Consider the following 111,354-nt stretch of genomic DNA (forward strand, 5'->3'; position numbering starts at 1 on the left):
CCTTCATCAGTTTGATTAGAGTGTTCTTACTAAGAGATTAACCTAAATTGATTGAAACTTGTATAATATATATATATATAACTAAAGAAAAACAGCAAACCTCCAAAATTTAGCAGCCACATGAGAGCCCCAAGTACCCCATCAAATTAATAAAATCCAGTTTTTGGTAGTCTCCCACTTCAAGTTCTTCTCGAGCTCCAACTTCTACCGTTTCTCTTTGAGTCTTATTCCGTCATCCAAAAGCTGAATTGTTGTAGGCATTTGGGTCTGTTTCTTAGGCATTCTAAGCTACAATTTTAATTTGACGATGCGCTTTTAATTTCTGAATCTTCACCTACTATCTGACAGTTAATTAATTAACTACTATTCATCTCTTCTTTTGCAGTTACCAAAGAGCGTTGTGCTTTACTCTAAAACAATTTTAAGCCTAAAGGAGTTTGAGTGTTTCAAGCTCTCTCTTTTGTGGTTCGGTTCGGTTCGTTTCTTTTTTTTTTTTTTTTACTCATGTCAATTTTTCATTTCTGTTTCTTCCTTTTTGCACATTCTAATTTGTTTTCTTTTTCTATTTTTGCATTTTTTAATTTGTTTTATTCTTTTATGGAATTAGCCATAGCGATTATAATCCAGTTTTTTTTTTTTTTTTTTTTTTTTTTTTTGTGGCTTTAGGGGCATTTGTGTTCTTTTTTTTTTTTCGTTAAACACCTTTGAACCCAAACAGGGGCTAACTTTTATAGTAGTGGAGATTTAGGATTAAGGTCCTTACCACAAGGCTGATTAACCAAGTAAAATAAGGGTGAGTTTGGAGGAGAAGGCTTTCTTTCCAGCTGAGGGTGAGCTGGGAGGGAGAGAAGGCTTACTTTTCCTTGTTGCCTCAATGTATATCTTTTTTTTCTTTTCTCATTTTTTACATTTCTTTTTGTTTTCTGGTTATGTCATATTGTACACTAAAGTTTTCTGTGATTTATAAAAAATGCATGTGCTTATAAGTTTTTGTGATTTATGCTATCTCTGTCTATAAAATTTTTTGTAACTTAAGGTACATCTTTCTTTATTTCCTTAATATTATATATATATATATATATATATATATATATATATATATATATTTGGTTTTTTTGTTAATGTTAGAGATTGTACACCAACGTTTGATTTAATTTCTCACTCAAGTTTTCTGTAATTTATGATATGCCTATAAGTTTTTTGTTTTATAATTATACACCATATGTTTGACTTAATTCCTCACACAAGTTTTTTGTGATTTGGTGTTTATAGATTGTACGTTTACTGTTTGATTCAAGTCCTCACTGAAGTTTTATGTGCTTTATGATATTTTCCCTTAGTCAAATTGTATACTTTTTCTATTATTTCAATTATGTCTCAACCTCTGCGGGAAATTGTTGTCGCTTTTGGGAGCATTGCTACGCATGCTATTGTTGTTGGCACATATTTTTGTTTTGTTATAATTACCGGTGCCTTCAATATGTATGTTATTGGTAAGGGAGTGAATGGAACATCTTCCTTAACAAGTCTACTAAGGGAGTGAAGGATTATATCTTTGGCAGCAACAAATATGCTACTTATTTGTATTTTAGTAGGTTATCTTATTAACTATTGGTTAGGAGACATCGTTCCTCATGATGGAGGCAAGAGTTCATGTTGCTGGTGTCTTAATGTTACTCAATTACTGTATTGTGAATTTTGTGGTTGCTACAGAAGTTGGCAGGTTGTATTCTTTGTTATTGATGCATTTCAATGAGAGAAGAAGATCCATAAGATCTTTCTCGGCTTATCTTTGTGGTCCTATACTCATAGTTTCTAGAGCTGTTATTTTAAAGTATTGAAGGAGATTTCATGGGCCGATTCTTCCTATATATCAATATTGTCTGTCACAACGATGTCGTATGGTGATAAGCATTTCAACACACTGTCGGGTAAGTATTTTGCTACTATATGGCTATTACAGTGTGTTGAAATGCTTATCACCATACTACATCGTTGTGACAGACAATATTGACATATAGAAAGAATCAGCCCAAGAAATTCCCTCCACATACTTTATAATTACACCTCCAGAAACTATGAGAATATGACCAAGCCGAGAAAGATCTTATGGATCTTGTTCTTCTCTCATTGAGATGCATCAATTACAAAGAACACAACCTGCCAACTTCTGCAGCAATTACAAAATTCACAATGTAGTAACTGAGTAACATTAAGACACCTGTCAGCAACATGGCAAATACGTCTCTGTCATGAGGAACAATGTTTCTGTAACCAATAGTCAATAAGGAGAAACTACTAAAATACAAATAATTAGCAGATTGTTGCAGCTAAATATATAATCCTCCACTCCCTTAGTACACTTGTTGAAGGCAGAGATTTCCTTCACACCCTTAGCAATAGCATACATGTTGAGGGCATCGATAATCATATTGAAATAGAAATATGTGCTGACAATAATAGCGTGCATAGCAATGCTCCCAAAAGCTACAATAGGTTCTCGCAGTGGTAGAGACATGACTGAAATAATAGAAAAAGTAAACAACTTAATTGAGGAAAAATATCATAAAGCAAAAAAAACTCGAGTGAGAACTTGAATCAAACAGTAAGCGTACAATATATAAAACATAATAAATCACAGAGAACTTGAATTAAGTCAAACAGATGTACAATCTAGAAAATACAAACGTATAGGCATAACATAAATTATAGATAACTTGAACGAGGAATTATGTCAAACAATTGGTGTACAATTCCTAACATAACGAGAAAACAAAAAAAAATATAGAAAATGGAGGAAAGATGTACATCAAGTCACAGAAAACTTATAGGCATATGGATAACATAAATCACAAAAACTCATAGGCATAGTTCATAGAAAATTTGAATGTACAATATATAACATAACTAGAAAACAAAAAGTAATGTAAAATTTGAACGTACAATATATAACTTAACTAGAAAACAAAAAGTAATGTAAAATATGGCGGGAAAGAAAGATGTACCTCAAATTTAAGGCAACAAGGATAAAACAAGGCATTCTCTTCTTCCAGACACCCTCACCCTCAGATCACCCTTAGGCTGAGAAGAAAATATTCTCTGCCCCCAACTCACCATTTTCTTCCTTTGTTAATGAGTGTTGTTGTAAGAAACCCTGATCCAATCTCTACTATTATAAAAATCACCCCTGTTTGGGATCAAAAGCATTCAGCAAATAAAATAACACAAATGTTCCTGGAGCAAAATAAATAAATAAAACTGACAAGAAAATTGGACTACATTTGCTATTGGTAATTTCATAAAACCAATAAAACAAATAAAAAGAAGGAAAAATTAGAAAAAGAAAACAAATTAGAATGGGCAAAGAGAAGAACACAAATGAAAGAGGATATGAGTGGAAAAAAAAAAAAAAGAAAAAAAAAAAGAGACAAACTCCAATCTCAAGAGAGTGCTTGTAACACTCAAACTCGATTAGGTCATTAAATTTTTTTAGAGTAAGCACAATACTCTTTTGTAACTGCAAAAGAATAGATGAATGCTAGGTAATTAATTTACTGTCAGATAGTAGGTGACGATGCACAAATGAAAAGCGAATCGTTAAACTAAAGTTACCTTCGCATGCCTAATGTGCATCTTCTTACAAAGTGGGTGGTTTCCTTTGCTCTCATTGTTAAATGATGGTTAGTTGGGCTTAATTTATTCGTTAGTGTTGCAAAACAAAAAAAATAACATGAAGAGCAATGTAACTTAATGGTGCAATAGAAGCTATTGAAATTTTTCAGAGCAAGACCAAAATTTGAAGGAAATACCTACAGATAAAGGAAAAGAAATCAAACAGCAATATCTCCGACAAAAATAGAAGAAAGAAACACAAATACCTACGACAATTCAGTTTTTGCATGACGGAATAAGACTCGTAGAAGTTGGAGCTTAAGGGAAAGGGAAGAACTTAAGTGGATGCTTACAAAATTGGATTTTGTTGATTTCATGGTTGGTCTTTGGGGCTCTCATGTGGCTACTTACCAAAAATTTTGAAATCAAACTGGTGAAGGAATGTTCATGAACTTACTGATATAGGTTTAAGGGTTAGCTCTTGGAGACTAGAATCTAGGCTATGTTGCTAAGGTTAGTTTTTAGACTGAATTGCCAATACGTCCATGGTTTTCTTTCTATTGCGTTCATATCTGGTATTAGCAACTTCTGATTATCTATCCTGAATTTGTAATGAATATCCTAAGCTCATAATCTTTGATTTTGTTTGCTGTTCTGTCAATGTTTGGTCTGGATTCAATTATTGGTAGTTTTTTCCACTATTGGTAATTATATTCCCGTTAGATCCAAGTAATTGAAGAAAAGATTTAGATTACTTGGATCTAACGGAAGACATAGCACAAAATCAAGTGCAATGGCGTTCTAAGATTCATATAGCCGACTCCACTTAGTGGGATAGGGCTTTGTTGTTGTTTTATTTGTTTTTTCTCCGAAGAATATATGTTTGCAGCAATTAAAAATAGAATTTTCCTTTCCCTTTTCTTTTCCCTTTAGTTGATACACATGTTTTGATTAGCTTCCGGTACTAATCAATGGCAGTATACAGTATATAAAGAACAGACATGTACCAACCTATAACCCCAAATAAAAAGGGTACACAATAATAGAGATTTGTTTGATTAATCACATATTATTCTTGTTTTAATTTTAAATTTATAAACAAGCAAACACGCGCGCACACAAACCAGCAAATTGGTCACATTATGGGTTCTAAATATGGATTCTGGAGTCTAAAACCTACACTACTAATTATGCTAATTACAAAATACAAGAAAAAAAAATAGATAATAAAACACTAAAACTTAAAGAAAAGGTAAAGCAATAACATTAAAATGACGTGCCGTAGATATATTTCTATCCAAGAGCAAATTAGATATAGAAATTTGCATACCTTATCTGACTAACAAATTTTTCCCCGACTGAAGAGCCAAAGCACCACTTCATCGCCGCTACAGATCCAAAACCCACTTCATCTGTTCCGTTGTTGTTAACAACGATACAGAAGAAATGATTTGTTACTTAATTTTCTCTCTCTTAGTGCAAGTGGCCATTTGCATTTACTATAGTGATGGAAAAGTGTTGACCCTTTGCACGACATCATGAGTTTAAACTTCGTCATGGATAAATCTAACATATAATCTAAAAAGATCTATCGTTTGATTTTCTCAAACCTTTGCTCTGTCAATCCCTCCCTGGTTAATTTATAGGTCTTTTTATCCATCCATTATTTTATTTTATTTTTCTTAGCAACTTTAAGGGTTGAATGTTACAAACCACTTTAATTTTTCTCTGTGAAATGACCAAAATGTCTCCAAAAGGATAAATCTCGTGTTTTGTTAGACCTTTGAGTTCTAGACATGTGGTAGTCAATATTTTGTTTTGTTTGGATAGTACTCATTGTTGCGAACACTTGAGCGCAAATGGAAGTTTTAATGAAGAAGATGTGCATGCTTTAGGTTAAAAGGTAAAAGGGTAATTTTACAACAAAGAAAATTAAAAGGGACATCTTCCCGTGCCCCAGCAGAACACGCACAGCAGCTTACTGCTGCTCCTCTCTTCTTTCTCTTGGTTTTACTCATTCCTTTTCACATATATATTTAGCTTAATGAAACTATCACTTTCTCATATGGTAAGGCTTTGCGCCTGAAAATTGGCCCCCGAACTATCAGAGCTAAGGAAGCAACTCAAGGAGCTGATCGATGCTGCATCTTCTGGTCTTGGTTCCTTTCGGATGTGCGGGTTGCAATGTTAGAGGCTAAAACCATCCTCAAAGGAGATGTTAAATCCTAAGTGCAATACCACATAATAAAGATTGAAGGAAGATAGAAGTTGGAACCGATATGCCAAGGATTGACTGTTGTCAAATTTGACATATGAGAGAAAATTTAATGTCAATTGTTTTTTAAATGTTTTGTTGAGTGGATCCTAATAACGCACCAATCATAAAACATAAAAATTTGTTTTTATTTGTTTGTTTTGATGAGTGGATCTCACAAATATTAATTGAATAAGAAATAACATATGGGTTGGGAGCAAAACAAAATTTGATGTTGCCACAAGCTTTCGAATTTAGATGGGATATTTTTTTTCTTTTCTTTTTACATTTCAATTGGAGATGTTCTAAGAATTCATCAAAGCCCTATTCGATTTGACATCATAAGCACATGTTGAAACAAAGCGTACGCAGAGATCGGAGCCTTGAAGTTCAATGGTTTTCGGCAATTTTTTGCCTATTCTGGCCAATCTCAGCGGATTTGGATCTCGACTTAAGAGGTAAAATTGCTCCTTTTTTATGGGCTTCTAGAATATGTAAGTGGATGTTCCAAATTCTAAGTTTCGTGTGGTTTTTTTTTTTTTTTTTTTTTTTTTTTTTTTGTGAAAAGTTTGAGATTCAAGCCTTTTAATTTGAATGTTGGGTTGTATGTGAGAGACGTGTGTTCGTAGTGGAAACGCAAGGAAGTCACAGGTTGGAGCAGCTAAGTTGTAGTGTGAACTGAAGACTCAGGTAAAAATTGGAGAAAAACCCTAATCCCGTTATTTTTAAGAATTTATTTACCTTGGCTATGTTTTTTGTGAGGTAAAGTGATGTTGCAAGTTGTTGTCTAATTTTAAATGGTTGGCAGATTTATTGTTGTTGGGGATATTGAAAATATGAACTTCTATGAGGGAATTGAGTGTATGCATACGCTTTACGATAACGGAAAGGAAGTGCAAAGAAAAAGGGCAGATTCTTCCCATTGTCATTTCATTTCGTTTCGGGAATAACACAAGTAGCTTACGTTGAAATTCTCTTACAGAAAGTGAATTACAATTGGCCTGATCAGTTCATAGAGTACGTAAGCAATCTAATTCAAAAGTTAGATGCAATAATAAGATTAAATAAAATTAAATGATGTAATATGTCTTCGAATTTGGAACGTGATATTATTATTATTAGTCTTGGTACAAAATTAACCAAGATTGATAAAAGACAAGGCTCCTCAAGCGAGAGCTAGCTGGAGATGAGTGGACTTCTGATTTCAAAAATGGTCTTCATTAATATAAATAAATGATTTTGAAAATGACTATGACCGAGTATAGCATGGTTTACTGTTGGAAACATGATTTACGTGATGGATTTTCATAATTGCGATTCTTTGAGATACTTGTAACGACCCGTTCCCAATTATTATGATTTTTTATAATTTTAAAAAGGTAAATTTATGAAAATGCACTTTGAGACAAAGTGTTGACTTTTGTTGACTGCCGTGTCGTGTCACGTAAGGTTCATTTTCTTGGTGTATTCCGGTAGTACTCGTCGCTATGGACGTGTGGGCGCAACGGATCGTGATTTGGAGTTATAACGAAGGAGATATTAACGTTTACAGTCGGCGGCATTTTAGTAAATTAGTTATTTTCTGGAATGCTCCAAATTTTTGGAGCAAAATCTGGTGGAGCCATGGGTACCGTGAGGACCCTCGGTTGAGATCCACCAAACCTGAATTGTTTCCATTCAATTAACACCACTAATAGACTCTCCATGAACCCAGAAACAAAGCCCAATCAACTTTGGAGGCATCAGAGCTTGTTTGGAGTTGAATCAAGAATACCCTTTATAGGGTTTCCGGCGGGTTTTCGTGAAATTGGGACATTTCCCGCCCAAATTGGCCTAAGTCACAAGTATGAAAGTTACTCTACTCATTGAGATATTCATTTCTGTGAAGTTTGAGAATTTTTAGAAATAGTTGAATTTTTCGGCAAGTCGGGGCGGCTGTCCACCACCTGCGGCGGTGCGTGGGCCGAGATGTCCCCTGACCTTCCTAGGCTAAATTTGAATACCCTGATTCCATTGGTGAAGTCCAATTGACGAATTTCCGTCATTTGAACTTAGTTCCATTAAGGTCTATCACTTGATTATTATAGCAATTGATGATCCGACCGTTGGATCGTCACTAAACTTTGATATGTTATAATATCTAATATTTGAGGATATTAGAAACTTACGGATCGGGAATTCGACATATGGATCTTCCCGAATAGGATATGTAAGTTATATGTTCTATTGATAAGCATTCTAAGTCATGATTTGATAATTGTTCTAGGCGCCGATCGTTCGTGACGCCTTGATGTTTGTGCTAGGGAGTTGTAGCGCGGGCTCTAAGTGAGTGGGCTTTTGGTTATATATATATATATATATATATATATATATATATATACATGTATATATGCTTTACATTTTCCCAACAACTGTTTTGAAACGAGCGTATTCTTTTAAATGCCATGTCATGCTTGCATTTCATTTTATTATATGCATTGGTATGTATATGCATACTATTGTATGACATTGCGGAGGCCAGGTAAGTTTCAGGTGAGTACTGTATGATGTTAGTGGTTGCATTGGTTGCATTGGTTATGGTTATACGTAGAGGCTTGTAGAGCTCATTATCCTGCACCCCGGTGTTAGTGCTCCCGCTCGTGGCCAGGGCACAGTCCTTCACGTGATGTTCACTTCGGTCGCGTTTGGTACGCGGGATGGGACGGAACAGAGTGGGACGAGGCGTTCCGTCCCACGTTTGGTGCGCCTAAAATGAGTGGAACGCGTTGTTCCACGGAACAAGTTTTAGATGATTTTTTGTCCCTCCTCCCCCCCTGGAACGGGTTGTTCCATGTCTGTGGGACAGAAATTTCCAAAATTTTAAGACAAAAATGCCCCTTGTATTTTTCAAAATTTACATCAAAAAATCACACAACAAACCCTAAAAACTATCTTCTATTTTTCTCAGCCGTCGTGTTCCTCCTTCTGCATCTTCCCTTTCCTCCTCATCTTCTTCCGTGTAGCCTCTTCACCTCTGCATCTTCCCTTCGCAACCTTCCTCCTCGTCCTCTTCTGTGTAGCAGCTCTACATCTCCTCTTCGCAACTCTTCCGTGTAGCAGCTCTGCGAACCTTCCTCCTCATCCTCTTCTGCAGCATCTTCAGCTCTGCATCTTCGTTCCAGGTTCGATCTGTTTTTGTGTAGCTCTCGGTCTCTATTTCTTCGATTGCTCAAATGTTTTTTATTTGTTCTCTGTTTGTGTGGTTGACATTTCCACTACCCAGTAATTTTCTTCTTATTATGAAAGTTAGAAAACTAGATATGTACGCTAGCAGCAAGACTCTTGCCTGCAACATACGAATACGAATGTTAACTACCTATTAAGGGGACAATTTCCTTGTATACATAGCTCACTTACTTGAATAGATCTATAACATATCCAAGCTCATGATAGATAGTACCGAGGCCTAGGGTCATGGAGATGCAGATAGCTAGGCGCAACCAGTAATAGCCTCGATCTCTATGCATGTTCATGAAGGATCTTCTTGTGTAAGTACGAGAGATTGTGTAAGAAAGCCAGCTCGGCTTTTCTTCTCCAATTTTTCACCAGAGTCCTAAATTTCATGTGAATTAATGTTAGTCGATGTTGCCCCCCACTAATCCTGGGGTCACTACTGCAATTTGAAATTTTATTCAAAAAGGTTCATACGTAATTACTTCTATGAATCTGATTACTAGTTTACCTGTTTACACAGTTCAGCTACTTGTCTTTGAACTTGTTGAAAGGTTTCAGATTCTTTATTAGGACCTTATTAGAGTATCAATTGCTACTTCTGTTGGTGTGGTTACGCCTTGCTCAATGTCCTGCGGCATGTTACAAAGTTCTATTAGATTTCTAAAGGTTTATTAGCATGTTGTGTGACTTCTTGTTTTCAAAGAGATTTTCTTACCTGCTCAAAATCTTTGTTTATGGTCTTAAGGAAGTGATCCGATGGATTTTGGAGAGTTGGCGCTTTTCCAAATCAAGCTTCCCTCATTGCTTTACCGCACTTTAAAAAAAAAATTCTTAGAGATCCACTCTATTTACCTAAACAAACCACTAACCCTAGCTATATGCTTTGCCTTCAAGGCATTAATTTAATTTATAGCTTTGCATGTAAGATGGAAGACTACATAGTGTGATCTTTTGTTGATTTTTGACTGCATTTCATTGGTGACCACCTTAGTTTAAGGCTTATCCAAATTGATTGAAGATGAGAGTCCTTGCTTGATTATACTCTATAATTCAAACTTTATATCCATGAAATCACAAGGAAACTTTCTGAAGTATGATAAGGGCATATGCCACTATCATTTCCATATTGGCTCCAATGCCAAGGGCATAAAGAAACATTTGGTCCATCTATAATAATTGTCTTCAATAGACTTGTCTTTAATATATTAGTCGCTTACACATCTGTAAATAATTGTCGCTTATTTGTAGTGCATTGACAACTTACAGTCTTGCAATCATTACAACTACATGAATGACTGACGCTAGTATTGCTTAAAGTAATATCAAACTTCTAATGATATGCACTAGCTAGTGTTGTGATTAAAGAGGATGATGTAAAAGGCTAGGTTGTGTGGACTTAGCAACACCATTTTTTTTAAAATAATAATAATTATTCATAGTTCTAGTTCCTCAATACTTGAAAGCATGTCAAATTCCTATGGACGAGGACCTATCAAATAAGAAGAGGCAAGTCTCTAGAAGGATATCATCAAATATAGCCTCATAGTGAAAATGGTTGAATAAAAAAATTAGACCTTCCATTACACATATAAGGACCAATAATTCACTGTAACAATTCTATTGGGTAACCTATTTAAATATGTGGCCCCAAATAATCTTGCATCTAATTTCATCTTTGATTTTATAATTGGTCATGTTCAATTAAAAAATAAACTGTATTGTTATTGGTCTTGGGAAGATTAGTCTAACCTTACTACTGAAGTGCTCAATTGCATCAACTGTACTATTGATGAAATATCATATTTACATGTCATTTTATACTTATGAATATTAAACGGTCTAATCACGTACCACATTTTGTACGTGTGCATTCGAATTGACTAATCGTTTCATGTTTGCGTCGACATGATTTAACATGTTACTGCGTTTTGATTTACTATTTTAACAAACTTTATAAATCAAGGTCATATCCTAAAACATGATTTCTCATAAACAATAACTTTAAGTAATGTAAAAACATAACTTAGCTAGATATGTGAATATAAATCTCATGTCAACTTTTTTGTTATGCAATCAATATCTTATTTGTTCTAAAAAACTTAAGGTTTGTTATCTATAACAAGCTTATCAAGAGTTAACCAAAGAAAAGCAACGTGCTCAAATTGCTCAAGGTTTCACTCCATCTCCCTTCTTTTTTCTTCCTTTCCATATGATCATCGGTTTTATGTGTTCATAATTCTTTAGATGGATGGAAAAGTGAATATAAATTGAAGTTAGAGAAAAATTGATATGTTGTTGAGCAGACCCTTACCCTTGCAAAAAGTGTGGGACATTGTTGTCATATTTTTCGTGTTGAAGCTCTTGTATGTGTTTGCTTAATTTTACCAAGTCCAAGTATCTAAAATGAATTTAGCGTATGTTGATGCTCCACTCATTCATGTGTTATTTTTTTGCATGTGAAGGTATGGATGAATATGAGACTCAATTCTTTGTTCTTTTGAACGTTTGGATTATAATGGCACAAGTTTTTACTATGAATGCACAATTGTTGAGGTATAGACAACAACAAAGGAGACAACGCGAAATAGCTAGTTTAGAGCAGAGGACATTTGTTAGACTTCATGTTAGGAGAGAGGAAATAAATCGTATCACGCGATTGAGTGATACTAACTGTTTGTGGGAGCTACGAATGGATAGGAATGCATTTGCAGTTTTATGTGATTTACTACAAACTCGTGGTGGATTGGTAGATGATGGTCATGTTACAATAGAGGAGCAAGTAGCTACTTTTGTTAACATATTAGCCCACCACAATAAAAATAGGTCAATGCAAGTTAGATTCATTAGGTCTAGTGAAACTATCAGTCGGTATGTCCGTAGAGTATTGCGTGCGTTGCTCAGTTTGCAAGAAGTGTTGTTTGCAAAACCAACCCCTATCCCAGAGGATTGCACGAAATCGAGATGGAAATGCTTCAAGGTACTAATCATAGTAAAATCATTAATAACATAATTATTTGTAGTTGCTAATTAATATAAGTTTTTCTTTTGTCTAGGGTTGCTTAGGAGCGCTAGATGGAACATACATAGGGGTCACTGTGCCTGATGTTGATAGACCAAGATATAGAACAAGGAAGGGTCATATATCAACTAATGTGTTAGGCGTATGCACACACGACCTCAAATTCGTATATGTGTTATCCGGTTGGGAGGGATCAGCTACTGATTCGAGAGTTCTTGGTGACGCTGTTACTAGAGCTAATGGCCTCAACGTCCCAACTGGTAAGATAGACAAGCATCTAGCATTTTTCCTTACCTTTGTTGGCCAACAACTAAAATTTATTATCAACTAATATAGGTACATACTATTTGGTTGATTCCGGATATACGAATGGTGAGGGTTTTCTGGCACTGTATAGAGGCACTAGATACCATTTGCAAGAGTGGGAAGACAATTCACGTGCACCTAGGAATCATGAAGAATATTTTAATATGAAACACTCACGTGCTAGGAATGTCATTGAGAGATGTTTTGGCCTCCTCAAACGACGTTGGGCTATCTTACGAAGTCCTTCCCACTATCCAATCAAGATTCAGGGACGAATGATCACCGCATGTAGTTTACTTTATAATTTTATCAGAATATATATGGCAGTTGATCCTGAGGAAAATGCAAGGCTTGCATTTGATGAATTACCTATAGGGGAAGATTTACCAGAAGTATTAGCCTACATTGAAACCGTTGAGTCAAGCCAGATATGGACTCAATGGAGGGATGATCTTGCAAGAGAAATTTATGATGAGTGGAGAGGAATGAGGGCTTGAAAATTGGTTGACATGGTAGTTGTTGTAATTGTCTTTTATTGAGATGTGGACTCAATGTAGTTGTTGTAATTGGCTTGAAAATTCGTAACATCAAGACTATTGAGATGTTTGTTATTGTAATGTGGTAATTGGGAGTTATATGGATGTTATGGCTTCTTTGATATGTTTATTTGTGTTACTAAATTTTAATAAATTTTAAAATTAGGGCGTAGTTAGTACAACTAATATAAATTTAGTCATTGTCATTTGATTGTGTTTCTAATTTAAAGATTTCAATGGAAACAACAACACATGAATGTGGTTTTCTATTCATTATATCTATGTTTATTTGTGTTACTTATGTAATATATGGCTTCTTTGATAGATTATATGGCCACCTCACGTAATTGGATTGATCATGAGGAGGATGTACTACTTACCATCCTCGAGGAGATGGTTGCTGATGGTGTTAGGTGTGAGACCGGCAGTTTTAAGGCTGATACTTTTGTAACGGTTGCCTCCAAGATGAGGGAACAGATTCCTGGCATTAATATAGAGCCGAAACATATACAAAACAAATTGAAGCGTCTGAAAGAAAAGTATTCGTCTGCATATGACATGATGAATACATCTGGATTTGGTTGGGATGATGAGAAAAAATGTGTTATTGTGGATAGTGACGAAATACTACAGGAGTGGGTGAAGGTAAATTTTTTTTTCCTTATTCTTTATCAATTAGTTGCTTTGAAAGTTTTAACCTTGATTTCTTTGGGTTATTGTAGAAACATCCTAATGCATCTTGCAAACCAAATAAGCCATTCCCGTTGTATCCACGGTTATGTACGGTGTTTGGGAGAGACCAAGCCACGGGTAGTATGGCTGAATCAGCAGCAGATGCAATCGAAAATATGGGTTTGGAAAGTGAGGATTGTGAGACTTCCGAGATGCCTCCACTTTCACCCACCCCATGTCCTTTTGTTGCTACATCTAGTGCTTCTCAACCTGTTAGGAAGAGGAAGATGAGTAGGAATGATGGTGATGCAAATATTGTATCTGTTATCAGTGAAGGTTGGAATAAAGCTGTTACTGAAATGAAGAAATTAGGTGAAAGTTTTACTTTTAGAGAAGCAAAAGCTAGACTACCTTCTGAGCTTTAGGCCATGGGTCTTCCATACGATCAGGTGCTAAGAATTTCAATGAAGTTAGTGAAAGATACCGATCTAATGGGTATTTGGACCACCTTGGATGACTCACAGAAGCCAGATTTCATTAAAGTGTTTATGGAGAGCCTTTGAGCATTTGGAGTTTTAGTATTTGTGGTTTTAGTATGAGGAACTTTATCAACTTCTAGTGTTTTCATTATTGCTTTAGCAAGACATTATTTGTTTTTTAAGTCAAGACAAATGTTTGATTTCGGATATTTCATGTTTAAGTTATGCATATTTCATTTTCTTTGGTTAAGTTCTAAATGTTTAAACCCTAAAACGTTTACGATATGCATGATCATTAAACTTATATATTTTTCAACATTTCTCATGTGCTCTTGTGTGGTTTGCCTTGTTCCTGCAATGGGGAATATTTAGAGGGGTGTCCTTCTAAACAAGGCCAATTCTAATGTTTGTAGAACCTGAACTTCCTAAACAACAACAACCCACAATTGAAAGGACCAAAATTAGGGACTAAAAATTGAATTGGGGTGTGGGTTTTGCAATTTGCATAATAAAATTTGATGGGTTTGTGCTGAAAATTTGAATGGAGGTGTAGAAAACGGGAAAAATTACAAATTTTAAAGGGATTTGCATGTGGAACACAACATATATCTATTAACATTTGGACCAAGAAAAACAAATAATGGATAATAGTGTTCAAATTTGAACAACTTATAAAAAATATAAAAAAATTAAAAAAAATGAGTCTTGTCCCGTTCCGCGCATAAAATTGTACCAAACAACAGACGAAAAATGAGTATTTTAGTCATTTTAATCTTTTGATTCCGTTCCGTCCATGTGTTACCAAACGCGGGACGGAACAACCGTCCTATTCCGTCCTGCGCGTACCAAACATCACACAGAACATCCATTCCGTCCCGTCCAGTCCCGTCCCGTCCCGTCCCGTCTGCGTACCAAACGCTACCTTCCCGCACCACACGTTCACCTTGGATCCAAGTTTAGTGCACAGCCCTATCGTACAGACCACATTAGGTGGTTCTGACTTGTAGGTGACCTGCGATTATTCGCACAACCTTCACGTGATCGTAGCACTTGAGCGTACTTATTTACACCCAGCCCTGTTGTACATACCACATTAGGTGGTTCCAACTAGTGTGCAAGAATTGGTTAATGAGCTATAAGTTCAGTCGTATAGGTCACGTTAGGTGACTCCGGCTGACATATCATTTTATATTGATTCACAGCACTTGGCTTACATATTTATTATTGAGATACTTGACATGGCACATACTTTGGTTTTCATTGCTCTCAAGCCTGATTTCTATATACATATGTATTATTATTTTCTGGGAAATTATATGGGTTTTACAGTGAGGGGTTATAACGTTTTCAAAGGGTTTTTATTAAAACTTTATTTTCAGGCCCACTCACCCTTATTTTTTGTACCTCCAGGTTTTAGCTGCTGAAAGTTCGTATCAATGAGGATTCTGGGCAAATCTCAGTATAGGTGGCTATGACGTCGTGTGTGAAATGGGTACATCCCCACTCACAGCGCACTTTTTCTTTAGGCACTTTCAGGTTTAAATTTATTCACATTTTCCACATCACTATACTTTATGGCTTTGTCACCCTCCGGGTGTCGGTCAGCACAGCTCGATTCGGAGTCCTAGTAGATATTTCGAGTCGGGATGTGTCATGCTGCTTTCATTACATATAAATAAATAAATGAATTTGGGACGTGATATTATTTCTAATTAACTGTGTCTGTAAGGTTTGATTAATTTTTATATATTTAATTAATAAAAACTAAATTGAATTCAATTGAAGTAATTATCCACATACCTGCCACATGATCATTTTTAATTGATGCGACAGATTCGTCAAGATAAAACTTTTGCCGAAGACAATTGTGGATAAAAAAGCCTCGCTAGTAGAAATATCATAACACGAAGCCATAGACTTGCCCAAGATTTAAAAGGTTGTCCTTAACCAGAAAATGTTGACCATATAAAACGGAAAAGGATCATCGCTGGATCATTTTTCTGAGAATTCTAGTGATTCTGTGATCGGGACCGTCCATCGGAACATCGTGTGTTGGAAGAATGATGTCTTGTTCTGACGCCACTTGTGGTCTCACAGCAACCATCTACGATGCCCTAGGTAACAAACTTTCCCGGCATGCCAAGACGACATTGTGTCCTCCTTGCAAATTAGGCATGCCAAATAACACTTAGTACTCCACCCGAACATCATAGCATACGCGGAAAAATTGTTAATAGTCCACATCACTGCTGCTCACAAGGTGAACATCTGCCCAATTGATTTATCGTATGTTGGATCTCCGTTTTCCCACAAATCTTTCAGCTCATTGACCAACGGTTGCAAATAAACATCGATAGACTTGCTCGGATCCTCGGTTATCAACATAGTTATCATCATCTATTCTTTCTTCATGCATTTAAAAGGCGGCAAATTGTATGGAATTGTGAAGATTGGCCAAGTGTTATGGTTTTCGTATACTACGCTGAACGGATTAAATCTGTCTGTGGCCAGCCCCAATTTTACGTTTTGTGCCTCTCGCGCAAATTTGAGGTACAAATGATCAAACTTTTTCCATGCCTGACCATCAACATGATGCTTCATCAAATCGTCATCCACTTGTCTGTCCTTATGCCATCTCATGTTGCTAGCAGTATGCGTCGATATATACAAATGTTGAAGCCTAGGCTTTATTGGAAGATAACGCACAACTTTTTTGTGGAATTTTCATCATTATGTTTTGAGCTGTCATTTTAAACCCTTGACTTTTAGCGTATAGGGCGATTATCTAGCGCCTAATCCCGTATCATTCAACACCTTCTTCGCACTTTTGTGATCTTGAGGCAAACAATTGTCCTTGAGAAGCATCCTCTTGAAAATGCCCAAAAAATAATCAAAGCACTAGTTGGACATACAAAATTTTATTTTTCCATGCATCAACTACACAATAGCTGTCGGTATTGAAATCCTCAAGGACAATTTTATTCTTCTTTGGCATTTTTTAATAGTTTTTCATAATTTTTAAATGCTTCACTATCCATGCTTAAAGGGATGTCATCTTCCCCTTCCTAATTAAAATTGGTCGAGGCATTTGGAAAAGCATCATCTAGGATATCCCTAATTTGTTCGTTTGGATCAACATAAGATTCAACTGCCTTAACTAATGGGGTCACATGTGAAGATTGTTCCCCATGATGATTCGAAGTGGTATACGTCTCCATCGTACCATGTCTTTCTAAATGGTATCAAATATTTTCATAATTCTCAACCATTGAATTATTACAGTTCCTACACGGACATCGAATTAGAGGTGAACCCTGGTTATGTGCCATTGCGAAACCAATAAACTGATTTATTCCATCCAGATATTCGTTTGCACATCTGTTAGGATTTTGTATCTACTGTCTATCCATATCACCTGCTAACAAAAAAAAAATAAAAAAATCACAATGGTTACAAACATTTCAATTATAACATGTCACCTTATGCCTCCGGTAAAAGTCTTATCTTATTCAAGAATGCACAGCTACGTGTCATATTTTACGGCTTTATCAGATTAGATTTTGATGTCAAAATAATTTGGCAGCATATCCCTGTAGTTCTTCAAGTGTAGCACATATATACTAAATACATATGCAGCACTTGAAGAATGCACAAACATGCTACCAAATTTCTCCTTATCGAAATCTAATCAGTGAACCACAAACTACGACGCATAACTATGCAATCCCAAACTGTCCAAAAAATAGGACAATTCAAGAATTAATTGGACCACAGTCATGCTTTTGCATTCATGCGCAAAATCCAACTAATTCTCAAATGGGAAACTAAGTTTTCATGAAAATAACGTACGAAGTTAACTTAAGTTTGTACAACAGAAACAATTTTTGTACAAGCTGTACAAAAATGTTTGCATACAAATAAATTATATCTCAGTAATGCTAAAAAAATAAAAAATAAACTACAATTAAGATTAACAAAATAGTTGAAGAAAATATACCTCCTAATTCATTCCTCGCCTATAGTCGTTTAAAAAAAAAAAAACACCTACACACAACAAATATAATTTTGTTAGTTTCATTGTGTAATTTCCAAAAACATATTCAAAACAAATTCGCTTACCAAATGATATAGGTGATGAAGAGCAAGAGAATGAGAGCTAGTAATCGAGCTAAGGGAGAGGAGAGACAGTGAGCTAAGGGAAGAGAGGTAAAGCTGCAATGAATTTGTAGTTTCTGCCTCTCTGCATCTAGGAAACTGACTTAAAATGTCATACTCTTCCGCGATGAACCATTTGTCGCGCAACACCTATGCATTTGAAATTTTAGCGCCAAATTTGTTCTCCTTTACCTCCTTTTTTTGACCCACCATGCGCTATGAAAATATCGTCGCGTAAAACATATACATTCCAGTTTCTAGCACCAACTCATGACCATTCCCGCGTTTTCTGATAACCTTTGTGAGACGAGACGGTGTTTGTTGCGCAATTACGTTTTGTGCAACATACACTGGTTTTGTCGCGCATTAGTTAAACTTTGTTTTTTTAAATACTTTTTTCATTTATTACTTTATTTAGTTCGTCACGCAACACCTATGCATTCGAAATTTTAGAGCCAAATTTGTTCTCTTTTACCTTGCTTTTTGACCCACCATGTGCGATGAAAATATCGTCGCATAAAACATATACATTCCACTTTTTGGTGCCAACTCATGACCATTCCCGTGTTTTCTAATAACCTTTACGCCCTGAGATGGTGTTCGTCGCACTGCGACAGACACTGGTTTCGTCACGCATTAGTTAAACTTTTTTTTTAATACTTTTTTCATTTATTACTTTATTTATTTTAAATCACATACATATTTAATAAACAAAGAATTAAATTACACCCGAACAAATCTAAAAATGTTTAAATTAATTAAAGCATTCATGCATATTTAATTTATATAGTCATTTATTACAATAATATTTTATTGAACAAAAAAATTTAAAATCGCATCTTAAAAAGTAATAACATTTATAAATAAAAACTTAAAACCCAAATGTTATTATTTAATTAACCATAAAAGAAAAAGAAAAAGAAAAATAGAATTCTATTCCGCCACTGGTGGTTCAGGTATTCGGTTCAGTTCTTCCTCACATTCAACATCAAACTTCCACTCCCGGAAAGAGGATTTGAATATGTTGTCGACGCACTTCATCAAATTCGGGTCACTCTTGTCAATGTCTCATTCAAGCTCTTATTTATCGATCAAGTGCGTCTTTATCTCCTCAGGGACGGCTCTCTAAGATTCTCAATCCACATCGCATTTCTCATGCACTAATTTATGCACGGCACGCGTAAACTTGTTGCGCATAACCGACTTCTAAACTCCCATTAATTTTTCAAAATTGATCCGGTAGCGAGTCTCACCAAAAATGTATCAAACCACGGGCGCAGTTTTCTTGTCTACTAGAAAAATATATTAAAAATACTAATGCAAAATATAAACTATATACAAAACACATAATTTACTAGGTATTACCTTTTTCGGAACTTATATACAAAACACATAATTTACTAGGTATTACCTTTTTCGGAACTTTCGCCCTCCATTCTCTTTGACGAACGATCATCTGAGTCGGCCATCGTGCTTAAATTTAAATAACAACTGCAGTTGTAACCTAAGAAAAGGTTTGAGAAATATCGATAGCAAAATTGGTTATTTATAGGAAACTTGGCCACCTTACCCCACGAACAATTTGTCACGCAAAATCCCTCAATAAATGCCTCATTTGATTTCTCTGATACAATGGCATTGAATCTTCTGACTCAAATAACTGACAGTCTAGAGTAAAAAACTTGCGCGATGAACACTTTGTCGTGCAACACCTCAGCGAGAAATGATTCGTCGCACATTATTTTTGCCTAAAAACAAAAAGACTTTACCTACGTTTTTTCCTGTAGTTTGCACGACTACGTTGTTTTTCGTCGTGCAAAGATCTTTTTTGCGACGAAAATTGTCGTTGCGCAATGTTCTACAATATTGCGTGACGGTGTCTCATTTTCGTCGCACTTGACTACCTATAGCAACAAATTTTGCTTCGTTGTCTAAAATTCTGTCGTGCAAATAGTTTTTTCTACTAGTGCCATGACAATTGATGAAAACCAAAAGCCAAACGTTCCCTTTTCTCTAACAATTTAGAGAGGAGTGTTGGTCATGCAAAAGAAATAGTAAGGGTAAGCCATAGTAAGATGTTCATGTGCTGATCATCCTTCCTGCATAACAAAGAAAATGAAAAAATAAAGATGTATCACATTGAAACCTGATGGCGCCCACAAAAAAGATATAAACATGCCACGACCTTAATTAAAGGCAAACTTATCACTAGAAAATGTTGCTTTTAGGGATAAAATAAATAGTAAAATATGCACTCATCATTAGGATTGACGGTACTAAAGGATAGAGAAAAAAAATACAAAGTAAAGTAGAAAGATAGAAACCAAAGATTTACGTGGTGCCTAAGTCCACGGGGCAGCAATCAATCTTCCACTATATCAAAATAATGGGTACTACAAGAATAATCTTTCGAAGCCAAAGACAATGGTTGATGAATAAAAGAAAGGATAACACACCCTCTCTCTAATACTAAATCTTACTCACACAATTTGTGATGGAACACTATCATTCTTAATCTTGGAGTGGAAAACCTCTTAGAACTCTCACTTTTTGTTTTGAAGCCGTATTCTTACTTTTTTGGATGATCTTCAATGGTGAAATGCCACCTCTATTTATATGCATGGATGGAACATCCTAGTGAGTTCAAGAATTAACACCACCACTATCATAGGAAGTCTTAACATTCATGCACCATCCAATGCATTAGCCTTGGAACTCCATATATTCATACACCACATAAATTTCCCATGTTTGATTAATGTCATTTGCAGTTCCAATGTCTAAGGTGAATGAGCTAACCAGTACATTCCTTTAATGTAGTATTTTTCATTGTATCATTAGTCTCTCTAAAGACTTCTTGAGATTTGAAACCATCTTTCATCATGGACTGCACTTGGTATACCAACACACCACCACCAATTCCGAACAAATTTCGACACCAAATCACCACCATTGGATCCAGAATGACTTGTGGAGTGTTTTGGTAGTCTTGCATGCGAGGTTTGGGGTCGTGGAGGTGTCGAACTCGAGCATCTATTCTCTTTGAGTTTCTCGGTGAGTATCAAGGTGAAACACGCCTACTTAGCTATCAATCAAACTCAGTTTCATTTTTATTTGATTCTAGGTTACAAATCCATTTCATGCATGTTGTTTTGAGCTGAAATTATAGGGTTTTAACCTTTGTGCACCTCTGCATTCATTCTCTAGTTTCCGGGGATGGAAACCAGTCAAATTCCATTGAGTCCAAGATGATTTCTAGTCCAAAACGTCTTGGATTGAGTTTGGGCAAGAATTTCCGATTTATTTGTGAAGTTTGGTTTAATTTGATAGGAAAATTATCTTTCCATTTCTTAATTGATGAAATTACACTTGATGCTTATATTTACAAGCAAATAAACCATTTGAGAATGACAGCTCATCAACAAATTTACAACTAAAAGAAAACTAACTATAACAGAAATATCAACTAAGTTTTATCCCTTACAATACTACACTTAATATCCCCCCTCAAACTAAAATGAGGTGTTCGAAGTGAGAGTTTGTCTACGAGAAGATGGAATTGAGCCTAAAGAGACTTTGCGCATATGTCAGCAATTTGATCTTTGGGTGCAAATGAAATGAATTGAAATAGCTTTGGGTAAAACCTTTTCTCGAATGTAGTGGTAGTCAATCTCCACATGTTTCGTCCTTGCATGGAAGATAGGATTCTTAGCTAGGGAGATAGCTGAGATGTTGTCACACCAAAGCTTGGGAGGTTGGGAGGACATGGAAGTTGCAGACCAATATCAACTAATAACTTACAGATCCATGTTGTAGTATTTGCCAAAGATTTGTATTCAACTTCAGTGGAAGATCATGCCACTATTGGTTGTTTCTTAGCACTTCAACTAATTAAAGAATTGCCCAAAAAGATGCAAAAGCCATATGTGGATCTCCTAACTATGTGACAGTCTGCCCAATTTGCATCAAAGAGGCATTGATTCTAAGTGATTTTGAACTAGTTGGAAACCAAAGACCAAGCTCTAGAGTTCCTTTGAGATATCTAAGAATGTGCTTAAGAGCTTGTAGGTGGGATTCTCTTGGTTGATGTATGAACTGGCAAACTAAATTCACTGCAAAAGAGAGGTCTGTCTTGGACCAAGTGAGATATTGTAATCCACCAACTAAGGATCTATAATCTGTAGGGTTTGACAATATTACAGATTCATGATCCAAGGAGAAAGTGCTAAGTGGAGTTGTACAAGGTTTTGCACCATCCATGTTTGATTTCTTAAGTAAATCAAGAATGTACTTAGTTTGACAAAGAAAGATCCCGGATGATGATCTTTTTACCTTAATTCCAAGAAAGTAATGGAGAGATCCCAAGTCTTTGATATGAAATAGGTTGCCAGTATATCATCAACATATACTAGGATGAATACTAAGGATGAATCCTTTTTAACAATGAGAGAATGGTCATTTTGTGAACCAGTGAATCCCAGAGAAGATTGGGCAGTATATAGCTTCTCATAACAAGCTTTAGGGGCTTGTTTAAGTCTATACAATGACTTATGTAGTTGACAGACATAGTTGGATTTACTTTTGCCATTGCAATATATCTAAACAATGACTTATACCAAGCTCTTAAGGGCAGTGAGAAGCCTGTTGATTAGATATATTGCAGTAGCAAAAGCATCAACCTAAAATTCATATGGAACCTTTGAACCTGCAAGAAAAGTTCTTGCTGTTTCAACTAGGTGTCTGTGCTTCCTTTTAGCACATCCATTTTGGTTTGGAGTACGAAGACAATTGAGTTGGTGAATAATACCATTTTCCCTTAACAAATTGGAGAATTGATAGCTAAGAAACTCTCCACCAGAGTCAAATCTCAGAGTGACAATCTTAGTGCACAACAAATTCTCAACCATAGACTTGAAATGAATGAAAGTAGAGAATACTTCATATTTATATGTAAGTGAAAAGAACCAACAGTATTTTGTGTAATCATCAACAAAGATGATGTAATATCTAAAGCCTTGTACAAATACAATTGGCGCTGGTTCCCATATTTCTATATGTAAAAGCTCTAATGGCCTACTTGCAGAACAAGAAACAAAAGAGAATGGCAATTTTGAACATTTTCCCATAACACAACTAGAGCACAGAGACTTATGTATACTACCAAAGAATGAAATACTAGAATGAGAAACAACTTTATTTAGTATTCTATAAGAGGGATGGCCTAATCCTTGATGCCATACGTCCTGAGAAGCTTTAAAAGCTGTTGCAAAAGCATGTTGATTGCCAATAATGAAGGTTGTAGTGTCAAAGGGATAGAAACCTTCTCTCACATGTCCTTTAAAAAGTACCTTATCCGAAGAAAGATCGTTCGCAATAAAGTGAAAAGGATATAGATGTACTGATTATGGATTATCAAGAATAAATTTGTTGGTAGAAATCAAATCTTGCTTTAATTCATAGACATGTAAAACATGTTAAAGATCAAAACAATGAGTAGAAGTAGGCATGTTAGAAGAGCCAAGATAAAGTATAAGCAAACCTTTGCCATCTCTAATGTATACTTGCTCAGGACTAGTGTAGGATTTAGGATTTTGCAGCTTTGCATATGAGTTAGTCATGTGAGATGATGCACCAGAGTTAAGCAACTATTTGTGCTAAGATGCAGAGGTGTTGGCACATAATGCAGATTGAGAGGATTGCCTCTGATTATTGGACTGATTGAAGTTGTTGCGTTGATTGTTGTTCTTAAAATTTTCTCGATTCTAAGAATTTCTAAGGTTTGAGAAATTGCGATCTGAGCCATAACCTTGATGAAAATTAGAGAAATTCTAAGCATTGTAAGCCTAAGAGATTTGTTGATCATGAGGAGTAGGCATAAGTCTAGTGGATATGTTGAGTGCCTGAATTGGTGCAAAGGATTGCGATTGTCTGAATTTCCTTGCTTAGGTATAGGCCATGAAGTTCATCAAGTGTTGTAGATCCAATTCGAAATTAAATTGCATCAACGAATGAGTCAAACTCAAGAGGTAAATCGTGAAGAATGACAGAGATCAACTTAGAATCATCAATCAAAACACTGGCGCTGGCTAAGGCATCACCAATTTCTTCAATTCGTTGAAGATATAAGGCGGAATCACTTTTGGTTATAGTATGAAGCCGAGATTGGAGTTCATAGAGATGAAACTGCGAAGCCATAGTGAGTCTTGATTTGAGCTTGGACCAGAGTTTTTGAGAGGAATTTACACTAACAATATAAGGAATCTAGGAATCGGAGAAAGTTGAGTTGATCCAAATCAATATATTCTGATCATTTTCATACCAGGCAACAAAGGCAGGATTCAAGGTGGATGTGCGATTTCCAGATGAATCACAGAGATACTTAGGTGGAGCCATTTGAGATCCGTCACCGGTGAGGTTATACCACCAGAAGATCGGAACATTGAACCATTGAACCAATATTCTAAATTGCGATGGAGGAAGGTGTTGAATTGGAGAGGTTAGAGCACATAGTAGTGGCTGGAGATATATTTTCAGAGGAAGGAGATGTAGTTTCATGCATTTGGCCCAGGCTTGTGAATAATTCCTTCGATCTTCATTGAAAGTAGAGGCTTTTATTAACTTTGCTCATAGGCAGTAATGTCATAACAACTGATAATTCTCAGTATGCGAGGTCTTGTTCATCGAGCTGCTTAAGTATTCGAACTTTTTTATCTTGAACAGGGTCCAAGGAATGGTAAGAGGTCACACGTAGTACTTTTTCAGGTTGTAGACATTCCATTGCTTGTCTATTTCTTTGTTGCTCATAGTGGTAAGGGTGTAACTGCCCATTCTTCTTACTTGGCTAATTTTGTACGGACCTTCCCAGATGGAAGCCATCTTTTTGGAGACTTCCCGTCGGGCGGTGATGAAGGTTTTTCTGAGGACTAAGTATTTTGGTTGGAACTATCGGATTTTTTCCCTCTTGTTGTATTTGGAGAGGAGCTACTGCTGATAAGCCGCAATGCGGGTGATAACCTTCTCGTACTCTTCCTCTACCGAGTCTAAGTTGGTGGCCATCTCATTCTCATTCTGCTCTAAATTTGGCAATACAATGCTGATACTTGGCACCATGACGTTGGGATGAATGATCACCTCAGAGCCATACGCTAAGGAGAATGGAGTTTCACCGGTTGCTCGTCTTTTGGTGGTACGATATACCCATAAAACATCGGGAAGCTCATTTGGCCACTTACCATTTTTGTCTGAGAGGGTCTTCTTAAGGCAGTCGATGATGGTTTTGTTGGACACATCGACTTGCCTATTACTTTGCAGATATCGAGGCATGGACATATGAAGTTTTATGCCATATTTTTTGAAGAATCTCGCCAAGTCTTTGCCCACGAACTGTGGACCTTTGTTGGTGACGATGGAGTGTGGGATACTGAAGCGGCATATGATGTTCTTCCATATAAAGCGCTCTATGTTCGTCTGGGTAGTGGTAGTCATGGGTTCAGCTTCGACCCATTTTGTGAAGTAATCAGTCGCCACGATCATCATGCCTCTGCCCCTTGTAGTAGGCGACATTGGTCCTACCAGGTCAATCACCAACTGCATGAATAGCCAAGGGCTTATCTGCGGGTAGAGTTCGCTGGCAGGTAGTGTAGGCATGGGCTTGAAACGCTGGCAGCTGTTGCACCTTTGTACATACTCCTTGGCATCTTCATGCATAGTTAGCCAGTAATAGTCAGCGTTAAAAGCTTTTTGCGCTAGGGAGCAGCCTCTTGAGTGGTTTCCACAGACGTCTTCCTGGATTGAGCTAAGAATCTTCAAGTCGTTGAGGTGATAGGTAGCGAAGACGTGGTCCTGAGAAGGATCTACGAACGAGGATGCCGTTCCATATGTAGTAGCGTGCTACCTTCACCTGGAGCTACTTGGACTCCAGTCTGTCTACAGGAAGTGTTCTATTGATTATGTAGTTGATGATGGGATCTTGTTAACTCAGGGATGTGCTAATCTGCACCACCTCGACTACTAGTTCCTCATCTATGTTTAGCTTTTCCAAGTACTCGACTGGGATGAAGCACTTGAGCTGATGGTCTAGTGTGGAGCCTAGGCTTGCTAGTGCATCTGCATGGGCATTTTTTGCTCGTGGAACCTGAATGAGTGTGTACGCTTGGAACATCCTTAGCTGCTCTCATACCTTCTCAAGGTATCGGGCCATCCTTGGATACTTTGCTGCGTACTCCTTTAAAATTTGGTTGATGATTAGCTGGGAATCGGAATAGATTGTGAGCTTTTTCACCGTTAGGTCTTTTGCCAATCGAAGACTTGCTAGTAGGACTTTACACTTTGCTTCGTTGTTTGATGTCTTGAATCTTAGAGTGATCGCCTACTTGAGCATCGAACCGCCCAGGGTAGTAAGAACTAGACCTGCCCTCGATCCTTGGTGGTTAGATGATCCATCGACTTTCAAAAGCCAAAAATCTCCAACAGGTAGGGATGGTATGGTTATGGCTTGGTTGGCTGCCTCTAGGGTGTTTTCGGGCTGAGTTGTTGCGTCCTTTAGGCTTGGGGTGAATTCTACTATGAAGTCCGCCAATGTCTGGGCTTTTATCACTATGCGGGGTTGGTATGCTAAGCCGTATTGGCTAGGTTCCAACACCCACTTCATCACTCGTTGAGAAGCATCTGGAGTATGCAAAACTGATCACAATGAGTACTAGGTTATGACGATGACCAGATGCCCTTCAAAGTAGGGTCTGCAGAAAATGGCTCATCCTTTCCATTTAAAAAGAAGGGACCAAATGCTTGACTCTATATTAACTTTGATGGGCCGAGATGAGAGTGAAAGCTTCTCCGATTCTACTCTTGAATTTCTGCACACACACGTTAGTAATATACAGTATTGGTTGTACCCGTGGAATGCAATGACCTTGTGTTTGTTTTTCCAAAGGAGAGAAAACTTGGAGAAAAAAAAAGTAATTTCTGGGAGTACACAATTTTCTTGGCATTTGACCCACATAATTTTTCTGACAACTAGGAAAATCCTGGCAATTGATTCCGGAAAAATATGTTCCCTATAAGGCTACAACCATAAATATAAAATTTTAAGAGCTATGAAGCCAAGTTTTCAGAAAATGAAAATTTCAATTAAATCGTTATACAATTATTTCAATTATTTCCCCTTAGAAACTGTCAAGAAATCTAATCAATGTGATATCAAAATTAAATATGAAGGGAAAACTTTCTGTGATATGTATTGTTTCCCAACTATAGTTCGTGGAACATAATTTTTGAAACAAACACAGCCTAAGGGTAATGATTTAACTTACGTTGTAACTTTCTCAATTTTTCTCTTCTTGAAGTTCTACAGGCTCGTGCTTTAAGTGCCTGAACTACGTTGGTCTCCGTAGAGCCAAAACTAACAACTGAAACCAGAAACCATGTATTAAAGGTTTGCTGTTTTTATTATTCCGACGCACTAGTTATTTTGGTAAACCCAATTCTTGGTTGGTGGCTAATACATCTTGTTGATTGTGATAATTTTGACAGGCCACCTTAGGGTTCTTTGCTTTACCAAATGATCCAGTGGATGTTATCAATCCTCTTATCGACAACCTTATCACTCTCCTGTGTGCAATTCTTCTTACAAGGTACACTACATAACATGATATATGCAATTCTTGTAGCATTTATCTTAAATAACATGATATATGCTTCTTGGGAGTGCACATCAATCTGTCATCCTTTCCGAACTCTTACTTGACTGCTGTGCTTTTTGTTTTTTCGTTGTTTCTTTTTCTTTGAAAGTAACCAAATGCTTTCTCTGGATTTCTGATAATTTTGGATATGGGTGAGATTCCACTTTGATAGAGGTTGAGAATTTGAAATTATTTCGTCACAAAATTCTAAGCCTAGCATTTCCATACATAGATTTATAACCTCTTCATTCATTTATCCAAATATGAAAACCTCTTCATTCGTTGTTGGTTGGGTTGGACACTCTAAAGTGGGATATTCATGTATGTCTCAGGTTCAATGTGGCCATATGTGCTCCATTCCATCTAAAGTAATTCTTATAGATGCTTCTCTAGTTCGGCTGTACTCGTGGGGTTTTGTTGAGCATATCAAATTCACACATCTGATAATTTAAATTGTCCATCTCTAAAGTAAAACATATGCGTAATGTATCTTATGTATCATTGAACAAAGAATATATTATGTATGCAAACGTCACTATAATATACATATTCTCTAGCTCCTATGAGTTATATGTGTTCCATTATTAATTGAAGGTATGATGATGATGAAGTTATATGTGCTAGTTTTCATGTTTAGGAATATAAGGGTGAGCTTACAATTGAAAAATTGCATGGGTTCATATATTCCATATATATATTTGCTTTTATTTACATACCATACCGCTTCTGATTATTATCATATGACAATTTAGCGGAGAAGATGGGAGAAGTCGAGCAGAGCAGTTATCCCATATCTTGAGACAAATTGACCAGTATGTTTCTTCACCTGTGGATTGTCAAAGGCGAAGAGGTTGTCTTGCAGTACATGAGATACTTCTCAAGTTTCGGATAGTTTGCACCACTGCAAATTGTGCCCTGTGCTGCCAAGGAAGTTGCACGCACAGCAAGCAAATTGACCGTAATTTGCATAGGACCTTTTCCAACTTACCATGTAAAAATGCCCCTGACACAGCTTTCCTTTTAGTTTTTATTTGACCTATCCTTATTCTTATTATTACGTTTAACGTCCAGCTGCGTTTGTATTGCCAAGTCGTGAGGCATTGTCCTTGGGAGACAGGGTCATTATGTATCTTCCACTTTGTGCAGACACTAACTCAGAAGTTAGAAAAGCCTCCGCTCAGGTAAGTTGGACAAGTCTCTGAAATAGTTATCTGGAAGACTGGAAATGCATTTGGATCTCTTCATATATACTTTCTATGACTGAACTCTCTCTCTCTCTATCTCTCTCTCTCTCTCTTTGTAGATTCTTGATCAACTTTTTAGCATTGCAGTTTCACTTCCACAGCCTTAACTACTAGCTACGGCGTGGACATAGAAATATCCTACAGGGCTTTATCATCGCTTGAGGATGTCATAGCTATTTCGAAGAGTGTAGGTTCATTGCCAATTCTTTTCATACATATTTTTGTTTTTTTAATATTCTCTTCTTTGCTTTTATCATATCTTTTGATTGGAGCCATGGGTGGAAATGTAACACTAGGATGATCTTTGGTTTTCTTTTTGTACCCAGGATACTTCTATAGATCCATCTGAGGTTTTTCAACAGAATTATTTCCTCTGTCTGTATATTACTAACAAAGAGGGAGGTAAGTTCATTGTTTTTTTTATTGTGTTTACGAAGTTGAAACCGATACTACAACACAACAGTTTCATCTTGCAGCTAGTAGCCACCCTGCATGGTTGCACAGCAGCTGTATGTGACAAGATCAAGCAATCAGCGGAGGGGGCCATTCAAGCTGTAATTGAGTTTGTCACAAGAAGGGGAACTGAACTGAGTGAAACTGATGTTTCAAGGTTTTGCTAATAATGAAATTTTAAATTAGTAACAGATTCTGAAAAAGGGAAAAATGCAATGAGCTTTTCTTGCTTTCTTTTGGTAAAGAAATAGGTTTTTTGTTTGGTAACCCCGATAGAGAATATATGTGCGTGTGTGTTTGTCTGTTATAGGACAACTCAAGCTCTGCTGATGGCTACAGCCCATGTGACTAAGAAGCATTTACGCCAGGAAACTCTTGCCGCTGTATCCTTTTACCCATATTATATGCACTCTTCTTATAAAGATACCTGTTTTTATGCTGCACGACCGGGTTGCATGGACGGAGCCAATGAAGGTTCACTGGGGGCAGATGCCCCCACTCAACCCCACTCAAGTAATTTGTTTGTTAAATTGCAGACTACAATTATAAAATATACATGCGTTATCTTTGAAGTAAATATAGTATCTAATATCCAACATATCTTCATACTACTTCACTCCATATCAAATATTATATGAGCAAAAGTGCTCTTGCTTTGTCATTCAAACCGACAAACCCCTTTCCCCCGCCTATCTGTAGTAATATTTTTCTCATCACTTTGCCACTTTCCACTACTAGTCTGAAATTTTTGTAACATAGATTGTGATACATCATCATTTGAAATCACCTCTATTATTATATTTGATTTATTCAGTTTGATCATAATTTATTCAGTCATCTTCTACATTTTTTTAATGTAAATTATTTTTTTTAATGTTTGTTATTTTGCTTTTTATCTGTAGGCATTTTCCCAGCATAGAGTTCTTTCGTCTTTGTTCCTGGAGCATGTCATATCCGTCCTTGACCAGTATCCCATCCTTAAAGGTGATTCAGAAAAAGGAGAGAATCCTAGCCATTTAGTTGACGGTCAAATGGAGGATGACATTCTGCAAGCTGCTATTATTGCTGTAACTGCATTTTCAGGTTTCAGAAATCAGCTTTGATTATCAAATTTCAGTAGTATTTGTTAATGTTAGACAACTTTGACATGTTCCATACTTGTTGCAGAGGTGGTGGTAAAATAGGAAAAAAAGCTGTGCAACAAAACTATGCTTCTGTTCTTGCTGAACTTACTCTCCAATTGGGAAGTTGTCATGGTCTAGCTAGCCGTGGTCAACATGATCCGTTACGGTAAGGATCTAGTACAGTTTTTGTTTATTGATATTGCCAGATGCATGCAAGAATTTTCCTTGTTTATTTTTGAGAAAGAACCGAGATTTCATTGCATGACAACTACACAAGTGAACAAGATGTCCACAAAGTGAAAACAATGAAAAAAAAACAGCTATGAAGTCTCCATAAACAATTTTAACTAATAGCACCTTTCCAATCAAGACAAATAACTGAAAAAGATGAATTTTTAAAATTTGCTGAAACCAAAGCCCATGTGAAAACCATACATGAACTTTCTCCCATCACTCCTCAGTCAATGGTCCAAATTTATAGTCTGTTAGACTAAAATTTCTGCTATATATAGTAATATACTAAGAGACGATGATATGTTAGGCTGCAAGATGGTTATTAAGTTGATACCTGCGATTACAATTTTACCTCTAACTGGCAGTTTGCCGCTAACGTAACATCAGACTGTCTGAAAGAATATTGCCGTCTATATAAATACTCACACACGTGTAAGTTTCAAGCACATGTAAGGTTTAAATTTTAAGATTGTAAAAACTTGTCCCCTTTTTCATGCTCTTGCAGGGCTCTTTTAACTGCATTCCAAGCGTTCTGTGAATGTGTTGAACACATGCTCTTGACACACATTTTGACAAACGTTTTTGTTGGGTCCACACCATAATGTATTTCAACGATTCAACTGTCTATCGTTTATGTTTTACCTCAAAGCTAATGTCTACCAAAAATCACCCAAATGCACCATATAACCGTTGATTAAATTTAGAGTTTCTTTGTAGAACTGTATTTGTCCATTTCCTTTACAACAAATGAATGTCTTTATGGTTTCAAATTTGTCTAATTTTTTGCAAGGATGATCTAATAATGATGTACTAAAACCATTGTTTAAAAAAAAAACTAATTTTAAGAGTCACCTAGGCAGTTTTTGGGGTGGGGCTATGAAAAAAACACCTTTGCCCAGCGGTTGGGCTATAGACTAGCCTAAATGCCTAGGTTGTTGCCTCAGGCGCCTAGGCAACCTGGGCGTTTGATTTTGTTTTAAAAGAAACCTCCCAAACCCAAAATGACGTCGTTTTGAGCAAGGATTTTATAAAATTCATGCTAATTTTATGTTTCGAACTTGGTTTCTATTAGATTATTATGACTTAATGATGTGAATTAGAGAGATAATAGTTTAATCAAATAATTGATTGCTTGGCATGCTTACTTGATTGTTTTACAAAGTATTAGGTACCATGAGGCTATAGCCTAGGCAAGGTTATTCACGAAACGCTTAGGCTTCGCTCTTTAAAACATTGACTAAAATATAGATGGTGCAGATCGTTGAAATACATTACAAAGTGGACTTTACAAAATGGGTGTTAAAAGCGTGTGTCATCGGATCCTAACCCATATATATGTATATGTACGTCGTACGATGAGTGCTCAAGCGTTAACTGGTTAGTAAATTAATATGGTGCTAACCGCTTGTTTGGGCTCACTCCACTAAAAAAATTCATCCGAAGTGTTCATTTAAAGATCATCATTTGAGAAACCGAGATCACCCTTGCTAAATAAAATTTCAATTTGTTTAAGCTTATCACATTTTGCGAATTTGTTGAAAAAGGTAGCTTGCATTTAAGTACGAGGTATTTATTGAGCTTTATATGGTAAGTGATATTCTGTTGTAAATATCATAATCTGTTTTTTATGGTCCATGGAAATTAAGGCTTGTGGTGGTTTCATTTTCATTTTTGATGGACACCACCTTTTTTATTTAAAGGTTCGAAGCATATGTGTAATTTTAAGTAAATCATTAAATCGACACCAAAGATACCAAAGGGCAGCTGCAGCTGCTGCACTGTCAGAGTTTGTCCGCTACTGGTATGCGTTGGATGTCAACCAAGACACACTACATTTTGTTGGTTACATTAAAATTTTGTTATTTCCATGACATGTCTGTATCATGGGATCTTCTTGTTTCGAACTCTGTTTCCATCATGTCATTATTCTCAGCAATTTGTTACTTTTCTGTTCATCTTGGTAATTATCTCGGTCCGTATCATTGTTCCTGTCCATGTTTACGCATGTGATAGAAAAGGATACAATTAATAAAGTATACCCAAATAATATGTGCATAGTAACCACTGTTTACTCTATTTCCTTCAGTTTCTAGTGTACTTGGGATCTTAGTTCTTTGCAAGCATTTTAACCTGTTTTGTGCTCATTGTTAATTCATGCATTTTTGTATTATTAGTTGAATAATTTTGTTAGCCTTTGATTCCAAATTCTTATTAGTTAATATTCTTGATAATGCAGGGTGATGAAGTTTGATTTAGTGTGTGTTAATTTGAAGAAAGAAGAAAGAATTAATCACAGAAAAAATGGAGAAGGATTTGGATGCTTTACTCTTTGCAGAAATTGCAGAGAGAATGTTTTTCTTTCTATATTCCTTAACTTAGTTATGCATAAGGATTCCCACCATCTCAAACAGAAATAATCTCAGCCACACATCTAGCTAAGTTCAAGGATCCTTCCACATGTCACTTAGACAGAATTACAATATGAGCCTTACACTTGGTAAAATTAACCAAAGTGGATACACAACTAAATACAAAGCTTATTTATCCTAAACTCAGATTAGCTCAATGCTTATACACTAACACTGGGATGGGTTTGGATCCCTGTTGGAGCAGATTGTGGAGGTATTGTGTCGACATGTTTCAGATGAATCTCCAACAGTCAGGCGCTTGTGTTTGAGAGGACTAGTACAGGTTAAGTGAATCTTTTGCGAAAGTGCTTGGTTTTTCTGTGCATGTTCCTATTTAGTTTTCTTTTATATCTTTTTTAGCTTTTTTCTGGGAAGCTGACCTCCATAATTTTCCAGTGGGAAATGATTTCCACGCATACATTGTATCCTTTTACACACCATGTTATATATGTCCCTTAATTCTCCTTTGATTTATTCAATCCAAAAATTAAGTGGTTACCGTATCCAAAAATGAATAATTTCTTACTTTTCACTAATTAGTATGTGCTTGCATTCACATCTTTTGGTTCTATCAGTCTCATGCTAGAGGAGCATTACTTTTTTCTAAAAAAATTTATTTGGAATATTTTGATAGAAAATGTGTTGCATTTCCTTAGGCCTTAAGAGAAGAGAGTATTATTTGGTTGAGTTGAGTAATGTTATCAAGACACCTCTGTTAGAGATTGTCAACTAGTGTGTCAGTTTCGTGCGTCTCAATAGCGTTATTGGTCTTTGGACGATATCCTGTAATTACATGTCCATTCTCAAGCCTGGCTTTGTTTGTCTGCCGGCCTGAAATTGGTGTCATTATTTCTCTGTCCTTCACAATGAATTGTATGCCCTACTGCGTGTTTTAAATCTTATTTCAATTTTTTTTCTCTTCACCGTTCATTCTATGATTCTGGAGGAATTGACATTTTGAACTTTTGAGTTGCAGATACCATCTATGCAGATGTTGCAGTACACACCTCAAGTTCTGGGTGTAATATTAGCTTTGCTAGATGATTCCAATGAATCTGTGCAATTAACTGCAGTTTCTTGCTTGCTCACGGTGAATTCCTCCCTCCTTTTCTTTTGATGGGTGTAATATTAGCATGTGTGTCATATAAATATTAAGAATTTTCTTTAGATCACTCTTTTTTTCCTTGGTAATCATTAATCTTTAGTATTAATTCAATATTGAGCACTCATTTTTAATATAATAGATGCTTGAGTCGTCACCCAAGGACGCTGTGGATCCCATTTTGCTTAGTCTTTCTATGTGGCTTCGAAATCTTCAGGTGCAGTACTTCACTCTCAGTATACTGGTGCACAAATTATTTTCTTGGTTCTTGCTGCCTCTTTCATTTTTTTCTTTGGTCATTCAAGGATTACATCTGATTAAACGCGGTTTCGACTTTCGTTGCCATATCTTGATTACAATTTACATTTGTTTAAATGTTTCCAAATTAATTGAGTTGTGATTGCAGTTAATAGGAGCATCTCTTCTCAAAGTTACTTTAACTAATTTTGGTATTAGACTATCAGTTAAATATTGCAAGTATAGATTTAAAAAGAATTAAGAGCATGGAAAATTTGAAGTTCGTCAAAGAACAGAAAAATAGGTGGGCTGAACAATGTACGCCTTCCCTTTCTTCCTAGAAGTCATTTTAGAACAAACTGTCAGCCAAAGGATATCCATGTAATGTCACTTATTATTTGGAAATCAGATGGCATCTTACATGTTGCTTGTAGCGTACTTCATTTTATTGTGCTGATACATTGACTAATTACATGGAACAGATATGTACAAATGCGAAGATGCGAGCTAATGCTTTTGCAGCTTTTGGAGCACTAAGTAACTATGGAATTGGTCTGCAACTTGAGGCATTTCTCGAGCAGGTCTATTACTTGTTCTGATCTTAGAAAGAACTTTCTTTCCTTTTGAAGAACTGTCATATGAGCGTAGAAATTATTGAGATTATCATTTCATGCTTCTCATTCGTTCTTTTGGCTGTCTATTTCAGAATGTAACTTGTTGCACAGTTTTGTTCAGAACTTTTTACCACTTAATTATTTATATATGAATAACATGGAAACTTGACCGAGGTTTTCATTTAAAAGCTCGTATAGTTATAAAATGTAATACTATGTCCAGGTATATACCGTAATCCCACGCTTGGTTCTGCATTTGCATGATGATGACGTTAGCGTGAGACAGACTTGCCGGGTAATTGCTTACCGTTATTACTTCTTCTGTACACTTGTTTTATGGAGACATTGTACACTTGTTTTTCTGAACTGGTGAACAGACTACTCTGAAACAAATTGCCCCATTACTGGAAATGGATGGACTCCTCCCCTTGTTCAACATGCATTCTTTCAATCATGATCATCGGTATGTCTTGACATATTATCAGAGGACTGAATTTATGAGATGATTATGCCAGTAACCTTATCTGGCGATAAATGAAGTCACACCAACTTTTCTCTTTTCAGAACTGACTACGAGGGTTTTGTCAGAGACCTCACAAAGCAATTTGTTCAGCATCATCCCTTAAGACTTGATACTTACATGGCATCTACAATACAGGTTTCGACTGGAAAACCTTCATTTTCAATACAATTTTTTTTTTCTTTTTTTGGTTGCTATGCTAAATGGCTAGTAAATTTAGCATCATAACTATGGTATGAAAGCCCTATGATTTTATGGGTATAATCTTTGCAATTCAGATGGTTATACCACCCTTTTATTCTTTTCACAATATGGGTACTCAAATGACTTGACTTACATTTTTGATACGGTAGGCATTCGATGCACCATGGCTGATAATTCAGGCTAATGCTATATACTTCTCCAGCTGTACGCTATCTCTGTCCGATGATCAGCACATCTTGAATCAATATTATGCGCTGGTAAGTTTCAGACACGAGTGCTATCTTTTTATATCATGGCCCATCATAACCAAGAGTAACATGGTATACTCACAAAAATTCATGTCTAAATCTAGGTATTCAAAACGCTAGTAGGAAAAATGAGTAAGTCAGCAGATGCAGTCATGAGAGCTACGTGCTCTGCTGCTCTGGGTTTATTATTAAAATTCTCGAAGTCATCCTCATGGAAATCAGCTCGAGTTGATTGTACGGACTCAAGTCACTCAATACCAAAGGGCCATGACTTTTCAGTCTAGAATGAAGTAGCAAGCCATAAAGGAGAAATTAAATTGATCATTTTCACCTGTGTGCAAGGAAACACATCACGATCTTTGATGGCTGTGAAATGGAAGTCCCATTGCAAGATGCAGAACGAAGCAGCGTAGGAGAATCGTGGAATTCAGCATTGACCTTCAATATGTAGGGTTACCGAGGCCATAAATTTCTCGAATTGTTGTAAATCATGTCAATTGTGTTGTATCTTTGTAAATCAAACATTTACCTCGGGTCGCTTGTGTATTTTGTGTGTTATAGATGTAACATAATTCTGTTCCACTCAAAACGTCATCTCGGAGATTGTAAATTCGTGTGGTTTTCACGTACTATCGGTTTTACAGGTTTTAGGCAAACGATTTGTAACTTGAACACAAAGGAGATGTGGTTTGAGATGTTTCATGGTTTCTTGTTTTGAGGCAATTCTGAATATTAGTGTGTTGATTGGTTCGGAGTCGTGCTTGGCCATAATATGTAATATTTCCTGCCTCTCCATCTTTTGATATTGAATTGTCAGTTTTATTCACCCGCGGGACTCCATTTGGTCCTATAAGCTTTGCGTGTAAATGTCGTGCGACTGCTCATTCTCGTAAATCTATTGGGTGTTGATTCCTTACCGTAAATGTCGCGCGACTGCATCATTCTCGTAAATCTATTGGGTGCTGAATTCCTTACGCGTAAATGTCGCGCAACTGCATCATTCTCGTCGTTATGCGTAGTTTTTGTGTCTTCACTAGGACTGCACGAAATAGGAAGCAAGTTATGTGAAGTGGTTTAACAGAGTCCACATAACTGAGTAGAGAGAAATGTTAGGATCAGCAGCAGCAAATTGCATCATTGTCCAGTAGCAAGAGAGAGATACTATATCCCTCGAGTAACAAGAGAACCTCTTGCTTCATATATGATAATCTGTCTATCCAATTTTCTTCCCAATACCATAGCGTCCGGAGAGCCCCAGCTTCACTTTGTCGTGTTTCCTTTCATGGCCCAAGGCCACATGATACCGATGATCGACATCGCCAGACTATTGGCGCAAAGAGGCATCATCATCACCATCGTCACTACGCCGCACAATGCCGCGCGATTTCAAAACATTGTGACTCGTGCTGTGCAGTCGGGGCTCCAAATGAGGGTAGCCCTACTAGAATTTCCATACGAAAAAGCGGGGTTGCGTGCTGGGTGTGAGAACCTTGACCTGCTTCCTTCGCAAGGAAGAAACCCTAGTTTTAAGCGTGCAAACAAGAAAGAAGGTAGAACTCCATTGATTCGAAGTATTGTAATTCCATCTCCCTCTTTGCCGATGAAGTCTGCGGCTTTCATAGGATTGATATGAAATTTTGATGCCTTCTACAATGAATCTTCATTACATAAGCAAAACGTACAAAACCCTAAATTGTATATTATTGTTCATATTGTCAATTTTGGTCATTGATGATTTTTCTACTTCTTTTAGCTTTTCAAATCAAACAAACAACTTGATTTCATTCATCTGCGCTTTCAATTTTTTTATTATAGCAGTTTCGTTTCCGTTGAGTATTAATCCTATCCCTGGTATCACCTTTTCTTTTTTAATCATTCCTTTTTAGTTATTTATTAGGGTTCATTTTTTAACAAAATGAAAGAGGAGATTTCGTCCAAGGCATTGCAGGGAGGGAGATGGAGGTTACAATATTTTCATGTTTTTGTTTTTCTTATTTTTTTTATTTTTTACGCTAGGTTCAAAGTTTGATTATTGGTTTTTTTTCAATTTTATCCTATTAGATATTAATTTTTAATTTAGATTAGTGTTTTCTTTATTAGTTATAATCCACATCATCATCTAAGTCATTTAATGTTTAAAACTCTCCACATCACCTTTAATCTAGACTGTTGAATGTTATAAAATCTAAAGACTAAAAGGAAGTGTAAAATGTTTGTTAAAATATTTGTCCCTTGATCCTATATATATGTGTGTGTGTGTGTGTGTGTGTGTGTATATATATAACAATTCAATAATAAACGGTTTGAACTTTAATTCTTGTTCTAATTGCTACCAATATGTTTTCTTTGTTTGTAATGTAGGCTTGACACAAGCTCAACCTCAACCTTGTATAAGTTCAACCTCAATGTCTCCTCCAAATGCTTCTTCTACATCTCAAGCTTAAAGAATTGATCAATAAATTTGTCAAACTAAAATTTTGGTACGATAATTGGTATGAGGGTTTTGGTACAGTAACCATACCAAACCTACCCATGTACATATCTCCCTAGAATTTTTTAAATGCAAAACCAAGTTTCTCACCCTCCTTTGAATTCGAACCACCCATCATTACTATCATTTATTTTTGTAACAGAAGAATAAAAATTGAAAATTTTCTTTAGGAGAGAAATAGTTTGTTGTTATGGTGGAGGGGAATCAATCCAGATTGAATCCACAGAATATGCATAGGTATGATTGTTTTCAGTCACTACGATAAAATGCCACTTGATTTTGTTTAAAAATCTATTTATCTTTTTTTTATTATTAAGGAAAAGGGGACGAGTTCGAAACTATTACAGTAATTTAGGATTGAGAAGCTTCGAATTCAAGATACATGGGTAGAAACCCAACATTTTATCCACTCGAATATTAGACTACATACATCTATTTATCTTATAACTGTATTTGATAAATAGATTGAGCATTTGTTCTTTTCAGTTGTATATTTATTGATACTTTTTTAGACTTGCAATTATTTTTTAAATTCATATACAAACTACAATCTGTTTCAACTTATAGATTTTTTTTTTCAATCTAGTGGTAGTTACATTCTTATTTCAATAAATTTGTTTCAAGAGCCCCTCACTAACTTTAGATCTCAAACAGTTATTATTCTGTAGTACATGATTAGAAAATTATCACGAGATTTTTTGGTCATGTTGATTGTTGTTGGGAGTTGGCCCTTTACATAAAGTTTCAAGTTCCATTAGCTAATAAATAAATAAATGGTTAACAAAAGACATGGATAGGGTGGTGTCACCCATTTTTTTAATTCATTAGATTCAAGTTTAAATTATTTCACACATTAATATAACAAATTGATGCGATATGACTCATTAAGATAACAAGTTAAAACAGTAAATAGAAAAGTTTTGCGAAGTCTAGAGTATTGTGATTAATATTCACGAATCTTTTTCTTTTGGAAAACTAATGAAAACAACCAAAAATTGTGCCATTTTAATATTAAGGACAAAATTTTTTTGATAATTCCCAATTTGTCTTTTTTTTTTTTTTTCGATGAACTACCCAATTTGTCATTGCACATAAAAGCTAAAACCTTCCTCACACTAAAGTAAGTGGTCCAACACAACTAAAAAGGGAAATTGCCAAAAATGACCCATTTTTTTATCTTATAATTGAAATAAGAGCCATGTACAAAAGCGAAATGACAAAAATACCCACATATAAAATGTAAAATCTCACAAGTGATTACTTCATTCTTTTATTTCGAAGATAGAGTTATGAGCTCTGAGTTTTTGGGTTGGCTCAGATATGTAAGCATATCATGTGCATGTCGTGTAACACAATGAGTTTGATGAAAAAACTGGGATCTTCTCCTTCCTCACCAAACTCTTATTGTACCAGACTTTCGTCTTCACTTCCCCTCATTCTCCTCTTCTTCTCCTCCTCCTCGTACCCCTCCCCCACAACCCTCTAAATCAACATCGCATATGGATTAATCTTTATAGGAACAAATTACGCCTTCAAAGAAGAACCCATATGGATTCACACTTTTACGAAGAAAAGGGAAAACTGAGAGAGAGAGAGGAGAAAAACTCATTATTGCCTTGCTCAATGTTTGGAATTCACCCAATCAAAATTTTGTACTACTAAAAACCTAAAAATTAGGGAACGTCAATTTCAAGCGCTCCTACAGCCACCAGAGATCGACGACGATGGCGTTCACTGCCTTTTCCTCTGCAGCTAGACCCCTCATTTCCTTGAATGTCTCAGCCGATTCTCCACCTCCAAAAGTCGCCCCCACTCCAGTCAGTACAAGTACTGCCCTTAGGCTCTCAAGATCTTCAAAGGAAAGCTCCAGATGCGTGACCATATCAACCAGGAATTTGCTCAGCTACAGGTCTTTGCTCTCTTGGTTTTTGTCAATTTCCCACTTTAGAGAGAGTATGGATAGGGAGAGAAATGAAAAAATAGGAGGAATTAACCCATTTATATGCCCACGTGGACATGGGCTTATTTGTTTCCACTTTACTGGGTATTACCTTTTCCAAAACTTTCACCCTTCATTATTATCAACGGACGATCACATGAGTCTGCCATTACGCTTAAATTTAAATAACAACTACAATTGTAATTCAGGAAAAGGTTTGAGAAATATCGACAGCGAAACTAGTTATTTATAGGAAGCTTCGCCACCTTGCCCGGCGAACAATTCGCTGCGCAAAATCCCTCAATAAATGCCGCACTGATTTCTCTGATTCAATGGCATTGAATCCTTTGACTCAGATAACTGAACATGAGTAAAAAACTTGTGCGACAAACATTTTTTTGTGCCACACTTCAGTGGGAAATGTTTCGTCGCATCATTGTTTTTTTCCGCAAAAAAAAAAAAAGAAAAGAAAAAAAGACTTACCCGCATTTTTTCCCGCAGTTTGCGCGACGATGTTGTTTTTTCGTCGTGCAAAGATCTTTTTTGAGATGAAAATTGTCGTCGCGCAATGTTTGACAATATTGCGCAACGGTGTCTCGCATTCTTCGCGCTTGACTATCTATAGTGACAAATTTTGCTTCGTCGCGTAAAATTTTGTCGAGCAAATAATATTTTCTACTAGTGCCACGACAATTGATGAAAACCAAAAGCCAAATTTTCCCTTTTCTGTGACAATTTAAAGAGGTGTGTTGGTCATGCAAAGAAATAGTAAGGGGAAGCCATATTAAGATGTTCATGTGCTGATCATCCTTCCAGCATAACAAGGAAAATGGAAAAATAAAGATGTATCTCATTGAAACCTAATGGCACATTCCCAAGCGACAGCGACGACAACGGCGATGCGTTCACTGGCGACAAGGTGGCGTGCGACTGTGCATGACATCCGTACGTCGGTGTGTGGGGACTCAAGACCTATCCTAATGTTCTTCCATGTCCCGAATCATGTGAGGTACTACATTTTCACAAATCGGAGGAAATAAACGAGTTTACACTTAGAAAAACCTTATTTGTTTAGTAAAGGGACTAAAGGTATTATTAAAGGTGCAAGCTCAACTAATCATAACGAAAGGAAGGCACATGTTGTGGAAGAACGATCCAAGTTTTTGTGACTGGATCCCTTTCCAAATGTTTTGATGAACACATTTTGTTAAACTTACATGTTTTTGGTAAGGTCTTGAACGACACTAGATTTGAAATCGTGATGAGTACATGACACTTAATGATTTATATTTATATTGTGATTTATTTTCACCAAATGGTTGCCATTTATTGAGTATAGATCTATCTACGAAGTAGGATAATTAAATGTTTTAATATTTCTAGTAAATGCTAGATACACAAGTAGACACCCTGTAGAGACATGTGCATGTATTTGCACTAGTAGATGCTAGTAATGTCTTGCAGTTCCTCAAACAAGGGTGGATGGAAATAGGGACCAAATGTTTGGTACATATCTCTTTTGTTCTTACTAAATGTTTAATGTAATGCATGTTAGGCATATCTTGACAGGTTGCTTCAGCAGCACTCGATAAATTCTCTTTATATCACTCATTAGATTGCTTTGGCATATGCCAATATATGTTGACATGTGTGCAACATAGTTTAGCTGGTGACAACAAGCCAATCAAGTGTTCGACGAAATGCCTCAGAGAATAAACTGATTTTTTTTTTTTTTTTTTTTTTTTGCGTACTCGCACTCTGTTTTTATAGAGAACATTTGTATTTAACACTGAGGCCCCTAAGGTTCAATCCTGGATTTGCCACTATTATCAAGTATGATTTTTTATTTATGACCGACTGTATTTTCTATATTATGGTAGAAACAATTATGTAGTTTTAAACTATGAGTTTTCAAAAATGGGGGTTAGTCAATTGAAATTTTTTTACTAGAAAAATGTTTATGATCCACTCACACTTCACCAGATAAATGTTTATCTAATTGTACTAATAAATAACCGAACTTACGGTTATAGTTAAACATCACTATTGGAAATACTGTTAGATTTACTACTGCTATATGCAGTGGCGGATCTTGGATTTTAACATCGGGTGGTCCTAATATAAAGATAAAAAAATTAGATGAAAATAACATTGAAACATTAAACGATCAACGACAACTTTTTATTCTTAATCTTAATATAGACAACAATTTGATGCAACCCTTTTTTCACCCTTTTTTTAGTAAGATCACTAATCCCTTACAATTGAGAAAAGTCACTTCTTAAATGCATTGAATGAATATAAATATCAAGTTAATCTTAAAATGTATGTGAAGGCTGAAGAAGAGAACGAAGAAGAGATGGTGGCCTTTGGTTGGGTGGGGTGGGAATATTAGGGAACGGGGATTTGGGACTAGGGAGTTAATTTGGGTAGAGTGGAATTGTTTGAAAATCGAACCCTTTATGTTTTGTGTTTTTTTTTTTTTTTTTTTTTTTTTTTTTTTTTTTTTATAATGAAAAATGGTGACGCTCTCAGCCTTCCACATGACCTAGGATGGTGTTCTCAAACAATACATCAATACTCACCGATTTACTTAATGCTCTACGTTACGTTGTGACCTAGGATGCCGTTTAAAAAGTAAATAGTCTTCTTCTTCTCTTCTTCTGGTTTGGCAGAAAGCTAGAAGCAGCCGCTGCTTTTCCCCTCCACCACTGCCCAAACTTGGCTGGCCCTTGGAAGTCCTCACAGCCAATTATCTGAGCTTCCAGGTGGTCCCGAGACCACCCAGGTCCCTCAATAGATCCGCCCCTGACTATATGCACTTAACTCATGTGACATGTAATAAAACAGAAAAAACTTACAGAGTCTCCAAGGGGAGGTTATTTGTAGTTTGACCTTCCTTGCAAGATAATTTTAGTTATTTTAATAAATTGAGCTCCTTGGTTCTAATTGTCACACAGTTTTTAATCTTTACCTATGGCTTCGTCAATAATTTTGTGATGGCTGGCACATCTTGTTTGACGGCTAATCGGGTTAGGGTGTGTCAAACACGTTTGAATATTTGTTGGCCGCATCTAAGAATTGGATGAGTAGATTGCCCACGTACACATCTTCATGAGAATCAAACCGCTGTAATCCATCTTAAAATTAAGGTATGGATCGATGATGAGTAAGAGTGATAAGCTAGAGCACTCTTGCTCAAGAGGAGGCCGGTGGCAAGTTTTGGTGGTGGTGTTTAGTCTTCTCTCATTGAAAACTAAAACTCAATCTTTTCACTCTAAGGATGAGTAATCTTCACTATAAAAAAGAGTGCTCTCATTCTCTCATTTTTCTTTCTATTGGTTTAAGAAAATGCATGTGAGGATTGGATGTATATAACCAACCTTGAACTTTTCGAGGAAGTTTTCTATTCTCCAAAGGATGAGTTACCAGATGTAAAGGGATGAAATTTTTTTTCAAAAGGGAAAATGAGATTAAATCGAGTTTCAGGGAGCATAGCAAAAAATACGCGTTGCATAAACTCTTGGTGGGCGAAACGAAAACGATGCAAAACAAAAACGATCGGTCACTGCGAACAAAAACAATCGGTGTCGAATTTTTTAGGTCGACGTACTGAGGGCCCAATCCAACAACAGTGATACTATCCCCACTTTATCACCTAGGCAATCAGCCAGATGTGGGGTTTTATCACAAAGGGCCTTGGTGTTAATTAGAGTGGAGTAATTCCTTTTAAATTGCTTTTTCTCCTTCCCTCTTACCGATGTGGGACAAAGAAATTCCAACAATTGGTAATGGCAAAAGGATCGGTAGCGGACGGCGAAATGATTGGTAACGAACAGCAAAACTATCGGTAAAGGACAGTGAAATGATCGGTAACGGCTTTATATAGAGGTACTTTAAGGACAAAAAAATGTGACATAGGTAAACACGAACAATTTCACCATAATCTTCATTACGAATCAAGCAAGGATTAACTGCATACTTTTTAAGAATAAATAAACAAGGGAAAGAAAGAAAGAAAAAAACCCTAATTAACAAAATGTACGGCAACCAACATAAGTTATAACCACATCTCTACTTGAAATGGACTGTTATCGGATCATCCACGCATGCCCTCGACTCATCCATCGTTGTCAATGTCCCGGTCCAATTACCCGGTGAAAACCCGAACTCGACCCAGCAACAGAACACCCCAAACTCTAACCTACGCCTAGTCAAATACCACCGCGAAGTATTGACGTACCTATAATAACCTAGCATGCCAAACACGAATTTCACCGATCCACGGGCTCTCCCTTCGGAGATTTGATTGGCCACGTAATCGCCTACATAAGCGGACACCGTTTCGATCTTGAAGCTGTGAGCGGTCGAGGTTTTTGTATTTAAAGGCGAAGGAGGAGGAGGCACCGGCTTCGTTGTGAGCAAGACGTCTCTGCCGTTGTCGCCGGTGTCCGTTTTGTACGAGATGGTGACTTGCAGGCTGTCGAAGGAGATGGCAAGCACGCGATTAGGGTTCACCGAGACGACCGTCATGTCCCACGTGGCGGTTAACTCGGAGCCACTCGAGTTGAGTTTGCTCACGGTGGAAGAGTCGAGCCGTAAACAGGGCTCTGCGGGAGTCAACTTATATTGGTCGTGGAAAAACAGGATTCCCAGCACGTAGATAGGGATACAGACGATGATAGCTATGATGTGAACTTTTGGGCACTGTTTGAGGCGAGAACAAAGAGTGTAATTTTTCACTCGTGTAGCCATTTTATATCTTTGATTAATGATCAATTGACTAGGGTGCATCTATTTATGCGTTTTGATTTTTGAATTTTGAGAAGGAGAAGAGGAAGTGTTGGATTAGGCTATAGAATTAACCTATAAGGGAACCAAATTTGTAGGAGTTGTTCTTATCGGAAACGGTTTGTAACTCCTAATCTTTTTTTAATCCTTGGTTTTTTTTTTTTTTTTTTTTTTCCTGGTTATCCTTTTAATTTCCCGGAAGACATCACTTCTTCTTGGTGTGTTTTAGATAGAGGGATTGGGGTTTAGGCTATACAATCAAATAACATAACATCAGAGGCTCTCCGATTCATATCGAGGCCCTCTTAGATTTGATATCATACCTACACGTTGAAACAAAGTGTACACAGAGATTCTAATTCGATGGTTCCCCGCCATTTTATGCCTATTCCGGCCAATCTCGCCGAATTTGGGTCTCGACTCAAGAGGGAAAATTATTCCTCTCTTGATGGGCTTCCAGAGTATCTAAGTGGATATTCCATATTCCCAAGTTTCTCTTTTTTTGAAAAGTTTGAGAGTCAAGCCTTTTAATTCGAATTTTGAGTTGTATGTGAGAGATCTTTGTTCGTAGTGAAAACACAGAGGAAGTCGCAGGGTAGAGCAGCTAAGGTGTAGTGTGGATTGAAGACATTGAAATAAAAATCGGAGAAAAACCCTAAACCCGTTAATTTTAAGAATTATTTACCTTGGCTGTGATTTTTGTCAAGTGACGTTGGAAGTTGTTGGTTAATTTTAAATAGTTGGCAGATTTATTGTTGTTGTGGATTTTGAAAATATGAACTTCTATGTGGGAATTAAGTGTATGCAGATGCTTTACGATAACGGAAAGGAAGTGCAAAGAAAAAGGGCAGATTCTTCCCATTGTCATTTCATTTCATTTTGGGAATAACGCAAGTAGCTTACGTTGAAATTCTCTTATAGAAGGTGAGCTACAATTGGCTTGATCTGTTCACAAAGTACGTAAGCAGTTTAACTCGAAAATTAGATGCAACCATAAGACTAAATAAAATTAAATGATGTATCGGGTGTCCGAGTTCAAGACGTGCTATTATTATGATTCAGTCTAGATACAAAGTTAACCAAGATTGGTAAAGACTAGGCTATCAAGCGAGAGCTAGCTGGAGGTGAGTGGAAATTTGATTTCAAAAATGGTTTTCATTATATTCATATCTATATAAATGATTTTAAATATGATTATGATCATTCCTTTACTTGGTTTACTGTTGGAAACATGATGTAGCTGATGAATTTTTATAAAAACGATTCTTTGAGATACTGCTTTCACTACTAGGCATGATCATGTATTTGGTAATCGTTTTGGATTATGATCTTATACACTACTTCGTAGGCATGTACTCACATCATAGCGCCTTACTCGTACGGCCGTATACATTATTGTCATGACGTTCGTTAAATTTCAAACTCAACTATTATTTAGGGTTAGAGTCCCAACTTATTCATGTTTTGGGTTAGAATCCCAACTTATTCATGTTTTGGGTTAGAGTCCCAACTTATTCATGTTTTGGTTTATAGTCCGAACTATAAACCAAAACAGCAAGGTACATATCATTAGGTTCGCGTCATTAGGTTCGCAAGGTACATATCATTAGGTTCGCGTCCTAAACCGTATCGAGTAGGACTACTCCCTAAAGTGCTTTTTGTTTGTATGAATGTCCATTCATGATAGGATGAGAGTTTCAGATTTCTTAGCACCTTCACGTCTTCCGTTTTTGTTGTAAAACATATGCCATGCTCTGAACAACTTATCATGCAAGTAGCGGACGGTTGATAACCCATTCGATGTGGCCCTTAGGGGATGTTGTGTTAAAGTAATTATAATATTTTAAGCAGGTTTTAAATTTAGGCCAGAACCAAATTTCAAAGCAAACTCTACCGAATTTTTGGTAAATTATTCAAAGTTATTTTATTATTGTATCGGCAGCATGTTGTGGCTACGTCACATTCTGGGTGACGGCCATTACACTTTGATTTTGGTGTTCACCTAGACATCGGGGTCAGGGTGTGTCATTGATAATTGATTTTTATGCATCCTTAAAATAAACATGGGAATCCACCATTTCACATGACTAAGAGCCAGTTTGGAATTGCTATGACTTAAAACAAAAAAAAAAAAAAAAAGAAGTTTCTATTGTGTTTTAAGAATAATCAACTGCAAAATAAAACAGTTGATCGTTTGATAACTGTATTTCTAAAAGTGTTGTGACTTGTGAGTATGAAAAGCAATGTAAAAAGATTTGGCAAATTTTAATATAAAAGTGATACAATTGTATATAATGACAAAAATGGACCTGATAGTGTGGGCCCTGACTACGCCAACGATGGCAAGAACAATGGTTGTGATGATGGTGCAATAAAGGGGTGTGGTGGTTGGGTTGTAAAGGTAACAATAGTGGTAGAGGCAACGACAACGACGATGGTGGCAGTTGTGGTTGTGATGGCAGTTATGTTTATGGTTGTGATGATGGCGGTGGCGACAAGGATGCAGTGGGAGTTGTGGTTATGGTGGTACTGGTGACAGGTATAGTAGTGGTGGTGATGGTGATGGGATTGTGGTGTGGTGGTGGTGGCAACAATGGTAGTGGTAATGGCAATGTGGTGTAAGAGGTTAGGGTTTTAAGTGGTATGTGGGGGTGATCATTTTGTTCTCCAAGAATAAAGTGTGTCTAGAAGAATAAATAATTTTTTTTTAAAATTAATGAGCATATTAAAAGAAAGTTTGATGGTAAGAATAGCATCAAAGGTGTAGAGAAAAATAAAGTTTGATTATTAACTTTTAAAAAATTAATTGATATACATTACAAGAAAGTTTGATGGTAATAATGTTATTTTTTAAAATAATGTGGTGTAAGAGATTAGGTTTTAAGTGTAATGATAATGTGGTGTAAGATGTTAAGGTTTTAACGTGCCCCTATCACATCACATGTTATATTGTGATAATTTGATGGTAAGAATAACATTATTATTTCCACATTTCTTTTGCTTGTCACACGACCAATTTTAATTCGAAATTTTGTCTTATCCTCTTTATGAAACCTTGGATTTCACTGCACACATCCGTCATGACGAAAACTTTTGCCGAAAACTATTGTGGATATAAAAACCTGGCTGTCCGAAATATTATTATAAAACGAAACCACAAATTTGCCAAGATTGAAAAGGTTATCCCTAAACAGGAAATGTTGACCATATAAAACAATAGGTAAATTACACTTTATATATATACATACATACAAACATATATACATATATACATATATACATATATATATATATTTATTTATTTATTTATTTACACGATGAGAGGTAAATCTCCGACAAAGCAAATATTTACAATTTTACATAATAAAAAATAAGGAAAATAATTTTCACACATCGTCTTTAGCTTCTTACACACTTATGTTTAATTTTGGATGTTGATTTTGTTTGATTTATTCAATTTAATGACTATAAATAAAGAAAAATGTGTGGAAAGCTAAAGAAGATGTGTGAAAATCACTTCCCATAAATCAAACAACATTAACATTATTTACAAGTTTATTTCTACCTGAAATTCTTGCCTTTGAAGGTTTGGCCAAACTGCCAATTGCTTGGAGCAACATGCCATGAGGTTGAGTATCTACCATCACTCGCTCTGACTCGGAAGGTCAATGACTCGCCAACCATCTTGGAGTCAGTTTCCCACTTCTGACCCCATAGCCGCTTCATCGTTGTCCATTTGAGCTTCTTGCTGCCCTTCACTTGCATTCCGGTCACATCCACGGCTCCTCCCACATTCCACACCAACACTTGGTTGAAATATGGATTCCCAGTTATTGTGAATTTAATTCCTCCTTTCTTCAGGCATGGAACCCTACGGTACATGACCGGAACAATGCCAGCCTTGTACTCGGCAATTTTGATGAACGAAGGTTTGGCTATATCAAAATGCTCACGTGGAGGGTTGCACCACCCTCCATTGTCACTTGGCTCGTTCCAATTGGGGGGGCAGTTGTTGGTCGCTGTGACTTGGATGTCCTGGCTTGCACCACTGAGGGTTGTCGACGCATTTGATTTCATAGCATGCTCCACAAGACAGCCCTTTGTTGAATAAAACCTCGCTCAACGCTGCTGTGTCCAGGCCATATCCTTCTTTTATCACATCCTCATCACCGCAAGCTCCTCCTGCACGTAGTCATCATCAAAATACTACTATCTTGTTCTAATTAATTTCCAAACAACCAAGTGAGATGAAAAAAAAAATGACTAGTTCGTGGTAATGAAGTGATTGGATCGTAAATAGTTGTCCTAGGAGCGTCCCACGGCTTGTATGAAACTGACATCGTGAATTTTTCGTCTTAATGGGTTGTACATTGTTATCGTAAATTTTTGGAAGGCAAGAATTTGAACTCTGCAAGTTCCATTCTTTATCTCTATTGCCTGCATAAAATACATGATCCTTTTGACGGCGATTGGATCAAAAGAAAAATTACAGAATCTACCTAGCTTCGAATATGGAAAATGTTTACATCTGTTTTTCTTAAAGCTCACTACAAGCAACTGATCACATCTTTAATACATAATCAAAGTGGGATCGAGTTGGAAATATAAATGATTGTCTAACTTTGCGTTTTGGCTAAAATATGGCCGCGATTTGAAATGTGGTCTCATGTCTATTACTTGAGAACCGAGATGTTCTGATTGTAATTTCTTTCTAGATTTTAATTTATCATCAATAGGAAGTGGGATTCAAACTAAAAACGTTTTCTACCATTGGGAACAATGTTTTAAAAGACGAAGGCAAAACCAAGACCTTCATAGATTACCTCGCCTAGGTAGGAGCATAAATTATTAATTTTTCATAAACCTCGATGCAGTGGCGAAGTTACGTGAGGGCGAGGAGTGGCGGCCGCCCCTCCCCTCACTGGAAATCAAGCACAGGAGCGGTGGTTCCGCCCCTCTGGTCTCATCAAAAGTGATGAAATTCCATCTGGTTTTCTGGCCTTTTGGGTTTCCCTGCTCTATTGTATCACAGGCTGATCGCGGGCTCTCTTTTTTCCCAAAAAAAAAAAACCTAGGCCAAAGAAAGGAGGAACGAAGATATGCATTTTGTAGCTTCTGGAAATGGGGTTTTGGACCTTCTAGTTCTAACGAAGAAGAAGAGAAAGGAAGAAGAGTGAGACTTTCTCTCTCTCCCATCCCACCCCACGTGCCATTTCAGAATTACAATTTGTTTTTTTTAACTATTGGCCAATCAATTTGCGCCACATAACTTGCTATTGCTCATTTATATTACAATTTGTTTTGTTTTTTAATTATTGTCCAATTAATTTGACCACTCTTCCAATATTTTTTAAGCCACTTGTTTGACACTGTTATTTATCTTAAAATTCACTATAAATTTATACGAGTTTTAAAAAATAATTTATAAAATATTACGAACTCGTAATTATTTGTTTTTTTTTTCTTCTCTTACCATCAAATTCAACAAAGTAATAAAGAAAAATTGTCAATATTTTTATATATCATATGTTTTATAATCAATGTTTTTCGGATATTATATACTATATAATAAATAGACAATTATTTATACGGTATATAATAAATTTATTCAAATTTGCCTAAGTCCTTGCCTAAGTGTAAAGTCATGTCCACCGCCCAACTAGAGCTTAGCATCTTTTAAAACTTTGCTAATTATACAGTTAAGTAATATGACGATGCAAACGGTGCTAAATCATCCTTCAAATAATATTGTTGTTCAAACCCTCATTTGACTATTTAAGTAGTCAAAATCCTCTTTTGAATATTTCGGTTAGTGCAAATTCTTCTATGAATATTACGGGTAGTTCAAATAATCTTCTTGCAAATTCTGGACTTAGACCTCAAATGAATGTTCACATTTTTTTGAGACCCTAAACTTTTTAAATTTTGCCCCTCTTACCGAGAATTTCTGGTTTCGCCATTGCCTTGATGTAGGTGAGAAACTCTAACCTTAAATTTAAAATTACAAATTTGTTGTGAACTTGTGGAAGGTTGACGGGTGAGATTGGAGGTTGGCAGCGTTGTCTTGAGACTTGAAATTTTGATGTAAAGAAAGGTGGGAGAAGATAGAAGAGTTTTAGTTTATAAAAACTCTGCCCAAAACGATATCGATTTGGGTTTTGTTTGTTTTTTAAAATAAAAAAAAAATCAAACACCTCGGTGGCGCTTTAACAACACCTCAAGTGCTTAGGCGCGCCTCCTAATTCCTAAGTTAGTTTATAGCCCATTCCTGTTGGACATATATAGGGCCTCATTTGGCAGCTCGAACTGTATTTACTATTTCTGTCGGATAGGATAAATAGCCACCGGATAGTACTGACTAACTTAATCGGACGTTTGGTGCAATATCGGACTAATGACTGTATTATTTATACTGTGTTTGGTATTATACTGGATAGGAGAAATCAAACTTAAAATTAAATTAAAAAAAAAAAAAAAGCGAAATCATTTTTTGGTTCCCAGATCTCTCCGCACCCCCCAAACACCATCCCTCTCTTGCCCTTCTTCTTCTTCCCCGACTACAGAAGAATCCCAGATAATTGTTCCCCAGCTCTCTCCGCCGCACCCCCCCCCAAACTCCCTCCCTTTCTCTCCCATATTCTTCTTCCCCGACTGCAGAAGAATCCCAAATAAATTCAAATAGCCAGTTGCAGAAAAATCCCAAATTGAAATCATCTCTCCGCCGCACCATGTTTCTTTGCAAGACCTAGTTGCAGGGGAGGATAGCGAGTAGGTGATAAGGAAGGCCACAAGGAGAGGACGACGAGGAAGGCGACAAGGACTAGGAGAGCAAATATGGCGAGAGAAAGCGGCGTGACAAAAGGCAACAGCGAAGACAGCGATGGCGAGAGAAGGTGACGGGGAGGACGATGATGCCGATAGAAGGCGACGGGGAGGATGATGATGGTGAGAGAAGGTGATGGGGAGGACGACGATGCCGAGAGAAGGCGAGAGAGAGAGGGCCGAGTTCGCGAGAGAGGAGAGTGAAACCGCCTAAATAATCCGAGCGTTTTGGTTGGTTTTATTAAGCAGGCGTATACCGTGTTAAATAAGCAGATCGGTTAAATTAATCTGGCCCTTATTTAGTACGAGTGAACGCCAAACACCCGGGTCCATAGAACTAATCCTATCTGATCCTTTATCTGATCTGCCAAATAGGGTCAAGGTGTTTCTTTATATAGTCGCCCAAAAAGCCGTCTAGGCTATCAATGCTAGTTTTTCACAACACTGACTGGTAAGAAAAAAAAACTAATTGCTCTTCGATGTGAAAGGGTAAACTAATTCCCTGACACCTATATGGGTAAGCTCTTCAGTGTGAGAGGATAAATTAATTGTTCTCCAGTGCGAGATGTAAAACTAATTCCCCGACACCCATATGGGTAAGCTCTTGAGTGTGAGAGGGTAAACTAATTGCTCTTCAGTGCAAGAAGGTAAACTAATTCCTTGACACCTATATGGGTAAGCTCTCCGGTGTGAGAGGATAAACTAATTGCTCTCCAATGTGAGAGGGTAAACTAATTCCCTGACATCCATATGGGTAAGCTCTCCAGTGCGAGAAGATAAATTAATTGCTCTCCAATGCGAGAGGGTAAACCAATCCCCCGACACCCATATAGGTAAGCTCTCCAATGCGAGAGGGTAAACTAATTGCTTTCCAGTGCGATAAGGCCACATAGCTCAAAAGATCGAATGCTTGAAGATCTTTACTAGCTCTGATCTTAGCAGCTCTATCTATAGCTGAGAAATCAAACTAAAGCAATTTCCTCATTTTTGGCAAGCAGTCCAGACGACGCAACTCAAACCGTGGCCTATGCCACACCATTTCCTCAGCCCATGCCGAGCTAGTCTTTGTCTTTAGTAAAGCCGAGTAGCACAAGCAATGACCCCTGCCACACCATCTCCTTAGCCCATGCCAAGCCGACTCTTGGCTCTTGTCAGCTGACGTGTCGCACCACCATGACGGCTGCCTTATGATAGCACCACCCAAGAAGAAGACAAGGAGAATTAGGTTTTTCTTACATCGATACGGTGCCAAGAAGACAAAGAAATCAAGTTCTTTTCACAAGCAAGCAAAGAAGAGTTCTAGGGGAGGGGGAACAAATATTCTCTAGTTTTCTCTCTTTCTTGTAGGGATAAATAATTACCCTCCGAAGTTGATTTAATCCCTTATTTAAGGTAGGCTTAAATAGGCTTTGGAGGCTATTTCCCTTCCCTAGAATAATCTAATTCCAAGTCCAAGCGAGAATCTGCATCAAAGTTGGAGATCTCTACACTTGCTGCCCTTTCTTGCGTGCAGCCTAGCAGGTGTGGGGGAATTTGTAGAGCCAAAAATAATCAAGAAGAATATAGAGGTGACACGTGGATTTTAGGGTAAAAAGGACAAAATTACCCTCGAGGAACACCGAAACTCGTACGCGCGAGCAGTGGACACCCATCCTTCAATTAAGTCAAAAGTGCCCAAAATAGGTATTATTCAAAACCTACTTCATCCATCCTCATCAAATATTCTCTACAAGGTAACCCCCAAATCATTCCTTTTTAATTATAGGGTAAAGTACAAAAAACTACCTTAACTATTGGTGTCACGACACTTTCATACCTCATCTTTTAAAATTGACAATGTCATACCTCATCTTACGAATTTGTGTCAATGTGATACCTTCCGTTAGCTTGGCCGTTTATTTCTCAGTTAAATGCTGATGTGGCTTGATCCAGGACCCATTTTTTATTAAAAAAATTATTAAAAACTAAAAAAAAAATCATTTAATATTTTTAAATATTAAAATAATAAAGAAAAGTTATTAAAAAAAAACCAACATCAATTCGTCCCCTTCCCCCTCTCTCTCTTCTCCCCATCTTCATCTTCTTCCCTTTTTTCTGCAACTGCAACCCAGAAAAAAAAGAAGAGAAAAAAAAAAAAAAAACCGATTTGTTTTCCTAGCTCCCCACCCCCTCTTCTCCCCACACCCACTCTCCGCACCTAACCTCCCAACCTTCGCACCCACCCTCTGCACCCAACCTCTCACCCATTACCTGCAACCCAAAAAAAAAAAGAAAAAAAAACCTAGAAAAAAACCCAAATCCCGTTAAGGTGGAATCAAGAAACCTTCGCCAGCAGATTTCGAAGGTTGAGAACCTGGGCGCAGCGAAAATGGGGGGGGAATGGGTATGGAGGGAAGAGGGTGGGTGCGGGGGGATGGACAAACTGGGTTTTTTTTTTATTTCCTTCTCTCTTCTTCTTCTTGTTCTTCTTTTGCAGGTTGGGTGGGTTTTAGGGGGGGGGGGGGGGAGGAGGGAGGACGAACTGGGTTTCCCATTTTTTTTTTTTCCTTCTTCTTCCTCTTCTTCTTTCTTCTTCTTCTTCTTCTTCTTCCACCTTCGGGTTAGGTTGGGTTTATTTTTTGCTTTTTTTTTTCTTTCTTCTTCCTCCTCCTTCTTTCTAGGTTGCAGGGGGTTGGGTCTGTGGTAGGGGGAAGGGGGACAAACTGGGTTTGGTTTGGGTTTTTTTTTTTTTTTTTCTCTTCTTCTTCTTCTTCTTCTTCCTCTTCTTCTTCTTTCTAGGTTGCAGGAAGATAGGGAAGAGGGAGAGGGGGGAGGGACCAAAGGAGAGGTTTATTTTTTATTTTTTTATGTACTTTTTTTTATTATTTTAATATTTAAATAATATTAAATGATTTTTTTTGTTTTAAATAATATTTTATTATTTTTTAATAAAAAAATAGGTCCCGGATCAAGCCATGTCAGCATTTAACTGAGAAATAAACGGTCAAGCTAACGGAAGGTATAACATTGACACAAATTCTAAAGATGAGGTATGACATTGTCAATTTTAAAAAATAAGGTATGAAAGTGTCGTGACACCAATAGTTGAGGTAGTTTTTTGTACTTTACCCTTAATTATATTAATTAGCTAATTAATTGATTTATTATTCAATTAATTTACTAATTAGCTACAAATCATGAATCTCACCAAAAAAACCATCCAAGTGGCCGATCCATCTCCTCCCAGAGGGGCCGGCCACACCCCTATATAAACACCCTTATTCTCTCCAAAACCTAAGTTCTACATTCTTGCTAAATTCTCTAAATTCTCCAAACACTCCCTCTCTCAAATTCTAACTTTGGCATTGGAGGTTCTTCGGCCAAAGCCCTCCCATTCATCGTGGGCGCGTGAGGCTCTTGGCCTTGACCAAAGGTGTAATTTGTTTTGTAGGTGCAATTTTGTCAAAGAATAAGGGGGAAGAAATTTGCATCCACAGCTTCCGTGTCAATTCAAAAAGGTGGATTCCTCGTTCTTCATGGGGTTTTCCAACAGTCAAAGGGGTAGCCGCCCCTACCTGTACTATTGTGTCTTCGACACTGCTTCAAACAATAATAAACAATGTTAAGAGAATTGGGTTAGAAACACCTGAATTGGTTGAGGTAGATGTTCAATATTTTGTTCTTAAAACAAGTTTACGCCACACTACGATGCTTATGGCTCGTCTCATAGGATACAATAACCACATCCTTATAATAGTAGCATTCCAAATTACAAGGCTCCAATGAACCATGATTGTGTTGAACACTTTCTCATATGGATTCAATGCGACACTCTAATATGTAGTGCGCTACATTTATGATTATGCAAATGACGAAAAAGTGAATCTACAACTATAGGAGGGATTTCCTATTTATAAAAGTTGAGACGTCTCTTTGAAACGTATGTGACTAAACTTTAGTCAAAAGTTGCAACTTTTTATTTGAATATCATCTTAGGATAGACATATCTTTCACCAAAAGGCACCACTTCTAATTCCCATTCAATTAATAAATTTAATGCTAAAATAACATTATTAAATGAGGAAAACTAATGAAAAGGGCATGAAGACTTTGAGTTTTAACGATAAGGACAAAATAAAGAGTAAAGTGAATAGTACCATAATTGACTTTTTAGTGCAGGTCATTTCTGAATTCTGTTTTTGAGCTTTTATTGAAAGTTTGGGCTGCTTCACGAGATATATAGGTTTGAAAAATATTGTTCTTTCTATTTCTTATCGTAATTTCTACTTTCCATGGTGATTTTGTTTTCCCACAACCTTTAATTGCAACTACATCTTGGTAGTAGTTATTACTATAAAGTTAAACTCGGTCAAATACTTCATTTTGGGAAACAGTTTTTAGTCTTCTTTCTTATTTTACTCTAATGGTGCCTCATTGTTTTAATTTCCTTCTATTTTCTTTAAGATGAATCATGTTTCTATGCTTAGTTAGGCATAAATTTGTGAAGAGTTTTACTAAAGGTATATTTTTCTCTTCCCAACCGTATGCTTAGGTGAAGTGTAATACTCCTATACGTGATGAGTGTCGTGTATTCCTTGTTTCTGACTCTCTCTCTCTCTCTCTCTCTCTCTCTCTTGCTGGATGTATGATCCTTTACACTTTTTCGTTTTTATAGACATGAGAACTAATGGCAATGGAATCTGGTTTCTATAAATTTAATAAGCTCTTTCTTGGGTTCGCATGTCATCTGTAGATGCATTAGGACATATGGTTGGCCTTAAAGGCGGCTTTACCCAGACTTGTCCTCATAATATTGGAATTGTAAGATTGATTTATCATGAAACAGTACTTCATGCTCCTGCACTATAAATAAATGTTTTGTAGACAAGTCTTTTATGATATAGCTCTTAAACCGGTATTGCACTTGTATATTTTCAAAGGCATACATGGATATACACACCTTCACTAAATTTTTTACACGTCAGTAACGTTTGCAGCTTTTTCTTTATCTCGTCGACCAGGTCTAAAAGAGATCAAGATATTACCTTTTTGGCAACATGCATGCAGTCTTCACAATCTCTTAAATGCTTCTATACTATCAGAAAGTGGTCCTCCTTTACTTGATTTTGAGGTAGTGAAAAACATATTATGTTCTTTTTTTTCTTATTTAGTTTGTTGGTGCTGAAGTTTTAGATATTGTTCTTGCACAGAAAAGTTGAGCTTGTTGATGGTTTTAATCTTTAAGAACTGCTGCTTTTTTTCATGTTCAACCTTGTGACCAATTTTAAAGGAATAAGGCCATCAGTGTGGCCATATTATTCACCATAGGCCGAATTACCTTTAGTTACTTTTGGAATACTACTTATATTTTTTCCGATGCTAGTATTGTTTATGTTGTGCTATTCTGTACTCATGGTGGTTTTCAGGAACTGACAATTATTTTATCAACGCTCCTGCCGGTGGTTTGCATCAATAATGACAACAAAGAACACTCAGATTTCTCAGTTGGACTGAAGGTTAAAATGTATTCCTTATTTTTTGTTCAAATAGCACAAGTTCCTGCCTTTTGCTTCTAGACTTTGTCCATAGAGATTCTGTAGTTGTATGCAGATGTTGATGGCTAACCGTTTCAGCACTTAATTGTTAACTTGGTATTTTACTTTTTCTCAATGTTTGAGTTGTTTCCATTCTGGGCACACTTACAACGAGGTTCAGCGTTGCTTCCTGACAGTTGGCTTGGTATACCCTGAGGATTTATTTGTCTTCCTTATAAATGTACGTTTCTTTTCCATAATGTTTCTTCTTACTACTAAGTGTTTAGCTAGAGTAAACGTGAAGCTGGTGTTGATTTTATGTATTAGTTTTCAAAATATAATAGTCTCTTTTATTTTTTATTTTTTGCTACTAGAAATGCAGATTGAAGGAAGAACCTTTCACGTTTGGTGCACTATGTGGTCTAAAACATCTCTTACCAAGGTTTTTTGACCTTTTTTTGTTTTGTTGGTAATTAATATTTTGATTCTCTTACATGATCTAACACTCTTATGATTTTATTTGGAGGTTTTCTGAAGCATGGCACAGTAAACGGCCTTTTCTTGTTGAAGCTGTACAGTTCTTGATAGATGAGCAAAATTTAGGTGTCCGAAAGGCGCTTTCAGAGGTATGCCGTATGAACTTATAATTGTTAACCCCTAGGCACCTTTCTCTGTTTTCTATTTTCTTCTAAACATTCAGTAGAACACTCTTGCTTTTCCTATGTCCTAATGTTGGATTGCATTTTCTTTGGTGTAGTTGATAGTCGTTATGGCTTCTCATTGTTACTTAATTGGTCCATTGGGGAAGATGTTTGTAGAATATCTTATGCGTCACTGTGCCTTAACAGATAAGGATAGAAGTGATTTTAAGAGGTCGAAGGATGCATCAGGCAACCCCTATATACCTTTCCAATACAAGAGATCAGAGGTTCGCATCTGATTTTATTTATTTGGGAGTTCTAATGCTGCTACAGAAGATTTAAAACAAGATCCTTCTTATCAAGAAACTTGGGACGACATGATAATCAATGTAAGTTCAGTTCAACCGTGGAACTCAGTGATATCTGTTCCTTTCTTCAGCAACATTCCTATTGTTTTTTAGGTAGAACTCATGTTTGCTTTGGGAATGATGGAAATATCAACTCATGATTCAACTGCTAATGAATTAGCTCAATGGAAGCATACTCTAATTGCTTCTTCAAACATGAATTTCTAATTCTTGGCCATTGAATTTCAGAGCTATGTTCCAAATGAACAAGAAAAATTGTGAATGGTTTCAAAAATTTGTTTTCTAAACTGTGTCTGTCTAAACACGTTCATTAGTGTTGTGAAAAATAATATAAAATGCACCTGAAACAAATGTCCTTCTCACTGACAATAAGATTGATGCATCTCTTTGATTTGTCTGGCAGTTTTTTGCAGAATCTTTGGATGTGATTCAAGATGTTGACTGGATGAGATCACTTGGGAATGCTATTACCCAACAATATGAACTTTATACATCTGATCATGAACACTCAACACTTCTTCATCGGTATTATTCCTTTTAAACCAATATTGATATTCCAAAGCATGTTTAGATTCATATTGTATTATTATTCTCCAAAAGGAGATCTTCTTTCCAATGTTAGCAACTTAGCAATGACAGGTCTTTTACTGGCTTAATACTCGTTGGGTGTGTGAATTGTTTTTGGTAGATTGAGTTTCCTCAATTGTGTCGTTTGTAGTGGACATCTTGTACACTAAGCTTTGTAATATTATGGTTTTAATGAAAATTTGTTTCTTATTTGCAAAAGTAATCCATAGGGTTGTTTGCAAATAATTGGCAAACGGAAAATACAGTAATTTGGATTTTGGGTGTCGTGCTGTCATCTTCTGATGCTGAATGGGTTGGAATCTTGATTTGTTGAAGTTGATATTTAGGTTGGGCAATTGCGATGGGTACAAGTGTCCCTAGCATTTGACACTACCCACGTTAACTTCCTAGCAAAATGATCCTCAAAAATGCTGAAGCAGAAATCTAACTGAGGGTGCATTGTGATGCTTTAGTTCATGTATTAGTATAAAACAGCTTTTAACTTGTAATGTAAGCTTAAATTTGGCCAGCAGTTATCATTTTGGTTCTATATTTATTGGAATTTCCATGTACGCCAATCTTAGGGCTTTTTGTGGCCATCCTTCAACTCAAGAAGCCATCTCAAAACCTTTGAACCTTTGATTTGAGAGGTGCTTAATATGTAATTGTAATTTTTTTTTTTTTTTTATTGCAGCTGGTTTAGCGTGTTTCTTTAAAAAGTTAATGACAAGGCTTATAACTACAAACAGGAGCACCCACAAATTTGTGTGCAAATTTGTTCACATGATCACCCACAAATTTGCATGCATATAACTACAAACAGGAGCATGTGCGTGAAATGCATGCCAGCATTTGGTTAACATCAACATTTGAGTCTGGCTAGTGGTATCTGAAGCCTAAAAAGAACCTGAGCTGTTTTTTCTTCCTTGGAAGGTGTGAATACAGTATAGTAAGAGTCAATACCATGAGAGGAAGATCATACAAATCTGAGTTATTTAGGTTTGACAAATGATTTTGGTGGTTTAATGTTAAAGCGAGTATCCCTTAAAAGTCTGGATGTTTGCATTGGTTTGAATTTTGACCTCACGATGAATTGAATATGGCCAAGTGTGTTAGTAAGTTTTGTAGAATTTCTGCAATAAAAGATTGATTACTTATTTCTCTTGCAGGGGACTAATATGCTCTCACGGCTTCTTCATGTGCGACATCCCACTGCAAAGCAGGCAGTTATTACTGCTATTAATTTACTAGGTTTGTATGAAATCTGGTGTCATTTTTATAATTACTTTGAAAATTGTTCTGCAAACTTGCATGAATTTCATTTATGAATTTGGTTTATTTCCATGTTTTTCTTTTTAAGTTTGAACTCCCAGAGTTATCCCCAGCACTTGTTTCTTTGTTTCTTCTTTTTACCATTACCAGTGATACAAGACACCAAGTAAAACTTTGCTCAAAGGAAAAAAATTCACCTAAGCTTGTTTCTCTTGAATTGGGTTACATCTTGCTAAGAGTAGGTTTTCTCTTGTATTAATTTTTTCTTTTTCATCGGCACATGAAATTTTGTTCTTTCATGTGTGTTTCCATAGGGTTTGAGGCCATTTGGTGTGGTTGGTTCTTGTTCATGTGGTTCTTATAGGTTGATTCCGGGATGTTTTACCCATCTAGCCAGATCGCTTTCAATGAGTTGCCTGTTTGTTCGTATGTACCTAAGATATTTGTCGAATCTTTGGAAAGTTGGGATATAGAATGATTTGAGGTTTAGTGTAATTGTACGTACTAGAGGACACATATATGCTGGAGAGTCTAACTTAAACTCTCTAAAAGACATAGGCGGGTGATATGGTAGATATTGCTGATAGTGATATAATTTATCAATACATTGGGTGATGGTGTAGTGTACACATGTTTATGTTAGGAAAAGGCTTTGATATTGGCCAAAATAATGCGAGATATTGCTATTTATTATAGTTTATCATAAGCTGAAAAATCTGTCGCTGGACACATATGTTCTATGCCTAATGATTTAGATGGTATGCAACTGTTAGTACAATGCATCTTTAACAGAAACTTATTGTTGATATTTCAGGTCGCGCTGTCATTAATGCTGCAGAAAATGGCTCATCCTTTCCATTAAAAAGAAGGGACCAAATGCTTGACTATATATTAACTTTGATGGGCCGAGATGATAGTGAAAGCTTCTCCGATTCTGCTCTTGAATTTCTGCACACACAAGTTAGTAATATACAGTATTGGTTGTACCCGTGGTATGCAATGAGCTTGTGTTTGTTTTTCCAAAGGAGAGAAAACTTTGGAAAAAAAAAAAAAAAAAGTAATTTCTGGGAATACACAATTTTCTTGGCATTTGACCCACATAATTTTTCTGACCACTAGGAAAATCCTGGCAATTGATTCCGGAAAAATATGTTCCCTATAAGGCTACAACCATAAATATAAAATTTTAAGAGCTATCAAGCCAAGTTTTCAGAAAATGAAAATTTCAATTAAATCGTTATACAATTATTTCAATTATTTCCCCTTAGAAACTGTCAAGAAATCTAATCAATGTGATATCAAAATTAAATATGAAGGGAAAACTTTCTGTGATATGTATTGTTTCCCAACTATAGTTCGTGGAACATAATTTTTGAAACAAACACAGCCTAAGGGTAATGATTTAACTTACGTTGTAACTTTCTCAATTTTTCTCTTCTTGAAGTTCTACAGGCTCGTGCTTTAAGTGCCTGAACTACGTTGGTCTCCGTAGAGCCAAAACTAACAACTGAAACCAGAAACCATGTATTAAAGGTTTGCTGTTTTTATTATTCCGACGCACTAGTTATTTTGGTAAACCCAATTCTTGGTTGGTGGCTAATACATCTTGTTGATTGTGATAATTTTGACAGGCCACCTTAGGGTTCTTTGCTTTACCAAATGATCCAGTGGATGTTATCAATCCTCTTATCGACAACCTTATCACTCTCCTGTGTGCAATTCTTCTTACAAGGTACACTACATAACATGATATATGCAATTCTTGTAGCATTTATCTTAAATAACATGATATATGCTTCTTGGGAGTGCACTTCAATCTGTCATCCTTTCCGAACTCTTGCTTGACTGCTGTGCTTTTAGTTTTTCCGTTGTTTCTTTTTCTTTGAAAGTAACCAAATGCTTTCTCTGGATTTCTGATAATTTTGGATATGGGTGAGATTCCACTTTGATAGAGGTTGAGAATTTGAAATTATTTCGTCACAAAATTCTAAGCCTTGCATTTCCATACATAGATTTATAACCTCTTCATTCATTTATCCAAATATGAAAACCTCTTCATTCGTTGTTGGTTGGGTTGGGCACTCTAAAGTGGGATATTCATGTATGTCTCAGGTTCAATGTGGCCATATGTGCTCCATTCCATCTAAAGTAATTCTTATAGATGCTTCTCTAGTTCGGCTGTACTCGTGGGGTTTTGTTGAGCATATCAAATTCACACATCTGATAATTTAAATTGTCCATCTCTAAAGTAAAACATATGCGTAATGTATCTTATGTATCATTGAACAAAGAATATATTATGTATGCAAACGTCACTATAATATACATATTCTCTAGCTCCTATGAGTTATATGTGTTCCATTATTAATTGAAGGTATAATGATGATGAAGTTATATGTGCTAGTTTTCATGTTTAGGAATATAAGGGTGAGCTTACAATTGAAAAATTGCATGGGTTCATATATTCCATATATATATTTGCTTTTATTTACATACCATACCGCTTCTGATTATTATCATATGACAATTTAGCGGAGAAGATGGGAGAAGTCGAGCAGAGCAGTTATCCCATATCTTGAGACAAATTGACCAGTATGTTTCTTCACCTGTGGATTGTCAAAGGCGAAGAGGTTGTCTTGCAGTACATGAGATACTTCTCAAGTTTCGGATAGTTTGCACCACTGCAAATTGTGCCCTGTGCTGCCAAGGAAGTTGCACGCACAGCAAGCAAATTGACCGTAATTTGCATAGGAACTTTTCCAACTTACCATGTAAAAATGCCCCTGACACAGCTTTCCTTTTAGTTTTTATCTGACCTATCCTTATTCTTATTATTACGTTTAACGTCCAGCTGCATTTGTATTGCCAAGTCGTGAGGCATTGTCCTTGGGAGACAGGGTCATTATGTATCTTCCACTTTGTGCAGACACTAACTCAGAAGTTAGAAAAGCCTCCGCTCAGGTAAGTTGGACAAGTCTCTGAAATAGTTATCTGGAAGACTGGAAATGCATTTGGATCTCTTCATATATACTTTCTATGACTGAACTCTCTCTCTCTCTATCTCTCTCTCTCTCTCTTTGTAGATTCTTGATCAACTTTTTAGCATTGCAGTTTCACTTCCACAGCCTTCAACTACTAGCTACGGCGTGGACATAGAAATATCCTACAGGGCTTTATCATCGCTTGAGGATGTCATAGCTATTTCGAAGAGTGTAGGTTCATTGCCAATTCTTTTCATACATATTTTTGTTTTTTTAATATTCTCTTCTTTGCTTTTATCATATCTTTTGATTGGAGCCATGGGTGGAAATGTAACACTAGGATGATCTTTGGTTTTCTTTTTGTACCTAGGATGCTTCTATAGATCCATCTGAGGTTTTTCAACAGAATTATTTCCTCTGTCTGTATATTACTAACAAAGAGGGAGGTAAGTTCATTGTTTTTTTTATTGTGTTTACGAAGTTGAAACTGTTGATTATTGGCTCAAACAATAAACAATTGATAAATATCTGGTTTCTGCTACTTTTGCAGTGGCATGGGTTGGCATGGGTTGGCATACAGCATGTGGGAGAGTAACAAAAGCAGATGTTCTTTTGTAGTGGCATGCGTTGCCATCTGCTGCATGTGGTAGACAAACAAAAGCAGATGCTCAATGCGTTGGCATCTGAAGACCTTTGGCCTTTGGTTCTCTTGAGAAGTCATCTTATTCGGTTCTATAAGAAGAAGCTGGAGCAGCCCAGATAGATACACAGAAGAGAAACAGCAATAAACCATTCGGTAGAGAGAAAGAAAAAATCCTCTCAAATTGTTTTGCTTTGTATTCGATATTTTCTCTTCCTATTGTAAATGTGTGAGCTTGGGTTATTCGGGTCTTTGGGAAATTGAGTGAAACACCATTGTATGTTCTCATTGATTATAGTAGAATACTCCGTCGTCGCCAAACTGGATGTAGGCATTGCCGAACCAGTATAAATCTTGGTGTTCTTGTTGGTATTGTTTCATTTATCTGTTATCAGTTTCTAGGGTTTATTATTTTTCACTCACACTTGTTGAAGCTTCCGCACAACAAGTGGTATCAGAGCCCAGTTTTTCGACTAGGGCTTTGTTTTTTTCGTGGGAGTGAAGAAAAAAAAAAGGGAAAATTTCTTGGCGTTGCATTCCCGTGAATAGTGCCGAAGAAGATGGCTGGAGATGAAGGTGAACCTGTGAAGAAGAAGGAGTCGGCACCTACATCCAACAGACACCAAATTGCTACTACAAGGTTAGAGGTTGATAAATTCAATGGCTCTAATAATTTTGGTATGTGGCAATGTGAAGTTATGGATGTCTTGTATCAACAAGAGTTGGATATGGTTCTGGAAGAGAAACCAGAAGATATTGAGGACAAGCAGTGGACGCGAATTAATCTTCATGCTTGTGCTGCTATTCGATCATTTCTTGACAAGGAGTTGAAATACCCGTATATAAAGGAAACTTCTGCCAAGGAGTTATGGACAAAATTGGAGGAAAAGTATATGACCAAGAGCGCAGAAAATCGGCTCTTCCTAAAAAAACGACTCTTCCGTTTTCAGTATAGTCCAGGTATTTCTATGCATGAACACCTCAATGATTATAATAAAATACTTGCTGATTTAGCAAACCTTGATGTGAAAATTCCTGACGAGGACAAGGCATTATGTTTGTTAAATTCATTGCCTGATGATTATGATCATTTGACAACTACTTTGTTGTATGGAAAAACCGAGGTGAAACTTGATGAGGTGTCTGCGGCATTGGTGAATCATGAGTGTCGAAAGAAGGAACTAAAGACTCACAATTCACAAACCGAGGCACTTGTTGCAAGGGGTCGAACAGTGGAAAGAAAATATGTGAAACGGGGAAAATCTCGTTCAAAGTCACGAGGGAAGTTTCCTGCTAAAGATGAATGTGCCTTTTGCCGCCAAAAGGGTCATTGGAAGAGAGACTGCCCCAAATTGAAGAACAAAGAGAAGGAGAAAGCGGGTCCTGAAGCAAATATTGTAAACCAAGGAGATAATGATCTCGAGTTTGCTTTAGCTAGTTCATCTACTAATGGTCACTCCAAGGAGTGGATTTTGGATTCAGGTTGCACCTATCATATATGTCCCATTCGAGAATGGTTTTCTAGCTTCGAGGAGCTGGATGGTGGAGTTGTTTTGATGGGTAATGATAATGCCTGCAAAACACAAGGGATAGGCAAAATCTGTTTGAAGATGCATGATGGAACAGTCAGAGAATTAAGTGATGTTCGGTATATACCGGATATGAAGAAAAACCTTATCTCTCTGGGAGCTTTGGAATCCAAGGGTCTTAAGATCACCATGAAGAGTGGAGTTCTTAAAGCTGTGTACGGGGCACTGGTGGTGATGAAAGGTATAAGACGAAATAACTTGTATTTCTTGCAGGGAAGTACAATTATTGGTGGAGCAGCCATAACCGAAGCTATTGACGATAGCACAGACACCACAAGGTTATGGCATATGCGTCTAGGGCATGCTGGTGAAAAAGCGTTACAAGGATTGGTGAAGCAAGGCTTGTTGAAAGGTGCAAAGGCATGCAAATTGGAATTCTGTGAGCATTGTGTGTTTGGTAAGCAAACTAGGGTAAAATTTGGCACTGCTATTCACCACACTAAAAACATTCTTGATTATGTTCACACTGATGTTTGGGGACCTTCCAAGAATGCATCTTGGGGAGGTAGCCATTATTTTGTCTCCTTTGTTGATGACTTCTCTAGAAGAATATGGGTGTACACCATGAAGCGTAAAGATGAAGTCTTGAAAATATTCCTGAAGTGGAAAAAGATGATTGAAACTCAAAGCAATCGAAAGATCAAGACTCTCAGATCAGACAATGGGGGTGAATATAAGTCTGATCCTTTCTTGAAAGTCTGTCAAGATGAGGGTATCGTGAGGCACTTTACGGTTAAGGAGACACCACAACAAAATGGAGTGGCGGAGCGCATGAACCGTACGTTGCTTGAGAAAGTCCGGTGCATGTTATCTAATGCTGGTTTAAGCAAGGCATTTTGGGCTGAGGCAATCACTTATGCAAGCCATATCATTAATCGATTGCCAACTACTGCAAACGAGGGCAAAACGCCCATGGAGGTATGGTCTAATAAACCTTGTACTGATTACAAGTTCTTACACATATTTGGTTGTCCTGCTTACTATCATGTCAGAGAAAGCAAGTTGGATCCAAGAGCAAAGAAAGCTCTATTTATGGGCTTTAGCACTGGCGTGAAAGGATATCGACTCTGGTGTCCAGATATGAAGAAATTTGTTGTAAGCAGAGATGTGACTTTTGATGAGGCTGGTATGGTTAATCGGAACAAGCATGAAGGTGAAACTAAAGCAACCAAGATCATGAGCAACACAAAGCAGGTGGAGTTACTGAAGACTCCAGTTGTCCCAGTAAGGTCCGATGTTACAAACCCTAGCCCTACAGTTAATTCTGATGATGAAGACGTGGATGATGAAGTAGAGGCACCTACACAAGAGCCTCCACAGCAACAAGACTATATTGCAACCAGAAGATCGAGAAGGGAAATTCGAAAGCCTGCTCGATTTACTGATATTGTGGCATATGCACTTCCCGTTATTGAAGATGACATTCCATCCGCATACAAAGAAGCTGTCATAAGTCCAGAGTGCGAGGAGTGGAAGAAATCTATGGATGAGGAGATGAAATCTCTTCATAAAAATGAGACTTGGAAACTGGTGCAGTTACCGAAGGGGAAGAAAGAAATTGGTTGTAAATGGGTGTATGCCAAGAAGATGGAATCTTTGGGAAAAGATAATGTAAGATTCAAAGCCAGATTGGTGGCTAAAGGTTACTCTCAGAAAGAAGGCATTGACGACAATTGTTGGAAATTCAAATCAAAACAGGTTGTAAAATGTTGCTGCTAGCTGTTTGTTTCTTTCCAGCTACAAAGAACAAAGTCTCCTCTATGTGCTAGCCGAAAGGTGTTGAAAGACAGCAAGGAATGATGCAGAGCATGTGTGTAAAAGTGTCTAGCAGCTGGTGCATATGTGAAAGGGTGTAAAGATGGTAATCACCATCTGTCATTGCATGTGTTGTCTTATTGTTTATTAATTTCTGTTTTGTATAAATAGGCCTTTCATGCTAGGCTTTAGGCATCATCCGAATCCCATTTTCTGATTGTATTCTCTCAGGTTCATAAGCTTGTAAGCTTCTGTTTTCTGTTTTTTTTTCATCAGTTTGTAAACTGCCTTTTATTTCATATATCAAGAGAGTGTGGTTCGTGGAAGCTTGTTATTTCCTATCCCTTCTCCATTTGTTAGTCCAATTTTATTGAGAGTGAAAGTGAGAGGTGTGATAGAGTTTGTAAACTTATCACCCACATATTTTGGTATTGAGTTAGTAAACTCTTGTGAATACCAACAACAATGAGGTATTTTCTCCTGTAGTGAAACATTCTTCTATTCGTATTCTGTTGGCTTTGGTTGTGCAGTTTGACCTTGAGTTAGCCCAACTTGATGTCAAGACTGCGTTCTTACATGGTGATTTGGAGGAAGAGATTTACATGTCCCAGCCAGAAGGTTTTAAAGTTGCTGGAAAGGAAAATTGGGTTTGCAAATTAAGAAAAACATTGTACGGCTTGAAGCAGTCTCCAAGGCAATGGTACAAGCGATTTGATCGATTTATGATTGGGCAAAAGTACACAAGAAGTCACTATGACCATTGTGTATACTTTCGCAAACTACAAGATGAAACCTTCATTTATCTACTTTTATATGTTGATGATATGCTTATAGCATGTAAGAGCAAAGTGGAGATTGAAAGGTTGAAGACTCAACTGAGCAATGAATTTGAGATGAAGGACTTGGGAGAAGCTCGAAAGATACTAGGTATGGAAATTGAAAGAGATAGAGCAAAGGGCAAGATTAGTTTGTGTCAAAAGCAATACTTGAAGAAGGTACTACATCGTTTCAGGATGAATGAAAATTCAAAACCGGTTAGTATACCTCTTGCCATTCATTTCAAACTTAGTGCTTCTATGTCTCCTAAAACTGTTGAGGAGAGACAGTACATGGCTCAAATTCCTTATGCAAATGCTGTTGGTAGTTTGATGTATGCTATGGTGTGTACTAGGCTTGATATTTCACAAGCTGTTAGTATTGTCAATAGATATATGCATAATCCAGGAAAAGGGCATTGGCAAGCTGTGAAATGGATTCTACGGTATATTCTAGGTACTGTGGATGTTGGTTTATTATTCCAGCAGGATAAAATTACTGGTAAATGTGTTGTTGGATATGTGGATTCTGATTACGCAGGTGATTTAGACAAGCGTAGGTCTACTACTGGTTTTGTATTCACTATTGCTGGAGGTCCGGTAAGTTGGAGGTCAAGTCTGCAATCTACAGTTGCATTGTCGACTACTGAGGCGGAGTACATGGCTGTAACAGAAGCTATAAAGGAAGCCATCTGGCTTCAAGGGTTGCTTGATGACTTAGGGGTTCAACAAGACCATGTGGATGTCCATTGCGACAGTCAGAGTGCTATTCATTTAGCAAAGAATCAAGTTCATCATGCACGTGCAAAACACATTGACGTGAGGTTCCATTTTGTTCGTGAGATCATAGACGAGGGAGATATTCTTCTTCAGAAGATTGGGACCGCTAACAATCCTGCGGATATGTTAACAAAGCCAATTTCGTTGCTCAAGTTTAAGCACTGCTTAGACTTGGTTGGCATTTGTAAAATTTGTTGATTGCCCCATGGGGGAGTGGGAGACGACTAATTTGGAGTTCTACTTAGAGGGTTTGAGCCAAGGTGGAGATTGTTGATTATTGGCTCAAACAATAAACAATTGATAAATATCTGGTTTCTGCTACTTTTGTAGTGGCATGGGTTGGCATACAGCATGTGGGAGAGTAACAAAAGCAGATGTTCTTTTGTGGTGGCATGCGTTGCCATCTGCTGCATGTGGTAGACAAACAAAAGCAGATGCTCAATGTGTTGGCATCTGAAGACCTTTGGCCTTTGGTTCTCTTGAGAAGTCATCTTATTCGGTTCTATAAGAAGAAGCTGGAGCAGCCCAGATAGATACACAGAAGAGAAACAACAAGAAACCATTCGGTAGAGAGAAAGAAAAAATCCTCTCAAATTGTTTTGCTTTGTATTCGATATTTTCTCTTCCTATTGTAAGTGTGTGAGCTTGGGTTATTCGGGTCTTTGGGAAATTGAGTGAAACACCATTGTATGTTCTCATTGATTATAGTAGAATACTCCGTCGTCTCCAAACTGGATGTAGGCATTGCCGAACCAGTATAAATCTCGGTGTTCTTGTTGGTATTGTTTCATTTATCTGTTATCAGTTTCTAGGGTTTATTATTTTTCACTCACACTTGTTGAAGCTTCCGCACAACAGAAACCGATACTACAACACAACAGTTTCATCTTGCAGCTAGTAGCCACCCTGCATGGTTGCACAGCAGCTGTATGTGACAAGATCAAGCAATCAGCGGAGGGGGCCATTCAAGCTGTAATTGAGTTTGTCACAAGAAGGGGAACTGAGCTGAGTGAAACTGATGTTTCAAGGTTTTGCTAATAATGAAATTTTAAATTAGTAACAGATTCTGAAAAAGGGAAAAATGCAATGAGCTTTTCTTGCTTTCTTTTGGTAAAGAAATAGGTTTTTTGTTTGGTAACCCCGATTGAGAATATATGTGCGTGTGTGTTTGTCTGTTATAGGACAACTCAAGCTCTGCTGATGGCTACAGCCCATGTGACTAAGAAGCATTTACGCCAGGAAACTCTTGCGCTGTATCCTTTTACCCATATTATATGCACTCTTCTTATAAAGATACCTGTTTTTATGCTGCACGACCGGGTTGCATGGACGGAGCCAATGAAGGTTCATTGGGGGCAGATGTCCCCACTCAACCCCACTTAAGTAATTTGTTTGTTAAATTGCAAACTACAATTATAAAATATACACGCGTTATCTTTGAAGTAAATATAGTATCTAATATCCAACATATCTTCATACTACTTCACTTCATATCAAATATTATATGAGCAAAAGTGCTCTTGCTCTGTCATTCAAACCGACAAACCCCTTTCCCCCGCCTATCTGTAGTAATATTTTTCTCATCACTTTGCCACTTTCCACTACTAGTCTGAAATTTTTGTAACATAGATTGTGATACATCATCCTTTGAAATCACCTCTATTATTATATTTGATTTATTCAGTTTGATCATAATTTATTCAGTCATCTTCTACATTTTTTTAATGTAAATTATTTTTTTTAATGTTTGTTATTTTGCTTTTTATCTGTAGGCATTTTCCCAGCATAGAGTTCTTTCGTCTTTGTTCCTGGAGCATGTCATATCCGTCCTTGACCAGTATCCCATCCTTAAAGGTGATTCAGAAAAAGGAGAGAATCCTAGCCATTTAGTTGACGGTCAAATGGAGGATGACATTCTGCAAGCTGCTATTATTGCTGTAACTGCATTTTTCAGGTTTCAGAAATCAGCTTTGATTATCAAATTTCAGTAGTATTTGTTAATGTTAGACAACTTTGACATGTTCCATACTTGTTGCAGAGGTGGTGGTAAAATAGGAAAAAAAGCTGTGCAACAAAACTATGCTTCTGTTCTTGCTGAACTTACTCTCCAATTGGGAAGTTGTCATGGTCTAGCTAGCCGTGGTCAACATGATCCGTTACGGTAAGGATCTAGTACAGTTTTTGTTTATTGATATTGCCAGATGCATGCAAGAATTTTCCTAGTTTATTTTTGAGAAAGAACCGAGATTTCATTGCATGACAACTACACAAGTGAACAAGATGTCCACAAAGTGAAAACAAAGAAAAAAAAACAGCTATGAAGTCTCCATAAACAATTTTAACTAATAGCACCTTTCCAATCAAGACAAATAACTGAAAAAGATGAATTTTTAAAATTTGCTGAAACCAAAGCCCATGTGAAAACCATACATGAACTTTCTCCCATCACTCCTCAGTCAATGGTCCAAATTTATAGTCTGTTAGACTAAAATTTCTGCTATATATAGTTATATACTAAGAGACGATGATATGTTAGGCTGCAAGATGGTTATTAAGTTGATACCTGCGATTACAATTTTACCTCTAACTGGCAGTTTGACGCTAACGTAACATCAGACTGTCTGAAAGAATATTGCCGTCTATATAAATACTCACACACGTGTAAGTTTCAAGCACATGTAAGGTTTAAATGTTAAGATTGTAAAAACTTGTCCCCTTTTTCATGCTCTTGCAGGGCTCTTTTAACTGCATTCCAAGCGTTCTGTGAATGTGTTGAACACATGCTCTTGACACACATTTTGACAAACGTTTTTGTTGGGCTCACACCATAATGTATTTCAACGATCCAACTGTCTATCGTTTATGTCTTACCTCAAAGATAATGTCTACCAAAAATCACCCAAATGCACCATATAACCGTTGATTAAATTTAGAGTTTCTTTGTAGAACTGTATTTGTCCATTTCCTTTACAACAAATGAATGACTTTATGGTTTCAAATTTGTCTAATTTTTTGCAAGGATGATCTAATAATGATGACCTAAAACCAGTGTTTTAAAAAAAAAAAACTAATTTTAAGAGTCACCTAGGCAGTTTTTGGGGTGGGGCTATGAAAAAAACACCTTTGCCCAGCGGTTGGGCTATAGACTAGCCTAAATGCCTAGGTTGTTGCCTCAGGCGCCTAGGCAACCTGGGCGTTTGATTTTGTTTTAAAAGAAACCTCCCAAACCCAAAATGTCGTCGTTTTGGGCAAGGGTTTTATAAAATTCATGCTAATTTTATGTTTCGAACTTGGTTTCTATTAGATTATTATGACTTAATGATGTGAATTAGAGAGATAATAGTTTAATCAAATAATTGATTGCTTGGCATGCTTACTTGATTGTTTTACAAAGTATTAGGTACCATGAGGCTATAGCCTAGGCAAGGTTATTCACGAAACACTTAGGCTTCGCTCTTTAAAACATTGACTAAAATATAGACGGTACAGATCGTTGAAATACATTACAGAGTGGACTTTACAAAATGGGTGTTAAAAGCGTGTGTCATCGGATCCTAACCCATATATATGTATATGTACGTCGTACGATGAGTGCTCAAGCGTTAACTGGTTAGTAAGTTAAAATGGTGCTAACCGCTTGTTTGGGCTCACTCCACTAAAAAATATCATCCGAAGTGTTCATTTAAAGATCATCATTCGAGAAACCGAGATCACCCTTGCTAAACAAAATTTCAATTTGTTTAAGCTTATCACATTTTGCGAATTTGTTGAAAAAGGTAGCTTGCATTTAAGTACGAGGTATTTATTGAGCTTTATATGGTAAGTGATTTTCTGTTGTAAATATCATAATCTGTTTTTTATGGTCCATGGAAATTAAGGCTTGTGGTGGTTTCATTTTCATTTTTGATGGACACCACCTTTTTTATTTAAAGGTTCGAAGCATATGTGTAATTTTAAGTAAATAATTAAATCGACACCAAAGATACCAAAGGGAAGCTGCAGCAGCTGCACTGTCAGAGTTTGTCCGCTACTGGTATGCGTTGGATGTCAACCAAGACACACTACAGTTTGTTGGTTACATTAAAATTTTGTTATTTCCATGACATGTCTGTATCGTGGGATCTTCTTGTTTCGAACTCTGTTTCCATCATGTCATTATTCTCAGCAATTTGTTACTTTTCTGTTCATCTTGGTAATTATCTCGGTCCGTATCATTGTTCCTGTCCATGTTTACGCATGTGATAGAAAAGGATACAATTAATAAAGTATACCCAAATAATATGTGCATAGTAACCACTGTTTACTCTATTTCGTTCAGTTTCTAGTGTACTTGGGATCTTAGTTCTTTGCAAGCATTTTAACCTGTTTTGTGCTCATTGTTAATTCATGCATTTTTGTGTTATTAGTTGAATAATTTTGTTAGCCTTTGATTCCAAATTCTTATTAGTTAATATTCTTGATAATGCAGGGTGATGAAGTTTGATTTAGTGTGTGTTAATTTGAGGAAAGAAGAAAGAATTAATCACAGAAAAAATGGAGATGGATTTGGATGCTTTACTCTTTGCAGAAATTGCAGAGAGAATGTTTTTCTTTCTATATTCTTTAACTTAGTTATGCATAAGGATTCCCACCATCTCAAACAGAAATAATCTCAGCCACACATCTAGCTAAGTTCAAGGATCCTTCCACATGTCACTTAGACAGAATTACAATATGAGCCCTACACTTGGTGAAATTAACCAAAGTGGATACACAACTAAATACAAAGCTTATTTATCCTAAACTCAGATTAGCTCAATGCTTATACACTAACACTGGGATGGGTTTGGATCCCTGTTGGAGCAGATTGTGGAGGTATTGTGTCGACATGTTTCAGATGAATCTCCAACAGTCAGGCGCTTGTGTTTGAGAGGACTAGTACAAGTTAAGTGAATCTTTTGCGAAAGTGCTTGGTTTTTCTGTGCATGTTCCTATTTAGTTTTCTTTTATATCTTTTTTAGCTTTTTTCTGGGAAGCTGACCTCCATAATTTTCCAGTGGGAAATGATTTCCACGCATACATTGTATCCTTTTACACACCATGTTATATATGTTCCTTAATTCTCCTTTGATTTATTCAATCCAAAAATTAAGTGGTTACCTTATCCAAAAATGAATAATTTCTTACTTTTCACTAATTAGTATGTGCTTGCATTCACATCTTTTGGTTCTATCAGTCTCAAGCTAGAGGAGCATTACTTTTTTCTAAAAAAATTTATTTGGAATATTTTGATAGAAAATGTGTTGCATTTCCTTAGGCCTTAAGAGAAGAGAGTATTATTTGGTTGAGTTGAGTAATGTTATCAAGACACCTCTGTTAGAGATTGTCAACTAGTGTGTCAGTTTCGTGTGTCTAAATAGCGTTATTGGTCTTTGGACGATATCCTGTAATTACATGTCCATTCTGAAGCCTGGCTTTGTTTGTCTGCCGGCCTGAAATTGGTGTCATTATTTCTCTGTCCTTCACAATGAATTGTATGCCCTACTGCGTGTTTTAAATCTTATTTCATTTTTTTTCTCTTCACCGTTCATTCTATGATTCTGGAGGAATTGACATTTTGAACTTTTGAGTCGCAGATACCATCTATGCAGATGTTGCAGTACACACCTCAAGTTCTGGGTGTAATATTAGCTTTGCTAGATGATTCCAATTAATCTGTGCAATTAACTGCAGTTTCTTGCTTGCTCACGGTGAATTCCTCCCTCCTTTTCTTTTGATGGGTGTAATATTAGCATGTGTGTCATATAAATATTAAGAATTTTCTTTAGATCACTCTTTTTTTCCTTGGTAATTATTAATCTTTAGTATTAATTCAATATTGAGCACTCATTTTTAATATAATAGATGCTTGAGTCGTCACCCAAGGACGCTGTGGATCCCATTTTGCTTAGTCTTTCTATGTGGCTTCGAAATCTTCAGGTGCAGTACTTCACTCTCAGTATACTGGTGCACAAATTATTTTCTTGGTTCTTGCTGCCTCTTTCATTTTTTTCTTTGGTCATTCAAGGATTACATCTGATTAAATGCGGTTTCCACTTTCGTTGCCATATCTTGATTACAATTTACATTTGTTTAAATGTTTCCAAATTAATTGAGTTGTGATTGCAGTTAATAGGAGCATCTCTTCTCAAAGTTACTTTAACTAATTTTGGTATTAGACTATCAGTTAAATATTGCAAGTATAGATTTAAAAAGAATTAAGAGCATGGAAAATTTGAAGTTCGTCGAAGAACAGAAAAATAGGTGGGCTGAACAATGTACGCCTTCCCTTTCTTCCTAGAAGTCATTTTAGAACAAACTGTCAGCCAAAGGATATCCATGTAATGTCACTTATTATTTGGAAATCAGATGGCATCTTACATGTTGCTTGTAGCGTACTTCATTTTATTGTGCTGATACATTGACTAATTACAACATGTTTGGAACAGATATTGTAGCGTACATCATTTTATTGTGCTGATACATTGACTAATTACATGGAACAGATATGTACAAATGCGAAGATGCGAGCTAATGCTTTTGCAGCTTTTGGAGCACTAAGTAACTATCGAATTGGTCTGCAACATGAGGCATTTCTCGAGCAGGTCTATTACTTGTTCTGATCTTAGGAAGAACTTTCTTTCCTTTTGAAGAACTGTCATATGAGCGTAGAAATTATTGAGATTATCATTTCATGCTTCTCATTCGTTCTTTTGGCTGCCTATTTCAGAAAGTAACTTGTTGCACAGTTTTGTTCAGAACTTTTTACCACTTAATTATTTATATATGAATAACATGGAAACTTGACCGAGGTTTTCATTTAAAAGCTCGTATAGTTATAAAATGTAATACTATGTCCAGGTATATACCGTAATCCCACGCTTGGTTCTGCATTTGCATGATGATGACGTTAGCGTGAGACAGACTTGCCGGGTAATTGCTTACCGTTATTACTTCTTCTGTGCATGAAGATGCATGGAGACATTGTACACTTGTTTTTCTGAACTGGTGAACAGACTACTCTGAAACAAATTGCCCCATTACTGGAAATGGATGGACTCCTCCCCTTGTTCAACATGCATTCTTTCAATTATGATCATCGGTATGTCTTGACATATTATCAGAGGACTGAATTTATGAGATGATTATGACAGTAACCTTATCTGGCGATAAATGAAGTCACACCAACTTTTCTCTTTTCAGAACTGACTACGAGGGTTTTGTCAGAGACCTCACAAAGCAATTTGTTCAGCATCTACAATACAGGTTTCGACTGGAAAACCTTCATTTTCAATACAATTTTTTTTTTCTTTTTTTGGTTGCTATGCTAAATGGCTAGTAAATTTAGCATCATAACTATGGTATGAAAGCCCTATGATTTTATGGGTATAATCTTTGCAATTCAGATGGTTATACCACCCTTTTATTCTTTTCACAATATGGGTACTCAAATGACTTGACTTACATTCTTGATACGGCAGGCATTCGATGCACCATGGCTGATAATTCAGGCTAATGCTATATACTTCTCCAGCTGTACGCTATCTCTGTCCGATGATCAGCACATCTTGAATCAATATTATGCGCTGGTAAGTTTCAGACACGAGTGCTATCTTTTTATATCATGGCCCATCATAACCAAGAGTAACATGGTATACTCACAAAAATTCATGTCTAAATCTAGGTATTCAAAACGCTAGTAGGAAAAATGAGTTAGTCAGCAGATGCAGTCATGAGAGCTACGTGCTCTTCTGCTCTGGGTTTATTATTAAAATTCTCGAAGTCATCCTCATGGAAATCAGCTCGAGTTGATCGTACGGACTCAAGTCACTCAATACCAAAGGGCCATGACTTTTCAGTCTAGAATGAAGTAGCAAGCCATAAAGGAGAAATTAAATTGATCATCTTCACCTGTGTGCAAGGAAACACATCACGATCTTTGATGACTGTGAAATGGAAGTCCCATTGCAAGATGCAGAACGAAGCAGCGTAGGAGAATCGTGAAATTCAGCATTGACCTTCAATATATAGGGTTACCGGGGCCATAAATTAATCGAATTGTTGTAAATCATGTCAATTGTGTTGTATCATTGTAAATCAAACATTTACCTCGGGTCGCTTGTGTATTTTGTGTGTTATAGATGTAACATTATTCTGTTCCACTCAAAACGTCATCTCGGAGATTGTACATTCGTGTGGTTTTCACGTACTATCGGTTTTACAGGTTTTAGGAAAACGATTTGTAACTTGAACACAAAGGAGATGTGGTTTGAGATGTTTCATGGTTTATTGTTTTGAGGCAATTCTGAATATTAGTGTGTTGATTGATTCGGAGTCGTGTTTGGCCATAATATGTAATATTTCCTGCCTCTCCATCTATTGATATTGAATTGTCAGTTTTATTCACCCGCGAGACTCCATTTGGTCCCATAAGCTTTGCGTGTAAATGTTGTGCGACTGCCTCATTCTTGTAAATCTATTGGGTGTTGATTCCTTACCCGTAAATGTCGCGCGACTGCATCATTCTCGTAAATCTATTGGGTGTTGAATTCCTTACGCGTAAATGTCGCGCAATTGCATCATTCTCGTCGTTATACGTAGTTTTTTGTGTTCACTAGGACTGCACGAAATTGGAAGCAAGTTATGTGAAGTGGTTTAACAGAGTCCACATAACTGAGTAGAGAGAAATGTTAGGATCAGCAGCAGCAAATTGCATCATTGTCCAGTAGCAAGAGAGAGATACTATATCCCTCGAGTAACATGAGAACCTCCTGCTTCATATATGATAATCTGTCTATCCAATTTTCTTCCCAATACCATAGCGTCCGGAGAGCCCCAGCTTCACTTTGTCGTGTTTCCTTTCATGGCCCAAGGCCACATGATACCGATGATCGACATCGCCAGACTCTTGGCGCAAAGAGGCATCATCATCACCATCATCACTACGCCGCACAATGCCGCGCGATTTCAAAACGTTGTGACTCGTGCTGTGCAGTCGGGGCTCCAAATGAGGGTAGCCCTACTAGAATTTCCATACGAAAAAGTGGGGTTGCGTGCTGGGTGTGAGAACCTTGACCTGCTTCCTTCGCAAGGAAGAAACCCTAGTTTTAAGCGTGCAAACAAGAAGAAGGTAGAACTCCATTGATTCGAAGTATTGTAATCTCTATCTCCCTCTTTGCCGATAAGGTCTGCGACTTTCATAGGATTGATATGAAATTTTGATGCCTTCTACAACGAATCAATCTATTTGTCTCTTGATCTTCATTACATAAGCAAAACGTACAAAACCCTAAATTGTATATTATTGTTCATATATGTAGGGTGATTAAATTAGGTTTTACAAAATCTTTTTAGTTTTGTCAATTTTGGTCATTGATGATTTTTCTACTTCTTTTAGCTTTTTGAATCAAACAAACAACTTGATTTCATTCGTCTACGCTTTCAATTTTTTTTATTATAGCAGTTTCATTTCCGTTGAGTATTAATCCTATCCCTGGTATCACCTTTTTTTTTTTTAATCATTCCTTTTTAGTTATTTATTAGGATTCATTTTTTTACAAAATGAAAGAGGAGATTTCATCCAACGCATTGTAGGGAGGGAGATGGAGGTTACAGTATTTTCATGTTTTTGTTTTTCTTATTTTTTTTTATTTTTTACGCTAGGTTCAAAGTTTGATTATTGGTTTTTTCAATTTTATCCTATTAGATATTAATTTTTAATTTAGATTAGTGTTTTCTTTGTTAGTTATAATCCACATCATCATCCAAGTCATTTAGTGTTTAAAACTCTCTACATCACTTTTAATCTAGACCGTTGAATGTTATAAAATCTAAAGACTACAAGGAAGTGTAAAAATGTTTGTTAAAATATTTGTCCCTTGATCCTATATATATATAACAATTCAATAATAAACGGTTTCAACTTTAATTCTTGTTCTAATTGCTACCAATATGTTTTCTTTGTTTGTAATGTAGGCTTGACACAAGCTCAACCTCAACCTTGTATAAGTTCAAACTCAATGTCTCCTCCAAATGCTTCTTCTACATCTCAAGCTTGAAGAATTGATCAATGAATTTGTCAAACTAAAATTTTGGTACGATAATTGGTATGAGCGTTTTGGTACGGTAACCATACCAAACCTACCCATGTACATATCTCCCTAGATTTTTTTAAATGCAAAACCAACTTTCTCACCCTCCTTTGAATTCGAACCACCCATCATTACTATCATTTATTTTTGTAACAGAAGAATAAAAATTGAAAATTTTCTTTAGGAGAGAAATAGTTTGTTGTTATGGTGGAGGGGAATCAATCCAGATTGAATCCACAGAATATGCATAGGTATGATTGTTTTCAGTCACTACGATAAAATGCCACTTGATTTTGTTTAAAAATCTATTTATCTTTTTCTTATTATTAAGGAAAAGGGGACGAGTTCGAAACTATTACAGTAATTTAGGATTGAGAAGCTTCGAATTCAAGATACATGGGTAGAAACCCAACATTTTATCCACTCGAATATTAGACTACATACATCTATTTATCTTATAACTGTATTTGATAAATAGATTGAGCATTTGTTCTTTTCAGTTGTATATTTATTGATACTTTTTTAGACTTGCAATTATTTTTTAAATTCATATACAAACTACAATCTGTTTCAACTTATAGATTTTTTTTTTCAATCTAGTGGTAGTTACATTCTTATTTCAATAAATTTGTTTCAAGAGCCCCTCACTAACTTTAGATCTCAAACAGTTATTATTCTGTAGTACATGATTAGAAAATTATCACGAGATTTTTTGGTCATGTTGATTGTTGTTGGGAGTTGGCCCTTTACATAAAGTTTCAAGTTCCATTAGCTAATAAATAAATAAATGGTTAACAAAAGACATGGATAGGGTGGTGTCACCCATTTTTTTAATTCATTAGATTCAAGTTTAAATTATTTCACACATTAATATAACAAATTGATGCGATATGACTCATTAAGATAACAAGTTAAAACAGTAAATAGAAAAGTTTTGCGAAGTCTAGAGTATTGTGATTAATATTCATGAATCTTTTTCTTTTGGAAAACTAATGAAAACAACCAAAAATTGTGCCATTTTAATATTAAGGACAAAAATTTTTTGATAATTCCCAATTTGTCTTTTTTTTTTTTTTCGATGAACTACCCAATTTGTCATTGCACATAAAAGCTAAAACCTTCCTCACACTAAAGTAAGTGGTCCAACACAACTAAAAAGGGAAATTGCCAAAAATGACCCATTTTTTTATCTTATAATTGAAATAAGAGCCATGTACAAAAGCGAAATGACAAAAATACCCACATATAAAATGTAAAATCTCACAAGTGATTACTTCATTCTTTTATTTCGAAGATAGAGTTATGAGCTCTGAGTTTTTGGGTTGGCTCAGATATGTAAGCATATCATGTGCATGTCGTGTAACACAATGAGTTTGATGAAAAAACTGGGATCTTCTCCTTCCTCACCAAACTCTTATTGTACCAGACTTTCGTCTTCACTTCCCCTCATTCTCCTCTTCTTCTCCTCCTCCTCGTACCCCTCCCCCACAACCCTCTAAATCAACATCGCATATGGATTAATCTTTATAGGAACAAATTACGCCTTCAAAGAAGAACCCATATGGATTCACACTTTTACGAAGAAAAGGGAAAACTGAGAGAGAGAGAGAGAGAGAGAGAGAGAGAGAGAGAGAGAGAGAGAGAGAGAGAGAGAGATGAGAGAGAGGAGAAAAACTCATTATTGCCTTGCTCAATGTTTGGAATTCACCCAATCAAAATTTTGTACTACTAAAAACCTAAAAATTAGGGAACGTCAATTTCAAGCGCTCCTACAGCCACCAGAGATCGACGACGATGGCGTTCACTGCCTTTTCCTCTGCAGCTAGACCCCTCATTTCCTTGAATGTCTCAGCCGATTCTCCACCTCCAAAAGTCGCCCCCACTCCAGTCAGTACAAGTACTGCCCTTAGGCTCTCAAGATCTTCAAAGGAAAGCTCCAGATGCGTGACCATATCAACCAGGAATTTGCTCAGCTACAGGTCTTTGCTCTCTTGGTTTTTGTCAATTTCCCACTTTAGAGAGAGTATGGATAGGGAGAGAAATGAAAAAATAGGAGGAATTAACCCATTTATATGCCCACGTGGACATGGGCTTATTTGTTTCCACTTTACTGGGTATTACCTTTTCCAAAACTTTCACCCTTCATTATTATCAACGGACGATCACATGAGTCTGCCATTACGCTTAAATTTAAATAACAACTACAATTGTAATTCAGGAAAAGGTTTGAGAAATATCGACAGCGAAACTAGTTATTTATAGGAAGCTTCGCCACCTTGCCCGGCAAACAATTCGCTGCGCAAAATCCCTCAATAAATGCCGCACTGATTTCTCTGATTCAATGGCATTGAATCCTTTGACTCAGATAACTGAACATGAGTAAAAAACTTGTGCGACAAACATTTTTTTGTGCCACACTTCAGTGGGAAATGTTTCGTCGCATCATTGTTTTTTTCCGCAAAAAAAAAAAGAAAAGAAAAAAAGACTTACCCGCATTTTTTCCCGCAGTTTGCGCGACGATGTTGTTTTTTCGTCGTGCAAAGATCTTTTTTGAGATGAAAATTGTCGTCGCGCAATGTTTGACAATATTGCGCAACGGTGTCTCGCATTCTTCGCGCTTGACTATCTATAGTGACAAATTTTGCTTCGTCGCGTAAAATTTTGTCGAGCAAATAATATTTTCTACTAGTGCCACGACAATTGATGAAAACCAAAAGCCAAATTTTCCCTTTTCTGTGACAATTTAAAGAGGTGTGTTGGTCATGCAAAGAAATAGTAAGGGGAAGCCATATTAAGATGTTCATGTGCTGATCATCCTTCCAGCATAACAAGGAAAATGGAAAAATAAAGATGTATCTCATTGAAACCTAATGGCACATTCCCAAGCGACAGCGACGACAACGGCGATGCGTTCACTGGCGACAAGGTGGCGTGCGACTGTGCATGACATCCGTACGTCGGTGTGTGGGGACTCAAGACCTATCCTAATGTTCTTCCATGTCCCGAATCATGTGAGGTACTACATTTTCACAAATCGGAGGAAATAAACGAGTTTACACTTAGAAAAACCTTATTTGTTTAGTAAAGGGACTAAAGGTATTATTAAAGGTGCAAGCTCAACTAATCATAACGAAAGGAAGGCACATGTTGTGGAAGAACGATCCAAGTTTTTGTGACTGGATCCCTTTCCAAATGTTTTGATGAACACATTTTGTTAAACTTACATGTTTTTGGTAAGGTCTTGAACGACACTAGATTTGAAATCGTGATGAGTACATGACACTTAATGATTTATATTTATATTGTGATTTATTTTCACCAAATGGTTGCCATTTATTGAGTATAGATCTATCTACGAAGTAGGATAATTAAATGTTTTAATATTTCTAGTAAATGCTAGATACACAAGTAGACACCCTGTAGAGACATGTGCATGTATTTGCACTAGTAGATGCTAGTAATGTCTTGCAGTTCCTCAAACAAGGGTGGATGGAAATAGGGACCAAATGTTTGGTACATATCTCTTTTGTTCTTACTAAATGTTTAATGTAATGCATGTTAGGCATATCTTGACAGGTTGCTTCAGCAGCACTCGATAAATTCTCTTTATATCACTCATTAGATTGCTTTGGCATATGCCAATATATGTTGACATGTGTGCAACATAGTTTAGCTGGTGACAACAAGCCAATCAAGTGTTCGACGAAATGCCTCAGAGAATAAACTGATTTTTTTTTTTTTTTTTTTTTTTGCGTACTCGCACTCTGTTTTTATAGAGAACATTTGTATTTAACACTGAGGCCCCTAAGGTTCAATCCTGGATTTGCCACTATTATCAAGTATGATTTTTTATTTATGACCAACTGTATTTTCTCTATTATGGTAGAAACAATTATGTAGTTTTAAACTATGAGTTTTCAAAAATGGGGGTTAGTCAATTGAAATTTTTTTACTAGAAAAATGTTTATGATCCACTCACACTTCACCAGATAAATGTTTATCTAATTGTACTAATAAATAACCGAACTTACGGTTATAGTTAAACATCACTATTGCAAATACTGTTAGATTTACTACTGCTATATGCAGTGGCGGATCTAGGATTTTAACATCGGGTGGTCCTAATATAAAGATAAAAAAATTAGATGAAAATAACATTAAAACATTAAACGATCAACGACAACTTTTTATTCTTAATCTTAATATAGACAACAATTTGATGCAACCCTTTTTTCACCCTTTTTTTAGTAAGATCACTAATCCCTTACAATTGAGAAAAGTCACTTCTTAAATGCATTGAATGAATATAAATATCAAGTTAATCTTAAAATGTATGTGAAGGCTGAAGAAGAGAACGAAGAAGAGATGGTGGCCTTTGGTTGGGTGGGGTGGGAATATTAGGGAACGGGGATTTGGGACTAGGGAGTTAATTTGGGTAGAGTGGAATTGTTTGAAAATCGAACCCTTTATGTTTTGTGTTTTTTTTTTTTTTTTTTTTTTTTTTTTTTATAATGAAAAATGGTGACGCTCTCAGCCTTCCACATGACCTAGGATGGTGTTCTCAAACAATACATCAATACTCACCGATTTACTTAATGCTCTACGTTACGTTGTGACCTAGGATGCCGTTTAAAAAGTAAATAGTCTTCTTCTTCTCTTCTTCTGGTTTGGCAGAAAGCTAGAAGCAGCCGCTGCTTTTCCCCTCCACCACTGCCCAAACTTGGCTGGCCCTTGGAAGTCCTCACAGCCAATTATCTGAGCTTCCAGGTGGTCCCGAGACCACCCAGGTCCCTCAATAGATCCGCCCCTGACTATATGCACTTAACTCATGTGACATGTAATAAAAGAGAAAAAACTTACAAAGTCTCCAAGGGGAGGTTATTTGTAGTTTGACCTTCCTTGCAAGATAATTTTAGTTATTTTAATAAATTGAGCTCCTTGGTTCTAATTGTCACACAGTTTTTAATCTTTACCTATGGCTTCGTCAATAATTTTGTGATGGCTGGCACATCTTGTTTGACGGCTAATCGGGTTAGGGTGTGTCAAACACGTTTGAATATTTGTTGGCCGCATCTAAGAATTGGATGAGTAGATTGCCCACGTACACATCTTCATGAGAATCAAACCGCTGTAATCCATCTTAAAATTAAGGTATGGATCGATGATGAGTAAGAGTGATAAGCTAGAGCACTCTTGCTCAAGAGGAGGCCGGTGGCAAGTTTTGGTGGTGGTGTTTAGTCTTCTCTCATTGAAAACTAAAACTCAATCTTTTCACTCTAAGGATGAGTAATCTTCACTATAAAAAAGAGTGCTCTCATTCTCTCACTTTTCTTTCTATTGGTTTAAGAAAATGCATGTGAGGATTGGATGTATATAACCAACCTTGAACTTTTCGAGGAAGTTTTCTATTCTCCAAAGGATGAGTTACCAGATGTAAAGGGATGAAATTTTTTTTCAAAAGGGAAAATGAGATTAAATCGAGTTTCAGGGAGCATAGCAAAAAATACGCGTTGCATAAACTCTTGGTGGGCGAAACGAAAACGATGCAAAACAAAAACGATCGGTCACTGCGAACAAAAACAATCGGTGTCGAATTTTTTAGGTCGACGTACTGAGGGCCCAATCCAACAACAGTGATACTATCCCCACTTTATCACCTAGGCAATCAGCCAGATGTGGGGTTTTATCACAAAGGGCCTTGGTGTTAATTAGAGTGGAGTAATTCCTTTTAAATTGCTTTTTCTCCTTCCCTCTTACCGATGTGGGACAAAGGAATTCCAACAATTGGTAATGGCAAAACGATCGGTAGCGGACGGCGAAATGATTGGTAACGAACAGCAAAACTATCGGTAAAGGACAGTGAAATGATCGGTAACGGCTTTATATAGAGGTACTTTAAGGACAAAAAAATGTGACATAGGTAAACACGAACAATTTCACCATAATCTTCATTACGAATCAAGCAAGGATTAACTGCATACTTTTTAAGAATAAATAAACAAGGGAAAGAAAGAAAGAAAAAAACCCTAATTAACAAAATGTACGGCAACCAACATAAGTTATAACCACATCTCTACTTGAAATGGACTGTTATCGGATCATCCACGCATGCCCTCGACTCATCCATCGTTGTCAATGTCCCGGTCCAATTACCCGGTGAAAACCCGAACTCGACCCAGCAACAGAACACCCCAAACTCTAACCTACGCCTAGTCAAATACCACCGCGAAGTATTGACGTACCTATAATAACCTAGCATGCCAAACACGAATTTCACCGATCCACGGGCTCTCCCTTCGGAGATTTGATTGGCCACGTAATCGCCTACATAAGCGGACACCGTTTCGATCTTGAAGCTGTGAGCGGTCGAGGTTTTTGTATTTAAAGGCGAAGGAGGAGGAGGCACCGGCTTCGTTGTGAGCAAGACGTCTCTGCCGTTGTCGCCGGTGTCCGTTTTGTACGAGATGGTGACTTGCAGGCTGTCGAAGGAGATGGCAAGCACGCGATTAGGGTTCACCGAGACGACCGTCATGTCCCACGTGGCGGTTAACTCGGAGCCACTCGAGTTGAGTTTGCTCACGGTGGAAGAGTCGAGCCGTAAACAGGGCTCTGCGGGAGTCAACTTATATTGGTCGTGGAAAAACAGGATTCCCAGCACGTAGATAGGGATACAGACGATGATAGCTATGAAGTGAACTTTTGGGCACTGTTTGAGGCGAGAACAAAGAGTGTAATTTTTCACTCGTGTAGCCATTTTATATCTTTGATTAATGATCAATTGACTAGGGTGCATCTATTTATGCGTTTTGATTTTTGAATTTTGAGGAGAAGAGGAAGTGTTGCATTAGGCTATAGAATTAACCTATAAGGGAACCAAATTTGTAGGAGTTGTTCTTATCGGAAACGGTTTGTAACTCCTAATCTTTTTTTAATCCTTGGTTTTTTTTTTTTTTTTTTTCTGGTTATCCTTTTAATTTCCCGGAAGACATCACTTCTTCTTGGTGTGTTTTAGATAGAGGGATTGGGGTTTAGGCTATACAATCAAATAACATAACATCAGAGGCTCTCCGATTCATATCGAGGCCCTCTTAGATTTGATATCATACCTACACGTTGAAACAAAGTGTACACAGAGATTCTAATTCGATGGTTCCCCGCCATTTTATGCCTATTCCGGCCAATCTCGCCGAATTTGGGTCTCGACTCAAGAGGGAAAATTATTCCTCTCTTGATGGGCTTCCAGAGTATCTAAGTGGATATTCCATATTCCCAAGTTTCTCTTTTTTTGAAAAGTTTGAGAGTCAAGCCTTTTAATTCGAATTTTGAGTTGTATGTGAGAGATCTTTGTTCGTAGTGAAAACACAGAGGAAGTCGCAGGGTAGAGCAGCTAAGGTGTAGTGTGGATTGAAGACATTGAAATAAAAATCGGAGAAAAACCCTAAACCCGTTAATTTTAAGAATTATTTACCTTGGCTGTGATTTTTGTCAAGTGACGTTGGAAGTTGTTGGTTAATTTTAAATAGTTGGCAGATTTATTGTTGTTGTGGATTTTGAAAATATGAACTTCTATGTGGGAATTAAGTGTATGCAGATGCTTTACGATAACGGAAAGGAAGTGCAAAGAAAAAGGGCAGATTCTTCCCATTGTCATTTCATTTCATTTTGGGAATAACGCAAGTAGCTTACGTTGAAATTCTCTTATAGAAGGTGAGCTACAATTGGCTTGATCTGTTCACAAAGTACGTAAGCAGTTTAACTCGAAAATTAGATGCAACCATAAGACTAAATAAAATTAAATGATGTATCGGGTGTCCGAGTTCAAGACGTGCTATTATTATGATTCAGTCTAGATACAAAGTTAACCAAGATTGGTAAAGACTAGGCTATCAAGCGAGAGCTAGCTGGAGGTGAGTGGAAATTTGATTTCAAAAATGGTTTTCATTATATTCATATCTATATAAATGATTTTAAATATGATTATGATCATTCGTTTACTTGGTTTACTGTTGGAAACATGATGTAGCTGATGAATTTTTATAAAAACGATTCTTTGAGATACTGCTTTCACTACTAGGCATGATCATGTATTTGGTAATCGTTTTGGATTATGATCTTATACACTACTTCGTAGGCATGTACTCACATCATAGCGCCTTACTCGTACGGCCGTATACATTATTGTCATGACGTTCGTTAAATTTCAAACTCAACTATTATTTAGGGTTAGAGTCCCAACTTATTCATGTTTTGGGTTAGAATCCCAACTTATTCATGTTTTGGGTTAGAGTCCCAACTTATTCATGTTTTGGTTTATAGTCCGAACTATAAACCAAAACAGCAAGGTACATATCATTAGGTTCGCGTCATTAGGTTCGCAAGGTACATATCATTAGGTTCGCGTCCTAAACCGTATCGAGTAGGACTACTCCCTAAAGTGCTTTTTGTTTGTATGAATGTCCATTCATGATAGGATGAGAGTTTCAGATTTCTTAGCACCTTCACGTCTTCCGTTTTTGTTGTAAAACATATGCCATGCTCTGAACAACTTATCATGCAAGTAGCGGACGGTTGATAACCCATTCGATGTGGCCCTTAGGGGATGTTGTGTTAAAGTAATTATAATATTTTAAGCAGGTTTTAAATTTAGGCCAGAACCAAATTTCAAAGCAAACTCTACCGAATTTTTGGTAAATTATTCAAAGTTATTTTATTATTGTATCGGCAGCATGTTGTGGCTACGTCACATTCTGGGTGACGGCCATTACACTTTGATTTTGGTGTTCACCTAGACATCGGGGTCAGGGTGTGTCATTGATAATTGATTTTTATGCATCCTTAAAATAAACATGGGAATCCACCATTTCACATGACTAAGAGCCAGTTTGGAATTGCTATGACTTAAAACAAAAAAAAAAAAAAAAAGAAGTTTCTATTGTGTTTTAAGAATAATCAACTGCAAAATAAAACAGTTGATCGTTTGATAACTGTATTTCTAAAAGTGTTGTGACTTGTGAGTATGAAAAGCAATGTAAAAAGATTTGGCAAATTTTAATATAAAAGTGATACAATTGTATATAATGACAAAAATGGACCTGATAGTGTGGGCCCTGACTACGCCAACGATGGCAAGAACAATGGTTGTGATGATGGTGCAATAAAGGGGTGTGGTGGTTGGGTTGTAAAGGTAACAATAGTGGTAGAGGCAACGACAACGACGATGGTGGCAGTTGTGGTTGTGATGGCAGTTATGTTTATGGTTGTGATGATGGCGGTGGCGACAAGGATGCAGTGGGAGTTGTGGTTATGGTGGTACTGGTGACAGGTATAGTAGTGGTGGTGATGGTGATGGGATTGTGGTGTGGTGGTGGTGGCAACAATGGTAGTGGTAATGGCAATGTGGTGTAAGAGGTTAGGGTTTTAAGTGGTATGTGGGGGTGATCATTTTGTTCTCCAAGAATAAAGTGTGTCTAGAAGAATAAATAATTTTTTTTAAAATTAATGAGCATATTAAAAGAAAGTTTGATGGTAAGAATAGCATCAAAGGTGTAGAGAAAAATAAAGTTTGATTATTAACTTTTAAAAAATTAATTGATATACATTACAAGAAAGTTTGATGGTAATAATGTTATTTTTTAAAATAATGTGGTGTAAGAGATTAGGTTTTAAGTGTAATGATAATGTGGTGTAAGATGTTAAGGTTTTAACGTGCCCCTATCACATCACATGTTATATTGTGATAATTTGATGGTAAAAATAACATTATTATTTCCACATTTCTTTTGCTTGTCACACGACCAATTTTAATTCGAAATTTTGTCTTATCCTCTTTATGAAACCTTGGATTTCACTGCACACATCCGTCATGACGAAAACTTTTGCCGAAAACTATTGTGGATATAAAAACCTGGCTGTCCGAAATATTATTATAAAACGAAACCACAAATTTGCCAAGATTGAAAAGGTTATCCCTAAACAGGAAATGTTGACCATATAAAACAATAGGTAAATTACACTTTATATATATACATACATACAAACATATATACATATATACATATATACATATATACATATATATATATATATTTATTTATTTATTTATTTACACGATGAGAGGTAAATCTCCGACAAAGCAAATATTTACAATTTTACATAATAAAAAATAAGGAAAATAATTTTCACACATCGTCTTTAGCTTCTTACACACTTATGTTTAATTTTGGATGTTGATTTTGTTTGATTTATTCAATTTAATGACTATAAATAAAGAAAAATGTGTGGAAAGCTAAAGAAGATGTGTGAAAATCACTTCCCATAAATCAAACAACATTAACATTATTTACAAGTTTATTTCTACCTGAAATTCTTGCCTTTGAAGGTTTGGCCAAACTGCCAATTGCTTGGAGCAACATGCCATGAGGTTGAGTATCTACCATCACTCGCTCTGACTCGGAAGGTCAATGACTCGCCAACCATCTTGGAGTCAGTTTCCCACTTCTGACCCCATAGCCGCTTCATCGTTGTCCATTTGAGCTTCTTGCTGCCCTTCACTTGCATTCCGGTCACATCCACGGCTCCTCCCACATTCCACACCAACACTTGGTTGAAATATGGATTCCCAGTTATTGTGAATTTAATTCCTCCTTTCTTCAGGCATGGAACCCTACGGTACATGACCGGAACAATGCCAGCCTTGTACTCGGCAATTTTGATGAACGAAGGTTTGGCTATATCAAAATGCTCACGTGGAGGGTTGCACCACCCTCCATTGTCACTTGGCTCGTTCCAATTGGGGGGGCAGTTGTTGGTCGCTGTGACTTGGATGTCCTGGCTTGCACCACTGAGGGTTGTCGACGCATTTGATTTCATAGCATGCTCCACAAGACAGCCCTTTGTTGAATAAAACCTCGCTCAACGCTGCTGTGTCCAGGCCATATCCTTCTTTTATCACATCCTCATCACCGCAAGCTCCTCCTGCACGTAGTCATCATCAAAATACTACTATCTTGTTCTAATTAATTTCCAAACAACCAAGTGAGATGAAAAAAAAAATGACTAGTTCGTGGTAATGAAGTGATTGGATCGTAAATAGTTGTCCTAGGAGCGTCCCACGGCTTGTATGAAACTGACATCGTGAATTTTTCGTCTTAATGGGTTGTACATTGTTATCGTAAATTTTTGGAAGGCAAGAATTTGAACTCTGCAAGTTCCATTCTTTATCTCTATTGCCTGCATAAAATACATGATCCTTTTGACGGCGATTGGATCAAAAGAAAAATTACAGAATCTACCTAGCTTCGAATATGGAAAATGTTTACATCTGTTTTTCTTAAAGCTCACTACAAGCAACTGATCACATCTTTAATACATAATCAAAGTGGGATCGAGTTGGAAATATAAATGATTGTCTAACTTTGCGTTTTGGCTAAAATATGGCCGCGATTTGAAATGTGGTCTCATGTCTATTACTTGAGAACCGAGATGTTCTGATTGTAATTTCTTTCTAGATTTTAATTTATCATCAATAGGAAGTGGGATTCAAACTAAAAACGTTTTCTACCATTGGGAACAATGTTTTAAAAGACGAAGGCAAAACCAAGACCTTCATAGATTACCTCGCCTAGGTAGGAGCATAAATTATTAATTTTTCATAAACCTCGATGCAGTGGCGAAGTTACGTGAGGGCGAGGAGTGGCGGCCGCCCCTCCCCTCACTGGAAATCAAGCACAGGAGCGGTGGTTCCGCCCCTCTGGTCTCGTCAAAAGTGATGAAATTCCATCTGGTTTTCTGGCCTTTTGGGTTTCCCTGCTCTATTGTATCACAGGCTGATCGCGGGCTCTCTTTTTTCCCAAAAAAAAAAAACCTAGGCCAAAGAAAGGAGGAACGAAGATATGCATTTTGTAGCTTCTGGAAATGGGGTTTTGGACCTTCTAGTTCTAACGAAGAAGAAGAGAAAGGAAGAAGAGTGAGACTTTCTCTCTCTCCCATCCCACCCCACGTGCCATTTCAGAATTACAATTTGTTTTTTTTAACTATTGGCCAATCAATTTGCGCCACATAACTTGCTATTGCTCATTTATATTACAATTTGTTTTGTTTTTTAATTATTGTCCAATTAATTTGACCACTCTTCCAATATTTTTTAAGCCACTTGTTTGACACTGTTATTTATCTTAAAATTCACTATAAATTTATACGAGTTTTAAAAAATAATTTATAAAATATTACGAACTCGTAATTATTTGTTTTTTTTTTCTTCTCTTACCATCAAATTCAACAAAGTAATAAAGAAAAATTGTCAATATTTTTATATATCATATGTTTTATAATCAATGTTTTTCGGATATTATATACTATATAATAAATAGACAATTATTTATACGGTATATAATAAATTTATTCAAATTTGCCTAAGTCCTTGCCTAAGTGTAAAGTCATGTCCACCGCCCAACTAGAGCTTAGCATCTTTTAAAACTTTGCTAATTATACAGTTAAGTAATATGACGATGCAAACGGTGCTAAATCATCCTTCAAATAATATTGTTGTTCAAACCCTCATTTGACTATTTAAGTAGTCAAAATCCTCTTTTGAATATTTCGGTTAGTGCAAATTCTTCTATGAATATTACGGGTAGTTCAAATAATCTTCTTGCAAATTCTGGACTTAGACCTCAAATGAATGTTCACATTTTTTTGAGACCCTAAACTTTTTAAATTTTGCCCCTCTTACCGAGAATTTCTGGTTTCGCCATTGCCTTGATGTAGGTGAGAAACTCTAACCTTAAATTTAAAATTACAAATTTGTTGTGAACTTGTGGAAGGTTGACGGGTGAGATTGGAGGTTGGCAGCGTTGTCTTGAGACTTGAAATTTTGATGTAAAGAAAGGTGGGAGAAGATAGAAGAGTTTTAGTTTATAAAAACTCTGCCCAAAACGATATCGATTTGGGTTTTGTTTGTTTTTTAAAATAAAAAAAAAATCAAACACCTCGGTGGCGCTTTAACAACACCTCAAGTGCTTAGGCGCGCCTCCTAATTCCTAAGTTAGTTTATAGCCCATTCCTGTTGGACATATATAGGGCCTCATTTGGCAGCTCGAACTGTATTTACTATTTCTGTCGGATAGGATAAATAGTCACCGGATAGTACTGACTAACTTAATCGGACGTTTGGTGCAATATCGGACTAATGACTGTATTATTTATACTGTGTTTGGTATTATACTGGATAGGAGAAATCAAACTTAAAATTAAATTTAAAAAAAAAAAAAAGCGAAATCATTTTTTGGTTCCCAGATCTCTCCGCACCCCCCAAACACCATCCCTCTCTTGCCCTTCTTCTTCTTCCCCGACTACAGAAGAATCCCAGATAATTGTTCCCCAGCTCTCTCCGCCGCACCCCCCCAAACTCCCTCCCTTTCTCTCCCATATTCTTCTTCCCCGACTGCAGAAGAATCCCAAATAAATTCAAATAGCCAGTTGCAGAAAAATCCCAAATTGAAATCATCTCTCCGCCGCACCATGTTTCTTTGCAAGACCTAGTTGCAGGGGAGGATAGCGAGTAGGTGATAAGGAAGGCCACAAGGAGAGGACGACGAGGAAGGCGACAAGGACTAGGAGAGCAAAGATGGCGAGAGAAAGCGGCGTGACAAAAGGCAACAGCGAAGACAGCGATGGCGAGAGAAGGTGACGGGGAGGACGATGATGCCGATAGAAGGCGACGGGGAGGATGACGATGGTGAGAGAAGGTGATGGGGAGGACGACGATGCCGAGAGAAGGCGAGAGAGAGAGGGCCGAGTTCGCGAGAGAGGAGAGTGAAACCGCCTAAATAATCCGAGCGTTTTGGTTGGTTTTATTAAGCAGGCGTATACCGTGTTAAATAAGCAGATCGGTTAAATTAATCTGGCCCTTATTTAGTACGAGTGAACGCCAAACACCCGGGTCCATAGAACTAATCCTATCTGATCCTTTATCTGATCTGCCAAATAGGGTCAAGGTGTTTCTTTATATAGTCGCCCAAAAAGCCGTCTAGGCTATCAATGCTAGTTTTTCACAACACTGACTGGTAAGAAAAAAAAACTAATTGCTCTTCGATGTGAAAGGGTAAACTAATTCCCTGACACCTATATGGGTAAGCTCTTCAGTGTGAGAGGATAAATTAATTGTTCTCCAGTGCGAGATGTAAAACTAATTCCCCGACACCCATATGGGTAAGCTCTTGAGTGTGAGAGGGTAAACTAATTGCTCTTCAGTGCAAGAAGGTAAACTAATTCCTTGACACCTATATGGGTAAGCTCTCCGGTGTGAGAGGATAAACTAATTGCTCTCCAATGTGAGAGGGTAAACTAATTCCCTGACATCCATATGGGTAAGCTCTCCAGTGCGAGAAGATAAATTAATTGCTCTCCAATGCGAGAGGGTAAACCAATCCCCCGACACCCATATAGGTAAGCTCTCCAATGCGAGAGGGTAAACTAATTGCTTTCCAGTGCGATAAGGCCACATAGCTCAAAAGATCGAATGCTTGAAGATCTTTAGTAGCTCTGATCTTAGCAGCTCTATCTATAGCTGAGAAATCAAACTAAAGCAATTTCCTCATTTTTGGCAAGCAGTCCAGACGACGCAACTCAAACCGTGGCCTATGCCACACCATTTCCTCAGCCCATGCCGAGCTAGTCTTTGTCTTTAGTAAAGCCGAGTAGCACAAGCAATGACCCCTGCCACACCATCTCCTTAGCCCATGCCAAGCCGACTCTTGGCTCTTGTCAGCTGACGTGTCGCACCACCATGACGGCTGCCCTATGATAGCACCACCCAAGAAGAAGACAAGGAGAATTAGGTTTTTCTTACATCGATACGGTGCCAAGAAGACAAAGAAATCAAGTTCTTTTCACAAGCAAGCAAAGAAGAGTTCTAGGGGAGGGGGAACAAATATTCTCTAGTTTTCTCTCTTTCTTGTAGGGATAAATAATTACCCTCCGAAGTTGATTTAATCCCTTATTTAAGGTAGGCTTAAATAGGCTTTGGAGGCTATTTCCCTTCCCTAAAATAATCTAATTCCAAGTCCAAGCGAGAATCTGCATCAAAGTTGGAGATCTCTACACTTGCTGCCCTTTCTTGCGTGCAGCCTAGCAGGTGTGGGGGAATTTGTAGAGCCAAAAATAATCAAGAAGAATATAGAGGTGACACGTGGATTTTAGGGTAAAAAGGACAAAATTACCCTCGAGGAACACCGAAACTCGTACGCGCGAGCAGTGGACACCCATCCTTCAATTAAGTCAAAAGTGCCCAAAATAGGTATTATTCAAAACCTACTTCATCCATCCTCATCAAATATTCTCTACAAGGTAACCCCCAAATCATTCCTTTTTAATTATAGGGTAAAGTACAAAAAACTACCTTAACTATTGGTGTCACGACACTTTCATACCTCATCTTACGAATTTGTGTCAATGTGATACCTTCCGTTAGCTTGGCCATTTATTTCTCAGTTAAATGCTGATGTGGCTTGATCCAGGACCCATTTTTTATTAAAAAAATTATTAAAAACTAAAAAAAAAATCATTTAATATTTTTAAATATTAAAATAATAAAGAAAAGTTATTAAAAAAAACCAACATCAATTCGTCCCCTTCCCCCTCTCTCTCTTCTCCCCATCTTCATCTTCTTCCCTTTTTCTGCAACTGCAACCCAGAAAAAAAAAGAAGAGAAAAAAAAAAAAAAAACCGATTTGTTTTCCTAGCTCCCCACCCCCTCTTCTCCCCACACCCACTCTCCGCACCTAACCTCCCAACCTTCGCACCCACCCTCTGCACCCAACCTCTCACCCATTACCTGCAACCCAAAAAAAAAAAGAAAAAAAAACCTAGAAAAAAACCCAAATCCCGTTAAGGTGGAATCAAGAAACCTTCGCCAGCAGATTTCGAAGGTTGAGAACCTGGGCGCAGCGAAAATGGGGGGGAATGGGTGTGGAGGGAAGAGGGTGGGTGCGGGGGGATGGACAAACTGGGTTTTTTTTTTATTTCCTTCTCTCTTCTTCTTCTTGTTCTTCTTTTGCAGGTTGGGTGGGTTTGGGGGGGGGGGGGGGGGGGGAGGAGGAGGGAGGACGAACTGGGTTTCCCATTTTTTTTTTTCCTTCTTCTTCCTCTTCTTCTTTCTTCTTCTTCTTCTTCTTCTTCCACCTTCGGGTTAGGTTGGGTTTATTTTTTGCTTTTTTTTTTCTTTCTTCTTCCTCCTCCTTCTTTCTAGGTTGCAGGGGGTTGGGTCTGTGGTAGGGGGAAGGGGGACAAACTGGGTTTGGTTTGGGTTTTTTTTTTTTTTTTTTCTCTTCTTCTTCTTCTTCTTCTTCCTCTTCTTCTTCTTTCTAGGTTGCAGGAAGATAGGGAAGAGGGAGAGGGGGGAGGGACCAAAGGAGAGGTTTATTTTTTATTTTTTTATGTACTTTTTTTTATTATTTTAATATTTAAATAATATTAAATGATTTTTTTTGTTTTTAATAATATTTTATTATTTTTTAATAAAAAAATAGGTCCCGGATCAAGCCATGTCAGCATTTAACTGAGAAATAAACGGTCAAGCTAACGGAAGGTATAACATTGACACAAATTCTAAAGATGAGGTATGACATTGTCAATTTTAAAAAATAAGGTATGAAAGTGTCGTGACACCAATAGTTGAGGTAGTTTTTTGTACTTTACCCTTAATTATATTAATTAGCTAATTAATTGATTTATTATTCAATTAATTTACTAATTAGCTACAAATCATGAATCTCACCAAAAAAACCATCCAAGTGGCCGATCCATCTCCTCCCAGAGGGGCCGGCCACACCCCTATATAAACACCCTTATTCTCTCCAAAACCTAAGTTCTACATTCTTGCTAAATTCTCTAAATTCTCCAAACACTCCCTCTCTCAAATTCTAACTTTGGCATTGGAGGTTCTTCGGCCAAAGCCCTCCCATTCATCGTGGGCGCGTGAGGCTCTTGGCCTTGACCAAAGGTGTAATTTGTTTTGTAGGTGCAATTTTGTCAAAGAATAAGGGGGAAGAAATTTGCATCCACAGCTTCCGTGTCAATTCAAAAAGGTGGATTCCTCGTTCTTCATGGGGTTTTCCAACAGTCAGAGGGGTAGCCGCCCCTACCTGTACTATTGTGTCTTTGACACTGCTTCAAACAATAATAAACAATGTTAAGAGAATTGGGTTAGAAACACCTGAATTGGTTGAGGTAGATGTTCAATATTTTGTTCTTAAAACAAGTTTACGCCACACTACGATGCTTATGGCTCGTCTCATAGGATACAATAACCACATCCTTATAATAGTAGCATTCCAAATTACAAGGCTCCAATGAACCATGATTGTGTTGAACACTTTCTCATATGGATTCAATGCGACACTCTAATATGTAGTGCGCTACATTTATGATTATGCAAATGACGAAAAAGTGAATCTACAACTATAGGAGGGATTTCCTATTTATAAAAGTTGAGACGTCTCTTTGAAACGTATGTGACTAAACTTTAGTCAAAAGTTGCAACTTTTTATTTGAATTTCATCTTAGGATAGACATATCTTTCACCAAAAGGCACCACTTCTAATTCCCATTCAATTAATAAATTTAATGCTAAAATAACATTATTAAATGAGGAAAACTAATGAAAAGGGCATGAAGACTTTGAGTTTTAACGATAAGGACAAAATAGAGAGTAAAGTGAATAGTACCATAATTGACTTTTTAGTGCAGGTCATTTCTGAATTCTGTTTTTGAGCTTTTATTGAAAGTTTGGGCTGCTTCACGAGATATATAGGTTTGAAAAATATTGTTCTTTCTATTTCTTATCGTAATTTCTACTTTCCATGGTGATTTTGTTTTCCCACAACCTTTAATTGCAACTACATCTTGGTAGTAGTTATTACTATAAAGTTAAACTCGGTCAAATACTTCATTTTGGGAAACAGTTTTTAGTCTTCTTTCTTATTTTACTCTAATGGTGCCTCATTGTTTTAATTTCCTTCTATTTTCTTTAAGATGAATCATGTTTCTATGCTTAGTTAGGCATAAATTTGTGAAGAGTTTTACTAAAGGTATATTTTTCTCTTCCCAACCGTATGCTTAGGTGAAGTGTAATACTCCTATACGTGATGAGTGTCGTGTATTCCTTGTTTCTGACTCTCTCTCTCTCTCTCTCTCTCTCTCTCTCTCTCTCTCTTGCTGGATGTATGATCCTTTACACTTTTTCGTTTTTATAGACATGAGAACTAATGGCAATGGAATCTGGTTTCTATAAATTTAATAAGCTCTTTCTTGGGTTCGCATGTCATCTGTAGATGCATTAGGACATATGGTTGGCCTTAAAGGCGGCTTTACCCAGACTTGTCCTCATAATATTGGAATTGTAAGATTGATTTATCATGAAACAGTACTTCATGCTCCTGCACTATAAATAAATGTTTTGTAGACAAGTCTTTTATGATATAGCTCTTAAACCGGTATTGCACTTGTATATTTTCAAAGGCATACATGGATATACACACCTTCACTAAATTTTTTACACGTCAGTAACGTTTGCAGCTTTTTCTTTATCTCGTCGACCAGGTCTAAAAGAGATCAAGATATTACCTTTTTGGCAACATGCATGCAGTCTTCACAATCTCTTAAATGCTTCTATACTATCAGAAAGTGGTCCTCCTTTACTTGATTTTGAGGTAGTGAAAAACATATTATGTTCTTTTTTTTCTTATTTAGTTTGTTGGTGCTGAAGTTTTAGATATTGTTCTTGCACAGAAAAGTTGAGCTTGTTGATGGTTTTAATCTTTAAGAACTGCTGCTTTTTTTCATGTTCAACCTTGTGACCAATTTTAAAGGAATAAGGCCATCAGTGTGGCCATATTATTCACCATAGGCCGAATTACCTTTAGTTACTTTTGGAATACTACTTATATTTTTTCCGATGCTAGTATTGTTTATGTTGTGCTATTCTGTACTCATGGTGGTTTTCAGGAACTGACAATTATTTTATCAACGCTCCTGCCGGTGGTTTGCATCAATAATGACAGCAAAGAACACTCAGATTTCTCAGTTGGACTGAAGGTTAAAATGTATTCCTTATTTTTTGTTCAAATAGCACAAGTTCCTGCCTTTTGCTTCTAGACTTTGTCCATAGAGATTCTGTAGTTGTATGCAGATGTTGATGGCTAACCGTTTCAGCACTTAATTGTTAACTTGGTATTTTACTTTTTCTCAATGTTTGAGTTGTTTCCATTCTGGGCACACTTACAACGAGGTTCAGCGTTGCTTCCTGACAGTTGGCTTGGTATACCCTGAGGATTTATTTGTCTTCCTTATAAATGTACGTTTCCTTTCCATAATGTTTCTTCTTACTACTAAGTGTTTAGCTAGAGTAAACGTGAAGCTGGTGTTGATTTTATGTATTAGTTTTCAAAATATAATAGTCTCTTTTATTTTTTATTTTTTGCTACTAGAAATGCAGATTGAAGGAAGAACCTTTCACGTTTGGTGCACTATGTGGTCTAAAACATCTCTTACCAAGGTTTTTTGACCTTTTTTTGTTTTGTTGGTAATTAATATTTTGATTCTCTTACATGATCTAACACTCTTATGATTTTATTTGGAGGTTTTCTGAAGCATGGCACAGTAAACGGCCTTTTCTTGTTGAAGCTGTACAGTTCTTGATAGATGAGCAAAATTTAGGTGTCCGAAAGGCGCTTTCAGAGGTATGCCGTATGAACTTATAATTGTTAACCCCTAGGCACCTTTCTCTGTTTTCTATTTTCTTCTAAACATTCAGTAGAACACTCTTGCTTTTCCTATGTCCTAATGTTGGATTGCATTTTCTTTGGTGTAGTTGATAGTCGTTATGGCTTCTCATTGTTACTTAATTGGTCCATTGGGGAAGATGTTTGTAGAATATCTTATGCGTCACTGTGCCTTAACAGATAAGGATAGAAGTGATTTTAAGAGGTCGAAGGATGCATCAGGCAACCCCTATATACCTTTCCAATACAAGAGATCAGAGGTTCGCATCTGATTTTATTTATTTGGGAGTTCTAATGCTGCTACAGAAGATTTAAAACAAGATCCTTCTTATCAAGAAACTTGGGACGACATGATAATCAATGTAAGTTCAGTTCAACCGTGGAACTCAGTGATATCTGTTCCTTTCTTCAGCAACATTCCTATTGTTTTTTAGGTAGAACTCATGTTTGCTTTGGGAATGATGGAAATATCAACTCATGATTCAACTGCTAATGAATTAGCTCAATGGAAGCATACTCTAATTGCTTCTTCAAACATGAATTTCTAATTCTTGGCCATTGAATTTCAGAGCTATGTTCCAAATGAACAAGAAAAATTGTGAATGGTTTCAAAAATTTGTTTTCTAAACTGTGTCTGTCTAAACACGTTCATTAGTGTTGTGAAAAATAATATATAATGCACCTGAAACAAATGTCCTTCTCACTGACAATAAGATTGATGCATCTCTTTGATTTGTCTGGCAGTTTTTTGCAGAATCTTTGGATGTGATTCAAGATGTTGACTGGATGAGATCACTTGGGAATGCTATTACCCAACAATATGAACTTTATACATCTGATCATGAACACTCAACACTTCTTCATCGGTATTATTCCTTTTAAACCAATATTGATATTCCAAAGCATGTTTAGATTCATATTGTATTATTATTCTCCAAAAGGAGATCTTCTTTCCAATGTTAGCAACTTAGCAATGACAGGTCTTTTACTGGCTTAATACTCGTTGGGTGTGTGAATTGTTTTTGGTAGATTGAGTTTCCTCAATTGTGTCGTTTGTAGTGGACATCTTGTACACTAAGCTTTGTAATATTATGGTTTTAATGAAATTTTGTTTCTTATTTGCAAAAGTAATCCATAGGGTTGTTTGCAAATAATTGGCAAACGGAAAATACAGTAATTTGGATTTTGGGTGTCGTGCTGTCATCTTCTGATGCTGAATGGGTTGGAATCTTGATTTGTTGAAGTTGATATTTAGGTTGGGCAATTGCGATGGGTACAAGTGTCCCTAGCATTTGACACTACCCACGTTAACTTCCTAGCAAAATGATCCTCAAAAATGCTGAAGCAGAAATCTAACTGAGGGTGCATTGTGATGCTTTAGTTCATGTATTAGTATAAAACAGCTTTTAACTTGTAATGTAAGCTTAAATTTGGCCAGCAGTTATCATTTTGGTTCTATATTTATTGGAATTTCCATGTACGCCAATCTTAGGGCTTTTTGTGGCCATCCTTCAACTCAAGAAGCCATCTCAAAACCTTTGAACCTTTGATTTGAGAGGTGCTTAATATGTAATTGTAATTTTTTTTTTTTTTTTATTGCAGCTGGTTTAGCGTGTTTCTTTAAAAAGTTAATGACAAGGCTTATAACTACAAACAGGAGCACCCACAAATTTGTGTGCAAATTTGTTCACATGATCACCCACAAATTCGCATGCATATAACTACAAACAGGAGCATGTGCGTGAAATGCATGCCAGCATTTGGTTAACATCAACATTTGAGTCTGGCTAGTGGTATCTGAAGCCTAAAAAGAACCTGAGCTGTTTTTTCTTCCTTGGAAGGTGTGAATACAGTATAGTAAGAGTCAATACCATGAGAGGAAGATCATACAAATCTGAGTTATTTAGGTTTGACAAATGATTTTGGTGGTTTAATGTTAAAGCGAGTATCCCTTAAAAGTCTGGATGTTTGCATTGGTTTGAATTTTGACCTCACGATGAATTGAATATGGCCAAGTGTGTTAGTAAGTTTTGTAGAATTTCTGCAATAAAAGATTGATTACTTATTTCTCTTGCAGGGGACTAATATGCTCTCACGGCTTCTTCATGTGCGACATCCCACTGCAAAGCAGGCAGTTATTACTGCTATTAATTTACTAGGTTTGTATGAAATCTGGTGTCATTTTTATAATTACTTTGAAAATTGTTCTGCAAACTTGCATGAATTTCATTTATGAATTTGGTTTATTTCCATGTTTTTCTTTTTAAGTTTGAACTCCCAGAGTTATCCCCAGCACTTGTTTCTTTGTTTCTTCTTTTTACCATTACCAGTGATACAAGACACCAAGTAAAACTTTGCTCAAAGGAAAAAAATTCACCTAAGCTTGTTTCTCTTGAATTGGGTTACATCTTGCTAAGAGTAGGTTTTCTCTTGTATTAATTTTTTCTTTTTCATCGGCACATGAAATTTTGTTCTTTCATGTGTGTTTCCATAGGGTTTGAGGCCATTTGGTGTGGTTGGTTCTTGTTCATGTGGTTCTTATAGGTTGATTCCGGGATGTTTTACCCATCTAGCCAGATCGCTTTCAATGAGTTGCCTGTTTGTTCGTATGTACCTAAGATATTTGTCGAATCTTTGGAAAGTTGGGATATAGAATGATTTGAGGTTTAGTGTAATTGTACGTACTAGAGGACACATATATGCTGGAGAGTCTAACTTAAACTCTCTAAAAGACATAGGCGGGTGATATGGTAGATATTGCTGATAGTGATATAATTTATCAATACATTGGGTGATGGTGTAGTGTACACATGTTTATGTTAGGAAAAGGCTTTGATATTGGCCAAAATAATGCGAGATATTGCTATTTATTATAGTTTATCATAAGCTGAAAAATCTGTCGCTGGACACATATGTTCTATGCCTAATGATTTAGATGGTATGCAACTGTTAGTACAATGCATCTTTAACAGAAACTTATTGTTGATATTTCAGGTCGCGCTGTCATTAATGCTGCAGAAAATGGCTCATCCTTTCCATTAAAAAGAAGGGACCAAATGCTTGACTATATATTAACTTTGATGGGCCGAGATGATAGTGAAAGCTTCTCCGATTCTGCTCTTGAATTTCTGCACACACAAGTTAGTAATATACAGTATTGGTTGTACCCGTGGTATGCAATGAGCTTGTGTTTGTTTTTCCAAAGGAGAGAAAACTTTGGAAAAAAAAAAAAAAAAAGTAATTTCTGGGAATACACAATTTTCTTGGCATTTGACCCACATAATTTTTCTGACCACTAGGAAAATCCTGGCAATTGATTCCGGAAAAATATGTTCCCTATAAGGCTACAACCATAAATATAAAATTTTAAGAGCTATCAAGCCAAGTTTTCAGAAAATGAAAATTTCAATTAAATCGTTATACAATTATTTCAATTATTTCCCCTTAGAAACTGTCAAGAAATCTAATCAATGTGATATCAAAATTAAATATGAAGGGAAAACTTTCTGTGATATGTATTGTTTCCCAACTATAGTTCGTGGAACATAATTTTTGAAACAAACACAGCCTAAGGGTAATGATTTAACTTACGTTGTAACTTTCTCAATTTTTCTCTTCTTGAAGTTCTACAGGCTCGTGCTTTAAGTGCCTGAACTACGTTGGTCTCCGTAGAGCCAAAACTAACAACTGAAACCAGAAACCATGTATTAAAGGTTTGCTGTTTTTATTATTCCGACGCACTAGTTATTTTGGTAAACCCAATTCTTGGTTGGTGGCTAATACATCTTGTTGATTGTGATAATTTTGACAGGCCACCTTAGGGTTCTTTGCTTTACCAAATGATCCAGTGGATGTTATCAATCCTCTTATCGACAACCTTATCACTCTCCTGTGTGCAATTCTTCTTACAAGGTACACTACATAACATGATATATGCAATTCTTGTAGCATTTATCTTAAATAACATGATATATGCTTCTTGGGAGTGCACTTCAATCTGTCATCCTTTCCGAACTCTTGCTTGACTGCTGTGCTTTTAGTTTTTCCGTTGTTTCTTTTTCTTTGAAAGTAACCAAATGCTTTCTCTGGATTTCTGATAATTTTGGATATGGGTGAGATTCCACTTTGATAGAGGTTGAGAATTTGAAATTATTTCGTCACAAAATTCTAAGCCTTGCATTTCCATACATAGATTTATAACCTCTTCATTCATTTATCCAAATATGAAAACCTCTTCATTCGTTGTTGGTTGGGTTGGGCACTCTAAAGTGGGATATTCATGTATGTCTCAGGTTCAATGTGGCCATATGTGCTCCATTCCATCTAAAGTAATTCTTATAGATGCTTCTCTAGTTCGGCTGTACTCGTGGGGTTTTGTTGAGCATATCAAATTCACACATCTGATAATTTAAATTGTCCATCTCTAAAGTAAAACATATGCGTAATGTATCTTATGTATCATTGAACAAAGAATATATTATGTATGCAAACGTCACTATAATATACATATTCTCTAGCTCCTATGAGTTATATGTGTTCCATTATTAATTGAAGGTATAATGATGATGAAGTTATATGTGCTAGTTTTCATGTTTAGGAATATAAGGGTGAGCTTACAATTGAAAAATTGCATGGGTTCATATATTCCATATATATATTTGCTTTTATTTACATACCATACCGCTTCTGATTATTATCATATGACAATTTAGCGGAGAAGATGGGAGAAGTCGAGCAGAGCAGTTATCCCATATCTTGAGACAAATTGACCAGTATGTTTCTTCACCTGTGGATTGTCAAAGGCGAAGAGGTTGTCTTGCAGTACATGAGATACTTCTCAAGTTTCGGATAGTTTGCACCACTGCAAATTGTGCCCTGTGCTGCCAAGGAAGTTGCACGCACAGCAAGCAAATTGACCGTAATTTGCATAGGAACTTTTCCAACTTACCATGTAAAAATGCCCCTGACACAGCTTTCCTTTTAGTTTTTATCTGACCTATCCTTATTCTTATTATTACGTTTAACGTCCAGCTGCATTTGTATTGCCAAGTCGTGAGGCATTGTCCTTGGGAGACAGGGTCATTATGTATCTTCCACTTTGTGCAGACACTAACTCAGAAGTTAGAAAAGCCTCCGCTCAGGTAAGTTGGACAAGTCTCTGAAATAGTTATCTGGAAGACTGGAAATGCATTTGGATCTCTTCATATATACTTTCTATGACTGAACTCTCTCTCTCTCTATCTCTCTCTCTCTCTCTTTGTAGATTCTTGATCAACTTTTTAGCATTGCAGTTTCACTTCCACAGCCTTCAACTACTAGCTACGGCGTGGACATAGAAATATCCTACAGGGCTTTATCATCGCTTGAGGATGTCATAGCTATTTCGAAGAGTGTAGGTTCATTGCCAATTCTTTTCATACATATTTTTGTTTTTTTAATATCCTCTTCTTTGCTTTTATCATATCTTTTGATTGGAGCCATGGGTGGAAATGTAACACTAGGATGATCTTTGGTTTTCTTTTTGTACCTAGGATGCTTCTATAGATCCATCTGAGGTTTTTCAACAGAATTATTTCCTCTGTCTGTATATTACTAACAAAGAGGGAGGTAAGTTCATTGTTTTTTTTATTGTGTTTACGAAGTTGAAACTGTTGATTATTGGCTCAAACAATAAACAATTGATAAATATCTGGTTTCTGCTACTTTTGCAGTGGCATGGGTTGGCATACAGCATGTGGGAGAGTAACAAAAGCAGATGTTCTTTTGTGGTGGCATGCGTTGCCATCTGCTGCATGTGGTAGACAAACAAAAGCAGATGCTCAATGCGTTGGCATCTGAAGACCTTTGGCCTTTGGTTCTCTTGAGAAGTCATCTTATTCGGTTCTATAAGAAGAAGCTGGAGCAGCCCAGATAGATACACAGAAGAGAAACAGCAATAAACCATTCGGTAGAGAGAAAGAAAAAATCCTCTCAAATTGTTTTGCTTTGTATTCGATATTTTCTCTTCCTATTGTAAATGTGTGAGCTTGGGTTATTCGGGTCTTTGGGAAATTGAGTGAAACACCATTGTATGTTCTCATTGATTATAGTAGAATACTCCGTCGTCTCCAAACTGGATGTAGGCATTGCCGAACCAGTATAAATCTTGGTGTTCTTGTTGGTATTGTTTCATTTATCTGTTATCAGTTTCTAGGGTTTATTATTTTTCACTCACACTTGTTGAAGCTTCCGCACAACAAGTGGTATCAGAGCCCAGTTTTTCGACTAGGGCTTTGTTTTTTTCGTGGGAGTGAAGAAAAAAAAAAGGGAAAATTTCTTGGCGCTGCATTCCCGTGAATAGTGCCGAAGAAGATGGCTGGAGATGAAGGTGAACCTGTGAAGAAGAAGGAGTCGGCACCTACATCCAACAGACACCAAATTGCTACTACAAGGTTAGAGGTTGATAAATTCAATGGCTCTAATAATTTTGGTATGTGGCAATGTGAAGTTATGGATGTCTTGTATCAACAAGAGTTGGATATGGTTCTGGAAGAGAAACCAGAAGATATTGAGGACAAGCAGTGGACGCGAATTAATCTTCATGCTTGTGCTGCTATTCGATCATTTCTTGACAAGGAGTTGAAATACCCGTATATGAAGGAAACTTCTGCCAAGGAGTTATGGACAAAATTGGAGGAAAAGTATATGACCAAGAGCGCAGAAAATCGGCTCTTCCTAAAGAAACGACTCTTCCGTTTTCAGTATAGTCCAGGTATTTCTATGCATGAACACCTCAATGATTATAATAAAATACTTGCTGATTTAGCAAACCTTGATGTGAAAATTCCTGACGAGGACAAGGCATTATGTTTGTTAAATTCATTGCCTGATGATTATGATCATTTGACAACTACTTTGTTGTATGGAAAAACCGAGGTGAAACTTGATGAGGTGTCTGCGGCATTGGTGAATCATGAGTGTCGAAAGAAGGAACTAAAGACTCACAATTCACAAACCGAGGCACTTGTTGCAAGGGGTCGAACAGTGGAAAGAAAATATGTGAAACGGGGAAAATCTCGTTCAAAGTCACGAGGGAAGTTTCCTGCTAAAGATGAATGTGCCTTTTGCCGCCAAAAGGGTCATTGGAAGAGAGACTGCCCCAAATTGAAGAACAAAGAGAAGGAGAAAGCGGGTCCTGAAGCAAATATTGTAAACCAAGGAGATAATGATCTCGAGTTTGCTTTAGCTAGTTCATCTACTAATGGTCACTCCAAGGAGTGGATTTTAGATTCAGGTTGCACCTATCATATATGTCTCATTCGAGAATGGTTTTCTAGCTTCGAGGAGCTGGATGGTGGAGTTGTTTTGATGGGTAATGATAATGCCTGCAAAACACAAGGGATAGGCAAAATCTGTTTGAAGATGCATGATGGAACAGTCAGAGAATTAAGTGATGTTCGGTATATACCGGATATGAAGAAAAACCTTATCTCTCTGGGAGCTTTGGAATCCAAGGGTCTTTAGACCACCATGAAGAGTGGAGTTCTTAAAGCTGTGTACGGGGCACTGGTGGTGATGAAAGGTATAAGACGAAATAACTCGTATTTCTTGCAGGGAAGTACAATTATTGGTGGAGCAGCCATAACCGAAGCTATTGACGATAGCACAGACACCACAAGGTTATGGCATATGCGTCTAGGGCATGCTGGTGAAAAAGCGTTACAAGGATTGGTGAAGCAAGGCTTGTTGAAAGGTGCAAAGGCATGCAAATTGGAATTCTGTGAGCATTGTGTGTTTGGTAAGCAAACTAGGGTAAAATTTGGCATTGCTATTCACCACACTAAAAACATTCTTGATTATGTTCACACTGATGTTTGGGGACCTTCCAAGAATGCATCTTGGGGAGGTAGCCATTATTTTGTCTCCTTTGTTGATGACTTCTCTAGAAGAATATGGGTGTACACCATGAAGCGTAAAGATGAAGTCTTGAAAATATTCCTGAAGTGGAAAAAGATGATTGAAACTCAAAGCAATCGAAAGATCAAGACTCTCAGATCAGACAATGGGGGTGAATATAAGTCTGATCCTTTCTTGAAAGTCTGTCAAGATGAGGGTATCGTGAGGCACTTTACGGTTAAGGAGACACCACAACAAAATGGAGTGGCGGAGCGCATGAACCGTACGTTGCTTGAGAAAGTCCGGTGCATGTTATCTAATGCTGGTTTAAGCAAGGCATTTTGGGCTGAGGCAATCACTTATGCAAGCCATATCATTAATCGATTGCCAACTACTGCAAACGAGGGCAAAACGCCCATGGAGGTATGGTCTAATAAACCTTGTACTGATTACAAGTTCTTACACATATTTGGTTGTCCTGCTTACTATCATGTCAGAGAAAGCAAGTTGGATCCAAGAGCAAAGAAAGCTCTATTTATGGGCTTTAGCACTGGCGTGAAAGGATATCGACTCTGGTGTCCAGATATGAAGAAATTTGTTGTAAGCAGAGATGTGACTTTTGATGAGGCTGGTATGGTTAATCGGAACAAGCATGAAGGTGAAACTAAAGCAACCAAGATCATGAGCAACACAAAGCAGGTGGAGTTACTGAAGACTCCAGTTGTCCCAGTAAGGTCCGATGTTACAAACCCTAGCCCTACAGTTAATTCTGATGATGAAGACGTGGATGATGAAGTAGAGGCACCTACACAAGAGCCTCCACAGCAACAAGACTATATTGCAACCAGAAGATCGAGAAGGGAAATTCGAAAGCCTGCTCGATTTACTGATATTGTGGCATATGCACTTCCCGTTATTGAAGATGACATTCCATCCGCATACAAAGAAGCTGTCATAAGTCCAGAGTGCGAGGAGTGGAAGAAATCTATGGATGAGGAGATGAAATCTCTTCATAAAAATGAGACTTGGAAACTGGTGCAGTTACCGAAGGGGAAGAAAGAAATTGGTTGTAAATGGGTGTATGCCAAGAAGATGGAATCTTTGGGAAAAGATAATGTAAGATTCAAAGCCAGATTGGTGGCTAAAGGTTACTCTCAGAAAGAAGGCATTGACGACAATTGTTGGAAATTCAAATCAAAACAGGTTGTAAAATGTTGCTGCTAGCTGTTTGTTTCTTTCCAGCTACAAAGAACAAAGTCTCCTCCATGTGCTAGCCGAAAGGTGTTGAAAGACAGCAAGGAATGATGCAGAGCATGTGTGTAAAAGTGTCTAGCAGCTGGTGCATATGTGAAAGGGTGTAAAGATGGTAATCACCATCTGTCATTGCATGTGTTGTCTTATTGTTTATTAATTTCTGTTTTGTATAAATAGGCCTTTCATGCTAGGCTTTAGGCATCATCCGAATCCCATTTTCTGATTGTATTCTCTCAGGTTCATAAGCTTGTAAGCTTCTGTTTTCTGTTTTTTTTTCATCAGTTTGTAAACTGCCTTTTATTTCATATATCAAGAGAGTGTGGTTCGTGGAAGCTTGTTATTTCCTATCCCTTCTCCATTTGTTAGTCCAATTTTATTGAGAGTGAAAGTGAGAGGTGTGATAGAGTTTGTAAACTTATCACCCACATATTTTGGTATTGAGTTAGTAAACTCTTGTGAATACCAACAACAATGAGGTATTTTCTCCTGTAGTGAAACATTCTTCTATTCGTATTCTGTTGGCTTTGGTTGTGCAGTTTGACCTTGAGTTAGCCCAACTTGATGTCAAGACTGCGTTCTTACATGGTGATTTGGAGGAAGAGATTTACATGTCCCAGCCAGAAGGTTTTAAAGTTGCTGGAAAGGAAAATTGGGTTTGCAAATTAAGAAAAACATTGTACGGCTTGAAGCAGTCTCCAAGGCAATGGTACAAGCGATTTGATCGATTTATGATTGGGCAAAAGTACACAAGAAGTCACTATGACCATTGTGTATACTTTCGCAAACTACAAGATGAAACCTTCATTTATCTACTTTTATATGTTGATGATATGCTTATAGCATGTAAGAGCAAAGTGGAGATTGAAAGGTTGAAGACTCAACTGAGCAATGAATTTGAGATGAAGGACTTGGGAGAAGCTCGAAAGATACTAGGTATGGAAATTGAAAGAGATAGAGCAAAGGGCAAGATTAGTTTGTGTCAAAAGCAATACTTGAAGAAGGTACTACATCGTTTCAGGATGAATGAAAATTCAAAACCGGTTAGTATACCTCTTGCCATTCATTTCAAACTTAGTGCTTCTATGTCTCCTAAAACTGTTGAGGAGAGACAGTACATGGCTCAAATTCCTTATGCAAATGTTGTTGGTAGTTTGATGTATGCTATGGTGTGTACTAGGCTTGATATTTCACAAGCTGTTAGTATTGTCAATAGATATATGCATAATCCAGGAAAAGGGCATTGGCAAGCTGTGAAATGGATTCTACGGTATATTCTAGGTACTGTGGATGTTGGTTTATTATTCCAGCAGGATAAAATTACTGGTAAATGTGTTGTTGGATATGTGGATTCTGATTACGCAGGTGATTTAGACAAGCGTAGGTCTACTACTGGTTTTGTATTCACTATTGCTGGAGGTCCGGTAAGTTAGAGGTCAAGTCTGCAATCTACAGTTGCATTGTCGACTACTGAGGCGGAGTACATGGCTGTAACAGAAGCTATAAAGGAAGCCATCTGGCTTCAAGGGTTGCTTGATGACTTAGGGGTTCAACAAGACCATGTGGATGTCCATTGCGACAGTCAGAGTGCTATTCATTTAGCAAAGAATCAAGTTCATCATGCACGTACAAAACACATTGACGTGAGGTTCCATTTTGTTCGTGAGATCATAGACGAGGGAGATATTCTTCTTCAGAAGATTGGGACCGCTAACAATCCTGCGGATATGTTAACAAAGCCAATTTCGTTGCTCAAGTTTAAGCACTGCTTAGACTTGGTTGGCATTTGTAAAATTTGTTGATTGCCCCATGGGGGAGTGGGAGACGACTAATTTGGAGTTCTACTTAGAGGGTTTGAGCCAAGGTGGAGATTGTTGATTATTGGCTCAAACAATAAACAATTGATAAATATCTGGTTTCTGCTACTTTTGTAGTGGCATGGGTTGGCATACAGCATGTGGGAGAGTAACAAAAGCAGATGTTCTTTTGTGGTGGCATGTGTTGCCATCTGCTGCATGTGGTAGACAAACAAAAGCAGATGCTCAATGCGTTGGCATCTGAAGACCTTTGGCCTTTGGTTCTCTTGAGAAGTCATCTTATTCGGTTCTATAAGAAGAAGCTGGAGCAGCCCAGATAGATACACAGAAGAGAAACAACAAGAAACCATTCGGTAGAGAGAAAGAAAAAATCCTCTCAAATTGTTTTGCTTTGTATTCGATATTTTCTCTTCCTATTGTAAGTGTGTGAGCTTGGGTTATTCGGGTCTTTGGGAAATTGAGTGAAACACCATTGTATGTTCTCATTGATTATAGTAGAATACTCCGTCGTCTCCAAACTGGATGTAGGCATTGCCGAACCAGTATAAATCTCGGTGTTCTTGTTGGTATTGTTTCATTTATCTGTTATCAGTTTCTAGGGTTTATTATTTTTCACTCACACTTGTTGAAGCTTCCGCACAACAGAAACCGATACTACAACACAACAGTTTCATCTTGCAGCTAGTAGCCACCCTGCATGGTTGCACAGCAGCTGTATGTGACAAGATCAAGCAATCAGCGGAGGGGGCCATTCAAGCTGTAATTGAGTTTGTCACAAGAAGGGGAACTGAGCTGAGTGAAACTGATGTTTCAAGGTTTTGCTAATAATGAAATTTTAAATTAGTAACAGATTCTGAAAAAGGGAAAAATGCAATGAGCTTTTCTTGCTTTCTTTTGGTAAAGAAATAGGTTTTTTGTTTGGTAACCCCGATAGAGAATATATGTGCGTGTGTGTTTGTCTGTTATAGGACAACTCAAGCTCTGCTGATGGCTACAGCCCATGTGACTAAGAAGCATTTACGCCAGGAAACTCTTGCGCTGTATCCTTTTACCCATATTATATGCACTCTTCTTATAAAGATACCTGTTTTTATGCTGCACGACCGGGTTGCATGGACGGAGCCAATGAAGGTTCATTGGGGACAGATGTCCCCACTCAACCCCACTTAAGTAATTTGTTTGTTAAATTGCAAACTACAATTATAAAATATACACGCGTTATCTTTGAAGTAAATATAGTATCTAA

The 111,354-nt window shown here is 37.0% G+C and overlaps 1 protein-coding gene, 2 long non-coding RNA genes and 4 pseudogenes across 4 annotated transcripts; 5 read left to right on the plus strand and 2 right to left on the minus strand.

Moving 5' to 3' along the window:
* Positions 1–11,643: 11,643 nt before the first annotated feature.
* On the plus strand, positions 11,644–13,043 carry LOC137744382 (protein ANTAGONIST OF LIKE HETEROCHROMATIN PROTEIN 1-like). Its single transcript, XM_088682061.1, has 3 exons — positions 11,644–12,056; positions 12,133–12,358; positions 12,435–13,043. The coding sequence occupies exons 1-3, from the start codon at positions 11,769–11,771 to the stop codon at positions 12,899–12,901; spliced, it is 981 nt and encodes a 326-aa protein (XP_088538187.1). The 5' UTR covers positions 11,644–11,768; the 3' UTR covers positions 12,902–13,043.
* Positions 13,044–27,774: 14,731 nt separating this feature from the next.
* Positions 27,775–37,044, plus strand: LOC137744384 (protein SHOOT GRAVITROPISM 6-like; annotated as a pseudogene). Its single transcript, XR_015953926.1, has 17 exons — positions 27,775–27,878; positions 28,679–28,917; positions 28,998–29,107; positions 29,230–29,357; positions 29,497–29,572; positions 29,647–29,780; positions 29,934–30,006; positions 30,526–30,706; positions 33,560–33,672; positions 34,366–34,479; positions 34,634–34,708; positions 35,211–35,309; positions 35,566–35,637; positions 35,720–35,805; positions 35,907–36,000; positions 36,216–36,323; positions 36,419–37,044. The product of XR_015953926.1 is annotated as a protein SHOOT GRAVITROPISM 6-like (transcript).
* A 12,003-nt stretch (positions 37,045–49,047) lies between these two features.
* LOC137744386 (expansin-A3 pseudogene) lies at positions 49,048–51,495 on the minus strand (annotated as a pseudogene).
* Positions 51,496–52,369: 874 nt separating this feature from the next.
* On the plus strand, positions 52,370–77,582 carry LOC137744387 (protein SHOOT GRAVITROPISM 6-like; annotated as a pseudogene).
* LOC148692347 (uncharacterized) lies at positions 71,054–72,053 on the plus strand. Its single transcript, XR_015954434.1, has 3 exons — positions 71,054–71,232; positions 71,317–71,439; positions 72,013–72,053. It is a non-coding gene; the product is annotated as an uncharacterized LOC148692347 (long non-coding RNA).
* A 12,109-nt stretch (positions 77,583–89,691) lies between the features above and the next one.
* Positions 89,692–92,139, minus strand: LOC137744389 (expansin-A3 pseudogene; annotated as a pseudogene).
* A 6,521-nt stretch (positions 92,140–98,660) lies between these two features.
* LOC137744391 (uncharacterized) lies at positions 98,661–99,421 on the plus strand. Its single transcript, XR_015954148.1, has 4 exons — positions 98,661–98,738; positions 98,872–98,939; positions 99,024–99,123; positions 99,255–99,421. It is a non-coding gene; the product is annotated as an uncharacterized LOC137744391 (long non-coding RNA).
* Positions 99,422–111,354: the final 11,933 nt, after the last annotated feature.

The sequence above is a fragment of the Pyrus communis genome, chromosome 12 (genome assembly GCF_041283825.1).
Source record: "Pyrus communis isolate YQ-2024b chromosome 12, ASM4128382v1, whole genome shotgun sequence".
Lineage (NCBI taxonomy): Eukaryota > Viridiplantae > Streptophyta > Magnoliopsida > Rosales > Rosaceae > Pyrus > Pyrus communis.

Coding starts and splice junctions, on each gene's coding strand:
- LOC137744382 (XM_088682061.1), top strand. CDS start 11,769: ATGGATAGGAATGCATTTGCAGTTTTATGTGATTTACTACAAACTCGT. Junction 12,057..12,132: donor CGAGATGGAAATGCTTCAAG/GTACTAATCATA, acceptor TCTTTTGTCTAG/GGTTGCTTAGGAGCGCTAGA. Junction 12,359..12,434: donor TGGCCTCAACGTCCCAACTG/GTAAGATAGACA, acceptor CAACTAATATAG/GTACATACTATTTGGTTGAT.